Source organism: Lichenostomus cassidix, chromosome 12, assembly GCF_008360975.1.
Source record: "Lichenostomus cassidix isolate B80296 chromosome 12, HeHo_3.0, whole genome shotgun sequence".
NCBI classification, from domain to species: Eukaryota; Metazoa; Chordata; class Aves; order Passeriformes; family Meliphagidae; genus Lichenostomus; species Lichenostomus cassidix.
Window position 1 is genome coordinate 361,120 of NC_139493.1, and position 119,537 is coordinate 480,656.

General features: G+C 46.4%; 10 protein-coding genes and 1 non-coding gene across 23 annotated transcripts; 4 read left to right on the forward strand and 7 right to left on the reverse strand.

Moving 5' to 3' along the window:
- Positions 1 to 750: 750 nt before the first annotated feature.
- On the reverse strand, positions 751 to 2,315 carry H1-8 (H1.8 linker histone). Its single transcript, XM_085072196.1, has 5 exons — positions 2,205 to 2,315; positions 1,749 to 2,014; positions 1,538 to 1,670; positions 1,400 to 1,458; positions 751 to 1,321 (listed from the first exon to the last, which is right to left on the reverse strand). Exons 1-5 carry the CDS (start codon positions 2,218 to 2,220, stop codon positions 875 to 877), a joined length of 921 nt encoding a protein of 306 aa, XP_084928322.1. The 5' UTR covers positions 2,221 to 2,315; the 3' UTR covers positions 751 to 874.
- A 1,523-nt stretch (positions 2,316 to 3,838) lies between these two features.
- RHO (rhodopsin) lies at positions 3,839 to 11,245 on the reverse strand. The gene is made up of 5 exons (XM_085072195.1): positions 7,403 to 11,245; positions 6,319 to 6,487; positions 6,039 to 6,204; positions 5,558 to 5,797; positions 3,839 to 5,170 (listed from the first exon to the last, which is right to left on the reverse strand). The coding sequence occupies exons 1-5, from the start codon at positions 7,761 to 7,763 to the stop codon at positions 5,051 to 5,053; spliced, it is 1,056 nt and encodes a 351-aa protein (XP_084928321.1). The 5' UTR covers positions 7,764 to 11,245; the 3' UTR covers positions 3,839 to 5,050.
- A 148-nt stretch (positions 11,246 to 11,393) lies between these two features.
- IFT122 (intraflagellar transport 122) lies at positions 11,394 to 41,729 on the reverse strand. Of its 2 annotated transcripts, XM_085072192.1 has the most exons (29): positions 41,622 to 41,729; positions 41,305 to 41,371; positions 40,042 to 40,126; positions 39,148 to 39,226; positions 38,301 to 38,377; positions 37,815 to 37,881; positions 36,903 to 37,049; positions 36,426 to 36,501; positions 35,701 to 35,892; positions 34,876 to 35,014; positions 34,062 to 34,264; positions 33,452 to 33,589; positions 32,560 to 32,724; positions 31,526 to 31,723; positions 29,772 to 29,912; positions 28,124 to 28,177; positions 25,634 to 25,795; positions 22,678 to 22,844; positions 21,592 to 21,763; positions 20,918 to 21,020; positions 19,239 to 19,379; positions 18,131 to 18,228; positions 17,132 to 17,232; positions 15,754 to 15,919; positions 14,677 to 14,788; positions 14,130 to 14,258; positions 13,283 to 13,362; positions 12,516 to 12,680; positions 11,394 to 11,846 (listed from the first exon to the last, which is right to left on the reverse strand). In XM_085072192.1, the coding sequence occupies exons 1-29, from the start codon at positions 41,660 to 41,662 to the stop codon at positions 11,757 to 11,759; spliced, it is 3,555 nt and encodes a 1,184-aa protein (XP_084928318.1). In that variant the 5' UTR covers positions 41,663 to 41,729; the 3' UTR covers positions 11,394 to 11,756. The 2 variants fall into 2 exon arrangements, with proteins under 2 accessions (XP_084928318.1, XP_084928319.1); XM_085072193.1 differs by lacking the exon at positions 12,516 to 12,680.
- Positions 41,730 to 41,771: 42 nt separating this feature from the next.
- Positions 41,772 to 45,495, forward strand: MBD4 (methyl-CpG binding domain 4, DNA glycosylase). Of its 6 annotated transcripts, none has more exons than XR_014854664.1 (8): positions 41,772 to 41,889; positions 42,052 to 42,213; positions 42,397 to 43,211; positions 43,560 to 43,634; positions 43,903 to 44,037; positions 44,265 to 44,414; positions 45,002 to 45,158; positions 45,292 to 45,323. XR_014854664.1 is itself a non-coding variant. In XM_085072200.1 (8 exons), exons 1-8 carry the CDS (start codon positions 41,864 to 41,866, stop codon positions 45,367 to 45,369), a joined length of 1,545 nt encoding a protein of 514 aa, XP_084928326.1. In that variant the 5' UTR covers positions 41,772 to 41,863; the 3' UTR covers positions 45,370 to 45,495. The 6 variants fall into 6 exon arrangements, 4 of the variants coding, with proteins under 4 accessions (XP_084928326.1, XP_084928327.1, XP_084928328.1 ...); XM_085072200.1 differs by having other exon boundaries at positions 45,055 to 45,158; positions 45,292 to 45,495; XM_085072201.1 differs by having other exon boundaries at positions 42,397 to 43,127; positions 45,055 to 45,158; positions 45,292 to 45,495.
- A 699-nt stretch (positions 45,496 to 46,194) lies between these two features.
- Positions 46,195 to 48,127, forward strand: RPL32 (ribosomal protein L32). Its single transcript, XM_085072205.1, has 4 exons — positions 46,195 to 46,352; positions 46,992 to 47,092; positions 47,194 to 47,375; positions 47,955 to 48,127. The coding sequence occupies exons 2-4, from the start codon at positions 46,997 to 46,999 to the stop codon at positions 48,082 to 48,084; spliced, it is 408 nt and encodes a 135-aa protein (XP_084928331.1). The 5' UTR covers positions 46,195 to 46,352; positions 46,992 to 46,996; the 3' UTR covers positions 48,085 to 48,127.
- On the forward strand, positions 46,793 to 46,928 carry LOC146431495 (small nucleolar RNA SNORA7). Its single transcript, XR_014854825.1, has one exon. It is a non-coding gene; the product is annotated as a small nucleolar RNA SNORA7 (small nucleolar RNA).
- Positions 48,128 to 48,262: 135 nt separating the features above from the next.
- Positions 48,263 to 62,058, reverse strand: LOC146431496 (cullin-associated NEDD8-dissociated protein 1-like). 4 transcript variants are annotated; one of them, XM_085072197.1, is made up of 16 exons: positions 61,924 to 62,058; positions 59,657 to 59,800; positions 58,287 to 58,441; positions 57,755 to 57,878; positions 56,860 to 57,116; positions 56,130 to 56,235; positions 55,412 to 55,453; positions 54,926 to 55,065; positions 54,471 to 54,763; positions 53,927 to 54,068; positions 51,832 to 53,337; positions 51,376 to 51,471; positions 50,524 to 50,693; positions 50,250 to 50,414; positions 49,828 to 49,935; positions 48,263 to 49,627 (listed from the first exon to the last, which is right to left on the reverse strand). In XM_085072197.1, exons 1-16 carry the CDS (start codon positions 61,989 to 61,991, stop codon positions 49,400 to 49,402), a joined length of 3,744 nt encoding a protein of 1,247 aa, XP_084928323.1. In that variant the 5' UTR covers positions 61,992 to 62,058; the 3' UTR covers positions 48,263 to 49,399. The 4 variants fall into 4 exon arrangements, 3 of the variants coding, with proteins under 3 accessions (XP_084928323.1, XP_084928325.1, XP_084928324.1); XM_085072199.1 differs by lacking the exon at positions 61,924 to 62,058 and adding an exon at positions 58,933 to 59,003 and having other exon boundaries at positions 59,657 to 59,797; XM_085072198.1 differs by lacking the exon at positions 55,412 to 55,453.
- Positions 61,982 to 69,504, forward strand: SEC13 (SEC13 homolog, nuclear pore and COPII component). The gene is made up of 9 exons (XM_085072204.1): positions 61,982 to 62,362; positions 63,255 to 63,299; positions 64,274 to 64,389; positions 64,807 to 64,958; positions 65,682 to 65,815; positions 66,604 to 66,737; positions 67,222 to 67,342; positions 68,127 to 68,273; positions 68,646 to 69,504. Exons 1-9 carry the CDS (start codon positions 62,360 to 62,362, stop codon positions 68,754 to 68,756), a joined length of 963 nt encoding a protein of 320 aa, XP_084928330.1. The 5' UTR covers positions 61,982 to 62,359; the 3' UTR covers positions 68,757 to 69,504.
- A 7,436-nt stretch (positions 69,505 to 76,940) lies between these two features.
- On the reverse strand, positions 76,941 to 90,827 carry IRAK2 (interleukin 1 receptor associated kinase 2). 3 transcript variants are annotated; one of them, XM_085072209.1, is made up of 13 exons: positions 90,346 to 90,827; positions 88,635 to 88,814; positions 85,597 to 85,755; positions 84,693 to 84,805; positions 83,089 to 83,256; positions 82,589 to 82,653; positions 82,032 to 82,146; positions 81,659 to 81,768; positions 81,082 to 81,277; positions 80,335 to 80,397; positions 79,094 to 79,294; positions 78,431 to 78,932; positions 76,941 to 78,130 (listed from the first exon to the last, which is right to left on the reverse strand). In XM_085072209.1, the coding sequence occupies exons 1-13, from the start codon at positions 90,527 to 90,529 to the stop codon at positions 78,012 to 78,014; spliced, it is 2,175 nt and encodes a 724-aa protein (XP_084928335.1). In that variant the 5' UTR covers positions 90,530 to 90,827; the 3' UTR covers positions 76,941 to 78,011. The 3 variants fall into 3 exon arrangements, with proteins under 3 accessions (XP_084928335.1, XP_084928334.1, XP_084928333.1); XM_085072208.1 differs by having other exon boundaries at positions 83,089 to 83,259; XM_085072207.1 differs by having other exon boundaries at positions 83,089 to 83,283.
- A 1,275-nt stretch (positions 90,828 to 92,102) lies between these two features.
- VHL (von Hippel-Lindau tumor suppressor) lies at positions 92,103 to 95,403 on the reverse strand. The gene is made up of 3 exons (XM_085072212.1): positions 95,126 to 95,403; positions 94,534 to 94,644; positions 92,103 to 94,178 (listed from the first exon to the last, which is right to left on the reverse strand). Exons 1-3 carry the CDS (start codon positions 95,331 to 95,333, stop codon positions 93,994 to 93,996), a joined length of 504 nt encoding a protein of 167 aa, XP_084928338.1. The 5' UTR covers positions 95,334 to 95,403; the 3' UTR covers positions 92,103 to 93,993.
- Positions 95,404 to 96,987: 1,584 nt separating this feature from the next.
- Positions 96,988 to 102,766, reverse strand: THUMPD3 (THUMP domain 3 tRNA guanosine methyltransferase). 2 transcript variants are annotated; one of them, XM_085072211.1, is made up of 9 exons: positions 102,420 to 102,766; positions 101,991 to 102,068; positions 100,937 to 101,473; positions 99,975 to 100,105; positions 99,486 to 99,555; positions 99,004 to 99,119; positions 98,709 to 98,816; positions 98,344 to 98,467; positions 96,988 to 98,112 (listed from the first exon to the last, which is right to left on the reverse strand). In XM_085072211.1, the coding sequence occupies exons 1-9, from the start codon at positions 102,642 to 102,644 to the stop codon at positions 97,981 to 97,983; spliced, it is 1,521 nt and encodes a 506-aa protein (XP_084928337.1). In that variant the 5' UTR covers positions 102,645 to 102,766; the 3' UTR covers positions 96,988 to 97,980. The 2 variants fall into 2 exon arrangements, with proteins under 2 accessions (XP_084928337.1, XP_084928336.1); XM_085072210.1 differs by having other exon boundaries at positions 98,709 to 98,819; positions 102,420 to 102,765.
- Positions 102,767 to 119,537: the final 16,771 nt, after the last annotated feature.

The following is a 119,537-nucleotide window of genomic DNA, read 5'->3' on the forward strand; positions in this document are numbered from 1 at the left end:
CCAGGAGGACTGTAACCCTTTACACAATCAGCATGACCTTCAGAAGGGCTCTGCTCTGGGCAGAGCAAAAGAAGTTCAGGCATTTGAAGATATTAAATGAAATTGTGATACACTGACCCACAGGAGCTCACAAGACAAGTTTGTAGCTGGGAACTGTGCCGCAGAGAGGTAATAAGAGCACAAGCTATGCTGGAAGCTACAGTAACAGCTCAAACTTGATTTTTTGCACCCTAAAACACCTTTATCTTCCTCTTACTGTAGCTGAAACTCAGGCTGCTTCACCAATGCTGGGAAACACTTGCCCATGGCATGCACCCAGACCTGCCACCCTGGTGCTCCTGTAATCCCAGCTCAGCCAGGCATTAGCACAAGGGCAGCCAGGAGGACAGAGGGCTGGACACCTCACACAGCCTGTGGGTACCATGATTCCACAACAGAACTGGCCAAGCCTGACCTTCTCTGCTCATGGGAGTGTCACCATGCTGTATCCCATGGGTCTCAGTGCTCCTGCCCATGACCTGGCAGAGGGGTTCTCTGCCAGCCTACACACACACAGCCCCCAAGGCACCCCCTGGCACCACAGCAGGGGACACATGGAGCACCTCTCCATGAAGCCAGGCAGCAAGGCAGCTGCCTACAGCACCAGCCCAACACCATTCCATACAGGCTGAGGACAGGGCTAAGGGATTTTGGCACCGAGAGATGGAAGTGCACAGACAGGGACTCACAAGCAGGGCAATGGTTATGCCATTTCATGAGACAATTAAAGAAGCTTTATTAGGATGAGGTGAACACAGAGTTAAAACCTGTTCTAGGGACTGAAACCATCCCAGAGCCCAAGAGCCTGGGGTCAGCTGAAGTAGGGCTGAGCTCCCTATGGAGCCTTTCTGTCCACTGCCCCAGGGGCTGCCTTCTTTGGCTTGGCCTTCCCCTGCCCAGCTCCTGGGGTCACCCCGGGCTTCCTTGCCTGATCCCGACCTCCCTGTGCCTTAGGGACATCCTGCTGTGGCCCCCTGGACACCTTCCCCTTGCTCTTTCCCCTGGGAGCCTTTCGGGGCCCTTTCACCCCAGCACTTACAGAACCACCACTTTCGCCTCCTCCTGCATTCTCAGCACCCAGAGCTGCACTGGGTCCTGTGCATCGTTTTTGGGGGGCCTGGCAGTGGTCAGCAGCTCTCAGGGGTCCTGAAGGTCCTTTCTTGGGGGCCTGGGAGTGGTTGGCATCTCTCAGGGGCCCCGAGGGTTCTGTGCCACGAGCTGGAGCAGCTTGTGGGTTCTTTGCTCTATTGTTCCTGGGCTTCTTTGCTGCTTGTGGCTGGGCCTGGAGGGAAGGGAAGAGAGCACCTCAGGGTATTGCCATGCCATGAGCCATCCAACCCCACTGCTGGCCCCTACTCACATTCTCAGGCTTCACCTTTGGCAGCTGCTTCTTGGCTGTTGGCTGCTGCTTCTTAGCACCTGTGGAAGAAGGGGCAGTGGATGAGTCCAGGTGGGGCCAGGCAGAGGGAGGTGGCTCACAGCACCAGCAGCCCTTTACCTCTCTGTCGTGCTCCTGCCATGGGGGCCTGGGGAGCCTTGGTGGTCCCTTTCTGTCCTGGTTTTGGGTCCTGTCCTCCATCAGGATCTGTGTGGCTGAGATGCTGCTTGTGCTGTGACTTCCTGAGTGCTAACTGGAAACGAGAGGGGTGTCAAGAGGGTCAGGCAGCACCTCAGCCCCTAGCCTTGTGGCTCCAGCAGGTCTTGCTCACCTTGAAGGTGCCAGTGGCCCCCACAGCAGAGGAATTTCGGGGCCGCACCAGGTCCCCGCAGCTCAGCCCCTTGCTCAGCGCCTGCTTCAGCAGGTACTTGAGGCGGATGGGGTCCACAGTGGGGTACTTGGCCAGGATGAAACGCTTGATGGCAACGACGGAGGCACCCTTCTTCTCATCGTGGGCCCGCAGCGCCTCTTTGACCATCTGCAGGGTTGGAGGGTGCTGGCCCCGACTGCGCTGGGCTGTGCCAGCAGCACTGGCTGCTGAAAGAGGCACCATTTGGGACTAGAGTTCAGTCCCAAGACATTCACACCCCCAGGAGCTGCAAAGCCCCCAGAAGCCAAGCAGCTACAACCCCGCTCATCCCTGCAGTCTCACAGAGACCACAGCCCAACCAGAGCTTGAGCCAAACCCCAGCTCTGAGGGACCCCACAGCACTTGCAGACCCCTTACCCAGCTGAGGCTCCATGGCAGCACACACCAACTCACAATCCCAGGCAGGCACAGACAACTCTACCCACAGCACCACAAGCCTTGCTCCCATGCCCAGCTTGCCTCACCTCCATCCAATTTATCTGATGAGCAGCCTGTCTGCAGGTGCAGGTTGGCAGCTGCTGATTGATCTGGTCGAAGCCCTGGTGGGAGCTAGGTCTGGGAAGTTGAGAGCCATTTGCTAAATCTCTGTGAGGGGCTGGAGGGAGAAGGGGCACACCTAAGCAGAGGGTTTGGAGAGGGATAAGAGATGGAGGGTTTGCAGGGTGATTTCCCTGAACAGACAGATGAAAGGTGTCTATCTGCTGCTAGGTGGGTGTTGGGGTGCTGGGATTGCAGCTTGCTGTGGGGTGCACAGGGAATAAGCCTGGAGCATGGGGCCCAAACAGACCCAGTGCCAGTGAGCTGATGGGATGTGCTGGTGGGATGTGCTGTCTCCCTTCACCACGTATGGATTCACTGGGAAATGGGAAAGTGGGACAGGGGGAGTGGGGCAAGATTCCACAAGTGAGAGGAGGAAAATGAAGAGCTGCTTGATTAGCCAGCAGAGGCAGGAGGAGCAACTCTCCCCCAGTATCCCCAGGTGTCACAAGCAGGACAACAATTTGTCCCTGCCCACTGAATGCCACCGTGTTCAGAGGAGAGCACTCCCAGCCCCGGACATGGGCAGCCAGGTCACCTCCATGACCTCTCCATGCTTGTGTGGAGGACCTGAGTGAATCACCAATGGCTCTTTTAGAGGTAGAAACAGTGCAAATGTCCTCACTGTGGGGACTGCCCTCTTCACACAGGAGTCACAGGGCTTTCGCATGCATTGTCTATTGGAAACATGAGGAAGCTGTAAAGCAGGATTACAGGGTGGTAGAACTGGCTCACGGCCATCTCAGCAGACCACAGCAATGGACCTGGAAAGTGCTGCCCACAGAGACCTTTGCCAAGGTCTGCACCCACCTCTTGAGCCCAGGGGCCAGATCCTGGCTGAGGTGCCAGCAGGAGCCAGGTCTGTAGCAAGGAGCAGGGAGATAGACCCAGTGCCTTGAGCCCCATGTGTCCTCTTCCCCCCCAGACCAACACCAGCCAGTTTCCTGCTCCATTTCCAGTCCATTTCTGAATTCCCCAGGAAGGGGACAATGGGAATGCTGGAGGGCTGCAGGGGCTGGCACCACAGAAGGTTTGGGTGGATCTCCTCATCCTGGATCCATCTCTCACCTCTTTGGTAGCTCTGTGATGTCTCTGGTATCTGGCTGAGCTGGCAGGGGGGGTCCCAAACCCTTGCTTGCCCCTAGCACCACCTGCAGCAGCTGGGTGGCACAGTGTGGGGAGAGCCTGGGGGCTCAGGGCCAAGCCTTGTGCCAGGGCTGGTCCTTCGCAGGCAGGAGAACCACCGTGCCAGGCACCACCACATTCCTGTGGAGCACAGCCTCATGGACAGCAAATAAACACTGAATCCTTCCTCCCCTTCCCACCAAAACCACCTCCCAGATTTGAAGTACATGAATCAGACATCAGCCTAAACACTGAATTATTCATAAAACTCTAATCTTTAGATTTCACTGAATATGCAGAAGTATCAATAAAAAAAAATAATGAGAGAATTGTACTTGCAAATTGCTCTTTATTAAGGGTTTAACTTGCATGGGCTCTATACATTCCCTATTAGTCCTTGCAAAGCTGCATAGGATTAGAAATCAGAGAGGATAATAATGTACAAAAATAGTTTCAAATGTTGATAACACTGAACAGTGAGAAAAACATCTTATTTGTATAACTGAACTAAAAATAAAAATGAAGAACACTGCTACAATTGCAATATGCCATCTTGTAGTGCTTTGAACATATGTCGGCATCGCTGAGCCATATGCTGCTGGGTCCTGCCTGCTGCGGCGTGGGGAGCTCAGCCCTGCACCGGGCAAACCTCAAATCACAGGAGCTGCCCAAAACCTCCTGTTGGGCTGAGGCCAAACTGACCACAGCCAAAATGGGGAGAGGCATGGGGGAGCTTGTTGGGGGCTTGGCCCTAGGGGTCCAAAGATGCCTAAGGAAGAGAGGTGGCACTGCAAGGAAGGGGTGCTGGGGGACATAGAGCAGGGCTGCTGCTGAGTGTGCAAACTGTCCATGTGCTGCTGCACCAGTGCTGGAGGACTGAGCACTGAGCTGTCCCTGAGCGCTGTGGCCGCACACGACTGTGCTGTGCTGGCAGAGTCCTCCATGCCACCTGCCTGCCCGGCAGCACCCGTGCACAGGTGTCTGTCCCATCCCCCCGGAGGCATCACAGTGCCTCCCTGTGCTTCTGGCAGATGGGACAGAGACAGCGACAGGGCTGGAGCTGGGAGCACCTGGCAGAGCTGGGACACTTTGCAGCAACCAGACCTGCTCTGGGCAGCCAGAGCATGATGGGGCTGAGTCGCTGGACAGCACTGGCTGGAATCCATCTCTGGCAACAGAGTGGGAAGTGGCCTCAGCTCTGGCCCTGGCAGCAGCAGATGCAGAATGTGCCCTGGCTGGGGTGTCAGGGTGGGTTGAGGGAGACAAGGACAACTCTGCCATGGCCCAGGCATGGCAGAGCTCTCCAACCCAGAGTCTGCACTTAGAGAAGGGGCATGAGCTCTCAGCAAGTCAACAGAAATGCATGGATTTATTCCAGAGGAGCTAAGCCTTTGCATTTTAATTACAAAACGTGTACACATTTTTAGCCTCATTTCCTGGGTTCCTAGTGCCAGGAGTGAGAAGCCTTGCTCCACAGGGCTTCAGCCATGGAGAAGAGGGTCGGCAGGGTGGCACCCGAGGGACTGGCTGCTCCAGTGGGCCTATGCAGGAGAGACCTGGCTGGTGGAGATGGAGGAGGTCTCTGTCTTGCCAGCAGACGTGTCCTCGTCACCCAGTGGGTTCTTGCCGCAGCAGAGGGTTGTGATCATGCAGTTACGGAACTGGGAGAGAGGGAAGCCCAGGGTGAGGCAGGTAGGCACCACGCAGCTCTGGCTGTAGAGCTGTCTTTAAGCCCAGCAGAGTTGCTTGGAAGCCCCCAAGAGGCTCTATGCCGATGCAGTCTCCTGCCTCACTCTCTGCTGCCCACCCCATCTGCGGCCAGCCCTGCCTGATGCAGTCCTGGCTCCTCCAGGTGGGCTGGCCTTGCATTTGTGAGATTCATACAACACCAAGGATGAGCTGCACAGTCAGCTTCTCACATGCCAGAGCTAGATCTCCTGGAAACAGCCACTCCTCCAGACCACTGACACCTCGAGGTGCTGTAACTCTCTGCCAGCTCTTATAAAGAGAAACAAAAAAGAGGAGTTCCCTGACACCCTGCCAGTTACCTGTTTGTTCATTACAATGTAGATCACGGGGTTATAGATGGCGGAGCTCTTGGCAAAGAATGCTGGGATGGTCATGAAGATGGGCCCGAAGTCTGACCCCTGGTTGGTAAAGATGTAAAATGCGACGCTGGCATAGGGGACCCAGCAGATCAGGAATGCGATGACCATGATGATGACCATGCGAGTCACTTCTTTCTCTGCCTTCTGGGTGGTGGCAGATTCCTGCTGCTGGGCAGCAGCCTGTGGGCAGAAGGGAAAGGAAAGGTGATGGAGCCAGTAGGTGCTGCACCGCTAAGGACATGGGGTCAGGGTTCACGGTAGTCAAGCTGCACATCTGGAATTTGCTATTTCCCTCTTCATGGACGTCCAGGCTGGCTCCTGGAGAGCCCTCCCTGTCACCATTCTTGAGCCTGATGTGGGCCCCTTCCCAGCACTGGGGACAGGGGTAGCCGTACAGCCACTGCATCTGGCCAGTACTCACCTCCTTGACAGTGCAAACCAGGTTCCCATAGCAGAAGAAAATGACTGACAGTGGGATCATGAAGTGGACCACAAACATGTAGATGACAAAAGATTCATTGTTGACCTCTGGCTTCAGAGTGTAATAGTCAATCCCGCACGAGCACTGCATGCCCTCGGGGATGTACCTGCAAGGTGAGCCCAGCAGGTCAGTGCCCGGCAGAGGAGGCTGGCTGGAAGCCACAGCTGAGCCACCAGCCAGGCTCCCACCCCCGCGATGTTGGGCCCAAAGCCTTCCCTACCTGGACCAGCCGAAAAGTGGGGGAGCTGCACACGCCAAGGCCATGGTCCAGGAGAAGGCAACGCCCATGATGGCATGGTTCTCCCCAAAGCGGAAGTTGCTCATGGGCTTGCAGACCACTACGTATCTTTCAATAGCCAGAACCACCAGTGACCAGAGAGCAATTTCACCTGTGCCGGGGAGAAGGATGGGAAGGGACACAGGGAGTTTGAGCAACAAGAAAAACATCCTGATGGCAGCACGAGACCTTCTCAGACTGATGTTCCTGAGGACAACCCCTGGCAGCAGCTTAATCTTCACCAAGGGTTTGGAAAGATAAATGAAGAAAGGTCAAGTGCAAATGTGGTAGGATAGTATGAGAAGACCCCTTCTCACTGTACTGCTGACCCACAGAAACCACTTTGCAGCTATGTTTTGAGATCCATGGCAGATCCCACCATTCATCCCAGACAGCACCTGCACCTGCAAACCTATGGTCACACTGAGATGCAGCAAGTGCCCATCATCCCAGGATTTCCCCTCGCTACTCACAGCTTCCCAAGAAACTTGTGCCACAAGGAGCAGACCAGTAAAACAGTAGGTGTGGCTGAAGGCTGAGCTGAATGGAGGAGGGCATTTTTAGACACACAATTTCTGTTTAACATCTGTTTGTTTCCATGCCATGGGCATGGAGAGGAGAGCCAGCTCTGCTCGCCTGTACCCCCACGTGCCACACCAGAGCCAACGGCAGATTCAGCCCTGCAAAATGGGAGGAACAAAATTGTCATCTCTTGAGTCAGAAAGTGAGCCAAGGAGATGTGCAAATCCAACCACTGCAAAATCTGGTAATGGCTGCTTTTCATTGCTGCACTGTGATTCTCAGGATACTAAGGTGGCTCCCAAAATAAAGTTTAAAAACAAGTGTCACTTGTCACTTTCTTCACCTCCTACCCAGAAATATGGCAATGGCCTCAGTCCACATCAGCAGCAGATCAAGGACGTTCCAGGTACCACATTCTTCCAAGATCATCTGTGTGTTTTCCCTCCCACTCCTAAAATCTGGGGAAATTCCTGACAGAAGAATTTTGAATATTTGGAAAACTTACCTCCCAGTGTGGCAAAGAAGCCTTCAATGTAGCACCCTGTTACTCCAAAGACAAAGTACCCATTCATGGAGGTGTACATGGTGGTTGTGAAGCCTCCAAATACCATGAAGAGGTTGGCGACTGCCAGATTCAGAAGGATGTAGTTTAGAGGTGTCCGGAGCTTCTTATGCTGGACAGTGACATACAGCGTGAGAAAGTTGATGGGGAAGCCAAGCAGGATCAACATGAACATGTAGGCAGCCAGCGCTGAGAACTTCCAGGGCTCAGCCAGGTAATACTGAGGGTACTCAAAGGGGCTCCGCACCACCCCGGTCTTGTTGGACATGGGCACATAGAAGTCTTGGCCTTCTGTCCCATTCATGGTTGCAGTTTGTGAGGTGTTTTTTGCTCTTTCTCTGGGAGTTCTTTTGTGCAAGGGGGAAATCGCCTCTGAAATGGAGGTCCTGCCACCTCTCAGCCTTCACTGTCACCCCAAGGAGAACCAGCTATGCTCTCCTCTGTAGGGCACCTCTTATAAAGTGCCCCCACAGTAAGCTCCAGGCACTGGTGTCAGCACGATTCCGGCTTAGAGAATTATTAATCATAATCATCTGAGGTAATTGGCTTTCCTGGGAAGGTGTTAAGGTTACACCTGTTTCTGGCCAGTGCTGTCATTGTTGGAAACCATGGCTCATGGTCACGTGTATAGAGAGGTAGCTGTGCACTGCACCATTTATTTGGAGGGGCTCAAACCTGGCAGCAGCTCCACTTGCACAGCCTCACTCTTCTTTCCATTCCCCTCTAACAGGAGGGACATCTGTGGTTCAAACCCCAGGACTGTGGGTTTGGGGGCTGCAAATGATGGCTGGGCTGGACAGGGCAGAAGTGGTCTGGTCCCTCAGTGACAGAGGGGTGTTCCATTCCCATTCTTACAAGGGAAATGTGGATCTATGACTGGAGAGCCATCCCTACATAACTGCCAGTCTCTGTGGAAGGCTGCATGACCAAACCTTCTTCCACATGCTCCAGCCACCTCTCTACTCAGGATTTGGCTGTGAAGGTTTGACCACCACAGTGAAACATTGGCCCCACTGGCAGGTTACCAGTTGTGCCATCTCCTCTGTGCCTGGCTTTGTTATATGGTTTGGGTCATGCCAACCACATTGTTAACACCTAATAAAGAACCTAGTCCATCTGTCCTGGACTGGAATCATTCTGCACAAGTACTGAGAAGGCAGACCAGAACACTGATGAGAAGTTCAGAGCTGAAGCCAATACTCAGCTGCATATGCTGGTTGACAGACAGCCTCAGTCTCCTCAAACCTTACATAATCATCAAACTCTACAGGAAAGTCTATTGTTGGAGCCTTCCATGTCCTTAATATCTCTCTGACCCACCACTCTATGCACTCAGTTGTGCTTGAAACATTCCTTTTGCCAGCCAGCAGCTGAGTTACACATTTCTTAATTTTCCAGGGGCAGTGGGACAAAACGTATAGCACATGGAGACTGTTTGCTCTGCTCCTTTGTAGGTGGCAGAGGCTGGAAGGGAGTTTAGCATCCTTGCTGTTTTGGCTGCATTGGAGGCTGAGCTGAGCATTCCTCATAGCCAGGAGCAGGTAAATGTGGTGTCCTCATCCAGCACAGGAGGATGTACCTGAGCTCCTGGAACTCATGGGTGCAAGGTGGGCAGAAGTTCATGTCCTCTTGGTCTTAGTAAATTTCCTCCAGTCCTGGCCCCATTTTCACTAATGTTCCTTGCAGGTTAGTTTAGCAATAAGGTTAATGGAAAAAAGCATAAAGTGCTGTACTCTCCTCAGAGAAAAGACCAAGCTGGGAAACCTGCCCTCCGAGTGGGGAAGGTGAGGAGCTGAAGTGCTGCTGCCACAGACTAGGGCAGGCTGTGGTAGGCAGCAGGCCACAGTCTTTGGAGAGTCCCAAAGGTCTTCCTTCACCTTAACATGAAAACACCACATCCTCACACACACTCTGCTAACCCAAAGTCCCTCTCAGTTAATTTCTCACACTTGTTGCCAAGGCCAGAGCAGTGCCACCTTCTAACTACAAATGCAGCTGTTTAGACTTGTACCTGGGCACACAGGGATTAAAGGTTTATTTCCTAAAGCACTTTAAGCTGATGCAATAAGCTACTGCTGAGGTAGCAGCTGCTGGACAGAGCTTAGGGCTGGCATGCGTCACCGCTGGACACAGCAGTGGGACAGTCAGCACTGAGGTAGAGGAACTGGACAAATTGCTCATAACAGCTTCCAACCAAAGTGCCGTGATAGGACCTCTTGTACCTTCAGGGACTCCTCAGCATGAAGACAACTGATGGGCTCCATAGCATAGAGCAGCCTGGACTAGAACACCTTCATCATGTATGAGACATGCGGAGTGCTTCTGCCTAGAAAAGCTAAATATGCTGTTGTTTTTAAAAAAAAAAAAAAAAAAAAGCTTCCTTGCTTTGTTAATTTTGTCTCTGTGTCACAGCAAATACTTTCTCTTCACTTTTACCATTTTGCAGTCCCACTGGCTCTGCACAGCCAGCTCGGTTCCAGAAGGAGCTGAATTCCACCCTGGCTCCCATCTCAAACAGCATTGTTTATCTATGTCAATAGCAGAGTCTTCACTGCAAACAGCAACAGCTGAGTCAGAAAGCAGGCGAGCTGTAATTAGAACAGAATGTTTTGAAAGTGGTAAATCAAGCAAACTTGGTCAGGAACCACTGAGGGACTCAGAAACCCAGCAGTGCAATTGCAGGGTCTCCTTTTGCAGAGGAACTCAAGCAGACAGACATCCTGTTTCACGTGCAAAATACTGCTCCTGCAGGAGCTGCTCTGCCAGCACCAACCACCAAAGGACATGAGCTGCTCGTGTCCTTTCCCACTCAGGGTAAAGGCAAGCTGGAACAGACAGGCTGCCATCACAACAGAACTCATGGCAACATGGGCACAATTCATCCTGGATTAAAGTCAAGAGACACATCACTTCCCAGCTCCAGCTGAGCCGATTACCTACATGAATCTTCCACTGCCAGGGAATAACTCTGTGACCATCCTCGTGAGATTCCCCTGCTCAGGGCTACACTGGTGCCACTACCAGAGTTCACTTCCCTCACAGCAGTGTGGAGTGCTATGTGTTGGTGTTTAAACCAGCACTGGCAATACTCCAGTGCTGTAGCTGGGGCTGAGCACTGGGGTCTCCATTCTCCGTGCTCTGCCCTGCTCAGCAATAGGCCAGAGCAGGCAGGGAGCCAAGAAGGACAGAGCTGGGACAGCTGGCCAAAGGGGTGTGCCACTCCAGATGATATTGTGCTCCAAAATAAAAGCTCAGGGAAAGGAGGAAGAAGGGAGGATGTTGTGTTTGTGGTGTTTGCCTTCCCAAGTGACGGTTACTCATACTGAGCCCTGCTCTCCAGGAAGCAGAGAATAAATTTTTTCTTGCTTTGCTTTGCTTTCATGCAGAGCTCTGCTTCAGCTATTAACTGTCTTTATCTCAACACAGGAGTTTCTTGGCTTTTGCTATCCTACTTCCTGCCCAGTCCTGTAGGGAAAGTGAGCCAATGTGTGGGCTCAGGTGCTGCCTGGGACTGACAGTCCCCTACCCTGTCTCATGCCTCCACAAGAGGCTGCAGCAGAAGACAGTGGCTCCATCTCCTCCCACCTGCAGACACAGCTTGCCCTCAGTTCACAACTGGCACGATGCTGGGGACACCCTGCTCAGCAGCACTCCCTTAGCACAGCCTCCCATGGCAGCACCACTGAGTGCAGGTGTGCTCAGCTATGCACAGCCTGACATCCTGCACTTTAACCAGGTGAATTCCACACAGATTCAGCCATCACCTGCCCCAGGTTGGCTGTGAGATGCCCCCAGTGCTATGAGTAGTGGAACTCTTCAGATTATATTTGAAGGGCTCTAAACTCCAAATGCTGTTCTTGCCTAAATGGAATAAAAGGAAAAAGAAATTCAAGATCAGAGGCATCAGCATTATAGCAAATTCTGAGACAATAAATAGTAAAAAATAGTCCCATTTATTTGAAGATCTGTCAATAACTGGTGTGTGTTAGGGAGCAAATCAAGTCATAGCACAATCTGGAATAAAAACAATTACATAAAGACTAAACTTGACCCTAGAAACATTCTGTAAAATTCTGTGGCACTTCAGCTGCTTGACTGGAAAATGCAGCGCACATTCACAAAAAAACAGACATTGTAATTTTAAAAAATAGTTACATTTCTTCAACTTGGTTCTACTCTTACATACAAAATTGGACAAGATGATGTAACTAAGTCATTAGGAAAGCACTACAGATCTAAGAACTGTTTTGCCAAGCCAACAGGGGAGTCTGTTTTTGAGGTGAAAGAGTGGTTTTCTTCATTGGTTTGACTCATCTGTTCTCCGCCGACAGAATGGACAACAGTTATGCTGGAGAATGAGAAGCTCATAGTCTTCTGTGTGAAACATCTGTTAATTAAGAACAGATTTAAGACAAGTTAGCTTGTACCCTGCTCAAAGAAAATGCCAGCTGAGCTCAATGGCTGCTCAGTAGCACAGATATTCTGGAACCACCATCACAGAGAATTGATCCTCTTGGTTTCAGCCACCTGAGATGTTACAGCCTGGAACAGAGAAGCAAGCACTTCACAGACCTCTGCCAGTACTGCTGAGAAGGACAAACTTTTGCAAAAGGACAAACAATTAGGCAGTAGTGTAAGCAAACATGACTGAATTCCAGCATTTCAAAAAGTCACTTCTCAGCAAGGCAGAATGGGACTGAACCACAAGGTAACAGTCACTGACTGATTTTCCTTGCTAGACCAGGCTGCAAGTGAAAGAGCAAAAGGAAATAAATACACATCAGCTTCTGCCGGTCAGCCAAGGCTTGCTCGAGAGGCTGTGACTTGCTGTCAGGGCAACTTCCCAAATTCAGCTACTGCCAGTCTTTGAAGGCAGCTCTTCCTCTATTCATCACACAGCTCAGAGTTGGAGTTTCACTGCTCTGTCTCTACCTCATTCACAAATTTGCTGAGTACATTTTAGAGCATGAGATTTCAATGATTAGCATTGTTTCACCCATCAGGTTCTGGATAGGGCTTTTTTTAAAATTTTTTAATCTCTCCGTGAAAACAGTACCTGAAAGCACGATGGACACATGGTGATGGAGGCGTCGGGCAGCAGGGAGCGATAATACTGCCACCGCAGTGGCCTCGGCCAGCGCTTGATCAGGACATCCCTGCGGCTCATGGAGCGTAGCACAGCACGGCTCACCACCACCGGCACGAACTCTGAGCCTCCTTGCTGCAGAGAGCAGGTTTGCAAAGAACTGCTGTTACCAACTGCAAGGCCCTTTGAGGATTCATCAATTGTTTTAAGAAGTAAAATTCAGTAGAAGCAGCTCCCAAGCCTTTTTCCACCTAACTCCCTGTCAGTTTTATCAAAACCTTCAGCAGCATCCAGCCACATCTGTTTCCAGTGAGTTTCCCTTATCACTTTAACATAATTCCTTGTAAATAATACCCATACTCACAGTCCCTATGAAACCCTCACAGTAAGGTCTGCTCTATAGGTGTGCTGCTGCTGTACCAGTGCATGGTGAGAAAACAAAATTCCAGGAACATTTAGTTTAGGTCTTTGTTGTTTTGTAAGGTTTGTGTTTGTTTGTTTGGGGTGGTTTTGTGGGGGTTTTGCTGGTTTGTTTGTTTGTTTGTTTTTGAGTGGTTTTGTTCATTTTTTTTAAGAGAGGAGTTAACTGGTTAGTCCATTTCCCTCTCAAGTGGCATCCCTCTCCCAGTCCCTGCTCTGCAGCTCTCGTCTTTGTACCACACTCACACCAGAAGAGAGACTTTGTCAAGTAAAATTTTCTGTTCATTTCTGTTAGTAGATAGAGGTACAGTTCTTACCTCAAAGCTCAGTTTTGCTGTAAAGGGATCATCATCCTCAATAATATCTGTACTTTCATCAAGCCTCAAACTCTGAGCATCTGGATGCATTCTTAAGGAAGGACAAGAATTCCTGGAAATTTGGCTCTGATTACTACAGCACCCCAGCAGGACCAATACCCTTGCTGCTTCAGAGTAACTCAAACTGTGACAGTGCCCAGGTCATTACAAAAAGTACCAAGAAGGCCTTGCTGGGATTTCCAGTGAGTGGTACTGCAGCTGCGGTAGAACAGCAAGACTAACCATAGCCAGGCATGACATCAGCTCTTACCCTTCCACAGATGACAGAGCAAAGGAAGCAGTCTATTCAAATAACATTTTTGAGCAGCTTTAGCCAGAGTTTGTTTGTTCTTGTGCATTACTCTACATCTCATATATAGCAACTGGGAGCTCTGGATGCCAAAGCATTCCAAACCAGATCCCAACAGGAACAGTTGTGAAGTGCTGCTTCCCTTGGCTGAGAGAAGGCAGCCTCTAAAGGAAGCTGTAACTGGAAGCAACACACTCCAGATTCCCCCCATCCTTTTCAGAAAGCACTTCACACAGAATAGGTAAAGCATGGCATCCCACTGTTAAACCATGCACAGAATTAGAAATAAACTGTCCTGATAGAAAAGCTTCTTGACAATAATGGCTTTAGTTAAACCATACTTTGGTTATCATACTAACATGACAAGGAAACAAGATGCAATTGTACTTACATCAGTCATATGAGAAGAAGAAAGGTTTAAATAAAAAAATTGAACTCAATATTGTTTCATTTTTCCCTAAGAAAAGGACTGGAAACCAATTCTAATCAAAAGGATACGGTCACTCATCATCTCTTGCCATTTATTCTCACTTTTACTCACTCTTGGAGCTTCAAGATCAATGAGAGCTACAGCTTCTTCATCCGTGATGCCATCTTCCAAATAGAACTCAACCAGATGCAGCACCTCTAAAAAGTGGGAAAGGCAGCAAGTGACCTGTAGGAACTCAGGAAATGTCCCATAGCAGATACTGTGCTCCTTCAGCAACAGCCTCTGGCACCCACCTTCTCTGATGAAACAAGGCAAATTAAATAAAATTACAGCAAACCAAACCTCCTGAACTTCTGAAAGGATTGTGTCCACCTTCACAGAACACTAGATGCATTTCAGTGTCTGGCAATAAAACAATGCCGTGCTGTGCTGCTGCCCTGCACTGAGATCCAACAGCCCCCAGGACAAGAGGCTGCCACTTAGTCAAATTTGTTAACAGTAAGGGAACATTTATTTGGCCAAATAACATTGCAGAGAGACTAAATGAAGCACTAACCTACTCTGTTAACATTTATCTACTTGCAAAGCACAAGCAAACCCAACATCCCAACGCACCGTAGGAGGAGGCCGAGAAGACAAAAGGCTGTCTGCAGTTAATGCAGACATTCCCCAGGTTATTCAGCAAAGGGTTGTTGGTGGAGCACCTGTAGCACAGGGGCACGAGCTCCTGAAAAGACATATTGAGAGCACGGTAATCACAGAACTAGCAAGCCTTCAAGCCTTTGTTTCCAGTTAAATATGGGCCCCTTTGGCTGACAACACTGATACAACACCAGCACCAGTCTGGAGAAGCACTGCTGTGAAATCAGATCCTTCAACATCTGAAAATACTTCCCCTTTTTAACAAAGCAGCAAGTTTTCGCATTAAAGATAGCTGTCTTCACCATCGTAACAATTAAATTCTCACCTTGTGTTTGCAGTAACAGAAGCAGAATTTTGCCTCAAATACACAGAAGCAAAAGTAGCTGAAGAGAAGGTTACTGAAGCAAAGTTTTTTGCTCTAAGATTTGGTCAAATTTAGGTTCTCCAATGAATTCATCTCTTTTCAAGAGCAGAGTTATTTTAGGCAGTTCTTAAAGAGTGTGTTTCTATTATTTTAGGAGGCCAGGTGCATGTTCACTGGTACAATGCAATATATTTTTAGTGAGTACTCCCTGAGACATGGCTTTATAGAACACTGCAGAAAGCCAGACTTCAGTGAAAGAAGAAAAGGTGTTAAAATAAGATTTATGGAAGGTCACTGAAGGGATGGAGGAGGGAAAGAGTGTTAGAAGTGGGACAAATGAAAGTGACCTCCAGGTGGAGAGAGAGACAAAGACTGTGGAGCAGTAGCATGTGAACTGGGGAGAAAAGGGCTTGAAAGAATTAATAGGCAGAGAGGAAGGTGACTGCAAGAGAGGAGAGGGAGGATGGAAGCTGCCCACAAAGAGAGGGCTGATGTTAATTTGCTCTCAGGAGCAGAAGGAAGTCTGACTTGAAGAATAACAATAAAAAAACTGTGTTTACAGCAGAAATATAATTATATCACAGAGCCATGCATAATATATTTCAGATTGTTTTGTGCACACAGGAACGCATATTCTTGGATTAGGCCACATATTAATGATTAACTTGAAACACATTACAACTTACTTCACTGTCATGGAATGGCTTGGATCGGATTGTCAGGCTGCCCAGCTCAACTGATTTCTGGAACCTCTCTGGGATCTGCAGTCCCTGCAGCTTGTCATAGGCATGACGAGCCAATTTATATGCACCAAGAGCTTTACTCTGCTTTGCCAGGGCCAATAATGTATTGCTATAATTTAATTAAGGAATAAAAATACATACAGCATTTAGGAAAAGATGCAATACTCTGTCTAATCATAGAAGTTATGCAATGAAGCATATCCAACACTGGGACTTCAAACAGGCTTTAACCAAAGAAATCTATTTACAGAACTTCGTTTACAAACACTTCATTTAGTGAAAGGACTATCAAAACATCTGTGGACAATTATTAGCAAGGTAAGGAATGACCCTACATAAACACTGCTGTGGTTGAATATTCCAACTCCATTTACAAAATTTCAGTAATTTTGGGGTGCATGCATTTTCCCCCAGCTGCAAAAAAACCAAAAATTTTTTACAGCATAAGTAACCCACTGACACTGAGTAAATACACCTGATGTGATTGGAAATAGTGTCAGCAACTAAGCGTTGTCCTTCCCTTTCACCAGAGTGAAACAGTAACTGCTGTTTGGACCTACTGACCACAAGGCCTGTTATCATAAAAGACTTTATGAAAGATTCTTCATTTATAAATGAGGAAGTTATGAAAAGGAAAGCTAACATTCTATCCAAAGCCAGAAATGAAGTGAAACCGAGATGATGAGGCCTCCCTATGGCATCCAGTGACCTTCTAGCTTTCTCTTACAGAAAGGTGCATTTCACAGGGCTCACACAGCCCATTCCATTTATGAAGCACTCCCCAAATATTCAATAGGCACTAACAAAGCCATGCAGATGTTGGCCTGACAGACCACATGGCCACACCAGCCTCATGGGAAGCAAAAGCTGCTGGGTTTCCTCACTTCTGTCTCAGTTCAGTCTCCTTGCAACAGCCCTGTCAAGATTCAGAGCCGACATCTTTTTGCAGTGGCTGGTGTCTCAGAACTTGCTCCTTTGACACAGGTGACACATGAGACTGGGCAGGTGTTCAAGGTGGCCTAACAGAGTTACCTGTTAGTTGATTTGCATAGCTCTCCAAAATGATAACAAAAACCCCAAGACAAACAAACAAATAAACAAACAAACAAAAAATTCCAAAAAACAAACTAGTGCAGCTCAGCACACAATAGTTTGAAGATGCTGGTTATTCCTTAGGGACAAAAGTCAGTTCCCGTTAATGATAACCAACAGCTGACACTGAAGATTCCCTGCAGGAGGTCCCTGCCTTGGACCAATAGCAGTTAGTCCTTTAGTGTATCACATGATAACTTCTAGATTTTGTACTGTATTGGAAGGATACACTTTTGAGATTCCCAAAGGAGTCTCTTTTGTTAAGCTGTGAAGCAGAAACCTGGAAATATTGAAGAGGGTTTCAGGCAAGTGGAAGCTGAAAGGCTCCTCCTGTGGTATGAAAAACATAGACACACATTTCTAAGCTGGAAAACCAAGAACTTACATCACTAAGCATCACAGCATGAGGCATCTCTAGTACTGTGTTTCTTTCATGCTGTTGAAAAAAGAAGTGTTGACAGAATATAGCAAGTGGATTTTGCATGTCTTTATCACCAAAGCTCACGCCTGATACACACAGGAAAGAGAGAGAGAGAGATCAGCATAGCTAAGCCAGAACCTTTAACAGGTTATTTAAAAACGAGGGCAGTCTGTACAGCCACAGTGCAGAGTTTCTAGCGCTGTGAGATCTAAAATAGTCTGACAGCAAACACTCCACAGCACAGTCTTATTTTAGGCAAGGGCACAGAGCAAGGGCTCTCAAATATTTCAGAACAGATATTTGCACCAACGGGGATGGCAACACAACTCTTAATTGCTGGAATTAGCAGGAGCTCCTCACTTGTGACTGTGCATCACTGACACACCCAGTAGCCTGTGGCAATCCCTAGGCTAACATGTCTTCTTCTGTTACCCTGTTTTCCACTGATTAAGGGAAAAATGGACCCTGGCTTGAGCAGGAGCAGAGGCTCAGGTCACCATGGGACCAAATCGAGGCAACCAGCAAGAAGGGCCATGGACAGGAGGAAGGTCAGGCATCAGCACAGCCCTGCTCCACCTGCACTGCAGCTGTAAGGAGCTGAGCCAGTTCTTGTACAGGACACCTGAAAACTGTATCATAAAATAAAATAAAGTTAAATAAATAAATAAAGTTACTATACAGTATCACTGATGTACATTCAATGTTTAATTGCCTGAAAAGTTATTAATTAATCCTAATTATTTTTGGACTTCCTAAGGAAAAAAGCTCAGGAAGCATAAATACACAATTCTAAATTGAGTATCTTACAGTGTATCTTTGAATAAAGTGATAGACATGGTAAACTTCTGCCAAATGCTGGAAGTGGTGAAACTTCTGCAACATTTCAGTCTGCTGTTGTTCGTTCTCTGTAGGAGGCAAAGGCATTGGTGTCAGTCTCAAAGAGCAGTCTATGAGATTCAGCTGAAAAAAAAATAACCTGTTCCCATTTTAGCACCAACACTTCCAGAGGTATGTACCAGGTCAAGCATGCCTCATCTACCCATGCAAATCATATGTTTACAGAGTTGCTATTCTTCTGAGCAAACTTCTGGTCTAAAACAAGCACTGGGAAACACAGAACAGTTGAGGCAATGGTTTGACACAGCCAGAGGCTATAGCTGAGCTACAGGCAGAAAGCAGCACGTGTGCATCCCTGGAAACCTCCTCCAGAATGCCAGAGTTCACAAATAAAATTAGTTTTGAAAACTTGGTTTCACAAATACCAAATAGACTTAATGGCAAATACACTATTAAGCCATTTGGAAAAACGTCCATCTCAAGTATCTGAGGGGTGACAGATCTGCTGAACTGAAACCAAAGGCACTTCTTAGAGCACCAGGCAAAAGGCAGTATTCCCAACCTTTTGTATTCGTTATCACTAAAGTACACCTATTAACTGCTAACACCTCTCTCCCAGTGAAATACGTTTGGGAGACAAGTTGACAGCTAGCAAACAGTTTTACCTGTTGGCAGAAATAATTTGTAACCTCCCTAACTTATGTTTGAACACTTGAGGTAACTTACTCTCCAACATCATATTTTATTTACTAGCACGTTAACCCTCCAGGCAATAGGGTGTGGTGGGAAGGTGCAGGAGGATACATGGCCCCAGGAGGCATGATTTTCATCCCAGCCAGACTTCAGAAGGAGCCTTATGCCTGCTGACGTTGCTGGTCTGTTTATTTGTTTTAAATTAGCACATGGGAAAACCAGGGGACTACAAAAATAGCACAAGCCTGAGATATGCACAGCATTAAAAAATCCAAACCAAACCACACAGCAGTGAAGCAGCTGCAGCAATGCTATCACAATGCAGTAGTTGTTTGTCTTCATGCACAATAAGGTAACAAATACAAACTTCCTTTTGGTGACTTACCTTGGGCTATGTCTAAGCACTGCATGGAAAGCATCCAATAATAATAGGCTGCGTCGTTAAATCGGCTTTCAACCACGGCGTTGTGTGTTAGCTGCTCCAGCACCCTCACAGCCTCTGCCTGCCTGCCAGCCTTGTGAAACGCTACAGAGCCCAAAACAAAGAGAGGTTTACAATGTGATTATATCAATTAATGGAAATTAATGTTTTTTAATTGAGAGCAGTCTGTTCAGCCCATATCAAATACTCTGTCCAAGGCAGGATAAAAAGGATTATACACTGGCATTTTCCTCCTTGAAAGCAGCGACACTAATGGAACATGAGAAGAATCTGTAGGTATTTTGTCGTTTTTACTCTGTCACAGCAGCTCTTAAGTTCACAGAGTGTGTACAATACTGGTTGCTGGGCGGGTTTTAAATAGAAAAGAGGGAAGATGCTGTGAGGATTAGATCTCTGTACAAACAGCAGTGATCTCCAAACACTGCAAATCACATCTTCACTCACAACTACAATAAATTGTTTGAAGTCAGTGCTCTGGTGTGTATGAATACTTCAAAAGTATTGTGCTGAATACTTTAAAGGAGTACAGCGTAGACTACATCCTTCCATCATTTACTAACAGCATCTCCTTTTCTGATGCACCAAGTAACACCCTGAATTCTCACTTGGCAAATACACATTTGGCCAACACAGTCTTCATATAAAGGAATGGGGCTGGTGGGGGAACCAACCCCCAGAGAACCTGACCCCACAGCACGGCTGCCCGGTGAGTGAAGCCAGCTCACCTTGAACCAGACCCCACATGAGACCAGAACAGGCACATAAGGACCTCCAGCTCACCCAGCTCTGGCCATCTACACTTGCTGAACCACAGCAGCACAGAGCTTTGTGGAGCAAAAAGGGCCTATAACCTGTATTCAGAGAGTGAAAGCTACCACACTGCCCTAAACCAGCTGTTCAAAGGTTTGGTGTCAGGACACACAAACTCATCTTGTGCAGAGACAGATCAGGCCCTGCTTGTTCCCCACCTGGGCCCTTCTAAGCCAAGCAATTTCAGGCTTGGATCTGAGCTGGCTCAGGGAACAGCAGGTGCACCTGGCACATGGAGCTGCACCTGAGCAAGGGCTCTGCACAGAAGCTCCACACAGAGCTCACTTCAGCAGCTCCTTGTCTCTGCAACAGTTTGTGGACTGAATTTTGAAGCCTTTCCACAGGATGGAAAGTTGACAGTTCTGTTCAAATGTAATCTTATAAGGCAAACAAACCACATGAAAACCTTAAAGAAACAGGAAAACTTTACTTGTGCAATCCAGTATTACCTAAATAGAATGAAAAGTTGTATTTTCCACTCAGGTTTATAAGATGGCTGCCATATTTTGAATTTTTGTGAGATAAAAATTTTAAGACAGTTCCAATTATATGCCAAATACTGCTACATGCCACACTCAGATATATAAAAAGATAAAAAACCTTGACCAATATTTAGACACCACCATTTCCAATAGATCCATCATAAAATACGGATATTTCCAGTTACTTTAAAATCAGTATGAAAACATGGGTTATATTCGGTTTTGAATACCACTGATAAGAAATTTGTCAGGGCAGAGTCTGCATATTCTGTAGTGGAGAACTGTGTAGTAAATATGGAGTGAGTAGTGATCTGTCAATGACATTTTCACCTTTTTGGGCTTCTTCAAATTGATCCTTCTCTGCCAGCCACTGAGCATAAGGGACATAGACTTCATCTTTGAATTCAGGATGCTTTTCACACAGAGTAAATGCCTGAGGTAAATAAAAAATTCATTCTTAGATTATGGCATGGTTTAAACAGTTCAAGGGTTTAGAATATTCCACGGGATGAATCCTTCAGCTCTAACAAAATTCACAATAAAACATATACACAGAATAAAGAGTGTAATCCATATTTTCTCCAGTATGAAACAAAAGTGTTTTAAAATAAAAAGCAATCAACAACAAAAGAAAAGAAGCTTACCATAATAACAGACTGAATATTGAAACAGGAAGATTTGAAAGTGATTATCTGGGAAATTTAGCAGATTTCCCAGCAAGAGACAAAATATATTTGTATTTTTACTGAAAACATCTTCTAAAGAAATTGAACACTATAAATGCAGTTTAGATTCACTTTCAGAAAACCACACTACCAAACACATGCTGGCATACACGATTGACTGAAATATTCTGAATCCTTCTGCAGAAGCCTCCCTCCCTCCCTCCCTGCCTCTCCCTTACTACAATGCTGGGGGAGCCAGACATTTGTCTCCCTTTTTTCTTGCAACCAGTGTCAATAAGAAGCAAAGGTTTTCAAAAGAGAAATCAAGGGCACACTTACTTCTTCCCAGCGATGAGTCTCCACGTGCAGCTGGACCAATGCTTTCAGGTCACCAACCTTCATGTAGGTTTCTGCAGCATAGCCAGGGTTATCAAATTGCTTAAAATAGAAGGCACATTTGGCCAAAGGCTCACGCTCAGCTTTATCCAGTTTTCGAGCTATTTCAATTAACCTAGACTCAGCAAAAAGAAGTCAAATGTTTCAGATTCTGCCTTGGTGCTTTGCCTTTTAATTATTGTCATAACTTCATCTTTAATCAGTTAACATTTAATAAACATAAATATATTATGTTTTAAATATATTATAATCATAATAGTACTACCATGCAACACCATTTAAACAGTTTCAGAAAACATTCCAAATAGCTTTTTTCCTTTTGCAAACTCAACCCCCTTCCTTCACTCTTCACTCACATGTTCAACTCCGTATCTCAGACTCCAGACAGAGCTGTGCAGACGGGAAGGAGGGAACATGTCCTTCATGACTAAGTGGCACAGGACACACTTCCCCAACCCTGACCTGAGCAACCGACTCCTGGATAAGTATCACCCCCTGTGCCACACAGCAAAACAGAGGCAAGAGCAGGCTGAGGGGCCTGGCCAAGATCTTAAGGCAGTTCAGCAAATGACCCAAAGTGTCACCTAAACTGATGAGAAATGACCAGCAACAGGAGCAGCCACAGAATTTCTCAAGACTCTGTGCTTCAGGTGACTTCTCTATCCTCTAGATAATTATCCGAAACAGCTGAAAACAGTATTAATGGGTTACCAGGTACAATTACTGCTGTGATGATCACTTTGAAGCTTGAGCCATTCAAGCTATTTTACATAATCTCATACTGGAGATGAACCCATGCATACTCTTCACTGCTGTAATGCATTTGTTTTTGCAACATATTTATGACCCTCCCCTCTAAACCTATGCAACTTTTAAGGCATTTTTAATCGTAGATGTGCTTCAGATACTCAGTGTGATATAAAGGCAGATACCAAATACATTTTGTCTTATTTTACAATTATGTGGAATTCATAACATCTCATTCAAGCTTTTATTATTATATTATCTCTGAGGTGAAGCAAAACCTACACATCCAGCCAGCCGTGGTCCCCGCTGATTTCGATGGCCTTCATGTGCTCACCAGCAGAGAGGTACATCTCCACTGCTGCCTTTGGGTCATTGATATCCTTGGCCCAGTCTGCTTGTTTTTTTATTAGCATCTTTGTGTCTTTGGGATCTCCAGATCTCAGAAAATCCTGCAACAGTGCAATACAAAAGTCTGTATTACCTTCTGGTCACAAATGTCGTTACAGTCTAAACTCCAAAATACATAAAGACTTTTGTAATGAGTATCTTGATGCTTCCTAAGGACAGAAATACTCCACAGGGAGCAACATGGACTGAGCCAGCCTTCAGCAGTTCATCATCAAGGCCTTGTGTCTGGGAGGAAACAATGGCAAGTCTCCTGTTTAGATAGTTTTCAATTTAAAAAAAGCAGAAGATTCTGGCCAGGCCCAGAGAAGGACAGTGCAGGTGCCTTAGAGGCAACACTCATGTCCCCTCTTGCTCTCCAAGCCTGGTTCAGTGGATATGAGTTATGATTTCTGCATGCTTGTCAGGAACAGGCCTTCCCAAAACAAAATGGTACTAATCTAAAAACTCTAATACATCAATTGCAAATTTCAGATTCTCTTTTGCAAGCCAAGCAGGTATGGATTCATTCTTAAAGATGACCCAGCACCAGCCCATGCTCAGTTAACAACAGCACATCCACTTAATCATATGCTGGCATCAGGATGCCCCACCACAAATCAACTGAAGGCTGAAATAATTATCAAACGTCTTTGCAGAAAACAAGATTAAAAAAAAATATATATAATTGAAGCTCTTTTATAAGGACAGAACCACAGCTGCTCAAAAGTGAGAGTGCTCTGAAGCACTGCTTAGACTTGTGGAAGGAATGCAAACACCAGCCTGGACACTGTGATGACAACCATTTTGGAAATATTTCTAATAGTTAGTTCAGCTTCTTCTGCCAATACTAAAGCTCTGGCACCATATGGTTCACATCTGTTGACATCATGTGCCAGGAAAAAAATAGAAGAAACCCCCTTCAACACCAGAAGATCGATTAAGGGCAATTTTGTCTGTTAACAAACAGGCCACTGCCCATTAAACAGTTTCTATCAAATGAAAAATCAGAACAGAGGAGAAATGACAGGTGGAAAAGAGTGGAAAACTGTGTATCCTCTGTGTTTCTGGCAAATTCTAATTCAGGTTAAAAAAAACCCAAAGAACAACTAAAACCAAAGCAACAAATGGGAAACAAACTGCAAGGAGCACCTATCACCAGATCTGCTTCACCACTGCAATTCAGCCAGAACTGCACCCCACCTGTGCCAGCTCTAAATGAGCTCCAGGCCTACCTCCTGCAGCACAGCTTTGCTCCAAGGAACAGCTACACAGGTATCCTGACACCATTTGAATATGGAAAACTGGGGTGAAGAGTGAAGTAAAACAACACCTTTGGCATGACTTGTTTTCCAGCTTAGGTCACCAAAACAAGCCCAAAATCAAAAGCTCAGCTTCTCACAGTATAAAGAGGTTTTTGTGAGTTGCCAGTAATTAGTGATCTGGTGCTGTGATAACGAGCCTGTGACCAGGCTCGTTATTGAGCAGGTATCAAAGGACTCCCAACCTCTGCCTCCAGTCTGGACCCTCTGTCCAGACCTCATCAAAAGAAACCAGCTTCTGTGGTTCCCTTTGACTAATTCTGGCAGCATCAGAGAACACCACCACAAAAACAAATCCCACCCCCACCTATCTTTCCTTGGATAAATAATTGGCAAACAAGGGGGTTTTATATGTTCTTGCATGTCCTGTCCACTCCCTGCACAAGAAACTGCCTTCATGTGCTACTAGGAACCTTGAATTTCTCAGCATGGAGTCACTCTGAAGTACAGAAGACATGAGACCTCTTGCTCTCTACTGGTTATATATAGACATGACTACAGCCAAGAATTAACAGATTCTCACAAAGACTTATGGGAACATTTTCCGGCATGAATTACATTTATGTTCAAGAGGAGCCAAAACACTGAAGCTAACAAAGACTCAATCAGCCAAAAATAGCGGAAGTCGGGCTTACATCAGCAAAGCCCCCAAATGTTTCTGTTAGGCTCTTGGAAGAAAAAGATCTATCTGCAGCATGGTTTGGGGAATCTCTGCTAAAGAGTTTCTATGCATGTCATGGTGAATTCTTTGTCCAGGATTGGGCAGAATAAGGCTCTGATGAGTGATGAATGAGACTAAACAGTGCATGCATTCTCAGGGATTTTGATAAGAAAACACCATGAAAGACTTAAAAGCCAAGTAATGCTTCTTATCACCATATAAAAACATAACTTTTTAGAATCATATTCTATTTATTTCTACATGGAAACAGAGTTTAAAAAGAAGTCAAGACACTGAATCTTTGGAAGAAGATTCTGTAGTAAACAAAAATATTATAGGTTAGCATATTACACAGTTTCTAAAATGCACTGATATAGAACTGACTTACTCTGACAAAAATATATTTTAATTATAATGTGGGTATTACCTTATCATCTTTGGAGGACAAACAAATAAAAAGGGACTCTGGAGTGAGATAAAGGGGAAGAAGGAATCATAAAACCAAAATTTTTGGTTTTGAAAGAACGAAAACTACTACGGATAATACCTTTTAATCACAAGAGCAATTGGTGGTGGTGTCCACCAAAAGAATCCAGTGAAAAGCCCTGAATTTCCACAGCCATATTTGAGACTCTACAAAACACAACCTGCTGCCTTGGTAGCACACTCTGAAGGAAAATGCCACTGTAACACCCAGGCCAGAGACATTTTTCCCCTTATAAGCCAAATGAACTCCAAACAATTACCTGAGAAAATAAAATTGGAATTCAAAGCCCACATCACATTCACACCTTTGGCAGGATCATACTTTGGAAATAATTACAGGTACATCAGTATTTCTGCATTTAAAGGTTCAGGCACCAAGTGCTACCTTTGCATGGTCAAACATGCGTAAGTCAGAGTACATCTCGAGAGCCAGGTTTTCATGGCCACTCCTTTTGTACAGCTTCGCTGCCTCATGGAACTTCCCCTGGTAGGCATAAACATCTGCCAGGAACAGGTCATTGTTGTTCTCTCCATGCTTCTTCCTGTCCTGGAAAAATAGACAAACTGAAGAGAGATGTAGAAAGTATTCTATAAGATCAGGACCTAGGTGAGAAATAGCCATTGAGGAATTAGATTTTCAGGCTTGGATTTTAACTCTTAATAATTAAAAACCTGTAACAGGATATCATAATTATGCCTCTCCTACATTTCTGGTGAATTTATAATTAAAGGATTATATCCCTTCTTAATTAAAATTAGGAAGAGCAAAATTAAATGTCACTATACAAACCAAAGTGATGAAAAATCACTTCTCTCAATTTCACACAGGAAAATGAACACATGCTATCATTATGCCAGGCTATTTTAAAAAAGGCATCTGATGGGCTTCTCATTTTCTCCCATACAAACTCACCAGCATATAATTTGGCTATATTAACAATACATGCAGGCGGGATGACACAGGAGGATAACTGCCAGCAATAAGTAGATCCAGAAAGTATGTTTGTATGTCTCTAACAAACCAGTGACACCTCCACTGTCCCTACATGCAAGAGCTCAGGGATCTGGGTCAGCACCAGCCACTTCCAGAGCACCTGTACATGCTTACCTGGTAATCAGAACTGCTTGCTCTGACTGCCTGGGAAGGGACCATGAGGACAGCAGGAGTGCAGAGCCACAGAGAAACCCTCCATGTGTATGCAGAGCCATAGAGAACCCTTGATGTGTGTGCAGAGCCATAGAGAACCTTTGATGTGTGTGCAGAGCCACGGACAAACCCTCCATGTGTGTGCAGAGACAGGGAGAAACCCTTCACACAAATCAAACTGCAGCAGTACCCTGACTGTGAGGGACCCAGGACACAGGCTTACACACACGTCTGTGTTTCAGTGTGTGTGCCTTATCCTGTATATTGGACACACACCACTACCCAGCTTGGGATAAAATTATTACTGCAGTTAGCCCACATCATATGGAAACACATATCTGGGAACTGAATTTAAAGAAAACTGCGTGCAAGGGGAAAAGCATTCCACAAGCATTCAAATTCAATTCTCTGCTACCAAAGGGGCTCAGCCATCACTCCCTGGTCACACTCACTGACTGGGCTGACACTGAGCTGGTGTTCAAAGTTCCCTTCAAAAACTTGGTTAAATGAATAATCAGAGGACTTGTTACATCATTTTTTGAAGACTCCACAGAATCTTGCCAGATAGAGATGGCAACTATGTTTCTGTGTCATCAATTAGGAAAAAAAAGTGTTATTACTGAGAGAAAACCATCACATTAATGGAATATGTGTGCTTAGTTACACCCCTACATGCCTTAAAAGGAACCCAATCCACCGCAGGGAGAGAGTAAGTGAGCATGCAGAACTCACTGCAGAAGGAATATTTTCAAGAAGTGTGAAAGTAAGTTTATGCCTATTTATAAGGGGAATCTTTCTCATTTAACAGAATATGACATGACAAATCCAGAATATCCTCAATAAATGCAGATCTGGAGAAGCATATGTGGAAAAGAAAGGTTACTACTGGTACTACCCACCAATAACCTTGGAAAGAAAAAAAAGAAAACCAATAACAGAAAAAGGGGCTCTTAATGCAGACCTTTTTTCTGTGTTAGAGAAAAGTTCACTGCAACCAGCTGGCATTTTGACAGCAGCAGAACAGCTCTGCAGACATAAAGACAAGGAGTGTATCATTTAAGAGAAGGCGTAAATCTAATTAACACAAGGAAGAGGAATTCCCTTTATGCCATCTCCATGCAGATCTTTAAGCATTATCTTGCCATCTCTGCAGAAGGACAAGGGTGATGTATTTTCAAGTGCTCATGACAGACAGTTATTGTTGAGCGAAATTCTATCAAGAAGTGTGAAAAGAATAGGAAGGAGTGATTAGAGCACAATATAGAAGTATGGAATCCCAAATTCTATTTCTAGCTGTCACAGACTTGTCATGAGACCTGGAGTTTGTCATTTCATTTCTCTGGGCCTGTTTCTGTCTCTGCAAGGAGGAGATAATAGTAATTACCTACCTCCAGGGGGTAGGGGAAGGCTTAATGAACTCATGTTTATGAAGTATTCTGTACTAAGCTCTGTCAGCACAGTAGTATTCTACCAATCATTAATTGAATATTGAACATTTTTCCAGTTCTCCTGAAGACAGTTTCAGAAGTCCTTGTCCCACACCCATATTTTAGTCCACAAACTTCCAATCCTATGATCAGAACTTGAGTCACCTCTACTAATCAGGATTTTTCACTTCAAACATATCTCAGTCAGAAGCACTATTCAAACAGAAGTCCTTCCACAACAGAAAGTAATGATTTTGGCACAGTAGTAAGTTTAAGGAAATACACCATCTTGAACACTTACCTCTATGCTGCTGATCAGTTCTAAATATCGAAGGTCTCGCACCCTGGTAAATGCCTATTGAAAAGAATTTTTAAAAAAAGGAATAAAAGGAATAAAAAGGAATAAGACTCGAAAACCCAGAAAAACCCAGATATTGTTCTGCATGAATCAAGCTGTCTTCATGCAAGCTGTGTCTGTCAGTCCCCCAAGAAATACAAAGTGTCAATTAGAATATTACATGCTTTTATTCTGGCTATTTAATAGCTTCTCCACTTTGATGTGAGGTGTGATACAGACAAGGAAATTTCAGGAAACTATTACAAGGAAGGGCATAGAACTGATGGTATTGTCAAAGCCTGATGCATATGCTTCTAGTTTTTAAACCATTCCACAAATCCGGCATGAAAGGAGCTCAGAGAGAGGAAAGGAAGTAAGAAGACGATAAGATAAAAGTACTGTAAGACAGTGTAATATCTTTGCAAATGGAGATAAATGTGCAACCCAAAGTCTCAAGTGGCAAAGTCACGTGCAGGTTACAGCAGCTCAGCACTTATTCCTGACATGCACCACAAACCAAAAATTTAACTCTTTGGGCTGCACATTCAAGACTTTCCACCAAACTAACACTTAAAAGGGCACAGAATATTCTGCCTACATTGGATTGAAGTAGGAACTATGAGAACCTTTAATGTCATGAAGCTGCTTTTGTTCAAATTAATCCGATCTAATTCTAAGAGGGCACTAGTTTAAAATCCCAAGGAGGCACTGAAAACTTCTTTTCAAGAGTATCTATTTGCATGAAGCCATCCATGAGACTGGAATTATTCTGATGCCTCCACTTAAGGAAAAAAAAAAGGTGAAGCACTTAATTTCCTTTTTTTTTTTTTAATCTGTTATTAAAATATGCCTATCATTACAGGCCATTCTCAGTGTATTTTTAGAATGTTTGGTCTTTTATACAATATTCATGACATTGAACTCAGTTCACTCTCTCTTATTTGAGGTGGTGAAAGAAAATAGGGAGGTATTTTATGCCAGAGAAAACTCAATTCCTCAGTCTATGCCCACTCATAGACCACTCCCCCAAGCAAGGCACACCACACAGAAAAGGAATGAAATGATACTGTCCCATCACCACTGCCTTCACAGAACGTTAATGGATAGATAAGAAAATATAGCAAATTTCCACATTTGTACTGAGGTTATATTAAATATTTAGAGGGGAAAAAGGGCAAGTTTGTAGCACTAGGGAAGGTGGGGGACGAAGCCAGATGAGCATCCTCTGCTGCCACCCGGTGGGCACTGCGGAACAGCCTCCCAGGTCTACTCCCCTAAATTCATTAACACATTTTCCAGCTGAAACCACTTTTTTCTATCGAACACTTTGATTTAGAACATGGCATTTATCTGGAGAAATACATCAGACTTCCGTTTAAAACCTCATCTCAACACCCTGAGAATATAACAAACAATTGGTTTGTTTGTGGAGTAAAATACAGTAAAGACAAGTAAGACAGTTACCCAGGAACACCACTCGCATTCAAGTCATAAAACATACATTATACACACACACACACATAATATAAATATAAATATAAATATAAAATATAAATATAAATATAAATATAAATCCCAAGCTTTTTGCTAAATGAGTAAATAAACCCTTTACCCTTTTAGCAGTTTCAAACTCCAGCCCTTCCAAGGCTTCCATGGCCAGTTCTTTCCAGTCAGCATCAGTCACTCCTAAACAGGCAATTTGATAGGCTTCTTTAAACATTTTTCGTTCCAGATACTGATACATGGGTGCAGACTGAGGATTGCCATAGGGAAAAAAAATGTATCAGAAAGGATAATACTGAGATATATTAGTGAAATTCTCCACACACATTAGGGAAAAAAAAGATATATTCTAATCACAACCATTACAAGCTGCCCAGACCAAAACCAATCTGGTTTTTTTACACAGACAGAACAACATTCTGGGGTGATCATTAACATATCTTTAGACAAGCTGGGTTAATTACATTCCAAACTCATCCCTTTTGAAATTTTTGGCTCCTTGCAATATTAGGAAGTAGTTATGAATGTGAATTCTTCTGGAATTTGAACATGCTAAATATGATGTACACTGAGCTTTTTTAATACTCTGGAAGCAGAGCAAAGGAAGGGCAGTGTGTTCTCAAAGGCCAAGAGTATGAGGAGTGGCACCACTGCCTGGTGTGATGTGTCCCTGAAAACATCCAGACACACAGCAAGGGGTGCCACGGGGAAGTAACCCTTCTGCCCCAACCTTGAGGACACAGCTGTTCTACCAAGACTGTGACTATATAGGCCCTAAAGACACTCAGGCTCTCAAGGGTCTGCCCTAAAGGGAATCCTAGTGGGGAACTGCCAACTGCTGCAAGGTGACACACACAGACAGATGTGGGTCTGCAGTCACAGCTTGAGCTCTAGAGGAAGGAACAGGGAGCACTGCAGCACCAGTGCTTTAACCTACGTTTGCAACCCCAGCAGGATGCAGTTCCATTTCTGCATTATTTTTATCAATTTATCTGAAAATTGTACGCTCTTTGGTACTCCCTCTCTCCAAAAGTATAGCTTTGGGAAAGCTGCTCCTGCAATACTGCACAGTAATTCTGTGGCTTCTTGGTGCCTACAGCATGCCAAAGGCAGACAGGAGTGTTCAAGGCCTGGTGATCCTGTCCATGGCTGCCAAGCACCCTGGACAACCCAGAGACTCACCAATGACCTGCCCAGGGCCTCAGGGGACAGAAGGTCTGTAACACGGACCAACAACAAACACAGGGCATTCTGCCCTCATATTGACTCTCAGAGGCAAATCCTGCACACACTTGGATGCACAGAGTCACAGTCTTTTTACTTTCTTTTTTTGCTTTGTTTTTTTGGACTTCCACAGCTTCTCATGACACAGAAAACAGCATTTTATGGAAGGCAATCCCTAAATTTTGACTATAAAGACTACACAGGTACTATACATTCAGACTAAAAGATACAATTTAAATATTGCCTAAACACATCTAGAGGAAGCAACAAAAAGACGGTACTTGACATATTCAAGAAAAATGAAATTACAACTGGGGGAAAGTTACATAGAGAGAACACAGCAAAAATACTGCAGGAGGTAAGGCCTGCCTGAACTATACTAGATTATGTGCATTTTCAAGTAGAAAGGGAGAATCAGAAACAGTAATTACCACCAGCAAAAAGGAAGTTATCTTACTTAATGCCAAAGAAACAAAAATAAAATAGATCCCACAATATAACTTAAATAACAGTGAAGGAAGTGTGAACTGCAATCATTTTAGTAATGAAATACAAGTAAATCTCAGAAAAGCTTCTTCACTTGTTAAACATTCATGTTTATGAGATATAAAGCAACACTTAATGAGATTAAAGGATTACCTGCGGAACTTCAACTGCTGACATGGAGAAAACATGAAGGCAGAAGATCTTGGAGCCATTGTAACCCACAACAAAGCCCTGCAGTTTTTGCTGGTGGACAGGGAAGTTACTAGCTTTGATATTGAGGTAACCTCCTCCAGAAAAGCAAAGCATATCCTCACACTGGCTATTCCAGGCCACGCTATTAGCATTGGGTTCCTAATGAGCAAAACAACTCAGGATTATAACTGATGCAATCACATCTTAAGAAATATGCCTCCTTCAGCTAGAATATTTGACCCATCACAGCCTGGTGTGTACACACACACAGATAATTCACATTTGCAATATCCTAAAGCCTAGAATATTCCTAAACAGATTCACAGGATGTATTTTACTATTTAATACACTGCTATAATTCTCTTGCCTTTTATGTGTATTTACCAGTGATCTCTACTGTCAAACTGTAGAACATAATACGAAATTCCACCGTAATATACTCTCAGCACATTTAATTGGTCATTTTACAGTCCATTACACAAAGGAAGTTACAGACCCTATCTTTGCAGCACTCCATCCTTGCTATCCAGTGTGTTCTGAAAACATTTAATCATTATTAATAAGTGATTGCTAAACTGCCAATGAAAAGAGCATTATCATTATTCCTTTTATAGCCTATGAATACAAGACGAACAAAGATGTTTAGGCTTTAATTCTCTTCATACTAACCATAAAACTAAAATGCTCATTAACTGTAATGCTTCAAAGGGAACCAGGGCAGTTCTAAATTAAACTAAGAAGGTCACATGTCTAAGTGCTCTTTATTCAGCTGTTGATCACATAGATCTCCTGTTTTCTCATTTCTACTCTATCATCTCTGAAAGGGTGGTTTTGATAAACAGATCATAGTTAAATCCAGCAAGATGTGATTCACAGCTTTACTGAGCAACATGAATTTCTGCACAACAACACTTTTGGGATGTTCTGTGCTCCAAATTACTTCCTGCTCTCCTGCCCCACCTTTTAAAAACAGCTCAACAACTTTAAATTTCTACCTGAAACAACAGCTCTTTGGTATGAATATCATAGACGAGGCAGGTGTCGTTCTCATCCACCACGGCCAGCTTGTTCCGGGATGCACTCATGTCCAGGCAGCGCACGGCCGTGGATTGCTTCAGCAGCACGATTGCCAAGGGGTTATCCACAAAGATCTTCAGGATCTAGACAGATTTGAAACAAAGTCACTCCAGCCATTTTTGCCCCTAGAACTGGAAACAGCATAGCAAAACTTCAGTGCTGTTTAAAGTGTGAAACTGCAAGCTTTTTCAGAGACAAACTGTGCAATAAAATTAAGGAAATGCTTCCAGTTTCAGGTCTCTTGAGCAGAGAGAGCTACAACGTGCTCTAGGTCACAAGCCTATACAAATAAATCAGATGCTATTCATCTTGGATTCTTAATGCTCCACTAGTTACACAATTTTATAAATACAGGAATATATAAGATACAGAAGACACACAGGATCTCAGCTTCCTTGCTCTCAATACCTCTGGGCTCCAGTTTGATGTTTCCAGCTGCCACCTGGCATGTGAAACAGGCAGCACCTACACCTGGAGAACAGCCAGGTATACCTCACAACTGATCATCACAAGATCTGCACACACCTCCGACCCCCAGTAAAGGCAATTCTGCTCTCAGTTCACCAAGAACTCAATTTTTGTCAGTTGATACTAACAACTTACAGACTGCTAGACAAAGTTAAACTTATTTGTATGAATTTTACTGTCAGAGAATGTGAAAGACAGAAGTAATTCATTTTCAATCCCAAGGTGAGACTGTCAAATTCTAGGTTGTGAAAGAGCCTGCTGCTCCTAAGGTCTCCCTTTAAGAGTACAGAACACATTTTACTGTGCTCTTTGAAAAGACACAGACCAGACATGATGTGTTACCTGACCATTCTTTAGACCAACTAAGAGGCCTTCTCTTCCTGGAGGTCCTCCAATTACTTTAATGTAACGAATAAGAGATTCCATCAGCCATTCTCGTTCTTTAACACCACTGAATGAGAGGCACTGCAACCTCTTCTCCTAAAGACACGGTAATATATAAAACACAGCATGGAGGTGAAGACAAAAATCTGTGTCTGATGTGCGACATTTATACCTACACTAGCAGGTATTTACATTTACATTTAAAAATCATAAAGTCAAATACTCAATTTAATGAGTGAATGCTTTAGGGTTTTCCAATCCTATGAACAACCAAAAACAAACACTCTCAATCTTTTTCTAGTAGTTCTCTCCCACCCAAAAGTTCCCCTGGATTCTGTGCTAATTTATGAAATTCACTACAGAGCCTGTTTTACTGAACCAGAGTCATCTGAGCCATGCCACAGTGGCTGCCCAGCAACATGTCAGCACTTTGTGGCACAACAGGACTGCCTTGGGAAGAGCTGTAACAGATCCCACAGGACAGTTGTGTCCCGCCAGCCACTGACTGGGACAGCTGCCTTGAACACTGAACACACTCCAGGACTACTCTAGCTTTTAAGGCACATACCTGGCATAAAATAATGTGATCTGAACACACCACCAGCAAGTTACATTCAAATTTCTTTATGATCTTTTCCTTCACCCGATAGTACATATCTGCAGAGTCATCTGAGTACAACTCATAAATCAGGATTTTCTCTGGCATCTGGATGGCTAATCTGTTTTTGTAGATTGCAATTTTCTTCACAAGCTCTCTGCCTTTTATCCTAACTAGAAAGAAAAAACACCAAAACAATACAGTATAAGCTGACACAAAAATAACATATAGAAATCAGAAAACTAATACACTAAAACTGAATCTCTCTAAAGCACCTATAAAATTCAAATCTCATTCCTGCCCAGATATGTTTGCTGCTCTGCATCTATGTAATCTACTATCCCTGTCACAGTTTATCACTCTCTGTGATTTGTCAACAGCACATTTTGGAGCAGTACTTCAATTCCTTGCCATAAAAAGCCAGCAGAAATGAAGAAACAAAATAAGCACAAACCCTTGAGGTTACAAGTAAGGAAAATAAAAGCTAAATATGACATACAGTATTTTAATCTCATTTTCAGAGATTAAAACCTTATTTTAAGAGCTCCTGTCCCTCCCAGTATCTTCACCAATCCCAATAATATTCATTAAGCTTGTCAGCGCTGCACTTGCACACTCCAAGTTCGCACTCTCCTCGGGCAAAGTGTATTCCACAGCTGGACTGCCAAAGTGACTACAGCCTGTCAAGTACATGCAGCGTATATTCCAAGTGTCCCAATGGATATTAATTAAAAGCCAGAACAAACTGCATGAAGCTTTGTCTTGCCTGCAAGTGTGGAATTACCTTTTTGTTCTGTGATGAGGTGCTGGACAATAACATCAGTCATGCTGTCCCTGTAGGCATAGCGATCTTTATAGAGGCCATGGACAGTGCTGAAAATCAGCTGGTAGAAGGAGATTGTTCCATCCTGACACCCTACTGCCTGAACATAAGAAGAGAATAATTTTATTTAATTGATACATGTAGGTGACAATTGGTGACGTGTGTGGTGTTTATATGAACACCATGTTCCTTTTCCTGCATAATGCATGGATGAATACCAGTTACAGCTGACTTATATTTAAGCACGGTACAAGTGCAATGCAGAATGAGGATTGATCTCACCACAGACCATGGAAACCACCATGGTGGGTGGGGGCCTTGGGTTTACCTGGTTGGGTTTTTCATTAGATTTTGTGCAGTTTGTGTTCGTTTGTTTATTCTTAAATTTGCTTTAATTCTCTTTCCACTTGTGCAGGACTCATAGTGTAGCATTTTGGGCTGACAGTTGCCCTGTAGGCATTTTTTTCCCATCGTGGAATTAGATTTGGTCAATTACAGAAGTTATTAGCTGTTGTTTTTAATTATTCTTCCCTCCTCCTTTTTAATCAAAATGCAGCAAATGCCTTACTAGTTGAGTGCGGGTGTTATGCTCCTTACATCCTTCTTACAGGATGTTTTACTTCTGCAGAATATTTGTAATTCCAGTGGCAGCTCTAGGATCTCCCTAGACACTGCTCAAGTTCTACTGCCTCAGTAGAAATGTCTAAGCAACTAAGTTTGAAATGTATGGTGTTACTTTAGGTGACAGATTCCCTGTGAAAATGTCATAGAAATGTCCCTACTCACCACATAGTTGGAGTCTGGTTTAACTTTGCAGGTCCACACCCAGCTGCTCTGCTCTCCCACAGTGCCCAGGCGTACCCCATCCCTCGTGAAGAGAGAAACTTGCTTATCTGAACCTCCCAGCAAGAGATACTCTCCTTTAGTAAAGTAGCTGATGCAGCACGGGTCAAAATTGAGCACTCTGTCCTTCCCAATCTACAAGGGAAAATAAAACCAAAAATTATCAAAAACATTAACAAAAGGATCATTTACTCTTTTCTGAAGGCAACAAGTGCCATCACTGATACCATTTGTCTTCTCCATGCATGGCTTTTTAATATCCAGAACCACTGGCTCTATTAAGATTCACAAAGGCAGTTCTAAAATACCTCCAAGAATCCCTCCAGTCCCAAACCATTCTGCTCAGAATGCAACAACTCACAAAACCCCTTTACCCGCCTGAAAAAAAACCACAAAGATGTTCTCTACAAACCAGTGAACCACATCACAGAAGCCAGCAAAGTTGTAAGGGCTTTAATGCAAGAATTGCAAGACAGCAGCTGAGCTGCTATGGGAGAAACAAGAGCTGAAGGAGAAATGGTTAAAAAAAGTAGACTCATAAAAGGCTGGGAAAACAGAAGGCATTTAATGTACCTAGTAATGTACCAGTATACAAACACTTTGACTGTAGGACACAAAACAGAAACAAAAATACCCTGTGACTCTTGAATAAACTCTCTAAGACATACCTGCTTGCCACTCAGGTGGTAAAAGGAAAGCTTCTGACCCCAGTCTGCCACAGCTAAAATGTCATTGCGTTCATCTCTGGGAAAAAAAAAAAAAAGCAGTAATTCTACAGCAATTTATTAATAAATTTTTTAGAGCAACAGAACCAAGTACTACAACAGCAAATTCACTTCATATTACTCTTTAAAAGTCACAACCTGAAAGGACAGCAGATACACTTTGTTATTTAAATCAGTGAAAAACAGCTTGGAGACACAAAATCAAAACCAGTCTCCTCCAGAGGAATAATTCAAAACTTGAGGCATCACTTCACCCGGAGCTGTGTGAGCAGTGGACACACTGGAGCAAACAGTCCCTTGACAGGTGAAGCACCTAGGCACACATTCTGATTTAGCTACAGCAGTACAAGGTCACCATCACATCAAAGTCTCTCAACTGAGCAAGAGTGAGCTGCAATTATTTAGGATGAAATTATTTACCTGGAAGGATTCCAACAAATTGACCATATTGGAGAGGAAGAGCCCCCTGGCCGCTCTATTTTCACTTTCTCATCACCACTTTTGTTCCTTATGCTGACAATGCCGTTGAACATCCCCAAAGCAAGGTACTGGCCATCATTAGTCCAGCTGAGAAAACACATATATACTGAAGAGTAAACTACTACAAACAAGCAGCAGGAAGGTAGGACAGCACACTCACACAGGAATGGAAGACTAAAGTATACTTCTATGAGGGAGCTCTGGGAAGTAGCTAGCAATCCTACAGTATGTTTATGCACCTAAATCCACATTTATAGCAACAGAGTACACTACATCAACATTTTATCATATACACAGAAGTAAAAGAATAAATTAAAGCTTGCGATATTTGTAATATGTGCTAAGTCAGAGATACATTTTGGGGATGGCAGTCTGGGAGTAGACCAAAATGCTTTAAAAGACACATTCAGCACATGATCAGAGAAAACTGCCTGGTGTGGGACAGAGGGGACCTAAGGTCTATTCTGGTCTCTTCTTTGGTCAGATGAATGACTTCAACTAATGAATCCTTGCTTCAGGTTCCCCACAATAGTAATACCTCCTACAACTGAAAACACCAACAGTACAGGGAATGAACCACAAACAAAAATTCCAATTATTCTTCCTCCAACTTCGTTTTATTGTTGTTGCACAAGATGGATAAACAGACAGAGAACCTAAGACACTTGTTCAAGATCAGAATATATCTCTGATGCCTTCAGAAGGATTTGGTCATGAACAGGACCAAGCATAACCCAACACTTTGCTACTGAAAAAGAGGGGAAAAGTTACCTTTTTTTAAAACTTGCATCATACTTGAAATGGGTTGTATTGAAACTAACTTAAATGACACAGATAACCCTTAAAACTTACCTACAGCAAGTAATCTTGCAGCTTGTTTTATGTTTAGAGACTGACTTCTGTTCAGGAGACCACAAGCCTTGATGAAAGAAAACAAAAAACCAATGATAAGTAAGTATGTGACAGTGCTTAGACTGGAAATTAATACTGTCACAGATCTCAGTTGGGATTTTAGAGGCACCAAAGTCTTGTCCACGGCTAGAATGACATTCAAATACAAACTATTTATTAGTAAATAGAAAAAAAATCCATCTAACAGAGGGTGTCTCTGAAAAAAATCCCAGTAACAGAGCAGCACCTCTGTGACCCCTCACTACACTGTACTTTCTCATTGAGTTTAAGTGATTTAAATCAGTATCCAATGTCGGTGAACTTTAGGTAGCGTTGTGTCACATCTCTGCTGGAGCTACAGAGCTATACCGATCTGTGGTTAGCTCAGCTATGTAGCTGTAATGGAATTCACTGGTTCAACGGAAAAGTTCGAGGGAGAAGACATACCAAAATCCCCGGATGAGCAGGATGCCAACTGATGAGTGAGAGGATTGTATGAAACGCACTGGATAGAGTCATTATGCCTAGAATGAAGTTAAAATTAGATTTCAATATATCATTTTTAAATGGCTCTTTTCTGACTTTCAGCAAGTGAGCTGAAAGCTTTAGCAGATGCCAAAATAATTGGATTGGTTTATAGTAGATCAAGTTAATCTGCTATTACTGCAAAGTAAATCAGTAATAAATCTTATAAAAATTGTCTCCAAGTAGCAGGATTCACCATATTTCATCAAGATTAACTAAAGCTGTACAGCAATTGTGGTTTGTGAAATGTGACTAGAGGTCGTATCCAAATTCTAACCCAAGAGTGCTCATGCAGGCTGTGCGCAGTGATCAGCTAACACACACCAACTCGAGATAAATGTGCAGTGTGAAACGGAACATGAAGTTGTTGCTTCAGAGGGCTGACTGAAAACAGAGCCAGAAGATTGAAATACACCAAAAGTACCAAAACCATCCTTAATTTGACCTTTCAACGAGAATTATGGTTTATTATAGAAGACTGGTCATATTGTATTTCATTTTATTCTGACCTAGTCTGAGTTTCCCCAGCTCTCTGTCAGCCTTCTAAATTCACAGATTTCTCTGGAATCCCCACCTCCTTTTATGCCTTTAATTGCTTTCCTGCCTCATTCAGATACTTCAGCTGTTCTTTTCCTCTTCCCTCCCCTATCACCTCTTTTCTCTGACCTTAGTGAATATTCTCCCAGCTCTAATGGCTTGAGCTCTTTGATTGCAGCAGTGCATAATCAAAATTGGCTTTTGAGGCACAGAACTGAACGGCATCACTTACGTGTACTTCAGAATTCCTTCTAACTTTGAAGTCCAAATTATCACACTTTTATCAGCAGAGCCAGATGCAAAACGCTTGCCTAGGAATTAGAGATAATTTAAATCCCACATGTACAAGAATCACTTTCACTCCAAATACTCAATCAAAGAAAGAGCAAGAAGCTCTTGAACTTGACAAGGCTCACGTAATAAAGGGGCTGACATTGAGTGCCTGGATGTGCTGCTGCTTCCCCAGCCACATGGAGTTTCAATGGCTGTATTGCACCATTTCCACAGCTTTGCCAGTAACCAATCCTTCCAGTGCTGTCCAGCTCCAGGTTGGAGATTGATGGGAACAGTGACAAGTTAAACTGACACACTGTCACAGGAACTCCCATCACACAAACAGCAGCAGCTGCAGGAAGGCCCCCAAGCCCAGAGAGAGTCCCACTGAATGAGAGTCAAAGACCATGGGAGAACTGGAAGCACAGTGCAGTGAGCAGGTAACATGTGAAGGATCAGGAGATCAGGAAGCTCTGGGACACAGGAACTACAAGAATAAAACTCAGAGACAGACAGGTAGTAGAAACAGAAATCTCTGAGGTGAGCCTTCTCCTCACATTACCCATCAATATACACTTAACCAGTGCTAAACCCAACACTGAAGTCAAAAGGAAGGGACAGTGGGATTACAGCTCTCACAGGTGACTTTACAGGTACTTGTGCAGGGAGCACCTGTACAGCAGACCAAACCCTCCACTGGTGAACAAACTCCAGTGCTTGTTAAAGAACAAACCCCAAGCACTCACACATTGTGACTGAAACAACCCCCATCTCTCTGTTTTCAATGGGCAATAACAAATGGGAGACATGCACTTTACAAACCAGGCTAACAACCCCCCAAAGTGATATTTACCATCTTTGGCATAAGCCACGCAATACACAGTGTCTTTATGTCCTTTCAAAGGCTGAATTAAGGTTCCATCAGAAGTGTCATACACCTGTTTAAATGGGGAGGAAAAAACTATTCAAACAAACAAACAAAAGAACTTACACAAAAGAACTTTCAGTGAATCACAGAACCACATTCGGGTGGAAAGGGACTTTAAAGCTCACCCAGTTCACGCCCTTGCCATGGACAGTGACACTTCACACTAGACCAGGTTGTTCCAAGCCCTATCCAACCTGGCCTTAAGCACCTCCAGTGTGAGGTCTGGGACATAAAATTACTGAAGCCCAACAGATTATGCACTTCCTTTTGTGTCTGCAGTTTGGATTGCACACAGTTCATACAAGACAAAATGTTTTCCAGCATAGAAACAGCTCTCTGTAACATGATACTTCTTAGAAAGAAAGAAGAGTCAGTACTAAAAAATTACACGCTCAAAAGACATTTTCCACAGCTTGTTTGGCAGCTTGTTTTACATTTTACCTTTTTTTTTATAATTTCTTTTAACATTTTAAACAAACAGCTTGTTTGGCTGCTTGTTTTACATTTTACCATTTTTTTATAATTTCTTTTAACATTTTAACATCTTGCTGTTAAAACATCTTTCTCCCCATTAGATGTTTAAACACAATAAGTTACTGCAAAGGAACATCACTAAATATATGATTCTGTTAGTCCTCCAAATAACACCTGCTGTCCTGGAGCTGAACTCCAGCTCCACAATCTATCCATCCATCATGCCTCCAGCCCATCCATTCCTTCCTGCAGCTCCTACACCTACCCCATCTGAAAGCTCTGCCAGGACCTGAGCTCCTCTAGCAGCATCCCCAAGGACCCACAAACAGCTTGAGCTGAAGGTTCCCACAATGCCAGGACACGGGCTCGAGTCTCTGCCCTTGTCACAGAGATTTTACTGAAACTTGTGCCAGCACAGCCCCTGCACTGTGTGCCAGGCCTGCGGGCAGGTTCGTGGATCTCAAACCTCCAGCAAGGCACAAGAGGAAGAGATGACGCAAATAACTTAAATCTCATTACTCTTGGAAATAGAGCTTAAAACTTGGTAAGAAACATTAAAAAGCTTCAAAACACTTTAGAATTGGCCTGCATTAATATGTATGTTGCTGTGAGGCTGCACTGGCAGAGATAAGGGGATTTCGGATAGGTTATATTCATAAGCTCATGTGAAAGAAATCAAGCTGTAAAGCAGAGAGGACAGGAAGGTTTCCCTACCAGCAGCCTGTTTCCAGCAGCAATTATCAGCTGGGTCCCATCCGGCTTGAACGCGAGGTCGTAAATACTGAGGGAAACAAACCAAGAAAACCTCGTGTCAGGAGATAGAAAACACCTTCCTTCCCCGTCAGACGCGTCACATGGCCAGGACTGGTAACGGCACAGTGAATGTGGCTGTGATTCCAAATCAACTCCCCGAGCAGCAGGAACCTTCGGAACCGACCCCGCGCTCGGAGCCACCCGCACCGCCCCGCAGCCCCGAACGGCCGCTCGGAGCGGGACGGCCCGACACACCGGCCGTCCCCGGGACCGCTCACCACTGCTCGGCCCTGTCGCGCCAGGTGAGCGCGGCCCGCATCCCCCGCTCCGCACCGCCGGCAGCGCTCCGCACCGCCCAGCGCCGCCCCTCAGGCCGGGCCCGCTCCGCGCCGGTGCCACGGGCAACGCGCCTGCGCCTGGGGCCCACGGCTCCTCCGCACGCCAGGGGGCGCTGCCAGCCGCGCGGGGGGACGGAGCGGGGAGGCTGTGCCGCGGCAATCACGTGACCGGGAGGCGGGAGATGGCGGCGCCGGGAGCGGGGAGCGGGTGAGGGCAGAGCGGGACTTGTCAGCGGGACTTGGCTTGTCAGCGGGGTGTGGACGCTGTTGGGCTGGCCCCGGGGTCGTGTGGGGGTCCGTGCTCAGGCCCGCCCCGCCGCCCCCGGAGCTCCCCCGGCAGCAGGACCTTACCTGGGCTCTTCCCCTGCAGCCCCCGAGCCGGCAGCCGAGGCGCGGCGGCGGAGCGGCTCGGCACAAGCCCCAGCCTCCACGGCCCGGCGGGGCCCTGCGCGGTCCCCCGCGGGTGGCAGCGGGTGAGCAGCCGCAGGCGGGCGGGCAGGACGGCCGGGAGGATCGACGTGTGCTTCATAAGGTGAGGCCGGGGGCTGTCAGTGAGCTTTGTCTGGCCTTTCTTGGCAGGGCCACAGAAACCTGCTCAGACATCGCCCTGACAACTGTTTCTGTCTTTTGTTTTCAGGTTGTTTTTATGTCTTATTGAGGTTTTTTGAGGCGAATGAGAAGGTCATTGCTAATTTACTTTCCTTTCCTACTACAGCCCTGAAGGGAAGAAGCTGAGGTCAAAACGAGCACTTGTGGAGTATTTACAGAAAACTGGGGAGACAACATTGAAAGCAGCAGATTTTGATTTCACAGCTCCTCGAAAGAGCAGATGCTCAGGGGTGAGGGGATATGGTGCAGAAGCTGCAAGGAGTGACCTTGAGAAGGAGGATTGTCAGACCAAAGTGCAGGAGCTGCATGCACAGAATGGTGCTGAGGCTGGAATTCAGAACATCCAGCCTGGAAATGGACACCTGGAAGATGTTACATCTGTTTTGGAAAACGTAGATTTAGTAATGGAAGGCACAAACCCAGAGGAGCGTTTGAAAACTAAAAGAAAGGGGGCAGATGGGAAAAGTGTCCAAAGCAGGAAACTTGGGAAGGGCTCAGAAAGGAGGAGCCAAGGTGACCCCAAGAGAAAGAGGCAGAGAAGAATCTCTAACACACAGGAGACTGAGTGTGTTCGGAACAAGAGGGTCCGTAGACAGATGGACATGCGTGGATCTGACAGCCAGGGTGTGGTTGATCCAGGTGCTGACCCTGTGGATGCAGGGAAAGCTCATTCACGAATGTCCAGTGCACGGCTGAGGTCAGTGGCTGCTGGCTCACAGAGGGAGCTGCATCACCTGCCAAAGGAGGAGCCAGGCTCCAGTGACACACCTGCTGCAAGGTCTGAGGAGAAATCCGATGGACTGGAGACAGGGAAAGTGCCAGATCCGGGGGATCTGGGTAAGCAGGATGTTAAATCTGACACTAAGGTGGATGCTGCATCCTGGGACAGGATGAGCTTCACAGCGCTCAGAATGTCACCAGGTGTGTGTGTGTGTGAGAGCAGAATGTGCTGCATTCTCACGTTCTGCCAGAGCCTCTCCTGAATGTTCAAGCCATGTGTTCTGCTTCAGCTCAAGCTGCTCTGACATCTAAATCTGTCTCATTTTTATCCAACAGCATTTAAATTAATGCAAACTTATTCAAAACTGAAACTTACTGTACCAAACTCTTAAGCTGTACAGTGTCAGACAGTAATCTGGAGAGGACTCGTGTTCTGTACATGAGAAGAATTCCTTCTGTTTCCATCACATAAAGTGGAAATGGTGTGTGAAACATGACAGCAAAATACTTGGCTCTTCTTCCTAATGGTGAAATTTTATTTCTTTACAGAAGAGTCTGTCCCACGAACACAAGTGGAGAGAAGGAAAACAAGTCCATATTTTTCCAGTAAATACAGCAAAGAAGGTATTGTATTCCTTAGGGAAATATATTTTTTATGGGGGAGGGATAGGATGGTCCAGGATCAAGTGATGTGGAAAATTCCTTGCAGTTTGACAATAGTTGCAGCCCTGTAAAGGCTGTGTGGGAACTGCCATGGCTCCATCCACACACAAAGCGCCTCCACTAAGATCAATCTGCTTCAGAGGTCTTAATTTGAATTATTTTTTTTTAATTAAATAGGAAAATCCATCCTTTCCTGTCTAATTAATGTTCCTATGTTGCCCCTGTACAGCCCCCAGTGCACCCAGAAGGAAGGCCCTCAGAAAATGGACTCCTCCACGCTCTCCTTTCAATCTTGTCCAAGAAACACTCTTCCATGATCCATGGAAGCTTCTCATTGCCACCATATTTCTCAATAAAACTTCAGGTAAGTAGAGTTGGTATGTAAATGTTGGGAAGCGTTACAGGGCTGAAACACCTGCCAGTTTTAATGGCATTAATGAAAGAATCGATGTATATTAACTTGTGTCACTGTGAAACAATAATCCTTTATTGGTAGCTTGCCTTGGAAAAGCTCACTTGAGAAAACATATGAATAGTGCAGAAGAAGAATTCACATCCCAGCCTCTCCTGCTCATGGGATTCTTTCACCAGGGAAAATGGCCATTCCAGTGCTCTGGGAATTCCTGAAGAAGTATCCTTCTCCTGAGGTAGCCAGGGCTGCAGACTGGAAAGAGATGTCAGAGCTTCTCAGACCTCTTGGCCTCTATGAACTCAGAGCCAAAACCATCATCAAGTTCTCCGGTGGGTTTTCCTGACATCTGGAACAATCTTGGTTACACTGGCAAAAGGCAAACAGCTTTGATCCAAAGGCTGCTCTGTGGCTTCTCCTGTGTTTGGTGGGTTGGTGGGTATTTTGTGCAGCGTTTGGGATCTGTTGGTGTCACACACAAAGCTGCTGATCCCAGTCTGAACTGGGAAAGAAACACCAGCCATGGTGTGTTCTGCAGGAGGCCAGGAAACTTACTGGCATGGAAGAGACCCAAGTACTCACAGCACTGCTGCTGGGTTTGCAGCACTGCTGTAGGGTGGCTTTGCTCAGGGTTGCTCTAGTGACCTGCAGAAGGCCCTTCCAGCTGGGACTTCTCTGATTCTGATGTTCTCTATACTCAGAACCTGCAGAGGAATATAATGTGTTCTGAGGAGAGAGAGTTGATTAAAACTTGCATGGTGATTTGTTGAAAAGGTGTTTAAAATTAACCCATGGGGATTCATGTCCTGCATTCACCAGGAAACAGCTGAAACTTGAGGTTTTCATTTGGAATGTGCCAAAGTGAAGACATGTAACAGTGGCAGAGGGCCCTGCCTGGTTGCTCCTTGTGTCCAGGCAGTGAGGGCAGCAGCTGTGTGTGCAGGGTGCTGAGTGCTGTGACCTGTCCTGCAGGTGAGTACCTGAGCAAGGCGTGGAGATACCCAATCGAGCTGCACGGCATTGGCAAGTACGGGAACGACTCCTACAGAATCTTCTGTGTCAACGAGTGGAAGGAGGTGGGTCATGCCCCTCGGGTCCTTCAGCATCCATGGGGCTTGTGAGTGTGGGCCTCATGGCATTAGAAAACCAACACTCACACTGTTGGAGCAATGAGATGTTTTAGTAAATGTCATTTTCCTTGTGTCCCAGGTGCAGCCACAGGACCACAAGTTGAACGTGTACCACACGTGGCTGTGGGAGAACCGGGAGAGACTGAGCATCGACTGATCTGAGCTGGGGATGACCTGGCACCCCCCTCCCCTTGGGTGCCTTTGCAGTTCTGGGTGTAAATATTTGTGTGATGTCCTGGCTGGGGTTATCGCTATTTTTAAATAAACGTGTCCCTGTTTTGTAGAGAGTGTCCCTTCTTGCAGTGCAGGTCTGTGCCCGCAGCTGCCTCCCCTAGGGCCGGAGCGGGGGCAGAGAAGCCGGGATTTGTGCTCCTGGCCACAGGCTGCGGGAGAGAGCTGGAGGGAGAGCCTCTGCAGGGAGTGTGCACAGAGCAGAGCCCGCTCAGCGCCCGCTGCTGCTGGTGGCACTGACTCCTTCCCACCCTCATCCGGTGGCGGGCCCCGTGTCGCTCCGGCAGGAGAGGGGCCGAGGTGGGTTCCGGCTCCGCGGAGCTGCGGCCGCTCGGGGGACCCTCGGGCAGTGCCCGCAGCCGCTCAGGCTCGTCACAGCCCTCGCCCGCGCTGTTCCCGGGGCTGGGCCCGTTGCGTTGGCTTTGTTGAGCCTGGCGGCGGTGAAGGGGGTCCGGGTCGGAGCTGCCGCTGGGACTGAGCGGCGCGGGCCGAGTCCCGCCGCGGCCGAGTCCCGCCGCGGCCGAGTCCCGCCGCGGCCGAGTCCCGCCACGCCGCTCAGCAGCGCCCGCCCGACCGCTCGTACCGGCGGAAGTAGCGGGAGCACACAGCCTAGCGGAAATGACGCAGACAGGTCCTGTCAGCCTCGTAGCAAGTGCGCCGTACGCGGCGGTGGGCACCAAGCACCGATCTGTTCTCTCGGGGCACCCTCGCTGGACTGAACCTGCCCGCTGTCACCTCACAGCGGCGGCGGCCTGTCCTCCCCGCGGTCTCTCCGGTGCCTGGTGCGCTCCCTGCACGGCCGCGGCGCCGCACGTACCTGCCAGGACCGCCCGCCTATCCCATAAGCGCCTGCGCGCAGGGCGCCTCCCTCTCTCGAGCGGGCCCGCGGTGGACGCGCCATCGGCACTGGTGAGTCCCGGCCGCGCCATCCGGGACCATCCGGGACCATCCGGACCCCGGCGCTTCTGGCACGGACCGGTCCCCTCCCTTTCCCTTCATCTCCGCCGCATCTTTTCCCTGGGGCGCGGGAAGCGCCCCCCGCGGGCCGGGGGCTGTGCTCTGCTTGCCGGGGCGACTCTGGGACGGGCGGCACTGAGGCCCCACCCCTGCCCCTTCCCGGGCAGCCGCGGCCGCGCTCCCGGGACAGCGCCCGGTCACGAGCGGGGTCGGGGCCTCTGGAGCTCGGGCGGGCGGGCGGGCGGAGCCTTAGGGTCGTAGCGAGCGCTGAACACGGCGCGTTTGGCACCAGGGGGTCTCGGTGGCTGTTGATCGCCATGGTCCGCCAGGCCATGGTGCACGGCGCCGGCTCTGGGTGGGAGGATCGCAGGGCCGCGGGGATGTCACCGCGGCACCTCCCAGGATCGCATCTGGAGAGCTCCCAGTGCTCTGCCAGCTTCGGAGGCGGGAGGCAGAGCCACAGCAGATGAAGACCCATTCCCTCACCGGCCCGGCGTGGCCCGTGAGGGAAGACAGTCTGCGACATGCATGGCCTGGGGAGCTTCACCGCACCCCCGCCGTGCCCCTCGCTCATTCCGCTCTGTCCCGCAGCCACCATGCCTGCCCTCAGGCCTCTTGTGAAACCCAAGATCGTCAAGAAGAGAACCAAGAAGTTCATCCGGCACCAGTCTGACCGCTATGTCAAGATCAAGGTGAGGAGTTGCTGCAGGTTCCCCAGAACAGGAACTTTGGGAGTACCTTTGGGGGTGTGTTCAGGGTGATCTCGTTTTGTAACTTCTCTGTATTTCTGCAGCGCAACTGGCGCAAACCGAGAGGCATCGACAACAGAGTGCGCCGGCGCTTCAAGGGGCAGATCCTGATGCCCAACATTGGCTATGGCAGCAATAAGAAGACAAAACACATGCTGCCCACAGGCTTCAGAAAGTTCCTGGTACACAACGTGAAAGAGCTGGAAGTGTTGATGATGAGCAACAAGTGAGTGTGTGAGACCTGTATTCCTACCTGGGAGAGGTGACACAGTCAGGGTGACATAAAGGAATGCGTTGCTCTCAAGAGCACAGATGCCATCATGGCTCCCTCAGTGTCTCTGGAGGGTGGGGGCACAAAGAGGCCTTGGGGCCAGCAACCTTGTCCCCTTGGCAAAAATACACAACAGTGACAAATGAGGCTGTGTTAATGGTAACCATGGTCAGAACTGGGGCTCCGGGTGAGACCTGAGCACAAGTCTACTTCAGTGCTTGTTTGCACTACAAAGTAGAAATTAATTATTAAGAAAATAGTTAAGACCATTAACTATCTCTGACAGAGTCATTCACAAGAAAAGCTGAGCTGTTCTGGAGGGGAGCTTCTGCTTCAGGCTAGACAGGTCAGGCTTGCTGAGGGGTGGCAGTCATGGTTCAGTGGTCATGGAGTGATGCCCCTGTGCTCAGCTCTGTCTGAGTGCTGCTGACTGGACAGCTCCCACTGCTTTTCCACGGTGGGATGGCTCTGGAGGGCTTTGCCTTGGCTCTCAGTGGTGCTGGAGCCAAGCCCAATGCACTGTCTCTCCAACAGGTCATACTGTGCAGAGATCGCCCACAACGTGTCCTCGAAGAACAGGAAGGTGATCGTGGAGAGAGCTGCACAGCTTGCCATCAAGATCACCAACCCCAACGCCAGACTGCGCAGCGAGGAGAATGAGTAACAGCCTCTGCAGGCCAGATGTATTTAATAAAGCGTCAGTCCAACCCGGGTGTTGTTTTGCATGGGCAGAGGAGGGGCAGCAGCCTGTGTTTTTCTCTGGGGCTCCAGCAGCCCTGGCTGTGCTGTGAGGGGCACTCAAGCAGCAGTGTCATGGTGATGTGGTCAGTGAACTCAGGGCATGCAGCTTCACAAGTGTATTTTATTTTCTATACCCAGACAACAGCTGTCCTTTCACACAGCACTATAACTACGATTCACATCAACCACTCTGTCAAGAGAAAAGAAAGCACAGAGCAGTTCAGGGCTACAGCAGTGTCATGATGGCCTCATCCTCTAGTTGGCTCTTAAAACCTTTTGTCTCTTAAGGCATTTTCTCCTGTACAAAGCAGGATTTGAGCACAGCAGCCACCATGAGCTGTGTGCTTGCACACCTGGCTGCCACCTCTGACCCGTGACACTACACTGACCACCAGCACTCCCACAGTGCTGCTGCTCTGTGACCAGGACCAGTAGACTCTAGTGGCTGGTGACACCAACACCGAGGTGCTCCAAGGGGAGAGAGAAGCCAGTGTTAGTGCAAAGCAAAGCTTAAAGCAGGGTTTGTCACTGAAACAGTCACTGATCATCCCTTGGGGAAGATGGTTGAGGTATTTTGCAGTCAAATCCATAAATAAAGAAGCTAAGCAACAAAGCTTTGTATTACCCAAATGCCTAACTATGGAGCTCCAAGAGGAGGGTGGAGGTGTCAGGCAACTCCTCAGCCCCGTTCAGCCTCTGTAGTTTGGCAGGTACAAGTCTCCTTTCCCAAAAGGCCTATGGGATGAACCCGTCAATAAAGACATGGCTTCCAGTTTTTAGCCATGTTATTTAGTGAAATACTATAAATACATTCTTGGGCAATTTAAGGTAGAAAGTGCATGTGCAGTCATTAAGAAAACATTTAAAGCTATTTTTCTTTGTACTGAAATATGGAGTTTTTGAGGAAGTAGTTTCCATTTTTCATGGAACCACAACTACAGTTGCTTTGTGTGCCCCATAAAGCATACTAAAAGGTGGGAATACTCATTTTCCAGCCCCTCTACAAGAGGCTGTGCTCCACTGATCTTAGGTGTCTCATTCCAATTCTGTGTCTGATGTGAGTGCAGCTGGATCAAGCCAGTCATGTCCAGGTGTCACATTTTACACATCCTCAGTTTCTCCTGTGGCTGCGCAGGGACTTGTATTTGGCTGTGGCAGGAGAGCAGCTCCAGGGCATTTTTCCTCCCCACCCAGCTAGTGTCTAGTGGCATCCAGTGGGCAGGAGGGTGGTGGACATCTTAGCTCATGTCCATTGACTCCGAGGTGGGGAGGGAAGCAGAATCTTTCTGAATGCTCTCAAAAAGTGATGCCATTTCAGGACTGGATCTGATCTGGGATGAAAACTCGGCCATTGCTGGGCTTTTTTCCACCTCAGGGATGGTCAGGAGAGCAGCCACTGCCCGCATGGCTGAACGCTTCAGTTCATCCTGCTTCTCAAACTCCTGCTTCACCGAACCGGCTTTCACCTGCAAATCCGAAGCCCCATTTTCAGCTGGCATTTAGAAAAGCCTGTACAGGCACAGAAACAACACAGCAGCAGAGACCAGCAGAGTGTTTTCCAGGCAGGGAAGTGAGGGGAGCAGGTGGCTCAGCAGCACTGAGGGAGATCAGGAGCAGAGAGAGGCAGCAGAACCCACCCCAGGCCCTTGCACGTTCCTGCTCTTACCTTCGTGGAGCAGGTTGCCCGGAGAGGCTCGATCAGCCTCTCGAGCCGCTGCAGCACAGCGTTGGGGCAGAGTGCTGAGAGCCGCGCCAGCATGATGAACGTCAGCATCTGGGCAGGAAGGGATGTAAACTGGAGTTGGTTCTCTGTGGCCCCCAGGCTCAGAGCTGGGTGTGCTCTGCTGACACTGGGTTGTTCCCACACCATGGTGAGTTCCTCTGCGCTTGTACAAGGGGGTTTGGTGAGAGCTTTGGTGGCACTGGAAATGCACTCCTGGCAGCCAGTGGGCTGGAGCTGCAGGTGTGTGCAAAGGGCTGACAGCCCTGGGGACATGACACTGCTCAGCATGGGGCTGTGGGCATCCACAGCTTGATTGCAGCCCAGGCCCACAGAGAAAATGACATCAGTCAGGGCACAGCACCTACCCGAATGTCATAATGATCCTTCAGCCCATCCTCCACATGGTTCAGGTAGTCATAGATGTCCAGCCGGTCCAGGCAGCTTTCCAGCAAGGTGTACATGCACTCGAAAGCAGATTTCCTCACATCAAGGCCATCGTCCACTGTGTGCTTGAATGGCCCCATCTCTACCTGAACCAAGACAAACAGTAAAGCTGTCACCAAAGAGCAGACAGACCAACAGCTCCATCTCAACTTCACAGGCAGCAAGTCACAGTATGGCACCCAGCTGAGCCGCTACCTCCCGGATAAGCTCCCTTCGGATTTTTGTTTCATTGTATAGGCTGGGTAGGACTGCACTCAGTAAGTCCCGGATTAAAGACGGCTTGTTGTGAGCAGCAGAATTAAACAGGGCTAAAGCCACACGGCGAACGTTCAAGTCTGGATCTTGCAGAGTTTGTAAGAAGTCACCTGTGGGATAAGAACGCATCAGTCAATCCTGCAGCCAAGAGGGTGCAATGTTTTTGCAGTATTTTAAAAGTATATGGGGGTGTATTCCAAGCAGGCTGGTTATGAAAGCATTTATGTTAAAATAACCAGTGGGACAGTCTATTGGAGCCATTTGAGATGTTTTCTCTCCTTCCGTTTGAGATACAATGAAGAAATGTGACTATCCTGCATTTGGGCGTAACAACAAGTGGTGTGACTCTAACTACCTCACCGTAAAGTCAAATCCAAAGCTTTGTTATTCACAAAGTTGAGGGGTTTTTTTCTTGCTCAGATCCCATCTAATCAAACTGATCTGAAACAGAAGGCCCAGCTCTATACAGCAAATCCAATGTGTGGACATAAAACACTTTTTACATAGGTTGTACTTTTCAAGATTCTTTTTATGGGGTGCTTGAATTCTGAGTTTAAATGCAGAAGGAACTTAAGCACCCTAAAAAACAATGGAACGTGCCCAAGAGCAAGGCATCTGTGCATTTAACAAGGACTCAGAGTATAGCGTTGGTCTTTAATCCCAAAAGATGAGAAACACGTATAAAAACTAACTGGACTAATGAGGTTCACACAGGACTTGAAAATCCCTGACCTGCTAACAACACCCAGCTTCTCATGCCCCCACCTCACACTCCTGTCCATACCAGCCTACCTATACAGTCTTTCAGGAGAGCATCGATGGGCTGAGGCTGGTCTGCAATCGTGAACTTGATGGCAGTAACCACGGTGCTCCGGGCATGTGGGGAGCCTGTGAAAAAGAGGGGAAGAAAGAAAAATCAAGACACAAAATCACTGCTGTAACTCTGTAGTACATATTCTGCCTTTGGTCCTGTTACACGTGTTACAGAGATAAAGAAGTAGAGGATTCTTCTTGTCAACTATGTGTTTAAATCTGCTCCTGCACCATCTCCTGATGTAGTCCCTGTTCCCAGCACCCTCCTGCTCTAGTGCAGACAAGTGCTCCTCTGATCCCCCTTGCAGAGAGATGCATTTCGTTACCTGCTCTCCTCTCAACTGGCTTTGCTCCTTGTACCCACAAGCACTTCACAAGATGAATTTTCAGCAAAAGGCAGCATTTCCCCACTCTGGCCATGGCCCTACCCATTACCTGCTGACAGCTGTTTCCTCAGCCGGGGCAGCAGCTCAGCAGGGTTCACCAAGGTCAGCTTCCCCAGGCATTCTGCCACTACGCTGCGCGTTCCTTCCTCTGTGCACTCACAGTGCTTAAAGAGCAGAGCCCAGATATCCTCCACGTAAGGCATGAGGCTGTCCGCTGGGGAGGAGCTGATGACTTCCTTCAGGGAGTGCAGCAGCAGGTACTGTCGCTTGGGCTGGCTCCCGATCTCCTTCAGCATGAAGGGCAGATACTCCTTCAGATTCCCAACACTGACGTTCCCCAGCGCGTAGGAGGCAGCGGATTTCACCTCTTCACTCGGGGAACCGAATGCTTCCAGGATGACGGTTCTGAGCTCCCTCTGAGCACTGAGGTTCGTGGTGCGGCCCACCTCTGCCAGGAAAAGGAAAGCCAGCACTTGAATGGCCGGGCTGGACTTGGGACTTTTCACATCCTGGACAAACTGGTTCACTGTTGCAGGGGCTTCCTTTGGGCAGGCTGATGACAGGGCTGCCAGGCACTTTGCGACAGAGTGATATGCCTGTTTGTGCAATGTCAGCGAGGCCCCAGCCGAGCCCGAGGAGTAAACAGGTGCCGTCAGCTGCTTCATCAGCTCTGGGTAGCCTATGGCAGCCGTCTTCATTAAGACCAGTGCCTGGAAGAAGTCAATGATGGCATTCAGGGCTCCTCCTTGAAGCAAAGGTGAGTGGACAAGCTGAAAGATTTCAGTAAGGACAGAGCTGCTGATCTTGGAGATGCAGGATGGATAAACTTTGGCCAAAGTTGTGAGGAACATGATGGTCACCTGGGACACGTGCATGTCATTCTCAGTAATTAGGATGGGGAGCTCTGTTAGCACAGCCTCAATCATGGCAGGCTTGAGGCTGTCACTGTAGTTCTTCACCAGGATGTCCAGAGCATTCAGAGTGCTCAGTTTCAAGGCACGTTGATTCTTTCTCAAGAAGGAAGCTAGAATGGGGAGACCTTCCCCTAGGATGGGTCTCAAATCTATTTTAAGTGGAGAACTAGCAATTAAGGTTAATGCTTTGACTGTTGTCAGTCTGGTGATTTCATTTTTGAGCCTCTCCAGAAATATCTTCAAGGTTGGTTGGAGGTCAGTGCTTAAATGGTCTCCCAAGCTGTAAATGATTTGTCCCATGCAGGAGATGGCACGTTCCTTCACCTCCTGGTCAATGTCAGCTGCCTTCAGCCGCTTCAGAGTAGCAGAGAAAACATCCTTCACATAGGGCTTGGCATCAAAGGTGTAAGGTTTGTCCAAGGGCCTGATAACTTTCACAAGCTGCTGAGCCACCAGCAGAGCTTCTGACGTGATCTTATAAAAGGGGTCTCCAATACAGGTCACAACTGAAGGCAACAGGGTTTTGACATGAGGGTGAAATACCTCTGGCTGGTGGTTGCAGAGAAGGACATGGAGGAAGGACAGTGTGTCGATCCGCATGTTGGAGGAGCTGGATTTATCCGCCAAGGAGAAAACAATGCCTGCGCAAAAAAGACAAGAGAAACTGCCGTGATATTTTTCCCAAAGAAAGAGGTTCATGGATCCAGCCAGGGACAATCACAGGAGACTTTTCTCATATTCACTGTACACTCACACCAAAAGCAAGGCAGGACCTGAGCCTTCCATCAATGGAATGCTTTGAAAGCCCACAGGCTAGAGAGCTCAGAGAAAAATGTGGAGGTGCAAATTAAAGAATCAGTCAATATAAGGAATTTTTTTAATGCCACTGCATTTTGCAAAAAGAAATGGCACTTGTATTTCTGATGTCAGTGTGATAACACTGTAATTCCAGCTGCTTTCAAAGAAGGCTGCAATAGGCCCTCCCAAAAGCATCTTGTCAGGGAACTGTGGAAATGAATTTGGCGTTCTTATCCTGGCTTTAAGTGCAGAGGCCAGAATTAATCTGGGAGTTGTTCAGCACATCACCACAGTGCAGAACTTCCTGTGTAAGTCCTACTGCTGAGTAGAGTAACTCACAGGAATAAAACTGGAACAGGCAGGCAAGAAGCACATGTTCAGAATGGATTTTGCCAACCCTGCTCCTTCACCCCAGACCACAGACAAGCTTACCAGGGATAAGTGCAGGGATATGATCTGCCAGGCAGCCAGGAAGAACACTGGCCAGTTCTGTCAGGAGGCTGAAACAACCCTGTCTTGATTTGATGCTCTTTTCTTTGAGCTGCTTGTGCAAGGCTTTGATGATGTTGGGAACCTGCAGTTTGGAGAAGCAAATGAGAAGGGGACAACTCTGTCATTCCAGCTGCTCTCAGAGGCTCCCTCTGGTACATTTCTACTATAGTTTATTCAATTAGTTTCCTGAGCAAAAGCTGCAGTAAGGCACCAGCCAGACACTTCACCCAGAAGCCACCCTGCCTCAGCCTGCACACATGTGCCAGTGGCTGGTGGAGGGGCAGTGCCAGCTGTATTCCCATGTTCCTGTGCTGTGCCAGCACTCTTCTCTCAGGAATGCCAGGAGACAGACTGTGAACAGTCAGCCCTCTGGATCTGGTGCCCCCTAGATGCCTGCCCAAGAGCTCCTTCAGCTAGCCACATTCTCAAGGTACCTACTTCTCATTGCTTTGTGATTTAACCCAGCCACCACCTGCTCACATACCTGCTTCTGAAGCATTATCAGGGGAACGTCATCCTTGCCAGAGGTATCAGAAGAGTGCAGCCAGCTCTGGGTGGGCAGTGTTTGCTTCAGCAAGGAGATGTAAGCACTGAAGATGTCAGCTTTGACATTCTCCTCCCTCTCTTTGAACCTGCTTATCAAGGCTGGGGAGAGAGTTCTGTAGAAGTCCTGCAGGAGATCGTGCCTGCTGCTGACAATGGCCTCCAGGCACTTGGCTGCAGCTCTGCGGACCTTCCAGCTGATGTCATCATCATCGCTGTACTCATCGTCACTTTCTAGAAACAACACAAGGGAAAACAAGGTGCAGCATTATGAGAAAACTGGAGCTAAAGGATCACTTGATCCTCAGAGCTGCCCTATCCAGGAGGAAAAAGCAGGAAGGGGAGAAATGTTAACCACGTGTTCTGCTGAGCACAGCCATCCTCACAAGCAGGCACCTTGCTCTTCATCCTCCCCATTTTCAGTTTCCATCATCTCTTCCTCCTCATTATCATAGTTGTAGTTTGGGTCAAAGGTGATGTACTTCAAACACAGTCCCATCACACTTGAGATATGAGGATCCATTTCCTTTGGGCACCTATCACAAATGAAAACCATAAGAGTTTATCAGAGACTAAGCGGTTTTAAATATCCTGATCATATTAATCTCAAAAGGATCCCAAAATGCTTCACAGAACATTTTGATAACATCAGTTAAATGAAAGATGCTCCTTCCTGCTGTGCATGAAGCAAGGCCACATTTTTCTACAGGAAGGATGCAGTAATTTTTATATGGACAAATAAATAGAGCAATTGCCTTCACCCTGTTGGGAGGAATGAGTTAAAACCAGAAGATTTGTCAAGGAGGAGGAAATAGTTTTGCTCAAAGTGACCTTGCAGCTGGCAATGCTAAAGTCAGTGTGGGAGAACTCCTTTTACTATACCTAATGTTGTTCATCCTCTGCATGTTTTGAGAAGTACAATTCCTGTGGAGAGATAACACACTCTCACAGACATGCTCAAAGCCTTTTGTAGAGTGAGGCAGGCAATGAGCCCCCTTGCCCTTCCCTCAGCTAGGATGAACTAAGCCAAACAGAGTCTGTGTCCCAATGTGTCTCTGTTGCCCAGCATTATTAGCGAGGTAATGAACTAAACCTACTGTTGGCATTTCAGCTGTGGTTTGATGGTTGCTCTTGGTTACCTGCATGTGTCAATTCACACACACACCCTGGTTGAATCCTCCCTTCCTGGGAGAACACCTCAGCAGCTCTACAGGGCTCCTTTTCCAAGTGGTAAATGTTTGACCAAACAACACGAGAGCTGCAGCTCAGCAGCTCTTCCCTTTAACCCCCCCTTCCTGCCTCCAGCTGCCTCCATGCACTAGAAGCGAGGCAGTTGCCTCTGGCTAAGGAACCCTCTGAGAACAAGGAAAACTCCCAGTCCTCCAAAACCAATACAGAAGGACACCCTCACATGCTCAGGTAAAGCAGCTGATAACTCCAGTCCAACTCTGCATGTGCAGAAGAGATTTCATATGTGAACTGTCTTCCCAAGAGGAATGTATGCAGGAAGGCCCTCCAAGGATGCTGAACATATGGGTATTCCACACCAGGAGGACACAGATACACTGGATGGTGCAGAGGTGTCCCCAAGTGCACACACCTTCTCACAAAGGACTCGAAGGCCTGGAAGCAGTACTCTCGCAGCTCGTCATCATCCACGTTACAGTACTGAACAATCAGAGGAATTATCTTCTCCAGGTGTTCTCCTGGGAAAGACAAAACAAGCAGCAGTGAATTTCCACATTGAAAGCAGTGAATTCCAGCCTTCACTCACCTGGCTGACAGCTCAGCCACCTGTCACTTCTCTCCTGTGCTTGGTAAAGCATTCCTGCCTCAGACCTCATGGGCACAGAGCCAGCAGCCCACCAAAACCAGCTGTGTTGGTTTTCAGCAGCCAATCCCTGCTCCCTGTCTGCAGCCCCTTGTTGGCATTTCAGTCATGAGAAGAGCTGTGATTAGAGATCTCTTAGGACCTAATCTCAACTCTGGCAGGTCTTTTACACAAGTAACACAATATGCTGCCCTCCACTTCTCCTTTCATTTAGAAGGGGATGAATCCACTGACCTAGTTCATAGAGATGTTAATTCAAACCAGAGAAGTGATGTAACACCTTGAGCTGAAGTCACTAGTGAAAGGCAGCCAGAGATATACTCTGGTGTCTCCTCTCTTCTAAGTGGAGATCAGAGAACCAGGCCAGGACCACAGAGGGGATCACAAGCACAAGTCACTAATACATTAGAAACAGTGAGCACTCTTCTTTTACCACTAAGAGGAGCTGCTCTAAACCGCATGCACATTTCCCAGCATCATTTCAAGCTGCTCATCCTACCTATGCGGTGCCCAGCCTGCCTGCTGATGCCAGCCACACACTGAATGTACGTTCTGGTGGTAGATGTAGACTCATTCCTCTTCAGCTCAGCCAGCAGGTGCTCTGTAAGCTCTGAGAAGATGTTTCCACTGCAGGTCAAGACCAGGTGCCCCAAGGCAATGATAGCCCTTTTACGCACTGCCAGCCTGGGGCTTGTCAGCTGGGGCAACAGACAGGTCAGGATGGAGGAATGGAATGAGTAGAGTGTTCCTCCCAACCTGCAATGAAAGAACAAGGCAGGAAGTCAAAGGCTTAGAGAAAAAGCTCTCTTGGCAGCAACAAATGCAAAAATCCTTCAGCTATGGAGTCTTCATGCATGTTGCGGGGAGGGGGAGGAGAAGGGTGGGTTTGTCATTTTGGTCTGAACACTGACTTGGTCTGTAAAACACAGGGAGAGTTTATTTGTCTCCATCTCAGAGGAGTTTTTGACTGTGTCCTTCTGGATGACCCAAGGGTATGTTAATAATTTCCTGCATGCAGATGACATCTGACACCGTCACTCTGACTTATGCAACAAGAGAAAGAGGCAGCCAGGAAAAAAAAAGCATGTATGACCAGTTCATTGGGCTAAAATAAACCTCCCTGCTTTGCCCTCACGCTTCCACATTTGTGCAAGCTGAGTTTCTGTGGGATTCATCACCAGAGGCACTGCCATTCCCAAGCACAGAAAGGCTTGGCATGTCACCTCTCACCCCTGCTGGGGACCTGCTCTACTCAGATATTCCCTAGGAGCAGCCACCTAAACCCTGTGGTTTTAAGTCCCAGTAATAGGATTAGGGAAATAGAGAAACCAAAAGGAGACACATCCCTGCAGCCTCCTGCCGTGCACAGCTGCCAGAAGGAAATCCTCAGGTACCTGCTCAGCATATCTGACAGGATGTCAAGAGCTTCCAGCTGCACGGACACATCCTCCTGCTTGCCAATGGCTCCTGTCAGCTGGGCTGTGATCTTTTTGCACACATTTGCTGTCATGGTGGAACCTGGAAGAGAGATATTTTTCCCTGCTGTCAGTTAACAAGGAGACTTTTTGCTGCTAGGAACAATTCAATTCCTTCTACATTGAAAAAAGAAATCACCACTGGGAGATCTAATGAGATTCATGAGATGGCTGCTGAGGAATATCCTATCGCTGGGAGCCTCAGGTATCCCCTGAAAAGCTGATGCACTTTTGGGATACATAGCTCCAAATACAGCTCAAGTTTTCATTTCATTCTATCTTTCATCTCATTGGTACCTCAGCTTCTACTGTCTCTCCTCCTGATTTCATTGTCCTCTGGCAGGTGAGTAAAGAATCAGTAACTTTTAGGCTCTGAACTCTACGTTTTCCCCCGTTTGCCAAAGGCTGGGACTCTCTGTTCCTCAGTGACAAATGGGAACAGACAGTGTACCTGTAGAAGCTGGTGGCAGCTCAGAAATAACTGTTTTGAGGCCGATGCTGGAGATATCCCGCAGCTGCTCCTTGTCTGACAGCATGTTTGTACAGAGCGTATCCACAATGGTCTCCACCTGGTACTCCTTCACTTTGCCAACCAGCGGGCCCAGGCTGTGGGAAGAGAAGCCAGTCAGGACAAAGGACCTAATCCAATTGCCCATGTCCTTCAAACCACCACATTTCTCCTTCTTAGAGATCCTGTCTATCTGTCTGGGAATGACTGACATTCTGCTCTAAGTACCTCCTTAAGCACAGAAATATTCCTGGCTCCATTTTGAGGCCTTCTCATTATCCCATTCTGGATGGATGAGAGATTGCAGTGAGTATAGATTTACTGCAGCTACAACCAGAGATAAACAGGCAAAGAAGTTGGTCCTCTGCTCAGTGCCCAACTGCTTTGCTTTAAAACCCAGAATAAACCAACCCAAAGCAGGCAGAGACAGGAGCAGGGACAAAAAAAGTCAGTACAGTGGGAATAAAAAAGAAAGGGCCAAACATAACAGGGAAATAACAGGGATAGAAGCAGCATGTGTTGAAAGAAGGGAATAGGACCCAGAGCAGGGAAAAACAGAGGAACCCAAAGTTGTCTTTAAATGGCCCACCTTTCTGGAACCCTGGGGTGAACTGAGCCATACAATGGCCTTCCTAGACTGAACACTCCCACTTAGCCATGCTGGGGAAAGAAATGGGAAAGAACAAGTCAGCAGAAGGATCCCTTCATCAGAGGATTCACTAATAGAGAAACCTTCTGCTTTCATTAATTTGGATTAAAAAAATATGGGAGTGATCAAAGGCAAAACAATGGCACAGGCTGCACTCAGAGCCAAGGCAGGGAGCAAATCCAAGTGCATTGTAAAGTTCAGTGAAAATGCCCTTGAAGAGAAGAATTTGGACCTGAAATGAAAAAGCCGCAAGGGCTGCACATGTTTAGTATCATCGCTTTCAGAGACAGAACCATGGAGAAATTGAGCACTGGATTCAAGCCTGAGAGAGGTCAGAAGCTTGATGACCAAAATTTTAAATTTGGCTTCTCCCTGAAGAAATAAAATCTTAGGAGTGCACTTTCCATGTGGTAAGGTTTATAATATGAACACCGAAGTACTTCCAAAATCATCTCTTGCTGCTACAAAAGATATCTATGTGCTCACCCCTTGTGAGTGTCTACAGAGAGAGAAAGTGCAGTGCCTGGCAGGAGAGGGCAAAGTCCCTTGCAAAGGAGCTTTGAGGGATGTGTCAAGGGCCAGGCTTCACTCTCACACACTCTCTGCAGTCTGTGATGGCTTTACTAGTGCTAGGGAACACAGCTATTATTGTCCAGGCTCTTACCATTTAACAGCAAGGTTCTGTACTTCCCCGTTTTTGTCCTCCAGCAATTTCAAAAGCATTTTCACAACTTTTTTCTCACTGTCTTCATCTAGTTTTATTGAATCTTTCTGCAGTTCCATCATCAGGTCGTTGGTAGCCATAAACCTGAAAGGACACAGCGAAAAAGTGGATTGGCTGATGTACAGATACAAATGCGTCACCTTTGCACCACCTGGGACAAGAGAACTTGGCAACTGATGCTTGTATGAAAACACACTACCAAAGAGTAATTTACAACACTGTCCTGAAGAAAAAGGAAAATTACTACTATCTTACAAGCAGGTGAATACCTGACAGGTAAGCAAAATCTCTGAAAGTGGTACTCAGTGTGTGTATTTTTTCTCAGTGACTAAATGAAGATGGTTAACTATGCCAGAAAAAAAACACGATAGGTTTTTTCACCAATTGCCTGGCCTAGGGAAAGCAGTTTGGGGTCTAAGAATGCACCTAGCTCTGTTCTTTCTGGCTAACTTAGCATTGATAGTATGACCCCACATATAGAGAAGGCCTATCACTCTCAAAAATGAAGAATAAAGTCATGGCTCCAAGCAAACGACAGCTCAGAAGTGCACTAGGCTATATTTAGATTGCTGTGAGCAAAACCAGTCAAGTATCTATCACTCCAGCTTAGAAAGAAAAATGAAGACCCAACTGAAAGTTAGTTTTCTAACACAGAAAACAAGAAAATGAATATCGAGAAATTCTGGAAAGTATTTTCCTGAAAGCAAGAAGTGCAAAAGTTCTGAAAGAGGAGTCTGAGGTTCTAAGACATCTCAGTGTGGCTATCATGCATTAGCTGCTTTCTAATGTTAGCCCAGCACAGGATGGATGTCTAACAGGAACCACGAAGTCCTTCTCTCGTTACCAAATGACAACTCCTTTTTAAATTAGGCTGTGATGTCACTCATTCAGCACATAAGAGCTCTCATGTACTGGTCAACATTTGAGGCTTCAATCTGCAAGCCCATTCCTAGGCAGCAATGAGATACATCTAGAATGAGGGATTGCTGTGGTGTTCCACAGCCAGCCTGAAATCCAGAGTGAGAAAACAGCAGTAATGTGCCCTAACACGTTAACGTGCAATCTATTTCTGATTCTGCAAGAGCTCTTCGGCTGGACTGTGCAGTTCAATGTCTGTGTCGAACCAGCATGACCAATTATGGCCACAGGCTGAACAGAGCCTTCTGCGGCAACACATCCAGCTTGGACTTGGTGCCTGCTGCCATCCTGCACCAGCACCTCGGGATCTCACCAACAGATCCATCTGTGAGAGGGGAGCAAGACAAACCTGGTCCTGTAACAGGTCATGTTTGGCCGTGTGCTGAGAGGAAACGGCCCTGCAAATAACTCTGTGACCTGACATGTGCTCGGTGTTGGTCACATCTAATTTGGAATGTTAACTGTAAATTATTTGAACAAACTGTTTGTACATCTAGTCCATCACTGACTCCTTTATAAAATACCTATTTTAACACCTGAGAACATCAGCAGCTTCTACAAAATTCAGCCTACTTTTAGGCTATTACTAACCCCTCTCTTAGACCTCAAAATACCAAGTCTGGCCCAAACATTACCTTCCAAGTTGGTTCTGAGAGAACGGTGAGTGAAATCACTACTCAGGAGTGAAATCTTTCATACATGTCCGTTTTAATTACTTTTTATAGAGTGCCTGACACATCGAGCCACCTGCTTAACCCTAAAAAGATGTCAACTTTTCTGCCGATATAAACAAAGAAATAAAAGCATTTCAGTCCTGTTAGGGAGGTACATTCTCCCATCACACAGAAATAGTTCTCAAAGCAGCATGAGCAGAGCCAGTATGTGCAGCATCCACCACCCGGGGACACGGGGGTCTACTCAAGCATTTTAATGCACCGACCAGCTCACCTCCTAGCGGAAAAACAAATTAGACGTATTCCTGCATTTCTGCTACGATGGTCTTTATTCACAAAACAAAAAACAACCTGAAGTCCGTCTGTCAAGACTTATTCTCCCTTCCACTTTCACCAGGTAGCCATCTAGGCAAGGGAGGGGAGCACCATTGGCTTCTCTGCCTTCCCCCCTCAGCTAGAACACAGTCGGCTTGAAACCCTGTAAATAAAACTGACCAAAATCTCTGACAAAGGCCTCCTGCACACCCTCTCCCGGCGCGGAGGGAGCCCGGCGGGCACGCAGCCCTCTCCGGGCAGCGCCTCACCGCCGGGCCCGGCCGTGCCGCGGTGCCACACCTGAAGTCCTTGTCGGTGGAGGTCATCTTCTCCAGCAGGCTGGAGATGTGGTAGGAGACGCTGGCCATGGCGGAGGGCTTGGCGGGAGCCGGGCTCGCCGTCCGCTCCGTTCTGTGCCTGGCGGCCCCGAGGCGGCGGGAGGGCCGGGCGAGACGGCTTCGGGGGCCGGGGAGGCGGCCCTTGCCGACGAAGGGTTCTGTCCGGGCCCGGCCGGTGCCTCCGCCCGTTCTCCGCGCTCGGCTCGGGGTTCCCGGGGCAGGACAGGTCAGCGCCCTCTCCCTGCCCGGCCGAGGCACCGGCCGCCCCCGGAACCCGCCACGAGCGGAACGTCGTCGCGGGCGGGCGGGGCGCGGCGGGGCCGGTTGTGCGCGGGACCGCCGTGCCACGTCTGAGGGCGCGGGCGGAGCTGGGCTGGGAGCGCCGCGGGGCTGCCGCCATGGTGAGGAGGGGAACGGGACAGGCCCGGGGCCGGCCGCGGGTGCCGGGCAGGAGGGAGCGGGGCGAGGAGCCGGCGGTGTCCCGGTGCGGGGCCCCAGCGCAGCCGGGTGCAGCCTCCCGTCATGGCCCGGCCAGCCCTGGGCACCGCACACGGTACACCGGGCCCGGCACAGGGTGCACTGGGCACCGCACACGGTACACCGGGCACTGCACACGGTACACCGGGCCCGGCACAGGGCATACTGGGCACGGCACAGGGTACACCGGGCACCGCACAGAGTGCACCGGGCCCGGCACAGGGTGCACTGGGCACCGCACACGGTACACCGGGCACTGCACAGGGTACACCGGGCACCGCACACGGTACACCGGGCACGGCACAGGGTACACCGGGCACTGCACAGGGTACACCGGGCACGGCACACGGTACACCGGGCACCGCACACGGTACACCGGGCACGGCACAGAGTGCACCGGGCCCGGCACAGAGTGCACCGGGCACTGCACACGGTACACCGGGCACTGCACAGGGTACACCGGGCCCGGCACAGGGTGCACCGGGCCCGGCACAGGGCATACTGGGCACCGCACACGGTACACCGGGCACTGCACAGGGGACACCGGGCACGGCACAGGGGACACCGGGCACGGCACAGGGTACACCGGGCACCGCACAGGGTACACCGGGCCTGGCACAGAGTACACCGGGCCTGGCACAGGGTGCACCGGGCACCGCACAGGGTACACCGGGCACTGCACAGGGTACACCGGGCACGGCACAGGGTACACCGGGCCCAGCTGCTGCCCCTGGCCGGGCGGCTGCAGACGGACTGGGGCTCCAGGGGCCGCGGACGCGCGGTGGTGCGCTGAGCTCGTTCTCCTTCTCCCCGCAGGTCTCGGTCATTAACACCGTGGACACGTCCCACGAGGACATGATCGTAAGTGTGCCGGGGAGCTGCTCCGTGCGATCCGGTGGCTGCTGTAACAGAGCTGCTCTGGGGCTCTCTGTGAGCACTGAGGGTGGGATGTATGTGCCGCTATGAGAGGACACTCGTGGAGTGTTGGATGCAGAATGGTGTCTGAAATCCTGATCTTGCCATTTTATACTGGGTGGACAGTATAAACTTGGCAGCAGAGGAAAGGGGAAATTATTTGAAACTTTAATTTTCATGTGCAGGCTTGTTTCTGCTCATTTCTGTGAAATAACAGATATATGTGTGTACTTACTGATACAGAATTTCAGCTGATAAAACTGGTCTTCCTTCATGTGGATGTTTCTGGGAGCAGATGAATTAGTGTGGGTAAAAAGAAAGGTTTCAAAGTGATTTGTGGAAGGAAGGAGCCTGGTTGGGTGAGCCTAGTTCTTCAGGAAGAATTTTTTCACGGAAAAGGTTATCAAGCATTGGAAGGGGCTGCCCAGGGAGGTGGTTGGAGTCACCATCCCTGGAGGTGTTCAGGAAATGACTGGATGTGGTACTCAGTGCTCTGGTCTAGTGATAAGTTGTAATCGGTCAAAGGTTGGACTCAGTGACCTTGGAGATCTTTTCAAACCTTAAAGATTCTGTGATTTTGTGATGATGAAGTTTCAAACATAATTAAGAGCAGTATTCATACATCCACTTTACAGTTTAAGAAACAAAAGCACATAAGTGGTCACTGCTTTGTAGTCAGCAGCCTGAATTTCCTCATGAAAATGCTGTGTGTTGCTGCTCTGAATTCCTTCTGTGCAACATACAGTGGTTGAAGAAGCTGTTGGAGAAACAAATTGCTTATGTGGCACATCTGGATTGTTGGAAACTAAGCTGTTCTTTTGACCCAGCCCTGTGGGGCGTGGGGTGGCTGTGCTGCAGTGGGGTCAGTCACCAGGCTGAGCTCGCTGTGCTGAGTGCAGCTCTCCCTGCTCTCCCTGCAGCACGATGCACAGATGGATTACTATGGCACACGCCTGGCCACCTGCTCCTCGGACCGATCCGTGAAGATCTTCGATGTCCGCAACGGAGGGCAGATCCTCATTGCTGACCTGAGGGGGTGAGATGTCACAACAGGAGAGTTTGATCAGGGCAAATTCTTAGTGCTTTGTCCTTTTGCCCTTGGGCAGCAGAAGGTGCAGGTTGAGTTCCAGGGTGAACTCCTCCAGGATTGTGCTGAACAACTTCTCAGCATTGGGGCAGGAAACCCGCTGGGGCTGGGTCATTCATTTAGTGCTTTACAACTGTGATTTTCAAGAAGCAAAATGTACTAATACAGAATAAACATTTGGAATTGTTTTCTATGATGGTGAGAGCCCTGCATCAGGGTGCTAGCATTGCCATCTTAGCCTTACCTATTCCTCATGTCAGGGCTCTGTTCTGTCCCAGAACAGTGATTCACAACAGTGATGCTGTGAGGTAGCTGCAGCTGGAAGGGGTTTCTCTCAGCATTTCCAAATGGTGTTGTTTCTTGCAGGCACGAAGGTCCCGTGTGGCAGGTTGCCTGGGCTCATCCTATGTATGGGAATATCTTGGCTTCCTGTTCCTATGACAGGAAGGTTATTGTCTGGAAGGAAGAAAATGGTACTTGGGAAAAGACCTATGAGTACACGGGGCATGATTCCTCAGGTATGGGAGTGTTGAGCTGGGAAAGGAGACTTGGGGATATGAGGGGATTTGGGCAAGGTTGGAATAAATCTGTCAGTGTTAATGAAGAAAGCCTCTGTCAAACAGAAAAGGACAAAAACTGAAGAGAAAGTAAATCTGCTCAGCACTAACAGGACATTTACCAAAGGTCATATTGCTGGATAACCCTCTGTACTGATTCATGCTTTGTTTCCGTAGGTGGTGTTATTCTCTATCTATTTAATTAAATCAGCTCTCAAATAAAGATGGCAGGGAACTGAATTCTTGAGGGAAATACTGTCTATCTCCTGAATTTATCATGCTGTATTTTGTTTTGAAATGGAAACTGTTGTGTTCAGATGATTTGCCCTCCCAAAGCAGATCTGAAGTCTCCAGCTTTGCTGGGTTACTAATCTAGACTTTAAATCCTCTGCCTGCCATTTAGCTCTTGCTCGAGTCAGCAATGCTCCCAGCTGTTGTCAAGAGCTTTTAAACCTCATTAAAAGTGCTAACTTGTTCCCATTTTAAAGGGTGCCAAAAATAAATGCAGTTGTCTGTCATTCAGTAAACAATGCTAATTGGCTGACTTTTTCTGAAACTTGACTCATTCTCAGCTTTCAAAGCCACTTGCTTTTGGCAACTCTGCCACTGATAGCAGTCAGTGAATTGGTCAGTCAGTTTTAGGTAGTCCCTGTGCTGTAATCTGGTCTGTCTCACCCTTCCCAGTGAATTCTGTCTGCTGGGCACCACACGACTATGGACTGATCCTGGCCTGTGGGAGCTCTGATGGGGCCATTTCCTTGCTGAGCTACACAGGTGATGGGCAATGGGAAGTCAAAAAGATCAGCAATGCACACACGGTGAGTCTGGTCCTTTGGAGCAGCCCAGAGTTCCTGGAGCTACAGATAACTCTGAGGTGATGCCTCAGAGACTTGACTAGATAAATACTGAAATACAATGAAACTATGTGAAACATCCAGAACCAAGCATAGTTTGTTTTAAGTTCATCCAGAGTAGGCAGGTATACTTTATTGTCACTAAAATGAAGAGGAAATAAGACAAATGAAGTTCACTAAACACCACTGGTAATGCCTGTTTATTGGGCATTATTGTTAAACACAGTGCTGAAAGTTACCTAGTAAGAAACGGCCTTGGTCCTGAGAATACCTTCTTCAGCTGAATAAACAAGCTGGGAAAATGGCAGGACTCCTCTTTTTCCCAAAATCATGGGGATTTCTGTTCAAGCAGAACTTAACATGGCAGTGGCCCCCAATTGAAGGAAATTCGGTTCAGGACCAAAGGTTCCTTCTACTCCTGTCTTCCTAAATCTTAGCAACTGTGTGTGCCTTGTGTCCTTGCAGTTTCCGTCTCTGTCGCCACTATTTACACATCCAAGATGAGCTATTTTATGTGCATATATCCTTTGCTACCCCAGTAGCAAAGGCCTGAGTAAGGGCCAAAGTGACTGTATCTGGATTTCTTATTCATCCAGTACTCACCCAGCATTGTGCAAGACTTCAGTTTTTCTGACATGGGCTTATTCCCCATTCCCAGTTGAGAGTACATGTTCTTCACCCCCTCAGCAGCCTTTATCTATCTATTTAATTAAAGTAAGCAACTTTTAATAGTGATTTTTTTTGTTAACTAGATTGGATGTAATGCAGTTAGCTGGGCTCCTGCTGTTGTACCAGGGAGCCTTATAGAACAACCCTCTGGTCAAAAGCCAAACTACATCAAAAGATTTGCGTCTGGTGGCTGTGACAACCTGGTCAAGATCTGGAAGTAAGTGCCCTGTTGCCAGGTAAAACCTGACACTCTAGTCTTTAAGTGTCCTTGTTAGTATCTCAAGTAATATTTTTGGCATCCCTATTGTATCATCTTTGAATTACTGTTTTAGGGAAGTGTTTTAAAAATGGAGACTTAGTGATGTACAGTATCTCCCGTGGTTCTTGCAGTTTATGCCAGCCCTGTGTCATCTTGTCTCTGAGAGTGGCTTTCTAATGGTCTTTGGTTACCACTGTCACTTGAGCAATAGCAGATTTCTGACAGTAACCAAAGGTCAGAACCTCTTTGCCTGTGCTGCTTTCTGTCCCCGGGAAGGGATTTTATCTGTTCAAGCCATAGGGATTTTTGGACAAGTGAGGAACACTTGTGCTCTGTATTGTCTGGATGAACAAGGAGTCTGAAAACTACAATCCAAAGTCTTCCTGAGCAGGGGATGAGAAATGCTGCTGCTACCCTTCTGACTATATAATTGTATTTTCAGGGAAGAAGATGGTCAGTGGAAAGAGGAGCAGAAGCTGGAGGCTCACAGTGACTGGGTGCGAGACGTGGCCTGGGCTCCATCCATAGGCTTGCCAACCAGCACCATTGCTAGTTGCTCGCAGGTGATGTTTATTTGGAGCAACAGAGCCACATACTTGATGCACCTTCCATGTGCTTCCTTCCCCGTTTCTCTAGTAAAGGAATTGTAAGGGTAGAGCCACTGTAATGGGTCCTCTTGGCAATCCTTTGCTGTGTCTGGGTCTCTGCATAAGAGCCTTTGATTCCTGTTCTTCCCAAACTCAAAAGCCCAATAGAAGCATTTCTGGACAAAGGTTTATGTGTGCATGTGGCTCTGTACCAAAGACTGGCTTGTGTTTTAAAAATCATGAGCAGGATGGTCTCACTGGGAAGACCTTCCAACTAATGTCATATTTTAGTGTTTCAGGATCAAATTCACTGAACTTCCTGCTAAAAATACTGTCTTCTATTAACTGGCATTCTTAATCATCTCTGTTGTCCTCAGTCTTTGTATTGACTGTTGTGTTCTTGCTGCTAATCTGTAAATGCTTTTTTAAAAAATATATCAAGAAGACTACTTCGTGAGCTCTTGCCATGTGACTGGAAGATAAAATCTCATTCTGGGGAAATATTTCAGCTGATACATGTGTATTTTGAGGGCTCTCCTCTGGTATTTGCAAGTCATTGTTGGTAGCTTTTCTCATCATAGCTGTACTCCTGCCTTGCCTTCATACATAGCAAGGAAACAGCCCCCTTGCTGTGCTGAGCACAAATCCATGCAGACACATCAAGGGGTGGTATCAGAGCTGTGATTTGGAAGTGTAGCTCCAAGGACAATCAGGGTGATGTTTCCCATGCCCAGCCAACTTGATCTCCATGCTTTTGCAGGATGGCCGAGTGTTTATCTGGACGTGTGATGATGCCTCTGGAAACTCCTGGTCGCCGAAGCTGCTGCACAAGTTCAATGATGTTGTCTGGCACGTGAGCTGGTCCATCACTGCCAATATCCTTGCGGTGTCTGGAGGAGACAACAAAGTGAGTACTGCTGCCTTGGCTTTCACCCCTGCTTGCCCTGTTTCCAGAGGAGCTGAGATGAGACAGGCTGTTGTCACTTGATTAACACGAGGCTGTTACAGAGTGTCCTTTGCTGAAATGGGGACATTTTTTTCTTCTGATTGATCAAGAGGGCAGGAGGACCCTAACCTTTGGAAAACTACTTGCCCTGCGTTCTGAGTCCTTACTAGAGGGCAGAAATGCAGGCTGAACAGGATTTTGTGGGGCACTGACAATTCACTTACTCTCATCATATGACTGCAGGCTGTCACCAAAGCAGTGCTATGGTAGCTACAAGGAAAGGGGAAACAGGATGTGTTTAAAGCTGAAAGCTGTTCCTGCTCTGTTTTTGAGGTGACACTGTGGAAGGAGTCAGTGGACGGACTGTGGGCGTGTATCAGTGACGTGAACAAGGGCCAAGGAGGGGTGTCTGCTGTGACAGAAGGGCAGCAGAATGAGCAGTGATGCACAATGGAATACTCCAGCTGCAACAGGTGATCACTGTCCCTGATTGGCAATGTTTCTTGAGCCAGATGAGAACTGATTTTATCTGAACAGGACATGAACATGGGAAACAATTATCCAATTTTATGAGCATTCTAAAACTATTACTGGGAGGCTAAGATATGTTGATAATCAGCCTTAATTGACATTCCCTTAAATTTAAGGTAAACAGTATAGCCAAGTACTGTGCCTGATACTACTCCTTGATACTGTAGGAATTGTACCCTGCTTCTCTGGTTTAGGGGTCAAATTTGATTGGATGTGCTGTGGTCAGAGTTCAAACATTTGAGCAGAACAGGAGGCAGCTGTCAAAATTATGAGGTGTGAACTCGTTTATGCAAGGGGACAAATACTCTGTGCCCTCAAAGGCCAGAACTTTGTTTCAAGTGAGGGGAAGGGCTGGTGGAGTTCTCAAGTTAGCTGGTAGTTTGCTCGCTAGTCCTGCTGGTAACAGTGATGATGTATTTACATCTTACCAAAAACAAAGTGCTTGGCCAGGTGAAAGTCTCTTTGCTTTCTTGAAGATGGAGTAGTGGAAAGCATAGGTCTTCTGCTTTACAATAATCTCAAAATTGGTTATTTAACCAATATCAATAAATCAAACCATGGTTTGGAGATTTCTTTTTTTTAGTCACACTTCTGTACTGTACCTCAGTTGTTTGGATTTTTTTTTTGAGATACCAACAGAATAAAGTCCTATTGGTTAAAACCTGGTGTGCTGTATTAAATAATCTTTCCACAGGGGCCTGATCAAGGCAGTCTACAGTCTGTCTCCAGCCAAGCTGCAGTCAAGTCCTCCCATCCATGGAATTAGCTTTGCAAGAGCTTGGTTTTTTTGGTGGGGTGGGTTTTTTTTCTGTAATGGTGCATCACAGGACTGGGTTTTACAAAGCCATGGGTCCTCCTTTGGTGTTGGCAATTCCCCACGAGAACAGAAGCAGTGCCAGATTCTCTTTCCTCCTCTTACAGCTTTACTTGTCATAAGGGAAGAAAAAAGGATGTGAACCCATTTGCACACTTAGAAGTTACTTTTAAAACCAACGTTAGCCTCTGTTGTATAAGAAGCGCTGGAAAAGTGACAGCTGCATGTTTTTTTACCCTTTTGCCCAAAAAGGGTGGAATGAAACACATTTTCTCTGGGTCTCTTTCTAAATCGTGTATTTTCTAAACCATGAAAAAGCAGGCTAGAAAGAAAGGAATTTTTCATTTTTTTATTCACAAAGCTAGTGGTAAATGGTAATGCATAAACTGGCTTCTGAATTGCCAAGTTACCTAACAGTGTTAATGTAAGACCACACAGTGTTTTATGTATGTTACATTAAGTATGTAACTCTGTAAGACCACCTAGATCACCTCAAAGTATTTTAAACCTAACACAGAACAAGGAAAAGAATAACAGTTTGTCTTGGTTTGAAAACAAACCAGTGGGAGATCACAAGTCAAGATTGAAATTAAAAATAAGTGAAATAATACAAGGAAAAGCACTGATAAAGTTAGATACAACCTAACACCCTGTTAGGGTGGTAGTAGCAGTCTAACTGAAGTAGTCTAGTTGAAGCGGTGATCTTGTGAAGGTCTAGTCTCTAGCTGAAGATTTAGTAGTAGCTCTGGTCTTCTGGGAACCCAGTAGACAGGGCTAGCTCAGGCAGTTCTAAGGCCAGGTTATATCCAGGTGGGAACACCTGGCTCTTCTTTCCTGGGCAGAGCATCTCACAATGGGATGAGATAAGTCTATGAGTCACACGGTGGGTTCTTGATGGCCCATTGCCTGTCATGCGGGGTGGGTCGTTAGCAAGTGATAATAGCTAACGGATGGCCTATTGCTTGTCATCCGGAGTGGGTGATAGCAGCTAATGGCCCACAGCTGGTGGTAATAGAATACTTAACTACATCAATATTGCAACTTAGGACATTATCCACCCCTTATTCTATTACCATCTACACAGTTTTCACTTAAGATAAGGTTTCTTTGTGGTACACAACAGGTTTTCCCATCTGCCTTCATCACTCACCAAGTATAACTAGGTCTTTGGGTAAAAACCACTCCATGGATGGGTTTGTCTTTGTTTGAGGTGGGACTAATCTAAACAGTCTTTCCTAAGAAACTTCTTACGTGTATCACAGGGACTTTATCTCCATCCACTGTGTGCAAAGGTTTGGACTCGGCAGGACTGGCTCGATTGATAGAACTTTTTGTGTTAACTATTTAGGTGGCTTTTGCTAAGTTCAGTTCCCAATTTTTGAAGGTTCCCCCGTTAAGTGCTTTCAAAGTTGTCTTAAGTAGTCCGTTGCACTGTTTAACTTTCCTGGTAGTTGGTGCATGATAGGGGATGTGGTATATCTATTTAATTTTGTGTTCTCTAGCCCAGGTGCTTATGAGGCCATTCTTGAAATGGGTTCTATTGTCAGACTCGATTTTCTCAGGGGTATTATGTCTCCACAGGACTTGCTTTTCTAGATTTAAGATGGTGTTCCGGGCAGTAGCATGAGGCACAGGGTAGGTGTCTAACCATCCCGTGGTTGCTTCCACTATGGTCAACACGTAGCGCTTTCTTTGGCGGGTTTGGGGAAGTGTGATGTAGTCAACTTGCCATACTTCCCCATACCTGTACTTTGACCATCGTCTACCATACCACAGAGGCTTCACTCGCTTGGCCTGTTTGATTGCAGCGCAAGTTTCACAGCTGTGGATGACTTGTGAGATGTTGTCTATGGTTAAGTCCACCTCTCGGTCACGAGCCCACTTGTATGTCGCATCTCTCCCTTGATGATCAGAGGCATCATGGGCCCAACGAGCTAGAAATAATTCTCCTTTGTGCTGCCAGTCTAGATTCACCTGTGACACTTCCACCTTGGCAGCTCGGTTTACCTGCTCGTTGTTACGATGCTCTTCATTAGTCCGACTCTTAGGTACATGTGCATCCACGTGTCGAACTTTTACGGTTAGCTTTTCTGCCCGGGCGGCGATGTCTTGCCAAATCTCAGCGGCTCAGATGGGTTTTCTTCTGCGCTGCCAGTTAGCCTTTTTCTAGCGATTTAACTATCTCCACAGTGCATTGGCTACCATCTAGGAGTCGGTGTAGAGATAGAGCCTTGGCCATTTTTCTTGTTTAGCAATATCTAAAGCCAGCTGGATGGCTTTAAGCTCTGCAACTTGACTCGATCCACCTTGTCCCTCGGTAGCTTGTACAGCTTGTCGTGTGGGGTTCTATACTGCAGCTTTCTATTTTTGATCTGCGCTTACAATTCGGCAGGACTTATCGGTGAAGAGGGTATAGCGTCTTTCACTCTCTGGCAGCTCGTTATACGGGGGTGCTTTCTCGGCACGTGCTACTTTTTCTTCTTTTTCTTCTGAAGATAATTTAAAAGTTTCACCTTCAGGCCAGTTTGTTATGATTTCTAGAATCTCAGGGCGATTCGGGTTTCTAATACGGGCGCGCTGTGTGATGAGGGCAATCTATTTGCTCTACGTAGCATCAGTGGCATGGTGGGTAGAGGGAACCCTTTCCTTGAACATCTACCTCAGTACTGGCAGTCGGGGTGCAAGGAGAAGTTGTGTTTCTGTGCCGATCACCTCTGAGGCGGCTTGGACTCCTTCGTAAGCTGCCAAGATTTCTTTTTCGGTGGGAGTGTAGTTGACTTCAGATCCTCTGTAACTTTGACTCCAGAATTCCAGTGGTCGGCCTCGGGTCTCGCCAGGCACTTTCTGCCAAAGGCTCTAGGACAGACCATGGCTCCCGGCTGCAGAGTAAAGCACATTCTTTACCTCTGGTCTTGTCCTGACTGGGCCAAGGGCTACCGCATGAGCGATCTCCTGTTTGATCTGGGTGAAGGCTTGCTGCTGTTTAGGGCCCCAGTGGAAATCGTTTTTCTTGCGGGTTATGAGGTAGAGAGGACTCACGATTTGGCTATACTCAGGGATGTGCATTCTCTAAAAGCTTATGGCGCCTAGGAAGGCTTGCGTCTTCTTCTTGTTGGTTGGTGGAGACATCGCGATGATCTTATTGATGACCTCAGAAGGAATTTGACGCCGTCCATCTTGCCACTTTACTCTCAGGAACTGGATCTCTCGGGCAGGTCCCTTGACTTTACTCTTTTTGATGGCAAAACCGGCTTCTAGGAGAATTCTGATGATTTTCTCTCTTTTCCCAAATACTTTCGTTGCTGTGTCCCCCCACACAATGATGTCATCAATATACTGCAGATGTTCTGGAGCCTCACCCTTTTCCAGTGCAGCCTGGATCAGTCCATGGCAGATGGTGGGACTGTGCTTCCACCCCTGGGGCAGTTGGTTCCACGTGTACTGCACACCTCTCCAGGTGAAAGCAAACTGGGGCCTGCACTCTGCTGCCAGAGGAATGGAGAAAAAGGCATTGGCAATATCAATGGTCGCATACCACTTTGCTGCTTTGGATTCCAGCTCATACTGAAGTTTCAACATGTCCGGTACAGCAGCACTCAGTGGTGGTGTGACTTCATTCAGGCCACGGTAATCCACCGTCAGTCTCTATTTTTCACTGGACTTACGCACTGGCCATATAGGGCTGTTAAAGGGTGAGTGAGCCTTGCTGACCACCCCTTGGCTCTCTAGATTCCGAATCATTTTATGGATGGGGGCCACAGAGTCTCTGTCAGTGCGGTATTGCCGACGGTGCACTGTTGCTGTAGCAATTGGTACCCGCTGTTCTTCAATTCTCAGTAGTCTTACAGCAGACGGGTTATCTGAGAGACTAGGCAGGCTATTCAGTTGTTTTATGTTTTTCGTCTCTACGGCTGCTATCCCAAAAGCTTAGCGATGTCTCTTCGGGTTTTTGAAATATCCACTCCTGAGATAATCTATGCCGAGGATGCATGGGGCGTCTGGACTAGTCACAATGGGGTGTTTCTGCCACTCATTCCCAGTTAAACTCACTTCAGCTTCCAGTACAGTCAGCTGCTGGGATCTTCCTGTCACCCCAGAAATAGAAATGGATTCAGTCCCCACATACCTGGATGGTATCAGGGTGCACTGAGCGCTGGTATCAACCAAAGCCGTGTATCTTTGTGGGTTAGACGTGCCAGGCCATCGGATCTACACAGTCCAATAGATCTGATTATCCCTTTCCTCTACTTGGCTAGAGGCAGGGCTCCTCTAATTCTGTTTTTGGTGGACGATGTTCTTCTCTTGTAAATGTGTTCCTGAGGTCCCTTCAAGAGGATCAGTCATATTATCACTTTTATTTTGTCGGGGGTTCTGTTCACAAGAGACTGGGGCAGTGTTGTACCTAGATGAGTTTCTTGAGGTGGATGTTTCTGTTTTCAATTCACGTACCCGGGCTGCTAAGGTGGAGGTGGGTTTTTTATCTCACTTTCTCATGTCTTCTCCGTGTTCTTGAAGGAAAAACTAGAGGTCACGTCGTGGAGTTTGTTTTTTTTTCCTGACTGGAGTACGTCTGCTCCTGATGGCAGAGACTCGGGTTGGTTTCGGTGTGACATGGAAAAATCTTTCTTTGAACTCTTTCCTTAGTTTCTGGAGGCTCTCTTCAATCAAACTCCGGACTTGCTCGGCCAGGTTTGTTTCTACCGATGAGACTTGGGTGTGTAGTGGAGCGGTGACAGTGTCCTCATAAATTCTCAGTTTGTTTGTTAACACGCCCACCTGGTTTTCGCCTTCCCTCCACTGCAGTGTTGCTAGGTAACGAGAGTATATCTCTGGTCTGAGCCGTGCGAATCTTAGCCACATTTGTGAAGTGCACCGGACATTATCTGGGCTCTTGGGGAATCTCTCGTTGTCTGAGAAAATGATTTCTAGCACGGCCAATTCCCTCAGGCATCGGATACCTTGTTCTATTGTGTTTCATTTCCTTTGGTGCATCTGGAGGTCTTCTTTGCACAGGTATCTGTCCCGTACACTCAGCAGCAATCGCCGCCAGAGGCTGAGAGTTTCCTGGGTTTTCCCAATCTCCTGGTCAATGACCACATCCTGAGACAGGGATTCCAGTTGTCTGGCTTCACTTCCATCCAGAATAGTGTCATTAGCTGCGGCGTCTTAGATATGGAGCAGCCAGGTCAAGATGGATTCATTCGCCTGCCGGGTGAATTCTCTCTGTAGGTCCCGCAGCTCCCCCAGGGATAGAGAGCGAGTGATGATCTCCGGCTCTGTCTTTTTTGCTGGGTGAGATGGTCCTGCCGCATCCTCATCAGTCGCTGTGCGGACTGATTTGCTCTTGGATTTTTTTTTCTGGACGGGGGCAACCGCTACTGGCTTTGGCTGTTCTGATTTGGCAATGGTCTGTGTTGAGACATTGACTGCTCTTTTGGTTCTTTTCTTCTTGCTTGCTGACTTGTTTCTTTTCTCCTCCTCTTTGAGAAGACGCTGTACAACACCAGGTATTGTTCTGTTTCTCAGCATGAGGTACACTGTGCTGGTCGCCGAGAAGAAAGAAAACAGAACTAACAGGAAGATTATGCCATCCTTAGCATCCAGAGAGAACTCAATGTTGTCAAAGATGGCTGTGCCTGGCCTGAAATGCTGGAAGAAACCATTCTCTCCTCCTAGCCCCAGAGGGTAGGTGCGATTGCTGAGGAGGTCCCAGACGAAGCAGCTCAGGTTAGGCCAGGCAGACAAAGTCGAGTATATATTCCGAATGGTATTCATCGCCTCACACGTTACTATGCAATAGGCATAATAAACCAATACAGCAATTCTCATGCCATTTCCTGGTCGCAACAGGAGCAATGCAACTGGTAGATAGTTTCCCATTTGAGGGAAAATATAAAGGGTAAGATACATTACTCACATAGACAGGCTGATCATCATGGTGATATGATTTTCTGAGTTTCCCCAGGTCGAGCCCCACGTTGGGCGCCAAAATATGTCTTGGTTTGAAAACAAACCAGTGGGAGATCACAAGTCAAGATTGAAATTAAAAATAAGTGAAATAATACAAGGAAAAGCACTGACAAAGTCAGATACAACCTAACACCCTGTTAGGGTGGTAGTAGCAGTCCAACTGAAGTAGTCCAGTTGAAGCGGTGATCCTCTGAAGGTCTAGTCTCCAGCTGAAGATCCAGTAGTAGCTCTGGTCCTCCGGGAACCCAGTAGACAGGGCTAGCTCAGGCAGTTCCAAGGCCAGGTTATATCCACGTGGGAACACCTGGCTCCTCCCTCCTGGGCAGAGCATCTCACAATGGGATGAGATAAGTCCATGAGTCACACGGTGGGTTCCTGATGGCCCATTGCCTGTCATGCGGGGTGGGTCGTTAGCAAGTGATAATAGCTAACGGATGGCCCATTGCCTGTCATCCGGAGTGGGTGATAGCAGCTAATGGCCCACAGCTGGTGGTAATAGAATACTTAACTACATCAATATTGCAACCTAGGACAAGTTCCATTTGGTGACTACAAAAGAGAAGAGGAGGAAAAAACCTCTAAAGCACTTTTGTGAAACAGAACCATGTACAAATTACATCTCTCAGTTTAAAACTCAGGTTTCCCATTCAGCTCTGCGGTGTGTCCACGAGCATTCCTTCGTGGAGGAGACACGTTTTTACTATGGGTTTCTGAGAATATACCCATGAAAAACAATAAATATTACATTCTCAGCACCATAAAGTGTCTCAGTTAAATCTGTAGAATTAAGCGATTATTGACCAATCTGAAGACACAGTATTTCTTGTGTCAGTACTGATGTTGGTTTGATTCTGGTAAAATAAACTGACACTGGCAAATACATAGACAATATCCAAGGCACTTATAATTAAGGATTTTTACCAGTTTTTAGTGTAGAGAATAATTTGAGAAATGTGTAGATAATTCCAGTACTTGGGTCTTTAGTTAAAATACTTTTACGTACAACAAACTGTACAAAACTAGAAGGTGTGAAGCCTTTGTCTAAAGCTAGGAAAGCATACTGTTACATAATTACAACGAAAGTAATTACATATAATTAATTAATTATTTTTTGTTCCCTAAACCGCACTGTGAATTGCAGCCATTTCTGCACATGTTCCCTGTGCTCAGGAGGCAGCAGTCACCTGTCTGTAAGCTGAGCTACAAGCTCAGATAGTTCTTCTGGTTTATAATAAATCTGTATTTCCATAGACTGCACACGAGTGGAATACACTAGCAATAGTACAAATAATAAATATCATAAAAACAAAGGAGACACTTTCCTAAGGGGGCTTTTACTTGATCATAAATACACCAGCATACAAGTTTCTGGTTTTCCTTTTGCCTGTGATCCCTGAGGCTGAGCCTGAGACTGCTGCTGCTGGCTGAGCCAAGGGACACCCACAAGGATTCCTCTGAGAACACATGAGTGTGGAACCATCAATAAGTCCCTGTACTAGCTTATATTTGACCCATTGCCAAAGTAAATACAACAGATTATATTTCAAGTGTCCTATTAAAAAATCAAAGCTATTAAATTAAATTCTTTTCCCTAATCCAAAATATACAAGTTACCATGTGAAACACAATGAAAAACATTAACATGTAAAGGACACTTGGAAAAAGGTAATTCCCAAAAGTACTCCTATGAAGTATTAAACATGATCTTAAGAGTTTCCAACACTAAACTGAAAGGCTGGACTTAAATGGTGTCATGTGTATGTGGGAGAAAAGCTCACAGAGTAAAGTGGCTGAAGTTTTTTACTTACATCTGTGGTCAGTGCAATTCAAATTGAGATTAAGCCATGCACAACACATCTGAGAACTTGCATAAAAATCCTCCTCTCTGGTAATGCAGTGGTTTTAAGTATGTGGACTAAGATTATCTGGAACAGAAGAGAGTCATTGGAAAATCTCCCAAATGACTGTGAGCATTCCTGTCTGCTGTACAGAGGGGGATAATGACACAGGGCATTGCTGCCTGGCCACTGGTCAGTATTTGCTCTGTAACTCCTGGGACTGTGGTTTAATGAGACAAACAGATGCTTCCTGAAACACACTGCAAATGGATCATAAATTCTTTCGGCACTTGAGTTTGCCATTCCTTTTCACATTGCAGATGAAAAGGCAGAAGGCATTTCTGTGTACAGAGAGGGACTGTGCTTTAATCTGCTATAGAATAGATATTTTCTGCTGCTTCTCCGTGTGATGCTTTTGTTTCCTTCGGTCAGGGCTAATGTTCCTGATCCAAATCTGCTACCTAATCTCACGTGAAAGTTACATGTTACCATCTTTCTAATAAAGAGACAGTCCTAATTTCGTCTGAGCTAATAAATCTATCCAATTTATGACTCAAAAAGTTCAGAACTGTTTAACTTGTCTTCTTCATACAGCAAAATATTTTCCATGAGCTTCTTCTTTTGATCGTTTATCTGAATTTTCCAAGATGTCTCTCTGGCTAAGGCTGAAAAACAAAAAAAAACCAAAAAACAAACCAACTACTGAGAAAAAAAATTCCATCTATTGTCTAAGGAGTAGATGATAATTTTAAATTTAAAAAAAACAATCAACCAAACAACAAGAAAACTAGCTTAGGAAAAAAATCTGATAGAAAACCACAAAATGTTTTGTAGATTTATTAGTAAATTCATAACCAAGGAGAAAAGATTTACTGAAACATGTTTACAAGTAGGAAGAGGAACCTAAGCAATTCTGGAGAAGAGAGTAATTTGTCCCTACTATTAAAAGGCCAGGGTAGTTTTACCTTGTGAAGCACACGAAGAGTCCAGGTCTGTGTTTCCCTGTGCAGCAGCTGCTGTCTCCAGGGTGTCACCACCTCTGCTGCATGCCACGCTTCTCTCCTGCAGTCCATTGGTGGGCTTTTCCTGCTTGATCCTGTAATCAGAGGCTGCCACTTTCTCTGAATTGGTACAGCTGTCGCTAGGTAACTGCTCTGTGGATTTTTCTGGAGGATTCCATATGAAGCTACAGGACTCATCTGATTCACAAGGGACCCGAGACATGTATATTCCATACCCATCAGGTGCCACAGCTGCCACGGAAGGGGCGCAGGGGCTGCCACTGCTCAGGATGGCTGCCTGGCTGCTCTCCTCTTTATTCCCCACTGCAGAAGGCACATCCATGCTCAGATTGGCTGTCTCATCATCAGTTTCTTCTGGAGTGTTCATGGAGAATCCAGAAGTGCTGCTTCCACAGATGTAATGCTCTTTTAATTTGTTTTCAGCCATTTCCATAATTTCAAGTACCTGTTTTTAACAATCAAATCTGTGAATGCGTAGTAATTCCTGCACCCCTGCTTACATATATTCTCCTATGTCAACACTCACAAAAATAAGTGAGACTTGAATGTTGTAGCTTTAGACCTCAATGACAAGGAGAAATCTTGGCAGTGTATTTAAAATATTACCTCTTCTATGTTAGAATTCTTCTTTCTCAGGCAAAGGCAGATGGCTGTTGCAAAATCAACAGCCACCTCTTCCAGCAAATGTCCTGCTTTTCTGTCTAGGTATTTGCAACTGATTTCCTTGGCAGCCAGTTTTTCCAAATTTTTTACTTTGGAGTGTGTGTTTTCTTTTGCTCTTAGAATTTCATCGGCAATCGTATCTTTCTGTTCAAAGGAGGGAGATGCATTAGTGAAAGCAGAATTAAAACAAGCATTTATTTTTGTCTGAATCTCTGAGAATCAGTATTGCAGGGTATTTGTCATTACTGCTCCTCAATGTCTGGGGTTCACAGACTGAAAAGCTTTCATAATCTCCATTCATGCAACTGACTGAACTGTTTGTTTTCACAGGAGAGAAAAAGGCCAATGGCTTTCTCTGCATGTGTCCAATGTCAAATTCCCTAAAGCAGAGCCAGCTCTTCTTGACTTGTGCTCATTTATATAGGAATGAAAAAAGCCAACACTGTGTAGAGCAGCAATCTTGCACAGGCCTTTATAATATGTATTAAAGAAATCAGAAACATAGGATCTTTGATTTTCTGAACCCCTCTGAGCACTTCTAAACTGCTTGCAAATACTAAGTGAGAATACTGTTGCTCTGCCTTCCAAGGTTCAGCCAGATGAGAAATCAGCAGGTTCCATAGAAGGAATGCAGGTGAAGGCTGCTGGCTACAGATGGTTTTCATGCATTCAGTGAGCCTGGCTGCTCTGATTGCTTGTGGAAGTGGTTAGTGTAGCTCTCAGCTGAGCTTGGGAAACTGGCCAGGATATCAGTTCCAGGCACGAGCACAAGACAGATGCCTGATAAACATGATGAGGAGCATCTGCAGTTCCTGCCTACCTAGGCTTCCCCACTGACTGTGGCTTGCATCACCTCTTCCTGGCACACAGAAAGCATGCAACAGCATTTCAGCACAAAGCCTTGTCTCTTAAATATTTATTTACTTTGGAGTCTCTCCTAATACACTCAGGCCAGCACCCATGACTGTGGTATGTGAAGTGGGAGTATCTGCTGTGCTTCTGTTCTAATGGCAAGCAGGCTACTGATGTTAACAGAACCAGGATATGGCTTCTCAACATCCCTTCTGCAGGATGTATACAGCAGGCAGCAAATATGAAATTGCATTTAAATAAAATTAAATTTATTTTTATGCTAGCAACCCCATTCATTCATATTGGTGTTCATTACTGCTGCGTTTTCTTACCAGGTAAATCGGGTGTCTGTCTTCATCCAGTGCCTTAATCCCTGTCAGTATCTCTGCTAAGACCTAGACGGTGTATTTGAAAGATAAAACAATTCGTTCAGAATGAACTATAATTTCAAAAAAATAAGTTTTTAACTAAAGGAATATTGAACTTCCAATGCATTTTGATATTATATTTTTACTTCAGATGGCTTAACAATGCCAGCTCAAAGCATTTATTTATTTGGTGCTCAACATCTAAATCCAGAGACAAGCCCAGATTTTATAGTACAATAGATATTGCTGAAATAAAGAATAAGAAGGAAGTAAAGCTAAATGTAGATAAGAAATCACACTGAACAGAGTAACTTCCTATTTAAAGGGAAACAGCTGGAGACAGGTAACATCGCAGACTATCAATTATTTTAGCTGAAATTACAAATGAACAGGTGATGTTTGTAGTGGTTCATGTGATGAGTCTGCAAGAATTCTGAGCATCTAGTTTGTTTTAAACCATCAGCAGTAATATTTTATTTACAATAATAAACACTTTTCTCTTGTTCAAAAGATTCACCCCATTTTGCCACAAACAGAAATATTTGGAGTGTGAACATAATTAAAACCAGAATTTCAACACACTATAGAGCCATAATATAACTATAATGTGAAATTGCCAGTAAAACAACCATATGAGGCACTTGCTCTTATACTCAATTTCTTGTCTAGAAGCACCAAAAAATGCAAGAGCATGGAAAAAAGGTAACGTACCACACCACAGCCAAATATATCCACTTTCTCTGTTAACTGCCCATGTCTGATGAAATCTTCTGGCAGGTAAGTAAGAGACGCTTGTAGGACTTTGGTTTTCATCACGGCATATTCTGATTTTTTATCAGAACAAAGCAATCGCAGGCCAGAATGCCCAAGCTTCGGTGTGAAGTTTTCATCCAACAAGACATTTGAGCTGTGATAATGACAGACAAATAACAATATTGGTCAAATCATTACTATATCTTAAGGCAAAGAATTAGTTTTATACTTTTGAAGTTAAGCACTGAAAGTGTCCAGCATTTGGCCTGCTGCATACAATTGAAAGGATAAAGAATGCTAGGAAGCAAGAAGAGAAAAAACAAGCACTCAAAAATTACTTCAAAAGAATATACTTGCATCATTTCGGAAAGAGAGACAGGTTAAACAAAAAAAAGACTAAAGGCCCTACAGAACAAGGGACAGCAGAAAATACTGCAAAAAGATTTCCAAATTGCACAAATTTTAGCCCTGATTGTTACAGAAATCCTTGAATTATCAAGTGACCAAGGAAATGCTGATATGCCAAAGCCCTCACCTTTTGATATTCCCATGAAGAATTCCAAAACGATGCAAATACTCCACTGCTTTGAGGACTCCTATAGAAATGCTAATTCTCATCTCCCAGGTCAGTGGAGCAGAATCATTCTGCAAGGAAAGGAGGAAAAATTGGTAATTAATAAAATGAAACACTGTAAGACATTGGTCGTTTCGAAAACCAAAGGCTTAGCCTAAGTCCCAATCAAACTCCAGGAGAAGAGCTGCTGCCTTTCTGTTGCTTGCAGCCAAGGCACTTGGGCATCTTTTTGCTGGCTGTTTCTCAGAAATCAAAGAGATGCAATTGTTTTTCATGCAATTCCAGGAGAGGACTTGCAATCACAGGTAGATGACAGACCCAACTTATTGCTTACATGGCACTGAAGTTTGTTTTGCAGAGAGCCATTGGGCAGGTACGGATATATCAGACAGTGCAATCCAGCTTCCACCGAGAACCCCAGCAGCTGCAGAATGTTTATGTGACAACACCTGCAGGCACAGATCAGCAGTGATTTGCAAATGAAGTAAGTGCAATGCAGAAAAACACATTCCTGAGCTGGAATAAGTTTCCAAATTCAAGGCAACTGGAATGGTGCTGCAGCTGGACACACAGCTGGAAGCACAGCATGGTCCCAGGCAGGAGGTGGCAGAAGGCTGACTGAGCAAGAGCCCACTGCATTGCAGCAGGGCTTCAAGGCAGGCACTGTGTCCTCCCCATGCCAAGGCTGCAGAGTGGCTGTGCCAGCTTGGCCAGGAGCAGCAGTAGCTCTGGGCACTGTGCTGCTTGCCCAGGGCTCCTGCACAGGCAGCATATGACTCCTTGTCCCCAGCCCAAAACAGTACCTGGAGCAGGCACTCAGTGTTGATGGAACACCCAGCAGCAAACCACGAGTGGGAAATGCACCACTGCCTCTGAAAGCCAACCACTCACCGAAAGCAAATCTGCACTTCTGTATGAAAGAACCTCTGCGTGGAATTTGGGTTTGTGCATTCCAGCTGAAAAATTAAAACATGCAAGAGAATGTCCTTAGTTATTACTAGGATTTTTCATTTATACAGATCTGGTAGTCTCTAGATGACAAGCTAGTGTAGGAAACAGGCAAGTACCACTGATGGCAGTGTTAAGTCAAAGGCAACAATTAATTGAGAATTAGAACAAAAACTAGCATAAAGACATCCCTGATCCAATCATCAAACAAGCAGCTATACTGCAGGCTACTCCAATGTATAGAGTTAATGGAACTACTCACATGAGTAAAGTATCCATCATGTGTATTTTCTTAATCTAGGTTTACTTATTTGCATAATTTCAATTTTACCTCTCCTCTTGTGTAGCTATTCTGGCTCCTTGTCCACACTATATTAAACAACTGCTTATGGCCAAGAGATGCTAACAACATACCCACTTCTAGAAAAAGGTGCAATACTTGCCTCTTTCAGTCTTTTGATGACATACACCATGTTGTTCCTCTGACCTTTGTAGATGTCTGCAAAAGTACCTTCACAGATTCTGTTCTTGTCACTGAAACTGTTTGTGGCATTATTGATTTCCCTCTGGGTCCACAGGAGACTCCCACTGGGGAGATCCGCCATCGTCTCCTGCTGAGGAGTAGAAGAGCTGCAAGGCTACACATTTGTAGAAGAAACAAGTTTATCTCATGATAATCCACATGATTTTCCTTATTTCAGTATCATATTTTCCTTTCCATGTTTTAAGCAATCACCATGATTGCTGAATGAAACTGTGAAAGGTACTGTGCAATCACTCCTTAGGGTGTAGGTAATACCTGCCTTGATGTGTTGGGATGATGTAAAACTTTTGCATAGCAAAAGCAACTTGAAATCAGTTACCAATTTGCATTTCCACCTTTCCCAGAAAACAGGCTCAGTTTTGTTTAAAAGTCCATACATTTATATGAAGTAATATTAGCCTGAGTAACAAAAAATATTAATCTTTATGGTTGGATTATATATTAAGAAACAGCTGGATGAGAAAGTGGGGTCCCTCCTACTGTATTTATGCTCTGGTACAAACTTCGTATCTACTACATCTAGTTTTGAAGCATCTGGCATCAGTTGCACAATAATTTGTTGCTTCCAGTGTGGTAAGTCCTCATACCAACTATAATTACAGTTCCACTGTAGCCTAATCATGCAGCTTTCACAACCTTAATGAGCACCCAACTTGAGGAAACAAAGCATTAACTTTTTCTCAAGAAACTCTGCACTCTGAGTCAATCTTATCTCCTGGCTGGTACTTGTGGACCATGTTACTGTGGAAGAGTTAAAACCTCAAACAAAATATACCAAAGAAAACAGGCCAAGAACAACCATGATGGGACTAGGATGTGGCCACAGATCTGGGAAACACTCTGAGGACAGGACAGATCTAGCTAGACTGTCTGAAAAATGAGTGAGCTGTGGGGAGGAAGGAAAAGGAGACTTTGTGCTGAAATCATTAGGAACATGAGGAGAATTTTTCCCACTGAGATGGTAAGCACTGGAACAGAGGCTCAGAGAGGTCATGGAACCTTCATCCTGCGAGATTTTCAGCTGTCAGCTAAGCAAGGCTCTGGACAACAAGACTTAAATTCAACACTAGCCCAGTTTTGAGCAGAAACCACATTTTAAGTATAAAATGAAACTAAAAGTATGTGGTTCTGACTGATCAGTGGTATATACTGTCCTGTCCTGTGATGACACCAGAAATGGTAACTCCTCTGTAAAACCTACATGTGAGAGTCCTTCAAACTGCTGTTTGTAGGTATGTTATTCCTTCTGAGCTATGCAGTATGTAATACTGTAAATATTCCCCTCACTGATCCTTCAGTGGACAAAGAAGTGAGGTAAACCATAAGCAATCTAACTGAAGTATTGGCACTGTATTCAGTCCAAAACCCTTTGTAATGGAGCCCCATGTTTTCACTACATCAACGGTTTCTGTATGAGTAGATGGATACACTTTGATCTGAAAAAAGACAATGTCATAAAGGCTATTTTCCTTGTTATAGTCAGTGAGTACTAAGAGGATTTACCTTCACACTCGATAAAACGGGAGGATTGGACTGCAGTGAATTTAAAAGGTCTTTTGGGGGAGGTGGTGGAGCAGGGAGGGAATGCAAGACTCCTTCAGAAACAGCATCTGAAACTGAAATAACAGCATTGAAAACACACCTCATTTTTATAATACCACCACCTGTGACTAACTATAAAAGTCTACAAATTAGGAAGATCTGGGGTATTTTTTTAAATTTTCTGACCAGGGATAATCTGTGACAAGCTGTCAAACTGTGAAATTCTGTGTGAAGACAGGGAGCTCTCTTCTGGTACTTGTTTGCAGCACAGCCTGCCTTGTTTGACTGCACAGCCCTCTCCATCCCTGGCTGGGGACATGGAGCTCCCTGTGTCTGCGCTGTTGCAGATGCTCTCCCCAGGATGTGCTGGGGCTCTCTCCCTCCCTCTCCCCTGGATGTGCTGGGGTTCTCTCCCTCCCTCTCCCCTGGATGTGCTGGGATTCTCTCCCTCCCTCTCCCAGCAGAGGGGCTGCTGACCCCATCTGGCTCTCTGCTGGCCTAGATTTATTGTGCATGAAGAGAGGGACACAGGGGCAGGACATGCATGAACTGGAGTAGTCTTGGTGTGGAGCCAACATGGGACCAAGACATTCAGAATCCTGGGAATCATCCTGAGATCCCAGAAGAGAGATACAGCCAGCATCTCTCAAGGCCAAGAGACCTGTGGGAAAGAGGACCAGGAGGTTGTGTGCTAAAGTCAGGAATTAACAGGAGACAGCAGTGTTAGCAAAAAAGCAAACACTCAGCTGTGCCCATCTGGGAGATCAGTGTATTGACTGTGCTATCCTGACCACAGATGCACAGCAGCCTTGGCTATGCAGTCATTTCATGTCAGAGCATATTTGGAGTCCAGTATTGTACTTACTGCCTGCTGGGGCTGGTCCCAGGTGTGAGGAGTCTGGGGATGGCAACAAACTGATCTCATTTTCTTTTTCTCTCCTTTTGCCTTCTGTGGGAGGTACAGATATGATCTGTTTGGGAGGCTCTTCTTTCTCAGGGCTGGTGATGTTAGAGGCTGATGTCCCTTCAAAACAGAGCAAAGGGAAGATGAGGGTAACCAGGAAAAATAGAGTCTGACTGTAATCAGTGACCAGAAAATAATCCTAGTCAGGATGTCAGGCTTTATATTAACATCAACATTAAAATGAACATTCAAACAATCTAGATGGTATTTAAATTGAGACCATATTCATGACATTAAAACTGAACTACTACTACTGAAAACTAACAGGAACTAATAGCTTCAAACAAATACCAGCAATGATTATTCAAGAGATGCAGAGTCTCTTACAAGAAGAAATTAGCAATAATAATATATTCATCATTTTCTATATAGCATCCTTCAGGGAATGACCTCAAACCACAAATACCTCCCAGTCTAAGGAAGGCATTGAGTTCTCTGTCAGTTGTCGTGGGACTGAGGAGAAGATGGATAGAATTGTGCTGGCTTTAGTCAGTCAAACATTTTAGAACTATTTTCAATTGTGTGATTTTAGTGGCATGTCTATGTTAATGCCCAGGAAACTCTTTCATATACAGAACTATTTGCAAGAAAGACTCATACTTCTACTTAGCAACAGAAAGAAACAAACCAAAGACAATCTAGGGAAAACAAAAAAATGGTCAAAACTCCAAACTTATTGATATATAGGGAAAATTTAAAGGCTGAATTATCAATTCACTACAGCTCTAACAGATCCTGTGCTGTACACAGCTTGGCAAAAACTCAGAGTCAGGCCTGAAAAAGCAACTTGAAGTCTGATTAAAAGAAGTACAAAGACACAGTGTACAGGAACTTAAAACTATGTAGATCTGAGGAGGAATTATTCAGATGAGGTTAGGCTACAGCTAGGATGAGAAAAAATAAAGTACAAAGGTCAAGATACTGTGATACATGAGGTTGCCAAAATCTCCAAAGCAGGTGAATTCTCATCTGTAAATGCATTTAAAACTGAGGTTGAAAAGGAGCCTGGAAATGCCCAGTGTGCACAGGAGGTGATATAAGAGCATTCTACTCCTTGACAACATTTTCCTTGTTGTAGTTCTAAACTTCTGTTTCTATCTGGCGCCTTTTCCTTTTATCACCAATACATTTAACATTTTCTTAAAAATCAAAATTAATGTTTTATTTTTATACAGGAAAAAAAGGAAACCCAAATATTAATTACACAGTGGTTCTTGTCCTGCTGTTCTATCAGCTTTGTATTTTATTTGATTTCAGAGTCAAACGTGCCAGGCCTCTGTTTGCATTTGAAATTAGACACAGCTTTGTGTTCTCTTAATTGTACAAACAAAGCCCAGGAGTAACTGGAACCAGCAGAAAGCCCAGTATAATCTGGGCTACTCCTATGAACCATGAGTCAGTGAACTGTGGGAGAGAAGCCAAGCCTTGGCACATTCAGGCACTGAGGCTGAGGAGCAGCAGCACATGAAGTGCAATAATGGCAGAAATGGGCACATTCTCTCTGGGGTTTCTATCCACTTTCTTCATTGCTAACTAGGAATTCAGGTCTGAATGAAACTAGGTCAGAAAATTAAAACTCAGAACACTCAAGTATTTTTGTTACTGTGTCAGAATGCTATGAAATCTCTAATTTTACAGGGTTTCAAAACTAGCTATCAAAGAGACTGCAGGCCTTTAGTAAAAAATGACAGTCCCTGTAATCTGGTGTTTTCCTCACACACTGTGACACAGAAGTCTCAGAACTTAGAATCACTTCCCTTATTCAACCTACTTTTCAGGGTTTTTCATTACTTTTGCAACTTCCTGCACGTCAGACAAACAGGGCAGCACTGCAGCTAAAGAACTGACATAGAAAACATTATTATGGACATTCAGAGGTGGGACTAGAGAGTGTGAGAAACTGTTGAAGGGAGGGAGAGCTCTTTGGGAAGTAATTTGCCAGCAAAAGATCTCCCTGTGTGCTGTGTCTGATTCCTTTAAGTAGGAATGAATTGAATTATGGGGATGTAAGGACCACTTTGTTTTCTGAAGTGCCCAACAGAACAAGCAACATATCCTCTGTATCTGCCCAAGAGGGCTCACCTGAGTAAGCATATTCAGATACAGAGAAAAAAGCAGAAATAGAAGGTAAATATTTCAAAGGTTTCAAAGGTCTAAACCTCTAGAAATCACCTCTGCTTACAAGTGAGCACACAGTGAAATGCCCATATTGCGTTAATTCCAGAAGAAAAATTAGCTAATTCCACGTGGCAGAACCACCAAATAATCCAGACTTTCTGCTGCTTACAGTAACATGAAGTTTTGCTGTACAAAAGACAATGAAAATATTTTTTAAAACATAATTTCATTGCAATTTTGTAATTCATTGCATTTTAATTAATCTGGGACAAAATTAATGTTGATCATCCAGAAGCATAACTAAAACATGATCACAGGATTTGTCTCTTCCATCCTCTTTTAAATCCCCTTTATCAAGTCTTCACATTGCTTTACACAATCCAGAACCAAAACTAGTCACTGCAAGTTCCTTCTGCAGCCACAGAACAGCCTAATACCACAGGCTTGCCCACTGTCTCACAGGTCTGTTATAACAGCAGTTCAGTGGCTCAGTGAGCTAGATGGAGAATGCCCATTCCTTGCCATGATCTCTCAATATTTACTCATCTTGTTCACTATCCAGCCCACAGATATCATTACAAAGTCCCCTGTTTAGTTTCATCCGCCAACTGCAATTTTGAGAAGCTCTTCCTTAGGAATCCCCAAGTGTACTCCTCCAGCCTGGAGGAAGTTGATTAGGTTTTATTTTTAACAGGGGAAAACCCTTAGTTATTGCAGCCTGTGCCAAGTGAAGTCCAAAAAATCTTCAGCTAGTAAGGGAGCTGTCCTAGGGTGCTGTGAGGAGCAGCAAAGAGCCATGGGAGGAAGGGGCAGCTACTCACAGTCCAGGATGACCTGAGCTGCTCGGTAAAGCTGCAGCCCCTGCAGCAGGTCCAGCAGCTGCTGTACTGTCGCCAGCCTCACTCCCCACCACCACATGAGCTCCCTTGTGATGCTGATCCCCGTCTTCTCCATGCACTTGATTTTCCGTAGCTCTGTTTGATCCGTGATCACATAGGAGGCTGGTGGGAGAGAATGGATATTTCTGTTTAAAAATTAGAACAAACTAGCAAGTGCAAGCAGGGCAGGCTAAGGCGTGAGACACAGTTTGCTTTTGCATTTGCTTATCTTTAAAAGGAAGGATCACAATAAATTAGCTATGTGGACATGAAGAAAATTCTGTTTCTAAAGTAAGATATCCCTTTTCTTCCTTCAACTATTCTGGAAAAAAAATTTTTATATCAGAGACACTCAAAAAGAAGACCCAGTCACACTTCTCAGCCTATTTTCCCTGTAATCTTTCTCCTTAATAACTTGTACCAAAATAAGTTTAAATTAAATTCCTAGGGTGATTCTCCCCAAACAGGTGACAGCAGTAAGTGGAGCAGTTGCACTCCCATTTCTAAATCCCTGTGCTGTGGTGAGCCAAACAATAACTGAATCACCTGGGTGTTAGTTAAACTCTGATAAAGCTATCAGGGAAATGCAGCTATTTTTAGATCCTGTGCCAAAGCTGACCCTACAAAATGTGTCCCAACTCCTGACCAGACCAGTCACCCCACTGTATTCTTCCCAGCTCACTTACCCATACAAAATCCACCTCCCCTCACGTTGCCCCAGCTCCACTCCACACCTAGACACAGCCCCAGAGCTGAAGTCTCAGAGGGGTTGTGCCAGGAGAAAGGTTGGGGTCTGGGGTGTTTGTGTGGAGACAAACATTCCTGAGTTCTCACCACGGCTGGCTTTGGAAGGACATCAGAAATACAGCTTTATGCATCTGAAGGTAGTAGAGATCAATCCCCACCCTACATCAGGAAGTTTAACTGGGGTAAGACCTTATTCAGTACACAGAGAAGTCAGGTCAAATAAAGGAAGGTAGGCACTAAAAAGAGATTCAGGTCAGAATTGTTTGCACTGGGATAAAAAAGAAAGAATAAGCAACTAAGGGACTACATTTTCTGTACTTACTGACTGTACACAGACTGGACTCAGAAAAACCAGGAGCAGAAAGTATGAGAGAATATACACGAAGAGAAGGAGGAAAAGAAAAAAATGAAGCATCTGAGCAGATGTGAGGGACGTTGTGAAAACAGGCAGTGAGAACTGGCAGGAGATCCAGGGTGACTGCAGAGGGAAGTGCGAAAGATTGCGGAAAGTGAAGGAAGAAAGCTGGCTGCCCAGGAAAAGCCAAGGGACCACAGAAATCTGGAATTCAACCTCTGTTTGAAAAACAAAACCAGAGCGGTGCCCGGGAATTCCCTGCTTACAGGATGTGCTCTGCCGCGAGCAGGGAAGCTGGGGAACAGCACGGAGCCGTCCGAGTCTCGCAGCCTTCAGCAGGTCACAAACGCACTGCTGGCACTGTGCCGCCACGGCCCGGGGAAAGCCACCGGCCCGGGGAGAGCCACCGGCACCTCGGGGAGAGCCACCGGCCCAGCCTGGGGAGAGCCACCGGCACCTCGGGGAGAGCCACCGGCACCTCGGGGAGAGCCACCGGCCCAGCCTGGGGAGAGCCACCCCGCCGCCAGCCCACCTGCCCCATGGCTCCCTCACCGAATCGCATCCAGTCGTAGTCGCTCAAGCAGTCCATCTTCTGGCAGAAGTCCTCCAGCACCCAGGCGGGCATACTGTGGATGTACAGCGCCGGGGCCGAGGCGCCTCTGAGGGCGAGCGGCTGCTGCTGCAGGGCCATCGCTCCGCACCTCTCCGGACAAGCCTTTGTCCCCTCGGCGGCCATCAGCAGCGCATGGTGGCGCCTGGGGCAGGGACCGCGGGCACAGCTTCGCTCACCGGCCTCTCCTCTTTTCTCCCAGAGCTTCTCCTTCCCTCAGGGGCTGCCCTCACAGCCCGGCCGGCGGCCTCGCTGCCGGGGAGAGAGCCCGCGGCACTGCCGCAGATCCCCAGCAGGCTCCGGAGCGCTGCTTCCTGCTCCGCCTGACGTCAGGCCTCGGCCCCACATGCAAATGAGATTTTCCTTTCCATGAGAGGTTATTGCTCCAGCCTGGTTGCCAAATTACGAGTTTCACATGACGGAAGGAAGGATGTTTTCCCGGGTGTTGCGCACAGCTGGCAGGCGGGCGGGCCGGGCCGGGCGCAGAGCCAGCTCGCCGGGGATCAGGTGTGTGAGCACAGAGGGCTATGAAACATGGAGCCCCAACAGCTACAGCAGCCGCGCTCCCCGCCGTGCAGCCACGCAGAGACCTGACAGTGGCTGAGGAAGGAACGAGCACCTCCACTGAAGGCACTGAAAATGCCGCCAGGTGATCCTGCGCAGGGATCCCCCGGCAAGGTTTGCCATCACTGCAGCACGCAGGGCTCTCGTTACAGTATGTGGTACGGTAGGACGTGCAGGGAGTGAGAACTAAAGAACATAAAAAGTGGTCACAGGGCCAGGTCTTGTTTGTCAAGGATTAGGTTTAAAATATGTTCTTAAAGTCAACAATTTTTCGGTTTTTTTAAATTTTACCTGATTTTGATTAAAATACATAATTAATTAATTTGCCAGTGTAAACGCTACAAATACTTCTGGCAAAAAGGAGAGCTTTCCTGCCATACCTGCTGCTAGAAACTGCCAGCAATACGTAACTGTAAACATCCCTCTTCTGCTCTTGTTATTCATATTTAGCCCTACGTCTAAATTTGTATGAATTGCAAGCAGTGCTGTAAGTTTTGAGAGCTTTTAATTTACTATTATTTTGTACTCTGCATATATGTTACAGTACAGCTAACTCTTGTTTTCAGTATCAAACATTCAAGCTTTTGCAGTTTTCTATACTCCTGGCCTCAGAAATCATGAACCTCTTAAATGAACAACTTAGCCCCACTGTGGCAAGGAAAAGCTGAAAAATGAAATATTGTTGTAGCTATACGATCAAAAGACAGAAAAAATAAACAAAAATATCCAAAGTGTATTTAAAATATGACAACTCAAAGACTGCCTTGGGATGAGCTGTTTTATGAGTAGTACCATTTCGTTTATGGGGTTTTCCCCTCCCTTTTCCCTGCTCACTGTCCCTCTGACACACACCAAAATGCTTTCATGGGAACATGAATGGAACATCTCTGAAAGTGATGTAAGATGAGATTCAAATAGTGTTGCAAAGAACTAGATAAAAGTAGGAAGAAAACACTTCTTTCCCTTGGGTACTAGAAAAACTTGTTAAACCATTTGAACTATTGTCTCCAGGGAAACTAGAGGAAAGAACACATCCAACTGTGTGTATGGCTTCAGTCCTGCTCTGAATGTTACAGGTAATGCAGGGTCTTACTGGGAAACTGGGATCAACTGAAAAGAGACTGGAACAATCCTGTATATTCCTGCTGTTCAGCCTTGTGTTAGAGCCAGCAGGGGCTTCTCCAATCTTTTATTCTGATCCAAAGGAGCACTCCAGAACAGAAAAGTACACTCTAATAAGAAACACAATAAATCACAGACCCCACCCAACTCAGAAAAGCCCAGAACATGTGTGCCATGTACAGACTGTTAAACCCAACACCTAATACCAACTGTTACAGGAAAAGCTGCAGCCAAGCAGGCCAGCTTTCTGCCAGGGTGTGGCAGAGCTGCCAAGCTAACTGCAATGCACAGCCTCAGAGACATCAGCAGGAAATTTCCTCTTGGGTAGGGTAAGGAGCAGAGTACAACAGCCTCCAACCCTCAGGTTCCCTAGGCACTGGCCCAGGTCTGCTCCTGAGGCCTGCACGGGCTCACCTTCCCCTCAGAGATCTGTGAGAGGTGGTGAGCAGAACTGGCCATGTAGCCCTGTTTGTGCCCAGACCCTGCCAGAAGCTGTGCTGATAATTCATGAGAGCCACAACACAGCTTGCAGCAATGGGCTGGGCAGGTTGTACAGTTCAAAGTGCCTGCTTACTGACCAACCACAACAACTGTAGGAGTTATCACAGTATAAACACACTGGGGAGCTACCTGACAGAATTACAGTCAGAAAGCTAACATGCATTTCCATTTTTATGTCAAAGATCAATTTCTTACTTCAAATATGTAAGAAAACCAAGTTTATAAATAGGGAGACATTCCATACTTAGAAAATGCATTGAGATTCTCAGTTTCACAGCTGTTCTCTGAATGTACAACTGGAAAGAAACATATGAACAGAAATAACCTGCTGTAATCAATCTCCTACCAATCTGCTTCTAGCCTGAGCAGGACCACCTTGCTAGGGCGACAACTCATGTATCTCTAAAACTACGCTGCTTTGAACTCTCTGCGCACATTCACACAAGTGCACATTCCGTTGAGATGTGGAGGAACAGAACAAAGGCAAAGAAATGTTATCTTTCTCTAACCTGCCACTAAGCATGGCCCAGCTTGTGGCTGTGTGAGCCAGTACACCTCCCATTGGTCCCAAGAAGACACAGGCAGCTCTAAGGGCCAATGCTCCCTGAAAAGGCCTCCTACTACAACCTGGACTACAGCACTGCAAGGGGAAAAGACAGGACTTAAAGCATCTACCTCCTGTGAACCCTGTAGAGGCTGCTGGAGAAGTAGCTGTGGAGGACAAGGGTGTCCCAAAACTATGATCTGGTCTGTGTGGCTGAGATCAGCCAGGCAAGAATCCCATGACAAAGGCAAATAAGGCATTTGAGGTACAATGAGAGTAAATACATGTCAGACCCACAGCGGATACAACATGGCTTGGTATGTGGAAAGGTAAGAGGCAGAAAAACCCCCGAGCATTTACACATCATCTTTCCACCAACGTCATGTTTGTCAGGTCCCCAGGTGGTGCTGGAAACCCTCACGTGTAAACCCGCCATGGTCTGTGACCCACAGGCACATTGAGGCTATATGTGAAAGGGAAATTCCATCAAAACAAATTGCTCAAACAAAACTGATGACACTTACAACCATTAGTCTGGGCTAAATGAATCCTTGGTGTAATTTGCTTTCTAATACAATGCAAATTACTTCGTATGAATATTTCCCATATAACTGCCCTGATCTTACAGGATCCCTATGGTTTGCAATATATGTAACGAAGAAACAAACTGAACCATCAGAACGTGGCACACCTCCAGGTGCTGTTCAGCCTTTGGGCTTTGACTTACTATCACCAACATTACTGAGTTTATGTTTCAAGCCTTTAAACGGAGGCATCAGTTCTTGGCGTGTTTCCTGGTGACTCTTCGCCGCTCAGACTCAGAGGTTTGCTACTGAGGAGTCTGAAGTGAGTAATCATGTTATTCCAGAATTTTGTTCCTCAGTGCTTCATTCCTCTCCAGAGAAAGTCGTTGAAGATCCTTCCATATATCAGGATGATCCTCCAGATCTTCATATAACGACTGAACAATGTCCAGTTTCCTGTAGTCCACTGGACTGACCAAACTGCGCACAACCTGCAGACATCTCTCTTTCAGGGTGAACACTGTGGTTAAACACAAACACAACACAACCTTGTCACGAGGGCTCTCAGCTGTTGCTCAAATGCCAATGATGCTGCTCTGAGCACGTGAACACAGCCTGCAGCAGTGTCACCCATGACAGGCTGGGCTCACCAGAGAGGAAAGGGACATGGTTCCTGCCATGAGGCACCAAGGAAAGCCTTCAGAGACCCCTATAAAGGAGAGGTCTGATGCTAGCTCTATCCAACACAACAGCTCTACCTCACCCTCTCTTCCAGTATCTGAGCAGGTTTACTTTCACGAGGATCTGATTTCTCACTAATCCTCACAGGTTCGAAGAGACCAAGTTCAGAATTCCCTAGGGCTCCTGTCCCTTACCTGGCAGCGTGATGTCAGCTTGGGTCACGTTGGGGGCTGCCATGAAGAGCTCTTGCTGATTGACGAGCAGCCCATCGTTGGTCCCTGCGTCCCGGAACAGCCAGAGGTGCCCTGGGAGGGAACAAGGTGGGAATGCACCAATTATGGCATTTATTAAAAAGTGGCTTTGAGGGGCATCTGCTCACAACGGACCGAGCTACTGTCCAGCTCAGCTCACTGTGCACAGGCCACTACCACGGTGCTGGTCACTGGTACGAATGGGGAGAGGAAAGGAAAAAGGGAAAAAGAAGAAAATAAAAAAGGAAGGAAAATGAAAGGAAAAAGGGGAAGAGGCAAAAAGAAAGGAAAAGGAAAGGAAAAAGGGGAAAAGGAAATTGGAAAAGAAGAGGGGAGAAGAAAGAGGAAAAGAAAAAGAAATGGAGAGAGAAATGGGGACAAGGAAGGGAAAGACAAAAGTCGAAGGAAAAAGGGAAGAGAAAGGAAAAATGGGGGGGAAGGGAAAAGGGCAAAAGGGTAAATTCCACCACCACCATTTCACCCAGCCGGGCCCCGCGACGCCCCGTCCCGTCCCGTCCCGTCCCGCCGCACCCACCCCGGTAGCTGCGCATGACGCGGCCGGTGCGCGGCTGCAGGACCGGGTAGCAGCGCGGCTGGCCCTCGAAGTCCAGCCAGACGGGCAGCACGCAGCGGGGGCTGTGGTTGTTGAAGACGACCTCAGAGAGTTCGTGCGTCTTGACAGAACGCAGGACGGGCTCAGCCCCGCCCGGACCTCCGGGACCTGCCGGGCCCGGCGGCGACATCTCAGCCCCGCTGCCGCCCCGGCCCGGCCGGGCACCGCGCAGGCGCCATGGCGCGGCACCGCCTCGGCCTGCCCTCCGCACCGCCCCCTGGCGCCTGCGCGCGGCGCGGCAGGGCGGGGCTGCCGTGAGGGGAGCCCGGGAGGCGGGAATGGCGCTGGCGCTCTCCGGGACTCGCCAAGTCCTTTTAACGGATAGACGGATAACAGCTAAGGCGTTTGGCACACAAGTCGTCACTCAGAGTCGTGAACTCTCTGTCAACTCTTTGTCCTGTGTTATCGCCCGCCAGCCCCAGTTCACAGCTCTTGTGACTAAGGTGCTGGGCTCACCGGAGCTGCCACAAACACCAATTTTTCCTCAGCCAGCAACAGTTAAGCTGTCAATTCCCTCCTCTCCCTATATCTCAATGCCAAAACAACAATCCTTTATCCTTCAGCTGCAGATTACCAAACACTATATTATCTTTTTCACACACACATGAAAACTGTACAATTTGAGAAAAATTAACTAAATATTGGGAAGAAATCCTTCCCTGGCAGGTTGGGGAGGCCCTGGCACAGGGTGCCCAGAGAAGCTGTGCTGCCCCTGAATCCCTGGAAGTGTCCAAGGCTGGCTGGACAGGGCTTGGAGCAGCCTGGGACAGTGGAAGGTGTCCCTGCCATGGCAGCGGTGGAACTGCATTATCTACAAGGTCCATTCCAACCCTCCACCCTGGACAGTGATGAAGTGTGTGAAGACAGTGTAAGCATATTTTTCTCCACAGTGACAGCAAATTACAGTACTAAAAGCATAACAATACATTTTCCTTGTATGTCTCAGCACCTTTTACCAGCCTTTTCTTTTAGAATACTCAGCATTCTCCAACAATACTTAGAGGAGGGATCCTTTCCTAATTTCTGCCCCTCTAGTAGCCTGTGAGGGAGAAGTGTATAAATTGGTAAAGAATGATGCAAGAGAAACCATCACCCATCAGTTACATTTTGTCGCTGTTGAGCCGCTAGCAGAGTAAGAAAACCTGGGTTCAAAAGATGGCATCCAGAAGAAAATTTTATTATTTAATTCCATCTTATATAGACTTTTCAAAGGTCACCCAGCTTGGTCAGTTCGAAGCCTCCCCCTAGGCCTGACTGGCCAGGCCTGAACTGTCCATATCCGAGAAACTGTTTTTAATAACATCCAAACTTTATCTTTGTTTATAAAACACAGGAAAAAATTCTCATGGGAAAGACCTGTGCTAGCCACAACATTTTCCCAATATAACTAGAGGTGTAAGAACTGCTGGGCATGCTTGTGCAAAAGGAGTCACTTCCCCCATGCTCCTTCTATGAGAAGAAAATAGTAAATTCCCATCATAGAACATAGTTCAGATCCTGATACCAGAAAGAAGCTGTGAGCAGCACTACGGGAGTACATGGCATATATAAACAGTGAGGCTGCCTTAACTGAAAAAAAGCTGCTATTCCTCAGTGTCTCATGAGAATCTTCCATAAAAACAGAAATGCAAGCTTTAACAGCAACTGCTTCAAACTGCACAACTCAGAGCACAGATTAACACTTTTAAGAGAGCAGAGCTATACAGACATCACTGTACATCAACTCCTTCCTGCATTCTTCAATATGGACATGAACCAGAAAAAGAACACAATTAAGACTCCTCTTTATGCAAAACTTCTAAAACTTTAATACTTGTTAATTCACCTCTGAACAGTTACACATACTTAGCATGAACACACTGTAATGAAAATGGCAAACTGGCAATGTGTTTCCAGCCTCCGGCGAGCAAAGTAAGAGGCTTGAGAAATCATAGTATGGTCACACAAGAAAAAATATTTGCAACGGTATTTTTGTGAATACTGTGGCAGTGTTAACTATGGTAGTTAAAACACCTAAAAAATTCAAATTGCCACCTTGATGCATCCACGGTAGACACTGAAAACATGAACATTTTAATATAACTGCTAAAAGAATCCCTGCCCTCAAATAGTAACTACAGACTGTTTTCTAAGGCTCTCTGAGTTACCCCCTCACCCATGGCAGTGGAACACTAAAATATGGATTAGACATTTACTGGTAATTAGCACTAAAGTGAGGTAAGAGGCAAGAGAACCAGCAGCACAGCATACTGTTTGCCAACTCGAATTTGCTTATCAGACCACAAAAACCAGATACTGGTTTATTATTAGTTTATATTTGAGCAATGGTATAAATTAGAAAATTACATTAGAGATACTACCTCTGAACCCTTTAAGGTGACAGTCTCAGTAGTACTGTTAGTCATTTTAAGATACACCTTAGTAAATACAGTTTTACCCCCAGAATTGCCTCAACATGTTTTCTACTGTAAGCAGAAGAGATAAACGTTTAACTGAAAAATATAAGAGAAGATTCATGCCAAGGAAAGAATTACTAATTCCACTACTGAATTTAAGTTTGGGTGGCATGGAGGAGAGGTGATTTAAATAATAAGGTTTCATAACACAGAGTAGAACTGGCAGCTCTCAAGCTGATCCCTGGTTTAATATTTGTTTGACAATTTCTGCATAGGCTGTTTGGTTTTGGAACCAACAGACCTATCTATGCTCTCGGGTGTCTGCTTTATCAGATGGCTGTTCAACAAAGTCTGGAGGTGTCTCTTGTCTTCTTCCACAGTTTACCAGAAGGACCTTCTCTCTTCTGCTCTCTCCCAGGTGCGCCTCAGCAGATACACTGCAGCGTGGAGTCCCCCCACGTTCACCCACACCGTCTGAGCTCTGCGCCAGATGTGTCCCACACGTGACAAAGCCTGCAAGCCAAGAACAGCCGAAGAACGGTGTTAAGACAATAACACTACCTTTTATTATTCTATATCTATCTGACGGCAGCATCAAGGGACTTTCCAGGTACAAAACTGCATTTAAGTGTTATTAATTATTGCTCTCTGCATGGAGTATCTTTTGTAATGATGACAGCTTACAATTTTTCCCTCGATATATTTTCAAGTATAAATAATTTGATTTTCTCTCACAGAACAAACCTTGGCAAAGCATTTCTTGTCCTGGGTAAGCAGCACAGCTCTGCCTGTCCCTGGGGTGCAGATCCGGCCAATTTCCATCAGGCAAGCTGGGTAGAGATCCCAGTTCTTCTTCTTCGACCCTATCCTGCAAGATACATTCAGATCCCTGTTGCAATCACCGACATCAGTTCACTGCTCCCAGACACTGATCATCTGGTTCAGGACCACAGCTACCATTACTTTAAGCTTCATTTTTAACATAGAGTCTGTCACTCCTTCCCAGCCAGGCCCAGTTAAGTACCTAACCAGGGAGAAGCTCTGCCCTGGACCAGGAGAGCACATGCAGCTGCATCAGTCAGGCGCAGCACCTTTCCAGCGCATCTCACCTCTTGCCGAAGGGCATGTCTGTCACTACGATGTCCACAGAGCCAGTCCGCAGAGGCAGGCTGCAGATGTCCCACTGGATGATGTCCAAAGGAACACCCATGGCAGTGCTGCTGCAAGAGCAAAGGCAGTTACTTCAGACATGAGCCCTTGGGAGGTTTTTACACTGGGGAGGTCTAGAACGTTGGCCACAAAATAAACAGAAAGTATGAACCAGGCACTCAAATGCATCAATGCAAAGTGGATTTCTGTGGATACAACACTGCAGGAAAGGAAAATCCCTCATGCTCCTCTCACCTGTCCTTACTCTCGTTTTTCCTCAGTAAGGAGCAGATGTTGTTTGCTGCTCTCTTCACTGCCTGAGGGCTGTTATCCCCTGCAATGTGGTAGCAGTAGGGCCATTCTGCAGCTCCCTGGAGGGGAAATGATAATAAGCAACATTAGCATCAACATTGCTTGACTGAAAAAAACCCAGAATAATTTTTCAAACATGGCAGAATACAACAAAGCGACTGCAAGTGAATGGCAGGGGGTTTAGAATTCTTTAACAGATAGCTGTATTACACACATCTAAAGCTCAAAATACTTTTGGATTTAGTTTCTTCCTGCTATGTCCTAGGGAAGGAAAATGAGGTCATTTACAAAAAGTGTATTTGTATCTGTTCAAAAGTTTGTGAGATTGGAGCTTACTATTCAGTCATCACCAAGAAGACACACATATTATTCAGCTGCAGATACAGACAAGTTTAATTAAGTTTAAAAAATCAAGGAAGAATCACCTCTATTGGTATTGCACCTGTACCACACATGGGATCAACTATGATATCTGTGGGCTGGGGATCACAGAGTCTGAGGAACAGAAGAAAAGATATGGTGAGAAATGCCTTAAAAACCTGGATTTCTGCAAAAAACAGTAAGTGAACTATTTTAATCACTCTGATTCTGCCCTTCTAACAAAAAAAATTATGCAATTATTTTTTCCACTTGTTAATGACTATTTTATAACCAGCAATACAGTGTAATTCTTTCAAGAATGTGATACAGTATTTTGAAACTTGGCTAATACAGCAAATCTTTACTTTCCTTGGCTGGGAAACACCCACTGTTATTGCGAGGCACACAGTGTCAGCAACTATGGGGTTTTTTTATTTATTTTTCTTTAAGAATCAACAGAAATGGCTTCTGAGAACAGTGGGGGAGATAAAAGGTCTAATTGCTGAAAGCAAATGACTTGCTAACTGAGCATAACACAACATAACTGCTCTGACCTGAGCATGCCGTAAGCCAGAGTCGAACGCAGTGTTGTGGGTCCGAAGTGTGTGATATTCCTTCTGTGGAGACTCTCTTCAGTTAATGCAATACCCACCACAACTTCATTGTTGTGAATGTTCAGAAGAACCTAAAAAAAAAAACCTGAAGTGAATTTCAGGAGTAGCAGAAGCTTTCCATAGAATGCCTGATAAATATTTATGGGAATCTTAGATGGTAATTTAAAATCCAGGAATGACACATAAAAAAGCTTTTCTTCTTGGAAGCAAAGCAAAGCACCATTTTAATAGGACAGAATTCAGGAGAGCATTCACACACTCTCTCATTCACACTGACTCTATTGCACAACACTGCTCAAAGTGCTATAACCATTGCCCTGGCTTCTTAAAAGGTTTGTTTTCTAAGTTGGGGCAGAAGCCAGGTAAGTCTTGCAAGACACAGTGAAGCACCTACAAAGCAGCAATAAAAATCATCTTTGTGGTGGGGACTACATTAACTAGGAAGGTGACATCTCACTCCAGGGCAGTGGCCAGCCCTTCGTAAACCTCCAAGAAAAACTTAAGTCTTTCGGCCCCTCAAAAATGGTGGTCCCACACCACGGACAAGCGAGGGGTGCTGGTTGTATTTTCCCAGCCTCTGCTCCCCCCGACAGGAAACAAACACTGGACAGTTATTGTTAACTCTTTTTGTCTCCTTCACCCCAAAACCAGCTTCCATATGTAGCATCTCCTGGTAACTTAGACTGGTATTAAACAATGCATCAAGGAAAGATTTACTGAAGGTGAAAGCAAGGCAAGTGCTCGGACAGGAGCACACATATAATGTGCTAGGGAAATGAATGCTTCAGAGGAGGCCAATTTCGGTATTACCAGTTTTCAGTTCCAGAGTCTCTGGGAGGCAGATTGGGGATCTCTGAGCATTAGAATTAAGAACTAAAAATTTCCAACACACGCCATTATACCTCCACATCAAAATTAGTCATGTCAGCTTTCCACTGGAAGTGCTCTTGCACAGCTCCACCGAAGTCTCTCGCGGCCTCATTCGACGTGAAGCAGTGCTTCTCTCCAGCTCTGTTGCACGTCACTCGGAACCTCAGCACCTTTGCCTCTCCTTCACCTGTCTGACCATCACCAGCCTTGGTCTCACTCTCAGAACTCGCCTGCACTTCAGCTTTCACATCTGATTGCTCGTTATCTTCCTCCTCCTCCACCCCATTTCTGGATGCCACTCCTTGGGGTTTCTCTATATCCTGGCCACCAGCAGGTTCCACAGCCACAGTGTTTTGGTCACAGTCCTCCTGGTCATTAGTGTTATTTTGGTCTGCTCCTCCCTCTTCTCCACCATCCTTGATCTTCTCCCTGCTTGCAGGACTCTGCAGATTGTGTTTTTTGCGTTTTATCTTTTTCTTTTTCAAGCTGCTGTTCAACTCCCAAACTTTCAATGGATTGGTCCAGTGCAGCTTTTTAACCAAATCTTCCAAATCCTTTAGAGCATCTTCCTTTAACAGATAGAAAAAGTTTGGGTTCAAAGTAATTCCATCCCTTTAAAAGTTACCCTTTATTTTTATGTCTCTTAAAGTAGTTTATTAAACATTAACCCACTACATGTTTAAGCAAAACTTACAGGTTTTTGTCTGCTTTTTTGCCATAACTAAACAGAATTACACTGAAAATCACAAGACCCACAGGATTTCATCATTTATCTTGTAAAATAGATAACTAACGCTATATTAAGTGATCAAAGTGACACTTCACTGTCCTGTGTCAGTGACCTACAAACATAGCATCACCTCTTATCCCAGATTTTGCCAATGCACAGTATTTAACGGTAGACGTTATGTTAGACAACATGACCACACTCCCATTTACAAGCCAGAAAACGGGAACTGGTACAGTATCCCAAGATAAATGAAAAACTTGTTAAACAAATAGAATACGTTGATACTAGTCTTAAATTAAAAACCGCAAACAACACTTCAAACCCCAGAACTGACTGAGAAATGAAGAGTAACTCACCTTATTTTCTTTAAATTGATAGTCTTTGAACTCCTGAACAACAACAAATAAATTATCCACTGACCTCAGACGATGGACCTGGAAGAGATGAGAAGGCATGACGACACATTACTAGCCGTGTGCCGTGCGGACTGTTTACTGTCGTTAGAGTTTTGCCACCGTATGTAGAGGCTTCGGAGACCACGGGTTTCCACCTTTAGTCCCCACGGGGGTTACCAGTTTACGTCTTTGCACTGATTTAACGTTCCCATCTATCATTTCATCTCCCCTTCAAACCCCGGTAAAAGCGGACACAGCTGCTGCACCCAGGCCGTACCGGCGGCCTCCGACACCGAGGCGTTCCGCTCGGAGGGGCTGGGAGCCACCGAAGCGGCCGCGGGCACAGCGGGCACAGCGGCCGGCGGAGCGGGGCGGGCAGCCCGCACGGACCTGCGGCAGGCTCCGGGCCGGGACCTCGAAGTAGATTTTGCCCCGATCCTTGCTGATCCTGGAGGCCGAGCCCAGCTTCTCCTGCACCTCCTCGGCCGCAGTCTGCTCGAACCCCGTTGGCACGGTGGCGCCGATAACGGCCGCGAGCTCCGCGTCCTCCTGGGCTGGGGCTGAACCCGAACCCGGACCCAGCCCCGCGTCGCCGGCCGCCTCCGCTTCCGCCATGCCGGGCTGCCGGGTGAGGGCGGACGGCCGCCGACAGCCTCCGACCGACCACCCGGCTCACCCACAGCCGGCAGCCCCGCCGCGCCACGCGCCGCCGCCGCCCTCCCTTTCCGCTTCCGCGCCGTGCGGCACCGCCTCGCTGTCCGCGCGTCGCTGCTGGGCGCGGGCGGGAGGCGGCGCTGCGGACAGCGGGCAGCGGGCAGCTGGTGTCCGGCCACGGCTGGGGGATCGATGGGGGGCTCTGGGCGTGTTGCCACCCTCTAACACGGTCACTCGTTTTCCTCGAGTAGCGCTGGCGGGCCCGCGGGTCAGTGCCCGCTTCCAAGCCCAGTACTCCGGGAGTGTGGGTGACCCCGCGTCTCTCGGTCCCCGCAGCCCTCGGTCCCCGCAGCCCCTCGGGTCCCGGCGCTGAGCTCCTGAGCTGGGCTGCGGGGCTTCTGGCCCCCGAGTACCCACACAGCCGCCGCTGTTGTAACAACCCTTTTGCCGTGGGTGGCAAACCATGGAGGGGCATTTCTCTTTTCATTCCTTGTCGCTCGCTTTTCTCGGTGGTTGGGCTGTTTCCTTTAGCGTGTTGCCAGAACTAGAACCGTTTTTTTAAGAAAAATCTAGTTGCTAAACGTTTTCTTCAGGAGAGACAGGCCACTCTTATGTGCCATATCTGTCACTATGGCCAAGTGTGAGCTGCACGAAGCTGAAGAGGCACTACTTTCCCTCCTCGCTTCAGGTCCCAGAGTCTACATTTTCCCAACATTGCATTGATAAATGTAAACACAGCTTGTCACTGCAACTTCTGCCTCTGCAGGTGCATCATGTACTGTCAGCAGCACTGTTTGTGCTCATTTCCCCATGTGCATTCTGGTTCTGATGTCACATTTCATGTTGAACGGGAGGCCTGAGGCACTGATTCTGCCATTGAACCTTCTGAAGCATTGTTTTGCTTTTACATAAGAAGGATGAGGAAAGGTGTGGGTTGACTTGCGATTCAAGTCTGAAAATAAAGGATGAAAACTGGATTTTGGGTCATAAACATGCTGGAGAAAGTTTGTGAAATGGCTTCAAATTTAAAAATGAGCTAAAGCAGAGGTAGTCACAGATTTTGCCTAGCTTTATCCTGCTGCGTCTGTAGCAAGGCAGAACTTTGTGGTTCAAGCAGGACAACAAGCTCAGGTTCCTGAGCTACTTTCAATAGCAGAATTTTCAATATATTTTGGTGAAGTTGTTTGCCAGACATTTAAATGATTTCCATGTGTCTGGCCTAGCACCAGTAGCTCTGACCTTCCCAGCTGGCCTCACTGGAAGGTCAGAAGCAGGGATCAGCCCAGTCTGCTGCAGCTCTCGGAATCTGTCCAGGCACCACTTGCAGAACAGTTTCTGGTTGCTCAGCAGGTCCTGTAGCAGCTCTCCTACCTGTGTTTTGGGAGGAGAGAAAATATGACAAACTGTCTTCCAGACCAAACCAGAGCTGTGTTTTGTGTCCATTACAAACCCCTTCCCAGAGCCAAGGAACCGAACTGGCTCCCAGGATCAGCAGTGTTCAGTTAAAGTGAACCGGTGCCTGTTGGGCATGTCTGGGAGCCCCATTTACAGGGAATGGTGGTTCCTGATGAGCTGGCAGCATCGATTTCATGGCTGGCTTAGTGCACACCTGAGGACGAGCATTGCTGTCCACTTGTCTGGAAAGGTTAGTGCTCCAGGTCTGTCCATTTGGAAGGCATGCGTCAATGGCAGGCTGGATCCCAGAGGATGCTGAGTGTTTCTGCACTCTCACTCCTCAGGATTGTCACTGGAATGATGAAGATTAGCAATTGTCCAGCTAACCAAGGAATCCTAATATTATCCTGGAATCGTCATTATTTTCCTCACAATATTGGTACACAACTGCAGAGTATTTGCCATACACTTAACTTCTTAAAACCAGTAACTTATCCTGTAATTAGGACCAGACCAGGTTTCTCCAAGCCCTATCCAACCTGGCCTTGAATACTTCCAGGGATGCAGCAGCCACAGCTTCTCTGGGCAACCTGGTGGCCTCACCACCCTTACAGGAAAGAATTTCTTCCCAATATCTAATCTAGTTACCTAATTTTTCTCAAGCTTTACTATTTTCATGTGCGTAAGAGAAAGATAATACAGCATGGTGTTTGGGAATCTACAGCTGAAGGATAAAAGAATGTTATTTTGACACCCAGAGATTAGGAGAGGACTGAATTAGCTGCTTAACAGTTACTGGATGGGGAAGAATTACGCAGTGTTTGTGGCAGCTCTGGTGAGCCCACTGCCTTAGTCACAAGAGCTGTGAACTGAGGCTGGTGGGTGATAAGACATGACAAAGAGTTCACAACTCGTTGTGGCCCTGCAATCTGCATTGTTGTATTTTCTGTTACACCTGCTTAGCTCCTACCCAAGTCCCAAAGGCCACTGATGCTATAGAATATACAGCTTTGGGAAGCAACCATGGACACTGCTGAGCATCTTCAGAGTCTGCAGCTGTGTTTTACTAATGCCTTTGATCTGAAGCTAGGTTTTCCTAACAGCTCATTTATTAGTAAGCAAATTGAGGCTTTTGCATATTAACAGACTTGCCAAGTATCACTCAGGGGGCAGAACAGAGAGTAATGGAATTATAAAGTCTCTCCTCCACACCCAAAAAACTCCCCCTCTTATAAAGTCTATTTAATTATTCTCTAGGATGGAATGTACAAGATGCGTAGCGTATTGCAATATCAAAAGAGTTCATTTAATTTACCTCTGTTAACCTCTGTGTGACCCTGCTCTGGGGACTTGAGGATCCATCACTCCTCTTGCTGTTGGCCCAACATTTGTCGCATTAAACCACACATTCAGAGGATGCATTAACTGCTTGGCACTCCTGCTATTGCTGATATTTTGAGCTGAGAAAAAATAAGTTTCAGGCTCTTTTCTCTAGAACCAGGGTTCTGTGTTCCAAGCAGTGGCACATGAATGCTGTGACCTCTTTCCTTCTGAGTCAGCAGCAGAGTAAAAAGCACCTGTCAGTGAGATTGCCTGTACACAAGAGCTGCTGTTCAGACCTTTGTTCCTGGCTAGTCAGTTATTTGCAGCTAACCATTAGTCATTGCTGTGGGAGAATAAGCAGAATTATGGTAGTGCTTAATAGGCCACAGTGACATGTGAGGTGCTGTGTGTCTGGGTATGAATGTCACCATGTCCTGCACACAGCACCGTGTGCCATGCAGGGAGGCTGTGCTGGATTTACTGGGAAATCATGATTCCTTAAACAGCAGAAGCTTGGCAGAAATTGGAGTGACCTTTGTGCCAATAACTCTGTTGGGAACTTTCTTAGCCTGGTTGTAACCTGTATGGGCATTGCACCTGGGAACAGCTCAGCTGAATTGTGAGCTAATTTCTTCAAATATGTCCTGCAGAGAAGATTTAAATTATGTTACTGGATGGAAATCCTTCTGTTGAGAATATCTGAAAGAGGACTGGTGCACACACACACTTTAAAAAGACATTTTTGGGGAGCCTGGGGGTTTGGGATTTATTTAAAAAATCTGATCTACTAGTGAAAGTTCATTTCTATTTTAAACATGCTTTTAAAGTGAGAAGTCTGCACTGTCTTTTACCACGTGAAACAAACAGTTTGATCGCCTCCTTAAAGCCTATTCTGCACAAAAATGCACCTTTAGAATCCTATCCCTGTGCTTGGGATTTCAAAGTGCGAGAGCTGCTCAGAATGCCTGAGTTGAGGGAGTGTAGACAGGAATCTGTCTGGATGTGAGTCACTCTGGAAGGGGGTTTCCCTGCACCCAGCACCTCCTTCAGGCCTCAGGGCTTGCATGGTTCTCAAGGGGCTCATGGAAAATTGTACATGCTTCATACTGCTGCGAGTGCAGAGGCCTTCCTCTGCTAGGAAAAGGAGTAATCCTGGATAATGTGTCTGCTTACTGCTACACCTTCATTCTAAATAATTTTAAAAGGATGATGTCAGTAAGATGAAAGCTCAGATTTGATAATTAAGTTTCCATTCCAAACCTGCTGTCCCCAGCACAGTGTGATGAAGCACCACTGATCTGTATTAATTCTTCATGCAGTCACATACTCTTCTGGGCTAGAGACAACCCCCTGCATCTTCTGGTTCACATGTGAATTTCTGGGTATTACTGTGCTGTGATGAATGTTCTGTCTGAGCAGATATCTGACTGATTACTTAACAGATTCTGCAGCACTGGGTTTTTCAGAGGCTAAGGGGAGATGCCTTCTGAGTTAGACAGTGTTGAACTCAATCTGTGAAGTCAGCCATGGGGAATCCAGGCTTCACTTGAAACCCAGCTCTTTGGCATTAAATCACAGAGGTATTTTAAAATGAAACTGGGAATGTTGTGCAACTCCGCAGAGTCCAGAACAAACCCCAGGTTTAAATTTTCTCACTGTTTTTTCTGCAATTTAGTGATTTGTTTGTTCTATATCCATGACTACATGGCTGCTAGGAGCAGACTTTCTTCATCAAATGTGGCTCATATGAAATACTTGCAGCCATGACAATAATTGGAGGTGGGCCTTGGCAGTCATCTCTGCCATCTCTGCTTGCCAGGTGTCTTGTGTTCAAGGGCTGTGATAGCTTCCAGAGGACCAAGAGTATGTGGGTCCTGCATGGGGATGACAGTATTCAATCAATTAAGTCAGTTTGTATGTTATTTTGTGGGGTAAATCAGTAGGTGGAACTGAGCTTTAGGGAGGTGCTGGTTGTCCCAAATTCTTGGTTTTCCTTACCCGGCAATTTCACAGTGCTTTCATGTCATAGGACAGTGTGGAGGTGTCAGTCACTGTCTCTGCTGACCTGGTTCTTCTTTTTTGACCTGGATGCGCTGTGAACTGGAGCTGTTTTGGATGAGAAGTGACAGTTGAGGGAACAGGGAGCAGCATCCCATCCCCTTGTTCCAACCTGAACCACACTCATACAGCAAACCATTTGTGTATTAGTGGGATTCAGTTTAGCATGAAATATGTCAGAGCAATGATCTTGCAGTGTTGGTGCTGAGTTTTTGTAGCAGTTTCCAAGCATTTGCAGGAGTGTTTCATGCTGCTTACCCCTGGTCTTGCTCAATCTGATTATGAAACAGTGACCTTGTGGGTGGTTTGTTCAGGAAATGGGGCTCCCTCTGCGCTGGCCCAGCTCCCTGTGCATGCTGCAGCTTCCCCGTGAGGCTGCAGCAGGCTCTGGTGCTGCTGTCAGCTCAATTTCCTCCTCTTAAGCACGTGCCAAGGGCTAGATGCCAAACACTGGCAATGAAACAGCTCTTGGAAGAACCTAGAGGAGGAGTGCAAGAGGACACGGGAGGGATGCCAGGGCTGCAGAAACAGGAGACAGTAACTGCCTGGATGGTGCTTACAGGACCACAGCCTCTAGTTCTGGTTCCCTCAGTCCAGCAGGAGGGAAGGAGCTGTTAATGCTGGAAACCACTGTTAGCCTTTTGCTGTAAATATTTCTGGGCTATTTGCACATCTGCCTGGGGGAAAACTAGCCAAATCCCAGAGAGAAAGAAAAGGAGAAGATGAGCAAACATGAGATGAGCAGGTCGGTGGTACTGCACCGGCAAGTGCTGATCTGGAGCATGCTGGGAGATCCCACCGAGCCCAGGTCAGGCTGCCTGGGAACAGGAGGCTTGGGACTGCTTTGTAAAGAATGGGGGATCGAGGCCTTCAGCCAGAGACTGACTAGAGCTCTGCAAGTAGCTCTTTTTAAGTTGAGAGAGTGAAAGGATGGAAAAATAATATCCTGAATGCAGGTAAATCAGCATCTTGTGATAAGCTGAAATGTGGACTTATATCTACAATTTGGCTGGCATTTGATTTGTTGTATAGAAAGCTGGATTGCGAGCACTGGGGAAGCACGTGCTTCCTCTGAAACTATGCTGTGGTCCTTTGGACTAACAAAATTATGATTAAAACAACAGCAACTCAGGATTTTGCTCGCCTTTGACATTTGAGACTTTACCATGCTCTTGGATTATATTTTTCAGGATTTTTCACTGCAGTTTTGAGGCAGGGGAGCTTAATTAAAACCTGAAATGAAAAGTCACTCCAGCCTTTATTTCAAATGAAAATCCCCACAACGTGTTGCCTCTCACACAAGTACTGGCTGTGAGTTCCTGGGAGCAAGCAGGCTGTGTTGTTTGTATTACAGTTGAGGTTGCCAGTTAGATCTGACAGTGTTTTTCACTTATTCTGGGCACGTGGACAGCTGGCACAGTTCTGCTGAGTTCCTATTTTACACACGTGTTTCGCTCTGCTCCTCAAATCTGGGAGCTGCTGGATCCAACTGCATCCCTGCAATGCCAGTGCTTTGGAACAGAAGCCCCATAAAGCAGGGTCATGTCCTCACTGGAGAGAGGCTGTGAGAGCTGACAGGTATCACACCTCTGCAGAGCTGCACACCCCAGTGCCACAGCTCACGGTCACTGTTGCAGGGAGTCACGGTCACTGCTGTAGGGAGAGAGTCAAGGTCGCTGCCTTGTCTTCTGGCAGTGAAATGGATAAAAAGGCCCATCTGGCTCTTTGAGAAGGTGAAACCCCAAACATGTGGACTGTGCTTCTGCTTTGCCTTTGGAGATGACTGACTCAAGCTTTTGCTTGGTATTTTCAGCTCAGCGCCTTCATTCCTGAGTTGTGTTTCTGGAGACTCCTCAGAATATGAAGTTTTCCCTTCTGGAGCAGTGTACTCCTGAGAGGTCTGTGCCTCAGGAACCCACACTGGACACATTCCCTGGTACCTCCCATGTCAGAGGTCCTTTAACTTGGAGGAGTTGCAAGATGCAGCCTATTTTGGCAGGTTCAGTGACAGCCAGAGCAGCATGGAGAGCTGAGTGCTGTGCTGCCCATGGTGCCAGTGGGAGGAAGAGGATGGAGAGGAGGGGTGGCAGGCAGCGGGGCAGCACAACCCTCGCAGCAGTGGTGTGACCATAGGGTGCTGAAGCCCAGCATGAAGCCACGGTGACTGTCTACTGGCTCAGTAGCTCAGCCCAATTTCGGGTTTGCTGAAGTACATCTCAAGCTGTGCCTCAGCTTTGCTCCTGCCCCGGCTGTCTGATTGCCACAGTTCTGCCTCAGCTTTCCCTTCCTTGCAGCATGGCTGTTCTTATATTAGGAGGGTGGGCTTTTTCCTTCAGACTGAAACTCACTGGCATTAAAAGTCCACAGTAATTTTTAAAAGATTTTCCCATATTGTTGAACCAGTAACTTGTCTCATAGCATGTACTTTTTATTGTCTTGACAAAATATCTTTTGTCCTCATTTCCTCCTCAAGGCATTTGAATCTAAGTACATTTAAGCATCTATGGATCTGTGTGCATTTAAATAATAGCTAATGGATATGCCACTGTCATTGTAAACCAGATTTTTCTTACTGCAGTGATTAGGGGGGGATAGGAAAAGAAAATGTATCATTATGATTGGCACATGAGAAACCACTGCCAAATCAGTGCCAACACAAATTAGTGCAGCATTTTGTTTCTGGAAAGCAGTCATGGCTATACTTAGAAGATGCTGGGACATTCTTGATCCTGTCTAAAGGGAAGGAGTCACATGCAGCTCATTGAATGGCATCACAGGAGGAGCCAGTCCATCCCGGCAGTGCAGGCGGGATGAACAGCTCTGCCAGGCAGACCCGAGGTGCCTTCGGGGGCTGCAGGAACAGACCTTGGGCCACAAACAGCTGCTGCTCTGCCACCTCCACATTTCACAGGGCTGTGAGAGCAGCACAGTGAACAGAGCATGAATTTAGGAAGAGGGGAAGAAGAAACCAAACTTCAGAGTGTAGCTGAACAACAGCAGGGCTGCTATTTCTGTTGAAGCTCTTGGAGCCTCCCTGACAGTTCCCCCCCAGTGGCTGCAGCTCCAGCGACCACAATGCAGTCATTGCAGGGTGCAGTTTTCCAGCTGGAGGGACCTGCTCACACACGATTGATTTTGCTGCTGTTGTCAAGAATTCCAGTTTTCTGGGCCTCCCTGTTGCGCAAGCCTCCCCCTTATCGATAGCATTTCTGCTATGTGACACTCATCTGTGCTCTGAGGCTCTGCCAGCACCGCAAGGCAGCTCGAAGCACACAGCAAATCTGCTTTAACCACCTTGGAACAAAAGCCTAATGTAGTGTGCAAAATAAAGGGAGACAAAGAGGATAAAAATCAAATTAGATTCACTGTGTACACAAATTGTCAAAACCAAAGCACAGTGATGCTGGTAACAGAGGGAAGAAAACAGCTTTAAAAACATGGCATAAAAGTGGATTGCTATCCTTGCCTCACTTTGGGAGTCTCTGTGTCCTGCAGGCACAGCCAGGGCTGAGATGTGCCTGCAGCAAGTTGCTGTGGTGGTTATCACACCCTCCCTGCCTGCCCCAGGCAGCTGTTCTGTCCCCATGGTGCAGATTGGAGGGGCTGCTGCCTGACCTCACCCTGTGCCAGGGCAGCCCCATGGCTGAGCCCGAGCTGCAGAATGTGAAGGTTCAGGATTCCCTGTGAGCTGCAGCAGCATCACTGTCCTACAGCTGAGGGAGGGTCTGGTGATCCTCCCAGAGGGTGGCAGCCTGGGGCTTGGCTATAGGGACACCTCATTGCTGTCGATGTGGCCCAAGCCCTTTGCAGATCCAGGAGGGGCTTGGCCAGGTCCAGACAAGCTGACACAGCACATGTCAGCAAAGTGCTTAGGCTGCCTCAGCTGTTCCAGGAAGGTTTGACTGATGCTCCTAAACAGCCTTCCTTCTCCAGGGAAGGTAAATCTCCATCAGCAGAACTCTCTGGCTTCAGGTGCTCTATGCAGGGCTTTGCCCCCAGGTTATAGGCCAGAGCTGGCACTGATGGTGCAGACTAACCTTGACTTTGCTGAGGAGGGAGTATTAGCTACTCCAACCCAAACCCTGTTTTTGCTGTGTGAAACTACAAAAGCATGTGCACTGACTTATTCCTTGTACAAAGGGCTGGCCTCACCTCCTAAAGCTAGACTGGGTGTCATTTGGGCCTTAGCAGAATGCAGTGTCAGAGCAAACAAAACTCAAGAAGCCACGTGGAGCAGTGGGGCAGACTGAGCAGTTTCCTGGCAAAGCCCAGGCAGCCCTTGAACATACAGGCCATTCCCCTCCTCACCAGCCTGTCAGTTCTGATAGCTGTGATTATCCCAAGCTACTTTGCATTCAGTTGAGTTGGTGGAGGAAACCAGAAAATTCCTGTCTGCTAAATGAATGCTGAAGCCAAAAGCCTGGGAAGCAACTTGTATGTGGAAATGCTGGTGTTTTCTTCTGTGTACCCAGTGGTAGACAATCCATGGGATGGGCAGTCATGAGTAACGCACTGAACCCATTTCAGTGTGCCTAGCCCAAATTCCCAAGAAAAGCTAAAAAAATCCCTCCGGGTGGGCTGCTACTTTGTGACTGAGACCTCAGATAATAAAATCAAACCTCAGTGTCTTGGTGCTGCTGTGGTGCACAGGGCAGGTCACTGGATCTGTGTGCCACTGCTGTGTCGGTGTGAAGGGGCGCTTAAAAACACCCCAAAACTTTCCACTCTGTTTCAGGAAATGACACTTTCATGCTGGGATTTACAATGAAGTTGTGAATGTGGCTGGGCCCGAGGCTTCCAGGAAAAGGCCCCTTTGACCAGCTGTATTCAGCTCTAATGAGAGGGCTGAATATTCTCCGTCAAAGCTGTGTTTTCCATTTGGTCCGTTTTCCCTCATCAATCGCTGTCAGTTCAGACAGAGGCCCCACATGCAGCTTCCCTCGGGCCTGTGTGCTGCCCGGGGCCGCTCAGGGAGGACAGCCTGCTCTACTAAACTGCATCTCTGAGCCACCAAACAATAGTGCTTTGTGTGAGCACACAGTGCAAGCTCAGTTTCCCAGGCTTTTCCTTTTCTCCTCTCCCCTGTCCCACTGGAAGCCCCCAGCAATGCAGGACTGAGCAGGGGCTGCTGCCACTGAACAAAGGGTGTGGGATGGGCCCCTGCCCCTGGCTCCAGCTGCAAGTACTGGATAGTTTGCCTCAAGTACAACAGACCTGAGTAATTTGAGCAAAAATGCACAGCAGTATGCAAGGAGGGCTCCAGCCACTGCTCCAGCAGGTCCAAAGGCAGGCATGGTTCTCACTACAGCCCAGGAGATGTGCTGATGGCACCAGGGGTGGCTCTGGTGAGGGCAATGTGCTGTGGTGCCCATGTGGTCCCCTTTGGTGAGGGCTCTCTGGCAACAGGTGGTACCAGGACAGATGGAGATGCTGGAGAGAGGAGCAACAGAGTGAAGCTTAAAAAAAATCAAACTAGGCAGAATCTCTGCAACAGACCAGTGGTGCTCATTCACAGAGGCAGGACTACAGGGTCATCCAGCCTGCACTCAAAGGGAATGTTCCTTTGTATCAGCAGACATGAAAGTACCCCCAGAAGGAAACAGGAATGCTAACTCCACTTACAGATGTGGAAGTGGGGTTATGGCCAAGACCTTGGTGTCCCAGAAAAGCCCCTGTTTCTGTCCCAGTGGGCCCCATGCCCACCCGCCTGCCCCTCCTGGCCCTTGCTGCTGCCAAGCAGCTCACGGTGGTGCTGGAAATGCTGGGCTGCAGCAAGCACAGGCAGGAACAGGGGATCACTTTCAGTTCTGTGCACTGCTGGCAAATCCAATCAAGCACCACATCAGGTAGACACGCTGTGATGTGCAGGGGCTCTACTTTTGGTGCAGGGATGTTCAGGGCCATGATGGCCAGGATTGTGGCTGGGTGCTGGTCCTGCTGGGCTGGGAAGGGACCCTTCCAGAGCACACACAGGGAAAGCTCCTGCGGCTGCTTCCCAGCCTGCTCCTGCACTTAGGAGTTCTGGATCCCAAAGTACCTAAAATTGCCCATTAGTGGGTTTCACACTGCAGATGCAGAATTGGAGATCATGTGTAACTAAATTTATTGGGAACAGCAAACAGCAGGGACACAAGTATTGGAAAGCACTGACAGCCCAGCCACCCCCGACGCTGGAGCATTTCCTTTGCTTCAGTATGATCAACTGCACAAAGCTCCAGAGGCTCTGCTCTGTGGAGCAGATCTGAGGCTGCTGGCATCATTACCCTGGAGCTGCTGCCTTCTGCTGCCCCATCGCCTGTCCTTCCAGAGCTACTGTGCCATCAGCATCATCCAGAAAGGCAGTGGTAGGGAAAGCTGTCTCTTATTTATAGCTGCATTGTCCCACACAGTGCTGATCTGCAGGGTGCAGAGCCCCCAGTGATGGAAATGGATCAAGGAATAGATGTATCTTGCATGTGATAAGAATGGGCTCAGTTCTACAGAAGAGAATTGCCACCATGTGACCTGCAGAGAGGAGCTGAGAACACCATTGTGTGTGTGACAAGTGTAACACCTGCAGGCTCTGGCCTAGTGTCTGTAGTCATTGATACTGCAGGATGCAATTGATTGGCCATAAACAGTAATTCAGGGAGGATAAAGAGATGTTGTTAAAAGAGCAGCAAGCTCCTCCTCTGGTGCAAGTTCTTTTTTTGGTCTGTTGCTACAGCAACTATCTACCAAGAACAAAGATGACAGCAAGATATTAAATTTTGCAGCAACTCAATTGACTCCTGATTTCCCTTCTTTTTTTTGCTTTTGGTAACTGAATCCTGCTGCATTAATTGTGTTAGATTTCAGATGGAAATCATGCCTTCCTGTGACAAGAATTCCTGTGTTGCTCTTTCCTCCTTCCCCTCAGAAACCAATTAAATCAATTTATTTAAATCCAGTTGGTGATTATAAACACTGGATTTCTTGGCTTTATTTCTTTTGCATGTGAACATCATGTATTTTAACCCACGAATCATATTCTGTACCAAAATCCCCAAAGCCTTGATATTCTTTAAAAAGAAACAGTTCTGGGCAAGTACTGTTTCATCAAAGTTCAACATACGCCAGTGGCATGGACCAGAAATGTAAAATCTGAGTAACCAGAACAGAGGTCATCTGGATTTAGGAATGTTAAAATTGGTTTTAAAGCACTGCTGCATTTCAGTTTTTCTCCCTCCCCACAGTTTGTGTTTCTTGTGGGGCAGACCCTGAGGAGGCCACAGACCTGCATGTCTGGGATCACATCTGCACATGCAGAACCCCTGGGTTTGGTGGAACAGAGCCTGACAAGGACCTGCCACTTTCAGAGCCCTGGCCCTTGGTTCCAGAGGTCTAGAGCTCCTGTATAGGGACGTCACAGCCCTGAGCCCTTGGAGCAAGTGCTCTGTCACTTTGTGTTTGACTGTCACACGTGTGTGTCATGTACACCAGGGCTGCTCCAGGCAGGGCTAATGGAGCTCAGCACTGCAGGGAACACGGATGAGGGGAAGAAAGACCAGTGGAGTTAGAGATGACACAAAACATGACTGCTTCTGGCACTGGGATGAAGGTTACCAGGGGAGAACAGCACCATCCTATGTGAGCAAAGCATGGGTCAGGTCACAACCAAACTGCAAATCCAACTGCACCAAATGGTAGAGGTTTGTACCCAACCTTGAAGAGAATTGTGCCCATATGGTGGAAGGATGAGATGGTGGGACCAGGCTGAGTGATGGAGCTGCAGCTCCCAGGAGCACAGGGTGGGTAATCCTCACCCCTGGGGAGGGAGAGAATGGGGAAAAATGGAAGGAAATGGAGGCAGAGAGGAACAACAGCTTATGGAGAAAGGGGGGTGACTGATGCACATGAAATATTACATATTTAGCTTTCCTCTGAATCAGTGCGAGTATAATTAATGATCTGGCTCTGGCAGCTTCAGCACAGTGTGCACAGGAGGGATGGGCTCAAGAGGAGTCTGGGCCACCCTGGGTTTAGCACAAGATCAAAGCTACGGAAACAGCCCAACAGAGTAAACAGCTCCTATTGCTTTTCCTGGAGAGCTGTGTGCAAAAGCAGTTCTTTGGGAGCCTACGTAGTACAGGGCAAAGGGCTGCAACCCATCCTATGGACAAGGCTTAAATAGCTGCTTGGATTTCTAGTGCACACCTTGGATATTAACACGCAAATGCCACCACTGTACAGGGGGTGTCCTTCCTGAAGAGCCTGGCTGTGGATGCTGGGTGCCTGCTCCCAAAAGCAGTGGCTGCTCAAGCACCAGCTGAAGCTGCTGGTTGCAGAAGGGAAATGAAAGAGCAGCTTTGACCACAGAGTCTGGGCAATCTCCCTGAGGAAACAGAGGTAACACATCTCTAGCAGGAAACTGCTCGCAAGACCCTTTTCACCACTGATAAGCACTGTGTAGTGTGACCATGGCTTCGTGCAGTTACAGAAGATTCTGAGCAGCTTGTGACTCCAGTGCTTTTTACAGGAGAATTAGAGCTGCCGGGAAGAATTGCTGTTGCCTTGTCAAGTTGTTTATCATAATTCTTTGTGCATTTAGTCACACATAAATATTCCTGTTTCTTACAGGGACTTGAATTATTGACCAGCATAATGCTGAATTTGACTGGTTCCACAAGGGCTTAAAATGGTAACAGTGAAAAAGGCAGGGATCGAGATGGGTGTGTATTTTAGAATGCTCCTTTTCTTCTTTGAATATTCATGGCTTCAAGGGTACTACACACATATTTTCGGAAAATACCTTTCTACTTACAACTGAGCTGTCGGAAACCTGAATAAAATCAAAATCAAAAGCAAACTTCTGGGATGCTTTACCTGAAAAACAACATCTATCTCTGCATATGCAAATCAAAACTTGTCTTTGGCTGCAGTTAATTTGGGTGCAAAGGCAGGACACATCAGCACAGCTCTGTCAGTGACAAGCTACAACTGCACTTCACTACAGAGATAAAAACAGGGAACAGAGTGAGAAGTAGTTCTCTGTTAATATGACAAGGTAACAGCACTTTGCTGGCAGGAAAGAAGATGTAAGGTTCAAAAAACAAAGGTGATGCAGTGCAGCACCAACAGCTGCCGTGTTACGTCTCCAACTAGTTTACTCTTACATTGGCCAATGTGTGTATGGAAGTCTTTCCCCAGCAATCCAGCTGTATCAGAGCCACACCATTCCCACAGAGCACACAGCCAGCAGGGCTGGGTTCTAATGCCCCAGCTCGTATAGTTTTTATTCCCCAGCTGACCCTGCTGCAGCTCTCCTGCATGGGCAATCTCTCCCAGTCTGCCTGGTTTACTGCAGGTCTCATGAGTCTGAGGCAGAGCCTGCATCTCCTGGTGATCCCAGAGCCTGGACAGGAATAGTTTCCATCACCAAACAGGGATCTACAGTAACTTGCCAGAGAGGCTGCAAAGGGTTCAGCCACCCATGAATGGCCAAGGTCGTCCCCCTTTCCCAACTCTATCAACCCAAGGCATGGCACAAGGGATTCTGCCTTTCACATACCTCAAGAAAGCAGAAAGACCAAGGGAGAGTTGGGGTCATCTCACAAGCTGCCTTACTCTGGGATGAGTAACTGTGCTGCAGCTCTGGCCCTTGCATAAGGTTGTGAAGGGTTTCAACAAACAGCTTGGTGTCTTCTGTGTCATCTGTTGCTTGGTGTGGCCTCCAGCCTGGCTCCAGCCTTCTCTTGCAAAGCATCACTGGTGTGAGAATGGGTATGATGGATGTTCCATTTCTGAAAGTGTTCAAGGCGAGGCTGGATGGTGCTTGTAGCAACCTGGTCTAGTGGAAAGTGTCCCTGCCCATGGCAGGGGATGGAATGAGATGAGCCTCAAGGTCTCTTCCAACCCAAACCAGTCTGTGAATCCATGACCAAGAGGGTCTGCCCAACTCATGGGAACATACATGAGTGTCTCTCTGGAAGCAGCATTTCAGTACTCTGCTGAGGATGTTGTGTGTATGTTCAGCACAGCATGAAACAGTTACAGTTTGAAGCTGGAATCAACGAGTGCAAGACAGCTTCTGCCTAAAAAATTTCCTTAATTTAGGAATTGCTTTAAGCCAACATTACCTCTGCTTCCTGAGCACACACAAGGCTACTGCCCTGGAAATAATCTGCATTAGCCTTACTGGAGTGACCACGTTGCCATAGTTACTGTTGGTTTCTCTATACCTCAAGCTTTAAGTGTTTATTATTATTAAATCCCATCCCATCCCATTCTTCTTTAAAAAATTCTGGGTTGGAAGTGTCACAAAGTGAATTATAAGGTAATCCTTCCTTCTAAGAAGCTGTTTAAAGTAGAAATTCCACAAAATATCTTAGACATTGATATTTATTAAAGATCATTAATTCGTGATTGGATTATTTTTCTTCAGCCATTGCTGCTTCTTTATTCTTCATGATATCTGAGTAGCAGAAAACCCTGGCTCTGTTGGATCATTTCATGACTGGGATTTTTCTTTCACCACTATATTGCAAATCACTCTGAGAAAAGATGCTTAACACCCTCAGACACTCGGCTTTGACCTTGGGGATGCCTTCACAGGTTTGAACCAATCTGGCAAAAAATAAAAATCTGCTTTATGGCACAGGTGGTTATCAGGAAATGCTGGTCTTTGCTGTCTGAATCCCTGTGGGTACTACATGGAGAAGTGACTGCTGCTACGATGAATCCTTTATAAAATGGCCTGGGCTTCTCTTTCCTTGTTTTTTTTTTTTGTGGGTTTTTTTTTTCCTTGGGGGGGGAGTGTTGTGGTTGGTTTTTTGGTTTTTTTTTTTTTTTGGAGAGTTAACTCAGAACTGTAAGGTCCCCCCAGAGTGCCCTTGGCTGTGAAGGAACACATCATTATCCCTGGACTCTTTTGGTCATTGTGTAAGCCAGCTTTTCCTTGCTCTGGGAGATGATACACCATCAGTGTATATCAATCTTTTCACACCCCAGTGGCACCCTCTCCAGAGACCCGATATTCCTGGAGGATCATTCTTTGATACCTCTTGACTCTCCTTAGTGTCCCCTTTCCAGCCCTGCTCCAAGTACAGCTCAGGGTGCTCACGCATGCCACAGCAGCCCAGCCTCTTACCAGATTCCCTGGCACGGGATGCAGCCACGTTTGTGGTTCATCCAGTCCTGTGTGACGAGTCCAGCAGTGTCACTGTCAGAGCCCACTAAGCCTATGGCTGCAGGGCTGTCACCAGGTTGGCTCCTTTTTCTTCCTCTTTCCTTCTGGAAGTAGTTCTGCCTAAAACTGTGGGTTTATGTAGAGCAAGATCCACCCCCAAACTCGTGCTTTTGGTGCAGCAGACACACATTCAGCATGGACTGTGCTGGGGAGCAGCATGTCCATGGGGGAGGATTGTGAGGATTCCCCTCAGTGGGCTTGGGCACAAGGAGAATCCCACAGGGCAGGTCCACTGGATTGCTGGCATATGTCCCTGTCCCTTCAGGCCCTGCCAGCTGCTGACCCTGCCTGCTCATTCCCCAAAGGGGTTTGCCCCCCAAACCCTGGGAGTTGAAGCAGCATGTTGTCCTGCTTTCCCCCACGCTGCACAAGTCACCCCAGGGTACGTGCTCTCCAGCTGCTCTGGCCCTACCATAAAACACTGACACCCACACTCACAGCCACTCTCCCTGTGCCTTCCCTGCTGTCCCTGTCCTCTGCCTCTCCCTGTGCCCAGCATGGCTTTAATTCAGTTTGTGCCTTACCTGAGGCTCTGAACCCCTTGGTCCATCTGGAGTTGAAGTAACACTGCTCAGCTCTGACCCTGGGCCTCAAGTTCTGCAGTGGCTGAGCTTCCCTGGAAGGGCTTGCTTTGTGTCCCTCCTCCCCAGGCCTTTCCACAGCCACTGGGATGCAGAATGCTCGTCTGTGCCGTCTGCTTGCACTAGGTAAATTATTTGTGTAATGGGCTGGGGTTATTTTTTTAAATTGGCAGAGTAACTGTGAATCATCAAATCTCCCTGAATTCACTCCTCACAAGACACCCATAAAGGACTCCATTGTGTGGAGCAGTGATGGGAGCGTAGCCTGGGCCGGACAGAGGACCCACTCAG

What these genes read in the sequence shown, in the direction of transcription:
- H1-8 (XM_085072196.1), bottom strand. An exon ending in GGGCCACTGGCACCTTCAAG is followed by an intron (nt 1,671 to 1,748) that starts GTGAGCAAGACC and finishes TCTCGTTTCCAG; the next exon opens with TTAGCACTCAGGAAGTCACA. An exon ending in GGCAGGAGCACGACAGAGAG is followed by an intron (nt 1,459 to 1,537) that starts GTAAAGGGCTGC and finishes CTTCTTCCACAG; the next exon opens with GTGCTAAGAAGCAGCAGCCA.
- RHO (XM_085072195.1), bottom strand. Translation starts at nt 7,763, where the DNA reads ATGAATGGGACAGAAGGCCAAGACTTCTATGTGCCCATGTCCAACAAG. An exon ending in CTTCTTTGCCACACTGGGAG is followed by an intron (nt 6,488 to 7,402) that starts GTAAGTTTTCCA and finishes TCCCCGGCACAG; the next exon opens with GTGAAATTGCTCTCTGGTCA. An exon ending in CCACTTTTCGGCTGGTCCAG is followed by an intron (nt 6,205 to 6,318) that starts GTAGGGAAGGCT and finishes CTCACCTTGCAG; the next exon opens with GTACATCCCCGAGGGCATGC.
- IFT122 (XM_085072192.1), bottom strand. Translation starts at nt 41,662, where the DNA reads ATGCGGGCCGCGCTCACCTGGCGCGACAGGGCCGAGCAGTG. An exon ending in GCATGTTTGACCATGCAAAG is followed by an intron (nt 22,845 to 25,633) that starts GTAGCACTTGGT and finishes GCACTGTTGCAG; the next exon opens with GATTTTCTGAGATCTGGAGA. An exon ending in GACCACGGCTGGCTGGATGT is followed by an intron (nt 21,764 to 22,677) that starts GTAGGTTTTGCT and finishes TGCTGAGTCTAG; the next exon opens with GTTAATTGAAATAGCTCGAA.
- MBD4 (XM_085072200.1), top strand. Translation starts at nt 41,864, where the DNA reads ATGGCGGCGCCGGGAGCGGGGAGCGG. An exon ending in GCGCCGGGAGCGGGGAGCGG is followed by an intron (nt 41,890 to 42,051) that starts GTGAGGGCAGAG and finishes CTTCCCCTGCAG; the next exon opens with CCCCCGAGCCGGCAGCCGAG. An exon ending in CAGTAAATACAGCAAAGAAG is followed by an intron (nt 43,635 to 43,902) that starts GTATTGTATTCC and finishes GCCCCTGTACAG; the next exon opens with CCCCCAGTGCACCCAGAAGG.
- RPL32 (XM_085072205.1), top strand. Translation starts at nt 46,997, where the DNA reads ATGCCTGCCCTCAGGCCTCTTGTGAAACCCAAGATCGTCAAGAAGAGA. An exon ending in ACCGCTATGTCAAGATCAAG is followed by an intron (nt 47,093 to 47,193) that starts GTGAGGAGTTGC and finishes GTATTTCTGCAG; the next exon opens with CGCAACTGGCGCAAACCGAG. An exon ending in GTGTTGATGATGAGCAACAA is followed by an intron (nt 47,376 to 47,954) that starts GTGAGTGTGTGA and finishes TCTCTCCAACAG; the next exon opens with GTCATACTGTGCAGAGATCG.
- LOC146431496 (XM_085072197.1), bottom strand. Translation starts at nt 61,991, where the DNA reads ATGGCCAGCGTCTCCTACCACATCTCCAGCCTGCTGGAGAAGATGACC. An exon ending in CAGAACCTTGCTGTTAAATG is followed by an intron (nt 58,442 to 59,656) that starts GTAAGAGCCTGG and finishes CTCTTCCCACAG; the next exon opens with CCTGGGCCCGCTGGTTGGCA. An exon ending in TGATAATGCTTCAGAAGCAG is followed by an intron (nt 54,069 to 54,470) that starts GTATGTGAGCAG and finishes TCCAAACTGCAG; the next exon opens with GTTCCCAACATCATCAAAGC.
- SEC13 (XM_085072204.1), top strand. An exon ending in CACGGGGCATGATTCCTCAG is followed by an intron (nt 64,959 to 65,681) that starts GTATGGGAGTGT and finishes CACCCTTCCCAG; the next exon opens with TGAATTCTGTCTGCTGGGCA. An exon ending in TGTCTGGAGGAGACAACAAA is followed by an intron (nt 68,274 to 68,645) that starts GTGAGTACTGCT and finishes TCTGTTTTTGAG; the next exon opens with GTGACACTGTGGAAGGAGTC.
- IRAK2 (XM_085072207.1), bottom strand. Translation starts at nt 90,529, where the DNA reads ATGGCCGCCGAGGGGACAAAGGCTTGTCCGGAGAGGTGCGGAGCGATG. An exon ending in GGGACCAGCCCCAGCAGGCA is followed by an intron (nt 84,806 to 85,596) that starts GTAAGTACAATA and finishes CTGTTATTTCAG; the next exon opens with TTTCAGATGCTGTTTCTGAA. An exon ending in CTCTTCGTGTGCTTCACAAG is followed by an intron (nt 78,131 to 78,430) that starts GTAAAACTACCC and finishes TTTGTTTTTCAG; the next exon opens with CCTTAGCCAGAGAGACATCT.
- VHL (XM_085072212.1), bottom strand. Translation starts at nt 95,333, where the DNA reads ATGTCGCCGCCGGGCCCGGCAGGTCCCGGAGGTCCGGGCGGGGCTGAG. An exon ending in CGTCATGCGCAGCTACCGGG is followed by an intron (nt 94,645 to 95,125) that starts GTGGGTGCGGCG and finishes GTTCCCTCCCAG; the next exon opens with GGCACCTCTGGCTGTTCCGG. An exon ending in AGCTGACATCACGCTGCCAG is followed by an intron (nt 94,179 to 94,533) that starts GTAAGGGACAGG and finishes GTTTAACCACAG; the next exon opens with TGTTCACCCTGAAAGAGAGA.
- THUMPD3 (XM_085072210.1), bottom strand. Translation starts at nt 102,644, where the DNA reads ATGGCGGAAGCGGAGGCGGCCGGCGACGCGGGGCTGGGTCCGGGTTCG. An exon ending in CTGGCTTACGGCATGCTCAG is followed by an intron (nt 99,556 to 99,974) that starts GTCAGAGCAGTT and finishes TCTGTTCCTCAG; the next exon opens with ACTCTGTGATCCCCAGCCCA. An exon ending in AAAAACGAGAGTAAGGACAG is followed by an intron (nt 98,820 to 99,003) that starts GTGAGAGGAGCA and finishes TTGCTCTTGCAG; the next exon opens with CAGCACTGCCATGGGTGTTC.